The sequence below is a fragment of the Pinus tabuliformis genome, chromosome 4_2 (genome assembly GCF_031772625.1).
Source record: "Pinus tabuliformis cultivar Carrire ecotype Pingquan chromosome 4_2, CPIR1, whole genome shotgun sequence".
Taxonomy (NCBI): domain Eukaryota; kingdom Viridiplantae; phylum Streptophyta; class Pinopsida; order Pinales; family Pinaceae; genus Pinus; species Pinus tabuliformis.
In genome coordinates, this window is record NC_142304.1 from 156211077 (window position 1) to 156355255 (window position 144179).

The following is a 144179-nucleotide window of genomic DNA, read 5'->3' on the forward strand; positions in this document are numbered from 1 at the left end:
TCTTATCATCACCAAATACTTGCCAAAACCTTATGTTATCTAGGACAGATGGGTGATGCTTAACATGAATGGATTATTTATGACTAGAGTGAAAAGGAATTTTCACCATACTGGCTGTAGTGGAAAGTGAATCAGCTATGAGATTTTGAGTTCTAGGAATAAGAGATAATGTATATTTTGGAAAAGTTTTGAGAATATCAAGTACAACATTGCAATAAGCTCTCATTCTTGGGTGTTTGGCCTGGTATTCCCCTTTGACTTGCTTGATCACTAATTCGGATTTTCCATAAACAAAAAAATTTTTTCCTCCCAACTTTTTCAGAATTTTGAGGCCAACAATCAATGCCTCATATTTTGCATCATTATTTGAAAATTCAAATGCTAGATTGTAAGAACTCATTCTCACATTTGGAGGGATTTTGTTTGGATATGTAATGGCCCAAGTATCCAAACACCAATTCCTACTCCTTCTCTTCTTGATGCATCATCAAACTCCATCGTCCAAAGACCATTTTCTTCATCTGGAAAAATAATTTTTGAACACTGAATTTCTTGATTTTTAGGATCTTGAATGGCTAGCTCAGAACTTTCTATTTTCTGCACTATTCTTTGAATCTCCTCAATAGGATTTGCAGGCTATCTAGATTCCTCACCAACCTCTTTACTTTCTGTTGTGATAATTTCATATATGTTTCCCATTAGGATGGGAACTTTTGAAATTTCTAGTAACTGACTTTCATAATCAACAGAATCCATATCACTAAACAGAATGAAAGAGTCAAGATCAGTATGAACAGCATGTATAGGATGATTGACTAGATTTTCCTTACTGCTAATCATAAATTTCATCTTCTTTTCTCTATAAAGTTTCTGGAGCTATCCAAAAACAGGGATAGTGGCGTATGAAAAGTCAAGATGCAGAGTGCCCTTTAATTTTTCTCCCCAAGATCTCGAAAGTAACATGCCAAACCTAGGATGAATATCAACCACTACAACATTCATAAGTACATTTTTTGTTGGGATTTGGTCTAAGGACACTACCAAGTCTTTAATAATGCCAAGGCATTTCACTCTTCCAGAATCAGAAGAATAAAGATCATGATAATGTCGAGTGATGCTCAATCCTAGTTTATCCATGATGGCTTTAGGCATCAAATTATGAGAGGTGCCAGAATATAGCATAACATTATGAAGGATAAGGTCATGAAGTTTAAGACTCAGATAAAAAGGAGGAATTTCACTATCTTCAGGAGCTCCTTCTAAGGCTAGATCAAAAGGGATGGTTGGCTCATCATCAGCTACATTGACTGTATCAGACATCTGATCAACCCTAAGAATTTTTGCAATCTGGAATTTTATTTGTCATTCCTTGCCAATTCAGTGAGGGGAATGGCTATCCTTAATTTAGAAATTTCATTTTCCAAACTAAAAATATTAGATTGCTTTTCTACCTCTTTTGAAGCGATGTCCTTCCTTTTTGTTTGTCCTTTAGCTTGAGTTTCCTTCTTTTGGCTTTCAGTTTGCATTTCTTTGTCCTTCCTCACATTGCTAGTGGAGGCTTCATTAGTTCTATCCTGATTCTGTGTGACAATAACTTTGTCTTTATTCTGGCCAGTAGGAGGGGTTTCTTTGCTTGGTGCATCCTTCTGCAAATTTTGTATTTTTTGAATTATAGTAACATGCACATTTATGTTTCTTAAATCTTACTGCTTTTGGAGATGACTGAGGAATTCTGATATCCTCTTTGGTACTCTTCAGTCCTATCAGCCAACAAATCTTCGCTTGCAAGCACAAATTGCTAGTCATTTGGTAAAAAAGAGTCTTCAAAAAATTGATCTTCTTCTATTAGGAAAGTATGGAGTTCATATTCTTGGAAGAAGTGATTTTCTTCTACAATTTCTTCTTCATCTTCTTCCTAACCTTCAGTGTAGTTTTGCTGAAATGGAGCTTTTACTTGACCTTGAGGATCTTGATTTCGCTGCTCTCTCCATCGATTTTTGAAATACTATTGCTGCTGTCTGTGAAAGCTAGGATTCCTCACTGATGGTTCAGCTTGTCGATCAGTTATGGATATTTTATCCATCATCCTTTCCATAGTTTTTATCAAGATATCAAGCTTTGCATCAGAAGATGATGCAGGTTATTCTCTGAAAACAAATCTCTTTTACGCCCTCTCTGGCTTTGATTTTGACTTCTTAATGAGTAAATTGGCTTCAACACTGATTGCATTCCGCTGCATCTCTTCAAGAGTAGTTGGGTCTCTTTCTCTGAGATGATAGGCCATCTCTGGATCGAAAGCATCAGGATGATGAAGAAGATACAAACCAGGAGGAGGTTTCATATCATCAGGTATAGAATTGTACACTATATTAAATCTCGATGTGAATTATTGAACTGTTTCGTTAGGGTTCCTTTTCATTGAATTATATTCAACCAATATTTGTAATGGATTTTTCTTCTCTTTCCAATGAGATAGAAACAATTCAATCAATATTTGAGAACTGTTAATGGAATTTGCGACCAGAATTAAAAACCATTTCTTAACATCTCCTGAGAAACTCTGAGCGATAATCCTCATTTTAGCATTCTCCTCATCAATTTCTTCTAAATCAATGAAGTCTATTAACTTGTCAGCATGCTGCTGAGTTGTAATTTCTGCACTTCCATCAAACAAAGGAAGTCTTTGACCATAGTTTTGAGGCAAAGCAGTAAGTTTAGCAGGTAGTAAAAGAGGCGCAAATCTTTCCATGACTGCTGGAGAAAGTGAAGGTGTTACAATGGGTTGTGTAAGTACAGGTGGTGATGAGGATGATGGAACTACTAAAATGGGTTGTAGAGGCAAGGATGGAACGAATGGAGGAGGTAGGAAAGATGATGAAACTAAAGCTTTAGGAGATGTGGTAGATGAGCTTGGAGGTGAAAAAGAGGATGAATCTATGGCTAAGTATTCAAGTTGGTATTGAACAAAAGATTTTTCAGTTTTGATTTGGATTTGGTCAGCAAGGCTTTGAAGCTTATCAAAGTTTAACCACAGTTCATGATCAGTCTTAGCAGACAAAGATTCTGAAGAAAGAGAGTGAGTTTCAACCTTTAAAGGTTCTAGTGTTGTATCAGAGATGCAAGAGTCAGATTTAGACCTTGTAAGTGATAATTCTATCTACTCTTCGAATGGAATTTGCTCAAAGGAAAATAGGTTTTTAGGCATATAAGTTGTTCTTTTAATTTTTTGAACTGCACTTTTAGTGATAGGTAATCTAAGGTTTCTAGGTAGTCTTTCAAGGTCTTCAACAATGAAGGGTGGATTTGGGTCAGGATTTTAACTGGTATGCCTTTTGGAAGCCAGAATGTATACACCCTAAACTGATGAGATTTATGAATTCAGCCTATCTTTGGATACTAGAAACTGAGAGGTACAGAACCACTTCTTGAAAGCTCTTAAGATTTTTCCCAAGGATAATTTAACAATCGTTTCCCCAGCAACGGTGCCAAAAATGTTAGTCCTTACAATCTCCTAGTCTGAAAAGGAAATCGAGAAGGGTAACCTCAAACCACTTCAGCTCAGTAGCTAGCCCTACTGAGCATGAGAGGGATCTCTTTCAGTCTCTTACAAGTGATATGATTTTAAAGAAAATGAATTTTAGGCTAGATATGTGTATTTTTTTGATGAAAATTTGGTTTTTTTAAGGATTTGTTGAACTTAGGGTTTGGAGCCACAAGTAGGTCTAGGCTATGGGAATAGAGGAGCAAACATAAGAAGGAGCTAGATGTTAGAAGCCATGGTGTAATTTGAGTATTTTTCAGTGTAGCATAGAGGATATAGAGTGGAAGAAACTAATGAGCATAAATAAACATGATTTCATTAGTTTAGGAAGAAAAAACACATAACTATGAAAACTAGCTAACAGAGCTTGAAAAACAAGAATTTTGAGTATTTTATCACAAGGAATTCATAGATAGAAGAGATATAATGTAGATAAAGATGTTTAGACCATGAGAAAACAAAAAGAATGAAGTACAAGTACCATGAAGTCATTGGGCTAGAGTTCCTTGAAAATAGCTACAACCTGTGTCTGTATTAGTTGAAAGATGATTACAATGCAAGCCTCCTTCACAAAAAGTTCAAACCCTCTTCTCTTGAGATGAAATAGTACTTATAGACTCTCGTAGACCACTTTCCCAACTTCAAGAGTCAAATTCCTTGGTGGAGGAACTGACTCCAAGATTCTCTCAACCAACAGGTGAGAGTGAGAAGGTGCAACTCAAACACCTCATGAAGAGTTTGATTAGGAGTTTTCTTCTTTTATGAGGCCTAATAAACATCAAAAGAAACCTACGATATTCATTTATTCATGCCTACATCACCTAGCCTTGTAACTTGTCCCATTACATAGAGAATCTTGACTTTGACCAAGTCAGACTAGAAACCAGAAATTTTACAAAATGAGATTTTACATCTAAAAAAACAGAAAGTGCAGAAGTGTAGCGCCAAATTTGAGCTGATTTTTAGGTGCCTTCTAGGGGTCTAAATGAAAATATGAGAGAATGGTCAACTAGCCCTTCAAGTCTAGTTTCTAGAATAGATTGCATTTTTGAATTTGGAGCACGGGAAGACCTTCCAAAATCCATTCTCCCAAGGTCACTTCAGAAGTGCAACGCCTGTCAAAAAATGGTCCAGAATACTATTTTTTGCCACTTTTTTGCACTTTTCTCTCAAACTAAGCCACCTCTTCAAAATCTAGGCAAATGGGTTTTTAGAGGATTACGAGACCTTTCCGAAAATGTAAACCTTTCCTCAAATGGATGCCTCAAGAGAAAGGCCAAATTTCTGAATTTAGACCAAAATTTGCTAAAAAAACTCAAAATGCTCAGAATTGGCTCAAAATTGGAGGGAAGGTGTAAAAATGAGTTTTTTATATCTTCATTGATGCTTCAGCAAGCATCTCCAAGTTTCCCTAATATTTTTGATCTTTTTTGGTATCCTTGAGCTTGTTCTTGATTTGTTTCACTTTGATATTGGCGATCATGTTTTGAGCTTGATAATGATGTGCCATGTGTCTAAGAATTTGATTATCTCTATTTGCCTTCTCCAGGAGCTTCTCTAAGTGTTCATTTACCCTGTTGAGCCAATACTCTTTAATTATTTCTTCTAGGTCAAGGTCTTCATTGAGTAATATTTGTTTTTCTCCTCTTGCAAAGCTTCCTTGAGACCTCTGGTTCTTGATCTTTTTCCTTTCCCTTTCACCCGTGATGCTTCAAGCTCACTTGATGTTATTTTCTCTTTACCTTTACTAGCTTGTTGCATTAACTTAGCCTTCTCATTTTCTAGGATAAATATTTTGCTTTGAGTTGACTGTTTTCTTGTTCAAGGAATGATATAATGAACTTTTCTCTTTCCATATTTATTTCCAGCTCCTTGATTTGGTAGTCCTTGTCCCTGATAGTCTGCTTCATAATTGAAGTCTCATCTTCCTCTTCTAAATCAATAGTCTCTAATTCATGCTCAATTGTCTTCTTATCCTTTGCTGTCGATGCCTGCTTTTTCGATGAAGAAGGCTTGGCCCCTTTCTCTCTGTCAGAAGAAAACACAAGCCTCTGGTCTAGGTAGCTGAATCTTCTCTGCTAGTTTGCTAGATGACCTCATCTTCGTTTGTTGTTTTGGTGCACTTGGGGACTGAGATGCTGCATTTTCCTCATGCCATTTTAGAGATGTTTCTAAAAATCCATACCCCTCTCTGCCAACTAATGAAGAAAAATGGTTTTGATGAGATTGTGATGGAACAAGCTTGGAGAGTGCTCTTTGTCCTTAAATTGTATCTTTTTAGACATTTTTGAAATACTCCTGAATAGGTAATTGCACACTGTTGAGTGGCTTTTGAGATGTGAAATGCATCAAGAGGCAAATATGATAGGCATACAACCTTGAAAATCTACCTTCACAGGTAAAGAACCTCATGATGGTCTTCATTAAAGGGGCATACTTCTCAAGAAAACATTTGAAAGGCATAAGGTGAGTATGTGTATCTCTATATGGAGTCTTTAAGAAGGGCTTATAATTTTCAAGATCTAAACTCATTCCCTTGAACAAGTATTTTCCATTGTCTGGTAAATCAGTTGCTAGTGAGATGGAGGCCATTGAGAAGCTAAAATCAATACCAGTAATGACATTAGTCTCCCCTTCAAATGTGTAGCTACCCAATCTATCAACTGCTCATAAAACCATGCTTCACTTACTCTTTTACAAAACTCCAAACAGTGAACATCCTCAAAGAACTGCTTGATGAAAGGATAGGAGTTGATTTTGTTGCAATCTGATGGTTCATATCTAAGAATCCTCCCTCCTTTGTGTTGTCTCTTTCTTTTTGGTGAAGAATCAATCTCCATGACGACACAAAGTCCCAAGAGCAGGAAGTGAAAATAGATGTGACGTGAGTATGAAAACGAAGTGATATGTGAGAGATTTTGACAAAATGATGGGAGGGGTTTTGTGAAAGATGAGATTGCTTTGAAAAAATGATGGAAATGTGTGAGGAAAAAAGTGCACAAATGTGGCTGCTTGTAAGTGAGACCAAGAAGGTTTATGATGTGATTTTCCCAAAATAACTCTAGGAATGAGCTAGGGTTTTGTTTTTTTAGTGTTTAAACTTGGTTTGGAGGTGGATGGACTGGTCAAAATGACTCATCATACATGTGTGTAGGTGTAGAATGTCAATTTACATGTTTAGGAGATGAAAAATTGTGATGACCATTTCTACCCTAGCATTTCTCATGGAACTTTTGCTACAAACCCTAGCTTGAGAAATTATTGACATGGAATGCAAATGGGAAAGAAAAAAAAGAGGGAAATGGTGTACTTAATTGTTCCTCAGCCTTAGAAAGCAATTGGACTGAGTTTGAAAGAGAAATTTTTGAATTTTGGGAAAATTTGGGTGAATTTCGGGCACTCTCTCCTGCGCGCAGTGCAGTTCTCCTACGCACAACACCAAAGCGCAGCACAGTTTAGCTATACACAGGGCCTGCCTCCAAAACGCAGTGCAGTGTATCTACGCGCAACGCCTTCAATTTTTGGCCAATTTCTCCTAGGGAAAGAGATTTTTTGCTTTTTTAGGTGAGTGAGCTCGATGATGAGGAGTGAATGAGACATGAATGAAAATGTTTTGAGTCTTTTTGAGTTTATATAGGGGTAATTTCTTCACTTTTTGAAAAAGAGAAAAGAAACTAATCCTCCTTTGTGTGTTGATTTCACTTTTTGAAGGCAGATTTTAACTTTACCATTGCAAATATGTTTTTTGCATCTCCTAACTGCTAATGCTTTCTTCTTCTGAAACTTTGATGTCATGAAAATGTGAATAAATCATGTTTCATTTCTTCAACTGTTTGTTTTGTCATGTTTGACTTATTTTTGATTTTTTTATGGAAATGGTGGACCTTGGGGACCCTTGTGACCTAATGGATGACCTATGACCTAATGGAATGATGATGATGACTTGACCCATTTTCATGGTGTATGATAAGAAACCAGCATGAGTGAAATTTCAGACAATGACTCCATCTTGGACTGACCATACAATGACCAAATTTGCTATGTAAACCTAGTAAAAGAAAAATTTGATGATGAAAGCCTAAAAATATCATGGTAAAAGCATTTTTTTTTATCCAGGTGACAGGCTAACAAGACTAACACTAATACAAGGAAAAGGTCTGCTCGAAGTTGGATAAGATGCTTGAGGAAGGTATTATTGAATCTATGGAATTTGAGTGGGTGAACTCGTTGGTGGTTCAAAAAAATAAACAGAAGGGAGAAATAAGGATTTGCATAGATCTCAAGAAACTTAAGCCATGATCATTTTTTGACACCATTTACTAATGAGGTCTTGGATAACGTTGGAGGGTAGGAGGCCTACTCATTTACTGATGGATATTTGGGGTACCGTCAGATCAAGATTGCACTAGAGGATAGGAGAAAAACAAACTTCATGACTAAATGGGGTTGTTTTCAGTATACTGTCATTCCGTTTGGACTCAATAATGCACCCACAATATTCTCTCGTGTAGTTATATCAATGTTTAAAGAGTTCACCCATAAGTTCTTGGAAGTGTATTTTGATGACTAGACGGTGTTTGACTTAGTGAAGTTCCCTGTAGAAAGTTTGCGCTTGATGATGGATACATACTGTAGATATCGGATCATGCTGAACCTAAAGAAGTGTCTATTCTGTGTCCCTTTTGGGATCCTGTTGGGTCATGTGGTGTGAATGAAAGGGATGATGGTGGATGCTGCCAAGATTGTGGTGATAGTAAATTTGGAGACCCCAAGAAGTGTTAAGCAACTGCTCGTAATGATTGGGCATACAAGATATTACAAGAAATTCATCAAGGCTTATGCCCAGATTACTGCACCTATGGAGAAACTGCTGAAGAAGGATGCTACATTCTTCTGGGATGAAGAATGTCAACACAGTTTGGATGTATTGAAGGAAAATATGGTGACCGCAGGGATTTTGGTCTTCCCGGATTGGAAAAAGGAATTTCATGTTCATGTCGATGTCTCGTGCCTTGCGTTGGAAGTAGTGCTAACACAAGCCGGTGAAGGAGAGATGGACCACCCTATAGCCTTCGCGAGTAGGAAATTATCAAAGGCCAAGAATAACAATAGAGCACGAAGGATTGGATATGGTGTATGTGCTTCAAAATATCAGGCACTACTTGTTGGGTGGAAATTTTAAAATGTACATAGATCATTCTACCTTGAAATACCTAGCCAATAAGCCTGTGTTGGGGGGAACATCTGCCAATGGTTGTTTTTATTCTAGGAGTATGAATTCGAGGTGATTGTGAAGGCAGGTAGGTTGAATGAAGAACCTACCCATCCGTCGCGGGTTGAGATAGGGGAGGAGCCTACTAATTTGGAGGAGGGACTGCCTGATGTGCACCTCTTCACAGTGCGTGTAGTAGATAATCAATTTGCAGATATTATCCAATTTTTTAATACAGGAACGACACCATAAGAATGCACTAGCCAACAAAAGAAGGAGTTAGTAGTGCATGTGATGAATTTCTCTTTGATTGCAGGACATTTATATAAGATGGGCGTAGACGAGATATTGCGATGGTATGTGATAGATTTTTAATGAAATAGCATCCTCATTGAAGCTCATGGAGGAGATGTGGGAGGACATTATGTAGGAAAAGCGATAGTGTAGAAAATTTTGTGCATGGGTTTGTGGTGGCCTACACTGCATAAATATTATAGAACATATTGTAGGGCATGCAATGCATGTCAACGAATGGGAAGACCATCACGAAGGGACGAGTTGCCACTGAATCCTCAAGTATCATTGCAACCATTTGAAAAATGGGCAATTGATTTCGTTGGGCCCATTTAACCCCCAGGATAGAAGACAGGTGCATGCTACATCATCACTGCAATGAAGTATATAACCAAATGGGCTGAGGCACAACCAGTGAAGGATTGTACAGGGGCTACAGCTGCAAAGCTCTTTTTTGAATATGTATTAACCAGATTTTGCTGCCCAAAAGTGTTGATGAGTGATTGGGGTACGCACTTCCTCAATGAAACGTTTAGTGCGGTGACCAAAGAGTTCTAGATTTATCATCAAAATAGCACACCATATCATCCTCAAGCTAATGGAATGGTTGAAGCCTTCAATAAGATATTGGAGAATGCGCCAATGAAGATTTGTAATGCACAATGAAATGATTTGGATGTGCATGTACCTGCAGTGCTATGGGCATACAAGATTACTTGTAAAAATCTAACAAGTTAGATACCTTTTCGATTTGTCTATGATGTAGAGGCTATGATGCCAACAAAATATATTGTGCCTATTCTATGCATAGTAGCTTTCACAGGTATGGAAGATCGCAAAGCCTTGGAATAACGACTCGCGCAGCTAATGGAGCTTGAAGAAGATAGATTCTTGGCTGGATTCTGCCAGAAATATAGAAGGAGTGCGAAAAAGCATGGCACGATCGACACATAAAGTCTCACACGTTCAAGGTAAACGATTTAATATTGTTGTATGATAGAAACTTCACCAAGTTTCTAAGGAAATTTTAGATGCACTTGCTTGGGCCATATGTTATCAAAGCGATTACAAATGGAGGCGAAGTTGAATTCGTGAAGCTGAATGGAGAAGCTTTTCCAAGAAAGGTGAATTGAAGCTGATTGAAGCCATACACAAGGGATCTGACTCAGTGAATATATGATGGTAGGATAGTCTTAGTACCCCAGACAATTGTAATGGAGCACAGGACTATAAACTACACTACCCGGGTTGGAGGACGAGGACTACACGGCAGGGGGGCTGCGTGGAGTTTGTTGAAGTTACAGTCTAAGAAGGTGCACACAGGGAGCTGCGCTATGAAGGGAAGTGCCACGAAACACAGTAGGAAAGTGACCATTGGAGTCATTGTTCATGATTTAACTGCTAGTAGATGGTTAAGAGGAGTGGGATGGTAGCATTTAAGGATAAACAATTTGAAGATCTACAGTCAAAATAGCATTAATGATTGAATTTTGGGGGGAACGATTGGATTTGAATTAAAAAACCCCTATAAATTACGTGTTTCAGTCCAACAGAGAAGACTTTTCACACTTAGAATTTTTGAGCTAATTTGTCTGTTGGTTATGAGCTGGTCATTTTTTGAGGATTTGGTTGCGAGCCCTACGTTTTCCAATCTACCAGAGTTCAACCAGAAGTTTATTCCTGAAACCATGTTACGACAAAGCCCTGCTGAGACTACGAGGACTGGGGGAGAGGTTGCGTCAGAAGGATCCACTCCAGAGGTTGTGAATGTGGAAATTCTGGCACTTGTGCCTACTAGAGAAACCTACAAGTCAAAGAAAGATAAGTATAAGAATCTGGTGCTAGTGCGCGAGTCACCCAGAAAACATGCTTCTACTCAAAAGCAAAAGAAGGACAAGAAACTTGAGAGGGTTGTTGATTTGGAGCCTGAGGAGGGATAGGGCACCGAGGAAATTGAAACTCAGGGAGTGGAGCCCTTTATCAAGTTACCTTATTATATCCCTCCATGCAAAGGGAAGACAAAGGTCACCAAGGACCTATATTCTGACAAGTTCATCATCTCTATGATGCTGCTGCTACACCAAGTTCCCTTTGAAGGTCCACGCCTTGTGCAAATTCTCCTCTTGAGGATGGAGGATTGCGACCTAGAGGAGCATGAGAGGTTCCCACACCTAGCAATTGAAAATTATATGAAGCATTTTTACTACTATTATTTAGGTGTCATGGAGTTGAAGACAATGGAATGGATCCGCATAGTGGAAAAATTTAGGGTTATTGAACCTGTTATGGGTACCCGACTATCACGCACTATGATAAAAACCACATGTGTGTGGAAATTACTTACTCTCGTGCACGATGGGTGCTTATGGCTAGGAGCACTTATACCCATCATGGACATGCTCATCCACAGGATCACGCACTTGCTGCATGAGGGCTTGAATCTGGCCAAGGAGATTGGTGAAAAAGGAGTTTGAGCTGGCGAAAAAGTCGTGCGGCTATTCAATCACGTCTATCAATGATCCCACAGTGAAGATTTCCACTCAAATATTGGCTAGAAAGGTTATGAGGAAGTGCCACGCAGATGAGGTTATCTCGCTTGTGGTATCATTAGCTGCACAATGTGCGAAAGGCGTTCAGTTTAACTAGTCGTAGTACTTATGCAGTGAATTCCTTGTGAATTGTTGTGAAGTACAGGATGAGAGAAAACCCTTCCACTATGCGTGGCTGCTACTCTCCATTGTGTTGGTCACATGGGAGCTATCGGAGGACAGCCATATTCCTCTGATGAAGGAAGGATTGATGGAGGCCACGCAGTTTGCCTCTGTCTAGGCCACGAAGGATCCCGCGTGAGTCACAGAAACAAAAATATTTTGGGTCTTGATGGAAATGAGTTTCCGCATAGCCATAAATTAGCAACCAAGGTTGTCCCCAACCTTGTATGAGCAATTTTTTATAGTATGTCGCATTCAAAGATAACTTCCACCATGTCTACATTCAGGCATGTAAAGACCTGCAGAAGAAATGGTATGACTTTCCATGCTTGGTTACAGATCATGACATACATGAGGTGATCAAGTGCTGGCCAGAAAATTGGCACGCCCCATCAGATTTGGATGCAAGAACCAAGAAGGGCGTGATCAGCTCATCTAAGAAGAAGAGGAAGGATGTATCAAAGCAGGCTGTGAAAAAGTTGGCCACGCAGCGAAAAAAGGAAGTCACAGAAACGGCTCGGATGGAGAAGGAGAGCGCTCCAAAGGAGCAAGTCAAGAAAGAGTAGCCTGAATCACAAAGAAGCGGTAAGTCCCTTTCACCTGTGACAAAGGAGAAAGAACAATATGAACATGACAGTGGAGGATATGAGGGGCATAACACCCCATTTTGGCTGTGGAAGCACAGAGAGTAGCAATAGGAGGGTGCCCATAAGAAGCAGAAGTTAGATAAAAAGCAAGTGGATCCCATGACCTTAACGGAGGGTGATCTCGATGAGACTAGCAACAAAGTTCGGGATACTACAACTAATTTGTTGCAGCAATTCAAACAACAAGACATGGAGATGCTGGGAGCATCCAAAAGTATCTGCATGAACTGCAGATCCAAACTAGCAGGATACAGGTGGGCGCAGGTCAAGCGAGTGTAGCACAAATGAGCCTGGTACCAGGGACAAGTCAAGGTACAGAATTGGTAAGGAAAGTCGACCTTTGATCAATTTCACTACTAGAAGGGTCACTACGGGCAGAATTAGCCAATGACTGAGTTATTTTCAGCACCCTTAAGGACACTGCTTTGAAAATTTCAACACTCCCCAACAAATTTATTCATGCATTGCAGATAGGAGTAACATAGGAATTGAGAGCTCGGGAGCAGCGCGCTCTCAGTTTAATCGGCGAGTACCAAGTGAAAAATGAAAAAAATTTCACCAAAAAGATATAGAACCTGAAGGAGACAGTTACTATCCAGGCACAAAATTCCAAGATGATGGTTGTGGTAGCAGAAGCATGTAGAATAGTTCCAAAGTTACACATACCCGAGAATGCACAACCGGAGGTAAAAATATGCAAATTAGTTGCAGTCATCCGTGAGGAAAAGTGAGAGGTTGGGAGAGTTCACTTTGAACTCAACATGAAAATCACAGAGCTGCAGCTCAAAACATAGCCTTTGACTCTGCCCGAGATTAGGGAGCAGCGCGGAGCCACTAAAAAATAAGGAATGACCACTTTGGATGCCGCAGTCACTGACTTCTTTGCCTTATTTGAAGAGGCAATGAGATTAGTAACGACTCTACAGGAAGATCCAACCCTCTAGATGTTGAACACAGAAGTTTGTGAGCTGTAGAAGCAGTATGATGACATCTGGGTGATGACGTGCTCAATTACTCTAGCAAAATGCCTCTCCAAGTTGTAGGAGGGGAAGCAACGCTACGCATAGGCAGAAGAAACCCAACAAAAGGAGGTCGTGCTTAAGGCCTGATTGGGACCTTGGTTAGATGAAGCTTACCAAGTAACAACCAACATTCAGGAGAGGTTGATGGTCTTGCAGCAAACATAGCAAAAGATCAAGCTGGTCACGAAAGGACCAGCTACAGAGCACCTCGTCGAAGAAGTCAAGCAGGCAACTAGGTAGAGCGCTGCTGAGGTAGAAGTTGTGCACATGGAGCTAAGGGATCTTTTCAACAAGATGACCATGCTAGCTGAGTGACTCGAGGGCATGTCATGACCTTTGTGTTGGGGGCCCGTTGGGATGGGGTCCCCTAGGTCATTTTTGGGGTTAAAACCCCAAGTTTTGATGTAAATTTGATAAAAATATGTAAAGTCTCCTCAATTTGTGGATGTGGAGCGCCTAGCTGGTGAGGAGTCAAAAAGGGTTTTAACCCATCATCTATGTAAAATTGAGTCAGTTTTGAGATCCACCCATGGTACGCGAACCATGGGATTGTATAAATAGAGGTGTCTTAGAGAGTCTAAGGGAGAAGAATGAATGATGGTTGTAATGGGTCAATAGAAGATAATGCAGAGAAGTGAGTTGTAGAGGAAGAAAATGCCCTACAACTGAGTGTGCAGAGGCCTAGAGTAGAGTATATAGCTGAGTGCATGGACCCTTTCAACTGAGTGCATAGGGAAGTTTTGAGTCTATAACATTGTATTGAATATCAATTAAGAAGACTATTGGAGTAATTGATGTGTTTATCTGTTTACTTTTGTTATTTATGTTTGCAATATATGTTGTGATGGAATAAATGTCTTTATGAAATATTGATGTAGTGATGCATGACTTTGATGGATAAGTCTTACTAACTGTACGCAAGACCTATTAAATATTACGTGAAGATTATAATACATTATGCGGTGTTTATTGAATACTTAAGTATATATGTACCAATTCAAATCTAGGGTTGCTTTATGGTGTTCGTAAGTGAATGTCTCAGCTGTTAAGGGTCCACAAAACCCTATCATAGACCTTCGTGAAGGTCTAAGGGTCATTTAAGTGAATATGCAGTACCAAGCCTTAGGGGTTTATAGGTCTATGCAAAGGCAGATCTAGGGCGATAAAAGACATCACACTAATCTCTGGATGCGAAAACTTGGTTCCAGCATCCCCCCATACTACTTTAGGTGAGACTTCAGCCTCTGATACAAATGTTGATGCTGAAAGGGCTCGTAGTGTAGGATTTTGTTTGGCACAATTAACTCTGAACCTCAGTCAGGACCCACTAAGTCAACAATGTGGAGAAGGTAAATGGTTTAAAATACTCTAAAGAAATATGGGATATATTGGGGATCTATTTTAGTGGTTATAATAGCAACAACAATGTCGAGTTAGATAAGATAAACAAAAGGAAATAAAAGAAGAATGGATCGAAGAAAGAAGGGACTCAGATTAAAGGTACAATTCCTTAGTGAAAGTTTTAATAGATTAGAGTGACAAATCAGAAACTAAAGCCTCAACCGAATGAGGTGTGCTACAAGAGAGCATATATGAAATTAAAAATATGTATGATTTATGTATGAGGTAAGATTTTAATTGATTTGATGATTTTCATAGTGAAGAAGACTCTGATTACATGCTCCTTGAGGAAAAATATGAGTCAAAAATGGTGGTGAATGAGAAATTATATTTTGAAGTGAGTAGACTAATAGTTACATGTAGGGATCATTATAAGATTTTGTAGATGTTTGATGAAATGGAAAATGCGCTTAAAGAATATATCCTTAGGCTAAGTATTTAGTTGCAAGAATTTAGGAGAATAGAGGATACATTGACCAATCAACTAAAGGAGAAAGAAGGATGAATTGAATATTTGGAAGGTGAATTGGTCTTCGTGTGGAAACACCAACTGAACAAAGATAAGAGTACTAATATCTTGTTCAAGCCAAAAATACCTTATGATCATATGTAGTCCTAACTTTGGAGAGTCTAGCTCACAACTAGGTAGAAAATACAATGAAGATCTAAGGAAGCCTATTGAGGAGAATTACACCATCATAGGAAGCAACAATGGAGAGAGTCAACATATCCAACAAGAACTACCAAGAAGAGATGCAAGGGAAGTAATCATATCAAGAAGATATTTCACTCCTAGAGTTGATAATAGTTGATTTCAGAGGACGATCTAAAACTCCTTTGCACCCTTGATAAACGAGGTTGAGTGCTTCATTTGTCACAATTTTGGACATTCAGTAGATACCTATAAGAGAATAATGTACACATCTTTGTAGAAATTTTATCGGGAAAGAAGATGACCCACCTTTAGGTATGCATCTTCATTTTAATGGTTACTGTTAGTCTCGTATCATGTTTGGCCACAAGGCCATTGATTGTAGATCTTGTATGAGGAGATGGAGATCGAGCATGAGAAATAGAAGATCAAATCCCTTAGCCTCATCTCTTGGTCATAGAATGTTATGTGTGTCATTGTTTTATGTACATGGAAAAATATTGTAATATTCTTAGATCCTTTAGGCCATCTAGTTAAAAGGAGCAGACAAAGGAGAATTCTCAACAAAGGAATGAACCAAGAACCATGTGGAAGAAAAGAGAGGAGAAATTAGGAAGGTGTGGAATTTCTCTTTTATCGTGTGAGGATATTGATAAGTGGTACATTTATAGCAGATGTTCACACCATATGTCAAGAGATAAGATAATATTTCACTTTATGAAGAAAATAAATAGTGGCCATGTTGTTTTTGAAGGTAATGAACCAGTGAAAGTGTTGGGAAGTGATAAAGACAACCTTGGTGAAAAGAGGACCAATGCGGATGATGTGTGGTTTATTGATGATCTAAAGCACAATATGATATATACTTATACAATAATACAACAGACTATAGACACAAAAATAAGCATCGAGATGCAGCATAAATAAAACTTCATTTCATTAATATCAAAGAACTGAAATAGGCTTACATAAAGAATGGAAATAAACTAGCTCGAGTGATAGTAACGTATCTATGAGAAGAGATGTCGTCCATACATGCCTTTGAACTATGTTACAATGAAGCTTGAAGGGGTATTTATTTTTGAGAAACAATGGAAAACCCTAAACATCCAAAAACCTAACCCTAGGAGATGAAGTGCCAAAACTATGGGCCCTGTTGGGGTAAGTTGTTACATGCGCATCCTGGGGTCATAACTATGGCATATGATCTCTGTTTGACATGCCTGATATGTCGTTAGAAATATATATCTGATCACTACAAATTTCAACTAGAAACATAAGTTAAAGACAAATTGTTGTCTGTTTTCCATAAAAACATCGTTTAGGGCCTCACAACGGCGCCGGAATTCATGACCCAAGAAACTAGCAAAAATAATAAAGTGTGCTACAATTAACGAAACTGAAAAAAAAAAAAAAAAAAATAATGGTGGGGGTCCAAGTGAATAGTTGGGTGCTCAAAAATATCCACCTAGATCATGATATCTTGAGCATGAGCCAGATGTTTTATGGAGGCAGGGAAGTGGTCTTCAACTCCAATTCATTTGGAAAGAAGGGTCAAGGAGATACATTTCTAAAGGACTCAAGACACTAGGTAATATGTATGTGTTGAAAGGAAGAGTGAGAAGAAAGAATATTTCAAAGAACAAATCTTCATCATCAAATTATAACTAGGAGAGAGAAGCTCCTATTGTAGTCTTTCCTTACATGATAGATCTATCTAGACTGCAAAAATGCATGGGAGGCCTTCATGGCCTCAGGGGGAGCATATGGAAGAGTATGGAAACATGGATATGTGTATGATTTGTGTCAGCAATAACATGTTTGATCATGAGTCTACTTGTACATATAGGTCCACACAATTAACATGATCATTAGAGGTATAATGAGTTTAAGGGGAGTTATGCTTTCAATCATTTTTATTATAGAAAAATTATTCTTTTGTTAACATGAGATGGAAGTTGTGAATTAACCGTGTATGTAACTATTCATGATCATCATTTTCATTGGTTGTGTCTCCATAGATTTTGTCATGCATTGAAGTGAAATTTATAGTGAGTTGTAATGATCATGCATGGGATGTAGGGTATCATGATTCAACCATGTACTTGTTTTATCTGTATATTATATTTGTTGAGTCATGTCCTAACTGTTAGGTGTGTGTTATATTCTTTCCCTGACTACCCCACACACGGAGGGGTCATAGGGAGGGCATTATCCCCCCCTGCACACTGCGCCAGGTGTAGCAGGGGGATGGTAGTCCCCCTGCATAAGGTCTATGGCAGTGCCCCGATAAAAGTTTTTTAGACCCTATATTAGGTGAACAGACCTACCTATGGTTTTGTGCATGGATTTCACACATGGTTTTGGGCATGATGGTTTTCTGTCCATGGTGTTTTGTAGATCCGGTTAAGGGAACTATAGATATGTTCTAATCTAGTGTTAATGGATTGGAGTTTATGGATGCTTTGTCATGTATATATATGTATTGTAGGATTGAAATGAATATAATGAAAAATCAATCTAGTATTCGTAGTTTTGGGATCCAAGGGAAAATATTTGTGCATAGTTTTGTTATGTTTTATGCTCTTGCCATTGTTTTTTCTTTTTAGAATTTGTATGCAAGTAATTTTTGTATGGGGTTAAAACCTACATTTGGTATTAGAGTTATTTTGGCTTCAAGGGGACGCATTTTCTGCTGAGAGGTTTTTCTTAGGCTTGTGGTAGATCATGTTTAGTGGGTGATCTGCAGGATTGTTTCTTGTGGTGAAATAAGATGGTGAGCGGTGGAAAGATAGAGATTGATAAATTAATGGTAAATGTTTTGAGTTTTGGAAACTCAATATGGAGGATCTGCTGGTGGATAAAGATTAGTGGATTGTGGTAGATCCTGGTACTAAAGCAACAACATTGTTAGCTGAAGACTGGGCGAAGTTGGATCAGAAGGTAAATAGCATAATACAATTGTGTGTCTCAGATTTAGTATTGCTTAATGTATCAGGGGAAGCTTCAACGAAGGCTTTGTGGGACAAGTTAGGAATGTTTTACCAATTTAAGTCTTTGGTGAAAAAATTCTTCCTATGGAAAAAGTTGTATAACGATGAAATATGTAGACTCGGTTATAGAGCATTTGAACACCTTTAATACTATGGTAATCCAGTTATTATCTGTTGATACTAAGATTTTAGATGAATATAAGTGCATTATTTTATTGTGTTATCTACCAGATTCGTGGGATAGTCTGGTTGTTGCAATAGGTAGAAATGCAATTGCCTTGAAGTTTGATGAAATAGTCTCATCCTTGATGTCGAAGGATATGAGAGAGAAAAATATGGAGGGACAGAATGGTGATGCCTTGTCTTTGCAAGGATGGTCCTAGAACATAAACAAAAATAAGTCATCGATTGGGAGATCTAAATCTAAAGGGAGATCTAAATCTCTAGGAAAACTTGTAAAGGTGTGCTGGAAATGTGGAAAGGAAGGGCACTTCAAAAGGGACTTTAAATCTAAAGCTCTTAAGAAAGGAAAGGGATATGATGATTCTCCTTCTACAGAGGTGAAAGCAACCTTAGATGAGGTGGCGATGTGTACTTTCCTTATTCCTCAAATACACATGTAGAATAGGAGGCATGGTTGATTGAATTAGGTGCATCCTTTCACTTCAGTCCCAAAGGGAGTGGTTCTGCAATTATGAGAAATATGATGGTGATGATGTCTTCGTAGGGGATGAAAGGAAGGCTAGAATTGTCAGTCATGGAAAATTCAAGTTTAAATTTCAAGGTGGAAGGACTAGAACACTTCCCAGTGTTCTACATATTCCTGCATTGGCCCGAACTCATATTTTTGTAAGCAATATCGATGATGAAGGTGTAAAAATAGTATTCGAGAAAGATACATTCAAGATGGTTGGGGGAGACCTGGTATTTATGTGGGGAGTTTGGAACTCTATACAAGCTTTAGGGTAGCACTATTATTGATGGGTACAATAGTTTTGTGGTTCCTGTAAGTGGAGCAAAAAATCTAGTGATCTTTGGAGAAAAGACCATGCTATGGAATCAAAGGCTTGGACATATTGGAGAGTAGGGCCTTCAAATAATTCATGGTAATGATATGGTAGAAGGTATGTCTAATTTCTCTTTCAATTTTGATTTCTATGAAAATTATGTATATGGGACGCAGAATCGGGTGGGTTTCCCCTCTGGTGCTAAGAGGGAGAAACAAATATTAGAGCTTGTGCACAGTGATGTGTTTGGACCTGTGTCGGTTCCATCACTGAGTAAGTCTATGTACTATGCATCATTTATAGATGACTTCTCAAGGAATACATGGATATATTTCCTTAGGAAGAAATTTGAAGTCTTTGATAGGTTTAAAGAATTTAAGGCTCTAGTGGAAAACTAGACAGAGAAGAAGATAAAGGTGTTGAGGACTGATAACAGTGGAGAATTTTGCAAGATGGAATTTGAAGAGTTTTGTAATAATTGTGGTATAGCACGTCATAAGACTAATCCATACACACCTCAACAAAATGGATTTGTAAAAATAATGAACCAGGCATTGATGGAAAAGGCAAGAAGCATGATCAGTGGTGTTGAGTTAGGAGAAGAATTATGGGCAGAGGCGGTGGAGACTGCATGTTACCTGGTTAATAGATCATCTTCATCAGCATTGGAGGATAAGACTCCACAAGAAGTATGGATTGGTAAGAAACCTTTTCTTTCACAACTGAGGGTATTTGAATGTGATGCATATGTACATGTTCCAAAGGAGAAAATAACAAAGTTTGAAAGTAAATCTGAAAGGTACATCTTTATTGGGTATAAGGATGGTTTAAAAGGTTATAAGCTTTGGGACCAAAAAACAAGGAAGGTTGTGTAAAATTGAGATGTGGTGTTTAGAGAGGTTAAATATCTTATTAAACATTAATTCCTACCAAAGGAACCTGAGAACATAGAGTTTGAGCTAAATGAGGAAGAATCAGACTCTACAGCAGAAGAGGAATTAGAAGATGAAGAACTACAAAATCCAAATGTGAGAAGATCAGTTCGAGAAATAAGGAAGCTAGAAAGGTATCATCCATCTGCTTTCCATTCAAAATTTTCTTTATCGATTACTGATGATGATCCTAGAACTATGAGGGAAGTAGTAGATTCAAAGGATGGGAAACTCTAGAAAGAGGCCATGGTTGACGAAATGGCATCTTTGCACAAAAATGAGGCTTGGGATCTAGTGGATTTGTCAGCTGGAAGGAAACCGATGGGCAAAAAACAGGTGTTTAAGAAGAAGATAAATGAAGAAGGCAACGTGTAGAAATAAAAATCTCGGTTGGTAGCAAAAGGTTATTCCCAAGTGTCGGGAATTGATTTTGGTGATATTTTTCCTCCTGTTTCTAAGGTAGCTTCTATTAGATTACTTTTATTTATTGTTGCTACTTTTGATTTTTAGGTAGAATAGATGGATGTGAAGACAACATTTCTTCATGGGGATCTCGAAGAATATATCTACATGAAGCAACCTAAAGGCTTTGTGGTGAAGGGTAAGAAAGAATTGGTATGCAAGTTAAAAAAGTATATGTATGAGTTAAAACAGTCACCAAGGATGTGGTATAAGACATTTGATACCTTTATATAAGGACTTGGCTTCACCAGAAGCAAGGTAGATCATTGTGTGTATTTTAAATTAATTGGTGACCGTGTTATTTATCTAGTCTTATATGTGGATGATATGTTGCTGGTTGGAAATGACAAAGAAATTATCCAAGATTTGAATACCCAATTGTCCTCCAAATTCAACATGAAATATCTTGGTGCTACAAACTATATTTTTGGCATGGAAATTAAATGTGATCAGGAAAAGAGGAAGCTATGGTTAAACCAGAGGAAGTATGTCAAGACAATTATGCAGAGGTTTAATATCAAGGATAGTAAACTGGTGAAGGTTCCTATTCCTGTAGGTGTAAAGTTATCTGTTGAACAGTGTCCCAAGACTCAAGAAGAGGAAGAGGACATGTCCCATGTTCCATATACAAGTGTAGCCGGTAGCCTGATGTATGCAATGTTCTGTACTAGACTAGACATTGCACATGTAGTGGGAGTATTGAGAATGTTTATGTCAAAACCAGGGAAGGATCATTGGACAACACTGAAGCGGGTTTTTAGGTATTTGCATGGCACTAGTGATTATGTTTTATGCTACCAACGAAGACCAATATTGGATAGAATTTTGGACATTTGTGGCTTTGTTGATGCAAACTGGGCTATATATTTCGATCCGAGAAGATCTACAAGTGGTTATGTGTTTAACCTATTTGGAGGTGCAGTCAGTTGGGTGAGTAAGATACATTCTGTGGTGGCGCTTTCAACTACAGAGGCATAATACATGGAAGCCAATCATGCAAGCAAGGAAGAAGTTTGGTTGTAGAGATTGTGTTCAAGTATGGGGTTAGTATAGCTAGCTATAAGGATAGACTATGTCAGACAAAGTGCAATTTTCTTGGTAAATAAACCTACTTATCATTCAAAGATAAAGCCCATTGATTTTCAGTATCACTTTCTGAGGGATATGGTTGAGGATAAAAAAGTGTTGTTGGTAAAGGTGGACACTTTGAAGAATATTGCAGATGAATTGATAAATTCTGTGAGCACTAAGAATTTCTCTTGGTGTAGAGAAACAATGGGTGTTAAAGGGTTGGATCAATGAATAATCTCTCCTATGGCCTCCTATGGAAAGGAAACAAGAAGTGAGAGAATGTTGGGTGCGTGTTATATTCTTTTAATGGCTACCCCACACGCAGGGGGGCAGTATCCCCATTGTAAGTTGTCCCAGGTATAGAAGGCGGGCCACAAGGGGTGCAGTTTCCCCCTGTATTGAGATGTTTGAAAGGGGGCATAGCCCCCTTGCATGGGTTTTGGGGTAGTGCCCTCAGAAAAAAAAAATTGGATCATATATTAGGTGGCCGAACCTACCTATGGTTTTGTGCATGGATTTCACACATGGTTTTGGGCACGATGGTATTCTATCCATGGTAGTTTGTATATCTAGTCAAGGGAACTACGATTATGTTCTAATTCAGGGTTAATTGATTGGGGTTTATGGATGCTTCAACATCTATATATATGTATTTTAACTTTGAAAGGAATATACTGAAAAATCAATCTAGTAGTCTTGGTTTTGGGATCCAGGGGAAAATCCCTGGGTATATATGTTTTATGTTTTATGCTCTCACCATTGTTTATTTTATGTTTTTTAGAATTCGTATGCAGGTAAATTTTGTACAAGGTTAAAACCTACACTATTGAGTAGTGATGATGACAAGTATGCATAGGAGTGGATGCACATTTGATCCATGTATATATTATGGTATGTAATCATTGCATTGGATGAGTATGAGAGAGAGAGGTATTTTACATGCATTGTATTAGACAATTTATATCAACCATTTGTGCTCTCATGTGTGCAAGATAAACACTGTAACATTGTTGCATTCATCATTTGGTCCAGTTGTTCCATTGGTCTTTGTGTCATGCATGCAATGATGAGAGTACTAAGAGATGATCCAACCACGTATGGGCTCATTGATGTCATTTTTCAACCATGTATTATTAATTGTGTATCCATGTAATAGGCCTTTTCATTGCATATCACTGGGTCATCTTCCTTGTTCCATTAAGAGTAGCCTATTTTATGTGATAAGGAGGCATCAACAGTACTAGAGACCATGTTCAATAGAAGAGGATGCATGGATGGTGAAAGAGATGTGAGAAACATCATTAATTATTTCATATTATTGTCTTACTTATCCGAGGATCAGTTTGTATCAGCTTATCCCCTCGCATTGTTGGCATCGTTCTTCAGTGTTGATATTTCCACTTGACATTGATGTCAAAAGGGGAGATTAATTAGATTGTTTGGAGATTAGGTTGAGGTTGACATCAATGTCAAAGGGGGATAATGTTGGAATTGTAGTGTTGGAATTGATGTCAAAAGGGACTTATTACAATCTACCTTATTATTGATTTCAATCCGATGTTAGTATTCCTCATGATTTGTGATGAGTTATCATTGGTTTGATGTAGAGATCCTGATCTGATGCACAAATGTTGATCCATGTAGAGGTGTTTGTCCAGCTAGGGATTCATGACTCTAACTACATGCATATGTGTCTGATCATTATGTTGATGCATTCTTCCTTGTAGAGAACATGTTTAGAGGATTTGTTATGATAATTAGAGACTTGACATGGGTTTGTAGAGGTTCTATAGGTATAGGAAGTGTTTGAAGAGGTTGATGGATATGTTTTTGAAGTTTCGAACATAAGTTTGATGTGCCTTGCTATATGCCTAGAAATTATGAGTTTGTTACCTTATAATGAGTCATATTGAGTTATATACAAATTTTCATGATGTCAAACTATTGGGAGAGGGGTTTCATGATGTCCCTCACACCCTCTGTTATAGACATTTTTGGGCATTGCAACCCCAATAATATATTTCCATAAACCAAGGGCTCCAAAGTCCCTAAAAGTATTGTTTCATGCCCTAAAGGAACAAGGTCAGCTGATTACATCATCTCCCAGAAGTTCTCCATACGAAACTGCTCAGAACTGGTCAAAACTGGACCATACAGGTTGCTCAGTGCTAAGGGTGTGATGCATCTCACCTACCCAGTGTAAGAAGTGCGATGCATACTTGAAAGCCATTTTGTAGGGTGCGATGGGCGAGAATGGACAAATGGCAGAGACAGTTTGTGAGGTGGATGATCATGGAATCTTCTAGGAATTTCTCTTGTGACACTTGCCTCTCTGAATTCGCCTAGGGATGAGTAAGAGACCATCAATCTCCAAGTGGAATCAAGAACTATCAGAGAGAAGACACTAATCAAAATCCAAGAAGCTGACTCACCTCCCTACAATCATCTATATATGGATCCCTCATCCCAGAGATCCAGAGGCTGGAATTTTGAATCTTGTAAGGAAGTGTTGTTGGTTTCCTGGTGGAACATCATAGTGTTGGGTGATCTAAGCTTTTCATGAGGTGAAGAAGGGATTTCATGCTAGGAGGATGACGGTGGGTTAGATCAATGGGTTGTAATCCTCTATTCTAATCTTTATATTAATAAAGCTATTCTCTTTTTCCTCCACATTCTTTCATGTATGATAGTATATGCATTTGTGTGGTCAATATATATCTGGTCCTATATTTCTTATGATTGTAGATCTCTGCACTTTGAAGGTATTATGCTGATTTGACTTTACAAGTACTCTTTGGAGAGGAGTGGTCAAGGGAGAAGTGGCAAAGACCGATCGGTGAGGAGAAGGAACAAGAAAAGAATCGAGCGAAGGATTGAGGTTGGTATTCTTTGATCTTCTCCTATCTAATTCTCATAAAGGAAAGCAAAAGTAACTTTAATCTGTTTGCTTCTAAGATAGCTACCCGTCTTAGTGGGACTAGCAGCTCTACATAGACACTAGATTTCCCGATAACAAAATGGCGACCATACTGGGGAAAAAGTGACTCAAAATGTGACTAGGATGATGAAAGTGACTCAAAATGGTAACTCCACTGGGGAGCAAATAGCTTGTTTTCTTGTCTATACTTGTTTTCTTTATAAACTTACAGACGGAGCCTGAAGTTAATCCAGCTAGCCTTCGAACTGCATTTGCTATGCAAGTGCAAAGTAGATCAATGTTGCTTTAGTCTATCTCCAGGTTCTGTTTATAAATTGAATAATTGATTTGCAAACATTCTAATTGCCCTAGTGGTGGCTCTAGTAACCTCATTAGATCAGCCCCTATGATTTCTATTTATTGACTATCATTAACTTGGCCTAAATCCCTGAACTAAGCTACAAACTGTCACCAAGAACCAAGGTGAAGTCTCATCCCTGGACCATCGCAATTTCTCCTCTTGGGAATCTAGATGCATCGCACCTCCCATGTGCAGTAGGTGCGCTACATCGCACTTTCCCTGTGTTGCAGGTGCACTGATCAGATAAGACCTCTTCTGCTCTCAGATTTTAGTTTATGTGTTCACTCTCTTCAGCTTTATTCAAGAGTTTTGCTGTTTTTGATCAGTATACCACCATGGAAACCCCCTTCCTTTGCATGTTTCCACCTCCATATTACAAAGAATTGTGAATGTTTTTATGTGTTGTGTGCCATTTACAGTTCTCTTTTACAAAAAGTAACATAATCAAACTATCGTCTTTTGATTTGGAATTTTCGCAAGTGTTGTTTTCAGTCAAAGAAAATAATTCTATTTTTCTTGATGGTCAATTATACAGTTACTCTTGTATTTGATTTGAATTAGTAGTTTTTCAAGTGTCAAAAGCAGTTTTCAATTCAAAGCCGCAAAGTGTCGTCATTATCTTCCTTTCGTTTTTGGAGAGAAATTTGTTAGTACTGTCGCTTTGAAAAGATAATTCAAATTTGTACTTAGCATTCTTCTGGTCATTCACACATTAAGAAGGTTGAAAACAAATACATGCATGTGCATTTGCATTTATACTGCTTGTTGGTTTGATTTAGGACTAGATGCTCTATGTTGAAAGAATATAATCTCTCTTTTCTTAGTAGCTAGGATTTTCATTGCAAAAAGAAGATTAAATGATTGTTTATCATCTTAGATTGCATTTTAGGAATTGTATATCTACATCACGTGGTGAACCTGAAAGGAAAATTTCTTAAGAAAGATCAACTGTAAAATAAATTCAATGAACATAAAAACGCTTTGGAACCTAATGCACAACATCTAGAAGTCTAGGCTAGAGACGTATTTCGGCGTCGTAAAGCCTGGTAAATATCACTTTCATTGTTGGTTGGGTGATTCCTCCTCTTTGAGACGACAAGTGCCAGTACGGACTTGTGCTCCCACGTATCGTCAAGTATATATTGGGAGACCACAATAGGCTATATCCTTTATCCATAGGAAGCCATGTCTGCCACCTTATCGATCGCAATGCACTGAACACAGCATCTGGGAAGATTGACTGCCGTACCATAAAAAGTATTCTGCAGTTTTTCGATTGGTTTGGTAATCCCTCTGTCTAGATTTCCAAAGTAGTCTCTTTCGTTCCTTTTCAGATTGCTTAAAGGAAAAGGTCCATCTGAGCACTTGTCACTTCAAGCTCATTAAAAATCAAAGGCGACTAGAGTCATCTTTTGTTTTTTCTCGACTCTTAAAAATTGAAAAAACAAGTTGTGTCAAAGCGTCTAAAATTTATTTTAATTGGAACAATATCACTATTCCCACGTTGGTCTTAGGTTGAGGAAAATGGAGTCCACCAACCAAGGATTTCCCCTTAGAGGAAATCCTAGTCCTTTCTCCTCTTGGGGAGATGTTGGTGCACCTCATATGGCCACATTGTCACTTCCAAGCTTGACGATTGGCTTACCAATATGGCTCTTCTTGACCTCCGTCATTCAGAACACCGTGATTCCTGAACAATCAAGTCAGCAACTAGATGATACTAAAGTTACCCCCCAACCTTCTACTTCGTCTGATTCTCCCTCTCCTCCTTCCTCTTTGCTTGATGAAGCTGGTAAAGCCAAAAATTAAGTAACTAAGAAGGAGAAGAAGGGGAAGGATAAGAAAGAGAAGAATAATAAGGAGCCAAAGGCGAAAAGAGGTAACCGGGCATCGTCTAGTGAAAATCCACACATTACATCGTCCAAGCCTAAATCTCCATGTGTCATTTGCAAAGGAGACCACTATCATCGAGATTGTCCTTACATCCCTCAGACCTTAAGGGACTGGTCTCCTCGTTTGCACAATCTGGTGTCATCAACCTCTGAAGATCATGTTGAAAGTACACCATCAACTAGTGAAAGCGAAGCATTTGGACAGAAAAGGAAATGTAAGTTTCCTTGTAAAATGTGTGAAGGCAATCACATCTTCCACCGTTGTCCCTTCCTAGGTGAAGCTAAAAGAGTCTTGGATAGCCGTCCTGCTTAAATGCTACGGCTTCCTCCTGGATACAAGAAACTCTTGGCAAGTCCATCACTAGTTGAAAATTCGACTAACACGCCATTGTGGTCAGCCGAAACATCTATCATTGAAGATAAACCCATTGAATCCATACCAAATGAAAGTCAAAAGGTTGAGGTGGAAATCGACCCAGTCTTGTCTTCGGAAGGTCCATCTTCAGATGATACAATCACCGAAGAGAATGAGAACGACACTGTTCAAATTCTTTTCGTAAACATAGGCTCCGATGAACATGGGGGAAATCTACCCGTTCCTTTACCGCAGGAAGGAAGTTTGTCAGAATCATATCTGGTTGTCTATTCAGTCCCACCTCCAAGCAACCTAGTCATTTGCTTCGATTTGAATCTACTAGGCAGACCCTGTTTACTAGCTAGTGTACCATTCCGAATAATTGTACAAGCTTATAGAATGGTCATGGTCAGTACCATCATAGATGAAGGGGCTTCTTTGAGTATCCTTTCCTCGACTGCTTGGAAAGCGCTTGGTTCACCATCGCTTCTACCTTAAATGAGAAATCTTACAAGCTTCAACAAAGGAACTAGTCGACCATTAGGGATCCTTCCCAATGTACCTATAACGTTGAGAACAAAAACCGTTTATATGAACGTAATGGTAGTCCAAGGACCTCTAGATTATAATCTACTCCTTGGACGTGACTATATTTATTGCATGGGAGCCATAGTCTCCTCACTCTTTCGAGTAATGTGTTTTCCGCATGAAGGCAAAATGTTCCAGCTCGTAGACCAGCTTTTCTTTCCCGGCTCACACATAGCTAATAGTCAAGTGCCATCCCTAAATGGTCTTTTTACGCAAGGAATGTCTCATCAATCTCCAGTCCGACCACCTAAAGAACGTGAGTAATTTGGGAGTCATGACTGAAACCAGGGGGCACGCACCCTAGCCTGCCTCGGCAGGGAAACTCTAGGTATAGAGTAGGTTTCCAAGAAGGATATATGACTGGTCCGATCCCCATCCGTATAGGAAGAGGGGATTAGACCAGAATGAGATACCTCCATTAGAAGGTAGGCCTTTCTCTATAAAACAAATATTTTGTCTGCAAATTGAAGGGTAACCTAGAAACTCTACTTTGCTATACCTCAGGACATACAAACCTCTTGTGCGCAAGTGAGAAGTGACCAGCATAACACTAACTCTATGGTTCCACTAACTTCAACCACCTAAGTCAAGTGAGTGGTCAAATCGACCGTTCGTCTTCGTAGGGGGCCAAATGGCACCAACAAAGTAAAGGAAAAATTTTCCTACCTAACCTTGGTAGTGATCTTGGTAGTTAAGTAGAGGAGCATAGTTGGTCGCTCCTAGCTTGTGTATGAGAGGTAGCAGAGTAGAGATTCGAAAGGTGCAAGCTCCATAAAAATGGAATCTATCGATGAGACATCCTTATTATATGACTGGCACGAGCAGTTTTTATGTGAAGTTCAAGCTCATTAAAAATTAAACCTAAGCAATGAGAAAGTGTTTCCCCCAGAGTTTAAGCTCATTAAAAAATGAACCAATTTCCGGTAAATAACCATTGTGAATGCATTATCATCAGCTTTTGAGCCTTGGTCGTGTCCTCATCATCACCTCCACTCTGTTTTAGCTGATCATACGCCTCCATTTGATTGTTTACCCTTTTTGAGGAACAGCTGCGAAGAGTGATCCTATTAGCCATCCTTGTGACACTACCATGATTGGAAATTCCAAACCTTACCTGGAATCAGTTGCTACCCAAAATTATCACTCGTTCCTCAAAAAACGAGTCCCCTTTAAGCTATTTTCGTCTAACTCGTAAAATATGAAAAGATTGCCGAGCAGTTGGCCTCTCCAGCTCGTTAAAGCTACCGAGAGTGCTATCCCTCCTCTAGATTTTAATATTTTTGGACCTGAGGGATTATTACACAAAAAGATTAAGCACTTGTTTTGTTCAGCTCATTAAAATTATCGAAAATTCATCCCTATCATATTATTTTATACTTTTTCAGATCTAAGGGATTATAGAAAGAAAAAGGATTATTGGTGTTTCCTTTACGTCCCTTTCAGACTCTCTAAAATTGAAAAGGACCGAGTTATCTTTGTCGTTAAAATCGTTAAAACTAATAGCGACAAACTTGTCCATATAGACAAGAACAAGTTTCACTGTCGTTGGGCTTGTTAAAACATAGCGACGGGTTTGCCCGAAGGGAAAATTATAGAACAAGAATATGTTATCCTCCTCAAGCTTGAGAAAAATAAAGAGGTACTGGTTAGAAATGATTGGGGAAAAATTGGGAAGAAAACTTGAAGAAACTTTATTGGTATCGAAGTCGCTCTTGAACATGACACTTTCACTCCATGTCTGAGTCAGGTTGGGTTATTCCGTTCACTGGTCATATTACCATTTTTCCATCGTACCATCCATCTTTGGGATTAACGCTACCAATCCATTTCAAGTGTCACCGATATGTTTAAGAGAAGTCGATCAGAGAATTCACCAACCCATCTTATGTCTCATCCACTACAATACCTTTATGCTTCATTCTTTCATGACCGCCACCCTAAACCCTATATCATCAGATTGTTTTCACCTCCAAAAGTCATTTACTCCGTTCCGTGTCATAGATGTGGGATTTATTAAGGCCCTCCTACGACGGGTCACTTCTTTTCGACATCAGCTCATTATCCAAGAAGTCGATCTAGGAACAACCCTTTCAGTACTTTGAAGCTTGCATGCCTCAATGGCAAGTTTCTCACTTTCGGCGACAGGTTTACATCAATGGCCTTTGACCGAGAGATATTACATGGTGTTCGAGGCCAAGTCCCATTTTCACACCACACGAATTGTACTGCCGTACCTTGAGGGTCATCATCATTATAAGTGATTCCTCTCGCGCCTGTTAACAACTTACATCATTGGCTGGTAATCAGGCGATGTCTTTCCATGTTCGACTCCAAAACATTTTTCACATGGATCGACTTGTACTTCACACGAAGATTGGACGAGTTTGAAGACCACAGATCTAGTTTCATCCATCCAGGCTGCGATATATTCAAGAAAATAAAGACATCAAATGTACATCATTGCTGCACAGTTGATCATCCCAATCAATGGATGATGGCTCTATCAGAATCATTAGTCTGCCACACAGACTGTTATTTGTCCTATGTACATGAAAATGAATTTATAAAGCTGAGAATGGGAATGCCCGCCTCAGCTAGATCATGAAAATATTATGAAGATAATATATTGTATTGTATCTTCTTATAGGTCGCATTCCAGTTTGAAAAACCTTGGATCCTCATGATAAATCATTTCACCCGACATCAAAAGATTACCGACCTCATGCTTTAGGGGGCAACTGTTATAGACATTTTTGGGCACTGCAACCCCAATCATATATGTCCATAAACCAAGGGCTCCTAAGTCCCTAAAAGTGTTGTTTCATGCCCTAAGGGAACAAGGTCATATGATTACATCATCTCCCAGAAGTTCTCCATAGCAAACTGCTCAGAACTGGTCAAAACTGGACCATATAGGTTGCTCAGTGCTAAGGGTGTGATGCATCTCACCTGCCTAGTGTAAAAGGTGTGATGCATATTGGAAAGCCCTTCTGTAGGGTGCGATGGATGAGAATGGACAAATGGCAGAGATAGTTTGCGAAGTGGAGGATCACGGAATCTTCTAGAAACTTCTCCTGTGACACTTGCCTCTCTGAATTCGCCCAGGGATGAGTAAGAGATCATCAATCTCCAATTGGAATCAAGAAATATCATAGAGAAGACACTAATCAAAATCCCAAAAGTTAACTCACCTCCCTGTAATCATCTATATATGGATCCCTCATCCTAGAGATCCAGAGGCTGGAATTTTGAATCTTGTAAGGAAGTGCTCTTGGTTTCCTGGTGGAACATCATAGTGTTGGGTGATCTAAGATTTTCATGAGGTGAAGAAGGGCTTTCATGCTGGGAGGATGACACTGGGTCAGATCAATGGGTTGTAATCCTCTCTTCTAATCTTTATATCAATAAAACTATTCTCGTTTTCCTCCACATTCTTACATGTCTGATAGTATATGCATTTGTGTGGTCAATATATATTTGGTTCTATATTGCTTATGATTGTAGATCTCTGCACTTTGAAAGTATTATGTTGCTTTGAATTTACAGGTACTCTTTGGAGCGGAGTGGTCAAGGGAGAAGTGGCAAAGACTGGTCGGTGAGGAGAAGGAACAAGCAAAGAACCGAGCGAAGGATTGAGGTTGGTATTCTTTGATCTTCTCCTATCTACTTCTCATAAAGGAAAGTGAAAGTAACTTTAATCTGTTTGTTTCTAAGATAGCTACCCATCTTAGTGGGACTAGCAGCTATGTATAGGGATTATTATATTAGAGGCTAGAATTTTGAATCTTGTAAGGAAGTGTCGTTGGTTTCCTGGTGGAACATCATAGTGTTGGGTGATCTAAGCTTTTCATGAGGTGAAGAAGGGCTTTCATGCTGGGAGGGTTCGCCATTTTGAATCCTCATGACACTTTTGCATGTCTGATAGTATAGTTTTATGGGAGAGCAATAGGGCTAATGTGGGGAAATTCATTCCTTTCGTATTATTTTATACTTTTTCAGACTCAAGGGATTATATAACAAAAAAGGATCATTGGAGTTTCCTTTACGTCCCTTTCAGACTCTCTAAAATTGAAAAGGACTGAGTTATCCTTTTCGTTAAACTTGCTAAAACCAATAGCGACAAAATTGTCCATATAGACAAGAACAAATTTCACTGTCGCTAGGCTCGTTAAAACATGGCGATGGGTTTGCCCGAAGGGAAAATTATAGAATAAGCATATGTTATCCTCCTCAAGCTTGAGAAAAATAAAGAGGTATTGGGTTGCTTTGTCGAGTTATATAGACATTTTTGGGCACTACAACCCCAGTCATATATGTCCATAAACCAAGGGCTACTGAGTCCCTAAAAGTGTTGTTTCATGCCCTAAAGGAACAAGGTCAGCTGATTACATCATCTCCCAGAAGTTCTCCACAAGAAACTACTCAGAATTGGTCAAAACTAGACCATACAGGTTGCTCAGTGCTAAGGGTGCGATGCATCTCACCTGTCCAATGTAAAAAGTGTGATGAATACTGGAAGGCCCTTTTGTAGGGTGTGATGGGTGATAATGGACAAATGGGAGAGACAGTTTGCGAGGTGGAGGATCATGGAATCTTCCAGAAACTTCTCCTGTGACACTTGCCTCTCTGAATTCTCCCAGGGATGAGTAAGAGATCATCAATCTCTAAGTGGAATCAAGAACTATAAGAGAGAAGACACTAATCAAAATCCCAAAAGCTAACTCACCCCCCTGAAAACATCTATATATGGATCCCTCATCACAGAGATCCGAAGGTTGGAGGCTGGAATTTTGAATCTTGTAAGGAAGTATTGTTGGTTTGCTGGTGGAACATCATAGTTTTGGGTGATCTAAGCTTTTGATGAGGTGAAGAAGGGATTTCATGCTAGGAGGATGAAACTGGGTCAGATCAATGGGTTGTAATCCTCTCTTCTAATCTTTATATCAATAAAGCTATTCTCGTTTTCCTCCACATTCTTGCATGTCTGATAGTATATGCATTTGTGTGGTAAATATATATCTGGTCCTATATTTCTTATGATTGTAGATCTTTGCACTTTGAAGGTGTTATGCTACTTTGACTTTATAGATACTCTTTGAAGCGGAGTGGTCAAGGGAGAAGCGGCAAAGACAAGTCAGTGAGGAGAAGGAAGAAGCAAAGAACCGAGCGAAGGATTGAGGTTGGTATTCTTTGATCTTCTCCTATCTACTTCTCATAAAGGAAAGCGAAAGTAACTTTAATCTGTTTGTTTCTAAGATAGATACCTGTCTTAGTGGGACTAGCAGCTCTGCATTCACACACTATAGGAGCAATCCTGAGGGGATCACTCTGCAGTTTCCTAAGAGGAGAAAGGACTAGGATTTCCTCCAAGGGAGAATCCTTGGTTGGTGCACCCCATATGGCCACATTGTCACTTCCAGGATTGACGATTGGCTTGCCAATATGGCTCTTCTTGACCTCCGTCGTTCAGAATGCCATGATTCCTGAACAATCAAGTCAGTAACTAGATGATACTAGAGTTACCCCCCAACCTTCTACTTCATCTGTTTCTCCCTCTACTCCTTCTTCTTCACTTGATGAAGCTGGTAAAGCTAAAAATCAAGTAACAAAGAAGGAGAAGAAGCAGAAGGAGAAGAAAGAAAAGAAGAAGAAGGAGCCAAAGGTAAAAAGGGGTAACCGGGCATCGTCTAGCGAAAATCCACACATTGCATCCTCCAAGCCTAAATCTCCATGTGTCATTTGCAAAGGAGACCACTATCATCGAGATTGTCCTTGCATCCCTCGGATCTTAAGGGACTCGTCTCCTCGTTTGCACAATTCAATGTCATCAACCTCTGAGGATCATGTTGAAAGTACACCGTCAACTAGTGAAAGCGAAGTATTTGGACAGAAAAGGAAATGTAAATTTCCTTGTAAACTATGTGAAGGCGATCACATCGTCCACTGTTGTCCCTTCCTAGACGAGGCTAAAAGAGTCTTGGATAACCGTCCTACTTCACCACTACGGCTTCCTCCTGGATACAAGTAACTCTTGCCGAGTCCATCACTAGTTGAAAATCTAACTGACACGCCATTTTGGTCAGTCGAAGCATCTATCCTTAAAGATTAACCCTCTGAATCCATGCCAGATGAAACTCAAAAGGTCGAGGCAGAGGTCGACCCGGTCTTGCCTTTAGGAGGTACATCTTTAGATGATACAGTCACCGAAGAGAATGAGAATGACACCGTTCAAATTCTTTTCGTAAACACAGACTCCGATGAACATAGGGGCAATCTATCTGTTCCTTTACCGCAGGAAGGAAGTTCGTCAGAGTCATGTCCGGTCGTCTATTTGGTCCCACCTCCAAGCAACCTAGTCATTTCCTTCGATTGGAATCTACTAGGCAGACCCTGTTTACTAGCTATTTTACCATTCCGAATAATTGTACAAGCTTACAGAATGGTCATGGTTGGTACCATCATAGATGAAGGGGCTTCTGTGAGTATCCTTTCCTCAATTGCTTGGAAAGTGCTTGGTTCGCCATCGCTTCTGCTTGAAATGAGAAATCTTACAGGGTTCAACAAAGGAACCAGTCGACCATTAGGGATCCTTCCCAATGTACCTATAATGTTGAGAAGGAAAACCGTTTATATGAACGTAATGGTGGTCCATGGACCTCTAGATTATAATCTACTCCTTGGACGTGACTATATTTATTGCATGGGAGCCATTGTCTCCTCACTCTTTCGAGTAATGTGTTTTCCGCATGAAGGAAAAGTGGTCTAGCTCGTAGACCAGCTTTTGTTCCCCAGCTCACACATAGCTAATAGTCAAATGCCATCCCTTAATGGTCTTTTTATGGAAGGAATGTCTCATCAATCTCCAGTCCGACCACCTGAAGAATGCAAGTAATTCAGGAGTCATGACTGAAACCCAGGGGGCATGCACCCTAGCCTACTTTGGCAGGGAAACTCTAGGTATAGAGTAGGTTTTCGAGAAGGATATATGACTGGTCCGATCCCCATCCATATAGGAAGAGGAGATTAGACTGGAATAAGATACCTCTGTTAGAAGGTAGGCCTTTCCCAATGAAACAAATATTTTTTCTGCAAATTGAAGGGTAACCTGGAAACTCTACTTCGCTATACCTCGGGGCATGCAAACCTCTTGTGCGTAAGTGAGAAGCGACCAGCATAAAACTAACTCTATGGTTCCACTGAATTCAATCGCCTAAGTCGGGCGAGTGGTCAAATCGACCGTTCATCTTCATAGGGGCCAAATGGCACTGACAAAGTAAAGGAAACATTTTCCTACCTAACCTTGGTAGTGATCTTGGTAGTTAAGTAGAGGAGCGTAGTTGGTCGCTCCTAGCTTGCGTACGAGAGGCAGTGGAGTAGAGCTTCGAAAGGTGCAAGCTCCATAAAAATGTAATCTATCAATGAGATGTCCTTATTATATGACTAGCACGAGTAGTTTTTATGTGAAGTTTAAGCTCGTTAAAAATTAAACCTAAGCAATGAGCAAATGTTTCCCCTAGAGTTTAAGCTCATTAAAAAATGAACTAATCTCCGGTAAATAACCATTGTGAATGCATTATCATAAGCTTTTGAGCCTTGGTCGTGTTCTCATCATCACCTCCACTCTGTTTTAGCCGATCATTCACCTCCATTTGATTGTTTACCCCTTTTTGAGGAATAGCTGCGAAGAGTGATCTTGTTAGCCATCCTTGTGACACTGTCGTGATTGGAAAATTCCAAACCTTACCTAGAATCAACTGCTACCTGAAATTATCACTTGTTCCTAAAAAAACGAGTCTCCTTTAAGATCTTTTCATCTGACTTGTAAAATATGAAAATATTGCCAAGCAGTTGGCCTCTTCAGCTCGTTAAAGCTACCAGGAGTGCTATCCCTCCTCTAGATTTTAATATTTTTGGACCTGAGGGATTATTACACAAAAATATCGAGCGCTTGTTTTGTTCGGCTCGTTAAAATTATCGAAAATTCATCCCTTTCATATTATTTTATAATTTTTTTGAGTTAAGGGATTATATAACGAAAAAAGGATTATTGGAGTTTCCTTTACGCCCCTTTTAGACTCTCTAAAATTGAAAAGGACTGAGTTATCTTTGTCATTAAACTCGTTAAAACCAATAGCGACAAACTTGTCCATATAGACAAGAATGAGTTTCACTGTCACTAGGCTCGTTAAAACATAACGACGGGTTTTCCAGAAGGGAAAATTATAGAACAAGCATATGTTATCCTCCTCAAGCTTGAGAAAAATAAAGAGGTACTAGTCTGAAATGACTGGGGAAAAATTGGGAAGAAAACTTGAAGAAAATTTATTGGTAGCAAAGTCACTCTTGAACATGACACTTTCACTCCATGTCTGAGTCGGGTTTGGTTATTCCATTCATCGGTCATATTACCATTGGTCCATCGTACCATCCATCTTATGGGTTAACACTAGCAATCCATTCCAAGTGTCACCGATATGTTCAAGAGAAGTCAATCAAAGAATTCACCAACCCATCTTGTGTCTCATCCACTGCAATACCTTTACGCTTCATTCTTTCATGACCGCCACCCTGAACCCTGTATCATCAGATCGTTTTCACCTCCAAAAAATCATTTGCTCCATTCCGTGTCATAGATGTGGAATTCATTAAGGCCCTCCTACAATGGGTCACTTCTTTTCGACATCAGCTCATTATCCAAGAAGTCGACCTAGGAACAACCCTTTCAGTACTTTGAAGCTTGCATGCCTCAATGGCAAGTTTCTCACTTTCGGCGACAGGTTTACATCAATGGCCTTCGACCGAGAAATTTTGCGTGGTGTTCGACGCCAAGTCCCATTTTTACACCATGCGAATTGTATTTTCGTACCTTGAGGGTCATCATCATTATCGGTGATTCCTCTCACGCCTGTTAACAACTTACATCATTGGCTGGTAATCAAGCGATGTCTTTCCATGTTCGACTCCAGAACATTTTTCACGTGGATTGACTTGTACTTCAGGAGAAGATTGGACAAGTCTGAAGACCCCAGATCTAGCTTCATCCATCCAGGCTGCGATATATTCAGGAAAATAAAGACATCAAATGTACATCATTACTGCACAGATGATCATCTGAATCAAAGGATGATGGCTCTATCAGAATCATCATTCTGCCACATAGACGGTTGTCTGTCCTATGTACATGAAAATTAATTTATAAAGCTGAGCATGGGAATGCCCACCTCAGCGAGATCATGAAAATATTATGAAGATAATGTATTTTATTGTATCTTATTATAGGTCGCCTTCCAGTTCGAAAAACCTCAGATCCTCATGATAAAGCATTTCACCCGACATCAAAATATTACTGACCATGCTTTAGGGGGCAACTGTTATAGATATTTTTGGGCACTGAAACCCCAATCATATATGTCCATAAGCCAAGGGCTCCTGAGTCCCTAAAATTGTTGTTTCATGCCCTAAAGGAACACGGTCAATTGACTACATCATCTCCCAGAAGTTCTCCACAGGAAACTACTCAAAACTGGTCAAAACTGAGCCATACAGGTTGCTCAGTGCTAAGGGTGCGATGCATACTAGAAAGCCCTTTTGTAGGGTGTGATGGGCGAGAATGGACAAATGGCAGAGAAAGTTTGTGAGGTGGATGATCATGGAATCTTCCAGAAACTTCTCTTGTGACACTTGCCTCTCTGAATTTGCCCAGGCATGAGTAAGAGACCATCAATCTCCAAGTGGAATCAAGAACTATCAGAGAGAAGGCACTAATCAAAATCCCAGAAGCTGACTCACCTCCCTGCAATCATCTATATATGGATCCCTCATCCCAGAGATCCAGAGGTTGGAATTTTGAATCTTGTAAGGAAGTGATGTTGGTTTCCTGGTGGAACATCATAATTTTGGGTGATCTAATATTTTCATGAGGTGAAGAAGGGCTTTCATTCTGGGAGGATGACGTTGGGTCAAATCAATGGGTTGTAATCCTCTCTTCTAATCTTTATATCAATAAAGCTATTCTCGTTTTCCTCCACATTCTTGCATGTATGATAGTATATGCATTTGTGTGGTCAATATATATCTGGTCCTATATTGCTTATGATTGTAGATCTCTGCACTTTGAAGGTATTATGCCGCTTTGACTTTACAGGTACTCTTTGGAGCGGAGTGGTCAAGGGAGAAGCGGAAAAGACCGGTCGGCGAGGAGAAGGAACAAGCAAAGAACCGAGCGAAGGATTGAAGTTGGTATTCTTTGATCTTCTCTATCTACTTCTCATAAAGGAAAGCGAAAGTAACTTTAATCTGTTTGTTTCTAAGATAGCTACCTGTCTTAGTTGGACTAGTAGCTCTGCATAGACACTAGATTTCCCGATAACACCCTCCTAAATTTGTGTTCTAAGTGGTGGCAAAAAAAAATGAAAACATGAGTTTTGAGGGGCATATGCCACTTTGCTTGATAAGACTCATGTATCTAAAGGTTTCCTTCACACGACTCGTATACACTTCAAGTGTTTTACTGGTTTTTATATGATTTTTGTTCGATATTTTTTTATTAAAAGGTAAGAAAATTTTAACCATAATATAGAAGGTGATTAAGTCAAAGATGAGGAGGTTTAGTGATGGATATCGATTGCACCTTACATCAATCATATAATCATAGAGTGTGAAGAAGAAGAAGTTGGATTGAGAGAGAATGTTTTCTATAATTTTGTAGAGTTAGAGAGCATATTAAGCCTATGTTTTGGAGCAAATTTTAGAGGATAAATGAGATCTAATATATCTACATGTTCAACTTATATATTTTGCAGATTGTGGCTCCCATTTACTGCTAATGTGAAGAGGATATTTGTTGGTGTAGCTACTATAGTTTCATATAAGAGATCACATTGTTGATGCATTTATGTTGTAAGGGTTTCATTGGATATTTCTTTATTATATCTTTAGTATGGGATTTTGTATCGTTGCTTGAGTTTTTGTTATGGATGATTCTACAGATCAAATTTAGACTATGTGTTGATGTAGGGGTTAATCTTGTTGAGAATATTTTGAATGATTTTGTTGTTGTGGAGTTTATAGTTTATGAGAAAATTGTTTGTGAGAGATAAAGTATTTGATATGTTGTATTGCATAAATTTATTTTGTTGGAGAGGGTTGTTTTCTAGACGTTTATTTCAGTTGTTGATGTCTTGATTATTTGTAAGGGCCATAGTTTAAAAATAGATGAAATAAAGTCCATGAGATGTGTTGAAGGTTGGGGATTTCAGTGAGAAAGTGGTGGCTTGCATATTCAAGGTTTAGTGGCATTCTTTAGGTAGTGTCCTTAGAACTTGGGAGTGATTAATTCCATCTAGTGGTCTCTAGGTAGTCCAGTGGTGGTTGGGTGAGACTTATTGGGGGAGTAGTGGCTTCCAGTAGATGGTGGCCAACAAAGTGAAGTGAGTGGTGGCTTCCTGTAGGTGGTGGCCTATGAAATTCATGTAGTTTGTTTTATGGAGCAAGTAGCGGTTCACATGATTAACAAGTGGTGGCTTGAACACTAGTGGTGTCAGGTGAATTAGATGTAAAATAATCTTATGCAATAGAAGAGACGATGATGAAGGCTATCTATCGATAATGATTCTTACCCTTGTGGTTGTTGGGCCTAAGAATTATCCTTAAAATACATCCACTTTCACCTTAAAACACATCCACTTTCTCTCCATTCACACATTTTCTCACCTTTATTCCACCACCATGTCACCACATCAGCTTCACTTTTCATCATTAAATGGGTTACCATTGTGTTTTCCAAAACATTATTAATTCTTAGTATTTTTAAGTGAATTTGTGGTTAAACTTTAGAAAATAATATCCATATACTTATACCATGTTAGAGCCTAGATTTTCCTCGGGATGAAAAAGGCAAGGTTCTAGGTCCACATCAAACCACGTTGAGCCTCGTAGCTAGCCCTACGAGGACAGCAGAGGGCTCTCTCCGAGTCGATCTTGGCAAAAGACAAGTGATGGAGCTCGAGATGACTGAAATAAAAGCTAATCTTAGGCTAGGTATGAGTACAAGGGTTTGATTTGAGTTTTTTGTGGATTTTGTGTTGGAAACAAGGAAAGGAAAATTGGGCTCGGGGATGAGGCACAATTTCTGCAGAGTTCTGATTGGGGAAAGGAAGGCAATCGTTTTGATGCTTTAAATTGAGTGAATGGATATATTGGACTGGTGAGGAGCTAAGGAGAGCAAGAGAGTCTCAAGAATTCTCCTTAAACAAATGAAAACATGGAAATTTAAACGAATTCAAAGGCAGAGCATAACAGTTAATGGATTCCACCTTAATCACTCATTTGTTCAAATTCAGAAGAAGACATAGGAAAATGATACAGATAACACTAATGAACTTACAATTACTTAGAGGAGCACACCATCAAAACATAAAGCCACATGGATCCCAAACAGTGCTGCAAAACCCTGGTCTTTCCTTAGCCAAAAATGCAGAGATAAAATGTACAATGATATGCCAAAGCAATCCCTAGTGTCCAACCCTGAAAATGACCTAGGAATTACATGATATAGACTATCCCAACCCATTCCCTCGCCTCTAGGGATCGATCTCATCATTCTAGAAGCTATTTCAACCAATTCTAAACAAAGCACTAAAATCTAGGCAATCAAAACAACTTGCCTCTATAAGGTAGGAAACTGATTCATTCATTAAATTTTCACTTTTTAGTGAATGAATCCTATAGAACAAGTAAATAAGTGCCAAAATTACATCATGTTTATCCAATTACATCAAGATAGATCAAAAATTACATCAAAAAGAAAAACTAGTCAAACTGGTCGAATTTCTGAGCTAGAAGATGAAAAATTGAGCAAAAATCCTTTATGCGCCGCGCCAAATCCTCTATGCATCGCACCAATTTGAGGCTGAATTTGAGGCACTTCCTGAAGTCCAAATTGCGTCCAAGTGTGCTTTTTGGAAATCCCTGCCCGTCTACTTTCCAACCCAAGTAGAATTTCTAAATTTGGTGCCCATTTTCCCCTCCAACACTTCAATCTCCCATGATTGATTCCTGTGTGTCAAAATAGGGGCAATGAGGTTATTTTTTGAGTGTTTTTGAGCTCCTGAGGACTCAAAACTTGCCCAAATTTCTTGGCCATGCACCAGAAACCATGATTTTTCATGACAAATCCAAAAATATAAACTTTTTGCAATTTGGAGCTGCCTAGCAAAAGCGTGTGCCATGTGGCATGACGCATAGGGAGAAAAACCCTATTTTTTGTGCCAAAATTTGTCAAAATGCCAAAAATGCCCCAAATTTCTTGGAATTTGCGTTGGAACTTCTTCATTAAGTGTCATGCTAGGCTAAAGAGGCTTCTACCAATATCTGAAGACGATCAAGCTCCCTTTGCCTCTTTTGCTTCCTTATTGCCTTCCTCAATTTTGCTTTTAAATTCATGATTCGTGCCTTGCAGACCTTGTTCCCTGCCATGTAGTGGAAAGCCATGTGTCTCAGCAATGCATGGTCCTTATCGGCCTTGTTCAGTAGTCTCTCTAAGTGGATGTTGATTTTCTCGAGATTAGACTCCTGATCCTCATTAATCTCTTGCTCCAATGACGTGAACTCAATTCTTCTCCTTTGTGCAGCTTGGATTCTCATGGATGTTTTGTAACTCCATGATTTCTTGTTGATCTTCAAGCTGTTTGTTCCTCTACTCAAAATATTTCATGGTCCACTTAGCTCCCTCCAAGTCAAGGGATAAGGCTTGGATCTCTGTTTGCTACTCCTGAATGATCTCCCTAAGCTTGGCACTTTGTGGGCCCGTATCTGTATCATCATCATGAATGAGAATGAAGTCATTCTCTCTTTCCCCTGAAGGCTCACCTGAAGGCACCTCATCCTGCATTGGCCTCTTGCCTTTGTCCTGTACCTGTGGTGCTGATGTCGGAAGCGAGGCCCCTTCCACATCGGTGGAGATAACACTCGCTTTGCTGCTGCAAGCATAAGTCTGTTGCCTCTCTGATATGCCTACCTCCTCTATGAGGCCTCCGGGGTGCATGTTCCTCCATGGGGGAGTCACTTTGGGTTTCCATTTCATAATCCGATGAATGTTCAGATGCCATGACTACTTTTTTTCAAACTGCCTTGGAGATGAAGATGCTGGTGTATGAAAACTGTTTAGACTTCTCTTTTAGTGATGTGTGCAAACTCTGCCACCAAAGGGGAAAACCAATGAAATAGGGACTGTTAGGAAGGGGAAATAATATCAAGGGATTAGGAACTATTGGGAGAGATTTGTTTGGGAAATATGCAAGAGGGTTTGAGGGATTTATGTGTGGGATAGGGTTTAGGGTTTCACCTTTGAAGGTTTTGGAAAAGGGAATTTAGGATAGGGGTTTAGTAACTTTAGGGGATGGGGAACAACGGAATCAAGGAACAAAGGGAATTAAGGAAAAGAGAAATAATGGTAAAGAGTAACCTTGGTGGAAAACAAGTTTTGAAACCCTAGGCAGCAGTTTACAGTGAGGAATTCAAAATGATAGGGTTTGAATTTTTGTTTCAATCATTAGCCTCCATAAACCACCATCACTCAGCACAAAAATGGATGAAACATTGATATGTTGACCCTACCTGGAAAATCCACACAAATAAATGGAAATTTGGAGAAATTTCAAACATTTTTGGGCTTTCAGGTGTATGCGCCGCGCAGCTCACCCAACATGCCGCGCCATCCCAGTGCGCCGTGCCCGTTCAAAATTACACTGGACAGCTTCTCCCAGTGCGCCGTGCCTCCCCAGTGCACCGCGCCTTCTGCCCAATGCGCTGCACCAGCCAAATTTCCTCCAAATTCACCCAAATCGCTCACGAACTCAACCAATTTGATTTGAGTGGCTTTCTCCTTGGTCTTGGCATACAAATAACATTGATCTTCATGAAAATATCTTTATAAAGACATGGATTTAATTTTTGACTCTCCAAGGCCTATCTTTGTAATGTTTTGGCATTGGCACTTTTTCTATTTTAATACAACTCTGTTTTTGAATTTCCTTTTTGATTTTTTGACTAAAATGATGAAATTCTTGGCAATTTTTTGCAGGGATAGCTGACATGGAATTTGGAAAAGGAGACCAGGGCTGTGCCTGAAGAATTCAACAACTGAAAACTTTTGAAAATTATTACAGAGGACAAAATGTTGACTTTTCTTCAAAACAGAGTTTTGAAGAACAGTCGTAATCCATCAATATGACGATGAAATTCGCGAAATAGAAAACATGTGTAGAACCTCCCTCTAGCCTGCTGGCATTTGGACACTTTAACAACTCAATTTGTGAAACCCTAGACCTATAATTGACATGACTCTTTGCCCATTGAAAGATCAAACATTGACTGTCATGGAATTTAATAAACATTAAAGACCTAAGCCAGCAGGTACAAGACATGAGGGGAATGAATGACAAAGCCCTTCCGTCAGATTTATGGCATGCTCCTAGCAGAATGCAAGTGATCGAGCAGGATGGGACACCTAAAAATGAAATGCAAAAAGAGTTTTGATCTCTGACAGAGGACTGACCAGGCCGACTCTAACATTGGCTCCAATGGGGATGGTAGCTCCTTGGAGGTGCCAAGGACCGCAGATCTTTTGGTGAGCAGACAGTGCTTTCATCTATTGGGAAATGGAGTCAAAACCCAAGCTAAAATGCATGACTAAAAAACTGACACAAACTAACTTAATAACAAAACTGAAAATTGTCTCACAAATGACTCATGACTGACTTAACTAAAACAAGAACTTACAAAATGTATTGAAGGGCAACAGTCCATCAAGATTTCAAATCATGATGACAACCACTTGGATACTAATGGAATATGTACAATCATGTGTAATGAGCTTTCCAATGTAACCAATCAAGCATATGCCTTCTTGATTGATTCTCCTGATCAAATCTTCTGGTCAACAATAGATACTGGTAACTGGGTATCCAAAAAAATAATTGACCATGATCTCCTTCATCATTGAATATTGCAATAATCACCTTCACTGCTGACTACAACAAATCTGCCATTGGATCCTGAAAAACATGAAGATTTACCTCCTGCTGAAGAAACAAGGTATCTTTTTCTTTTGATTCTCATCTTCCTTCATAATGTACTTCAGTAAAAGTATGTTTTTGGTCCTCAAAAAATTTTGAACAAGTAGATGAGCAGATTTCCTCTTCAAAGAACATTTCAAAATATGAAACATAGGAAGAAGAATCTGAATGGCAATTCTGATTGCTCTGGTCTTCTACAGTCTGAATGTATTTTTCTTCATATGATATAACAACCAGATTATGATGTTCCTCATTACATTCATCAATCATGAGAAAAGAAACTTCAGATAGTTCTTGATACTCAAATATGACATTGCCATCATCTACCAATGATTCATCCAAGGAAAATTTTTCACTACTTGAGAGGAGATCTTGTCTTGTTTTTCATAGAGGGAATGAAATACCTCCTCATGAATATCTAGTTCCAGTGGGATGAGAGCATTTAGGTCTGTAACTCGGTTTTCTTCATTTGAGGTAGCCTCAACAATGCAACTCTCGTTTATGAGATCCGGAACAACATGTTTTTCCTCATCACATTCTTTCTCTCAATCTGATTTATCATTATCACTATCTGAGATTGGAACATCATTTTCCTGCGTACCATCCTTTATTTCAACCAGATCTGAAATAAAACTTCTTCTTTCATCATTTTCAGCCATATGGGAATCTTCAACTTGCTGATAAGTATCCTCTAAGATTTCTGTGTGCTGCTGAAACGGATTTTCATACAGGGCTTCCATGATCTCTTCATCCATGAAATTATCATCTTCATAATATTTCTCAAGGCTTTCAATAAAACTAAGAACATGGCTACAACAGTCCTGAACTAAAGCCAAGGATGGATATGATTCGTTATACCTTTCAAAGAATATTGCATTAAAATCTTTTAAACAATATATAGATGTCAGTGGCAAACTTTCATACCAAGATCGGGCTTCGTCTTCCAGAGTAGCCATAAACAGTTTCATCAAACAGTCTTCAGGAAAAGTGATCTTTAATTTATGCACATGAATGTGAAATTTCACTAGATGAAGAGCAGCGTCATTACCTTCCACATTTCTGAACATAGGCAAATTCTTTGACCAATCTACCTTGGGAATTTTATTTGGAAAACCTGGGATGTGATCTCGGCTCATGGGAGTGTATCGTTTTGCAACCTGTTCCATCTTGAAAAGCTACTAATCTTCCTGCAGTGGAGTCACCATGAAGCATTGATTTCTGGATTTTTCAGTGAATGAAGTCGCCAGGTGAATGATTTCAACCTTCTGATGTCTGATCGTTGTCCACCATCAACAATCGGCTCTGAACTTGATACATGTAATGGGGAATTAACAAGTTAGATGTCACGTTCACAAGCTAGACCGGAGATTGACTGAAGCAATGTTTATCTACTTCGCTGATGCATAGCAAAAGCGTTTCGAAGGCTACCTGGCATAACTTCAGGCTCCGCCTGTAGCTTATAAAACAAATGACATCAACAAGCAAACCATTTTCCCCAGTATGGTCGCCACTATGTTAGAGCCTAGATTTGCCTCAAGCTGAAAAGGCAAGGTTCTAGGTCCACATTAGACCATGCTCGGCCTCGTAGCTAGCCCTACGAGTACAGGAGAGGGCTCTCTCCGGGTCGATCTCGAAAAAAGGAAAGCAATGGGGCTTGAGATTACTGAAATAAAAGCTAATCTTAGGCTAGGTATGAAGTACAAGGGTTTGATTTGAGTTTTTTGTGGATTTTTTGTTGGAAATAGGGAAAGGCAAATTGGGCTCGGGGATGAGGCACAGTTTCTGCAGAGTTCTGATTGGGGAAAGGAAGGCAATTGTTTTGATGCTTTAAATTGATTGGATGGATAGATCGGACTGGTAAGGAGCTAAGGAGAGCAATAGAGTCTCAATAATTCTCCTTAAACAGATGAAAACATGGAAATTTAAACAAATTCAAAGGCAGAGCATAACAGTTAATGGATTCCACCTTAATCACTCATTTGTTCAAATTCAGAAGAAGAGACAGGAAAATGATACACATAACACTAATGAACTTACAATTACTTATAGAAGCACACCATCAAAACATAAAGCCACATGGATCCCAAACAGTGCTGCAAAACCCTGGTCTTTCCTTAGCCAAAAATGCAAAGATGAAATGTACAATGATATGCCAAAGCAATCCCTAGTGTCCAACCCTGAAAATGACTTAGGAATTACGTGATATATACTAGCCCAACCCATTACCTTGCCTCTAGGGGTCAAGCTCATCATTCTAGGAGCTATTTCAACCAATTCTAAACAAAGCACTAAAATCTAGGCAATCAAATCAACTTGCCTCTATAAGGTAGGAAACTGATTCATTCATTAAATTTTCACTTTTTAGTGAATGAATCCTCTAGAACAAGTAAATAAGTGCCAAAATTACATCATGTTTATCCAATTACATCAATATATATCAAAAATTACATAAAAAAGCAAAACTAGTCAAACTGGCCAAATTTCTGAGCTGGAAGATGAAAAATTGAGCAAAAATCCTCTATGCGCCGCGCCAAATCCTCTATGCGTTGCGCCACTTTGAGGCTGAATTTGAGGCACTTCCTGAAGTCCAAATTTAGCCCAAGTGTGCTTGTTGGAAATCCCTGCCTATCTACTTTCCAACCTAAGTAGAATTTTTGAATTTGGTGCCCATTTGCCCCTCCAAAACTTCAATCTCCCAAGACTGCTTCCTGTGTGTCAAAATAGGGGCAGTGAGGTCATTTTTTGAATGTTTTTGACCTCCTGAGGACTCAAAACTTGCCCAAATTTCTTTGCCGTGCACTAGCAACCATGGCTTTTCATGAAAAATCCAAAAATATAAACTTTTTGCAATTTGGAGCTCCCTAGCAAAAGCGCGCGCCACATGGCGCGGCGCATAGGGAGAAAAACCTTATTTTTGTGCCAAAATTTGTCAAAATGCCAAAACTGCCCCAAATTTCTGGAAATTTGGGCTGGAGCTTCTTCATTAAGTGTCATGCTGGGCTAAAGAGGCTTTGGCCAATATCTAAAGACGATCAAGCTCCCTTTTCCTCTTTTGCTTCCTTATTGCCTTCCTCAATTTTGCTTTTAAATTCCTGATTCATGCCTTGCAGACCTTGTTTCGCGCCATGTAGTGGAAAGCCATGTGTCTCAGCAATGCATGGTCCTTATCAACCTTGTCCAGCAGTCTCTCTAAGTGGATGTTTATTCTCTCGAGATTAGACTCCCGATCCTCATTAATCTCTTGCTCCAATGACGTGAACTCAATTCTTTTCCTTTGTGCAGCTTGGATTCTCATGAATGTTTTGTAACTCCATGATTTCTTGCTGATCTTCTAGCTATTTGTTCCTTTGCTCCAAATATTTCATGGTCCACTTAGCTCTCTCCAGGTCAAGGGATAAGGCTTGGACTTGGCACTTTGTGGGCCCGTATCCTTATCATCATCATGAATGAGAATGAAGTCGGTCTCTCTTTCACCTGAAGGCCCCTCATCCTGCATTGGCCTCTTGCCTTTGTCTTGTACCTGTGGTGCTGATGTCGAAAGCGAGGCCCCTTCCACACTGAGTGGAGACAACACTCACTTTGCTGCTGCAAACAAAAGTTTGGTGCCTCTCTGATATGCCTACCTCCTCTATGAGGCCTCCGGGGTGCATGTTCATCCATGGGGGAGTCACTTTGGGTTTCAATTTCATAATCTGATGAATGTTCAGATGCCATGACTTTTGTTTTTCAAACTACCTTGGAGATGAAGATGCTAGTGTATGAAAACTATTTAGACTGCTCTTTTAGTGATGTGTGCAAACTCTGCCACCAAAGGGGAAAACCAATGAAACAGGGACTGTTAGGAAGGGGAAATAATATCAAGGGATTAGGAATTATTGGGAGAGATTTGTTTGGGAAATATGGGAGAGGGTTTGAGGGATTTATGTGTGGGATAGGGTTTAGGGTTTCACCTTTGAAAGTTTTGGGAAAGGGAATTTAGGATAGGGGTTTAGTAACTTTAGGGGATGGGGAACAATGGAGTCAAGGAACAAAGGGAATTAAGGACAAGAGAAATAATGGAAAAGAGTAACCTTGGTGGCAAACAAGTTTTGAAACCCTAGGCAGCAGTTTACATGTGAGGAATTCAAAATGATAGGGTTTGAATTTTTGTTTCAATCATTAGCATCCATAAACCACCATCACTCAGCACAAAAATGGATGAAACATTGAGATGTCGACCCTACCTGGTGAATCCATGCAAATAAATGGCAATTTGGAGAAATTTCAAACGTTTTCGGGCTTTCAGGTGTATGCGCCGCGCATCTCATCCAATGCGCCGCGCCATCCTAGTGCACCGTGCCTGTTCAAAATTACATTGGAAAACTTCTCCCAGTGCGCTGCGCCTCCCCGGTGCACTGCACCTTCTGCCCAATGCGCCGCGCTAGCCAAATTTCCTCCAACTTCACCCAAATCGCTCACGAACTCAACCAATTTGCTTTGAGTGGCTTTCTCCTTGGTCTTGGCATGCAAATAACATTGATCTTCATGAAAATATCTTTATAAAGACATGGATTTAATTTTTGACTCTCCAAGACCCATCTTTGTAATGTTTTGGCATTGGTGCTTTTTCTATTTTAATACAACTCTGTTTTTGAATTTCCTTTTTGATTTTTTGACTAAAATGATGAAATTCTTGGTAATTTTTTGCAGGGATAGCTAACATGGAATTTAGCAAAGGAGACCAGGGCTACACCTGAAGAATTCAACAACTGAAAACTTTTGAAAATTATTACAAAGGACAAAATGTTGACTTTTCTTCAAACAGAGTTTTGAAGAACAGTCATAATCCATCAATATGACGATGAAATTCGCGAAATAGAAAACATGTGTAGAACCTCCCTCTGGCCTGCTGGCATTTGGACACTTTAACAACTCAATTTGTGAAACCATAGACCTATAATTGACATGACTCTTTGCCCATTGAAAGATCAAACATTGACTGTCATGGACTTTAATAAACATTAAAGACCTAAGCCAGCAGGTACAAGACATGAGGGGAATGAATGACAAAGCCCTTCCGTCAGATTTATGGCATGCTCCTAGTGGAATGCAAGTGATCGAGCAGGATGGGACACCTAAAAATGAAATGCAAAAAGAGTTTTGATCTCTGACGGAGGACTGACCAGACCGACTCTAACATACCTATCAATTGGAATGAGAAATTTGACATGTGTAGGTACAAAGGAAGCTTCCAAGGCATCTGTATGTGGCACTCTATGTTCAAATTCGAATTTGAGGAGATCATGGACCTCATGGAGAAGATCATGGACCTCATGGAGGAGATCATGGAGGATAGGATTATGTGTCACCATTGGTTGAGAAATATGTGGATCAAAGGAGGGAATAGTGGGTCTACATTTATGAGTTTGTTATCATAGATTTTGTATAAATAGGAGTGTTATCTCCTTCATTTGTAATCTTCATTTTTTTTGTAATATTAATTTGTAATCTTAATTTTTAGAATCTTAGAACCTAGTAGAATTTAGAATAGTTTTGGTTTGGATCATATGAGCTTATAGCCATTGTACTTTGAAAATTATGATGAATAAAATGGAGCTTCTTTGATCCTCTACATTTGACTTCTCTTTTGGTGTGCTTGTGAATCCTTGGAAGGATCCCCATTGCCTAGCAAATACACTTTTGTTTTGATAAGCTTTCATTTTATGTTTGTGAATTTCATTATATTAAATTATTAGGTTCATATGTTTGAAATATTAATGAATGACATTTCGTAAGAAAGTACTAATGTTTCCTTCAATGAATCTGATTTGTTATTTAATGTTTGATTTCATTAGTTTAAGTTTCTGATTGATATGCTTGAGATATAAACGAATAGTCTCTTGTAAGAGAGCTTTAATATTTCACGCAATCAATCAAGATTATGTTTAAGAGCTTTAATTTCATTAGTTTAAATATTTGATTAGAAATATTAATGAATAGTCTCCTTTAAGGGATCTTTAATATTTCTTCACCTAGCATAGTTTAGTTTGTGTCTAAGTCCATATATTTTGGATGATCATTGAAGTCTACTTACCCAGATTGATAGTAAATGAAACTCTAATTTGAATCCGCATTTTTGACCCAATATTTTGGCGTCGTTTCCAGGGAAGGATGATTTGGAGATAGACTTAGGAAGTTATTTTTATTGCAATTTCTTTTTATGGACTAACTTGTGAAACCTGGTGACAGTAGGATCTTCCTAAAGGAGTTCAAGCTTGGAGAATTTTTTATTCTCATACTTAGTCAGTTTTAAATTCAGTCTTTTTAAAACCCCCCATTTCTTACTAATCCATCTACGGATGAGAAAATTGAAAATGTTGAATAGGTAATTCTTGGAGATCCAGAAAAATATTGAAGATTGTTTTCAAAAGAACCTTGCGTCAACTCCAAGAATAAGATAGGTTACTCACATGTTTGCAAATCATAAGGTAAAAATTTTAAATCTTGATGTGAGCATTTTCGAATTTTTAGTCCATAGGTGGCTTCACCAGAAGCATTCTTTTACCTAGGAAATAAAAAAAATATTTCAAGTTAAAGGTAGAATAGATTAAAAATAAATAAAATGAGATCTCATAAAGTTTTCCTTTAGTTTTGTTTCCAAAAGATAATAACAATAATAATAATAATAAAATCATCCACATTTCTCATGAATAAATTTAGGTAAGAGTCACTTCATCCATGCTAGCCTACAAAAATAAAATAAAATAAAAAAACAAATCAATAGGTTAGTATGCTCTCTTCCTGCACTTCGAGTGATCAGGAAGATCAGAAAATATCTTGATTTATTTTCAAAATCAAATAAAAATATCTTACTAGGAATTTTCACAAATCAGCATTATAAGAAATTGAAATCATTTTTTTTAAAGAAATTCTTTATTTTTGATTTCAAATTTAAAAATTAAATTTGTAAACCAAGATTGGTGTTAGGGAGATCAATTAAAATCAAGACAAATGGATCTCTCACAATCGGATTATGATGAGAAGCTTGTGGGGTATTTTCTTGATTGGATCTGCTACCAAACTCAAACAGGCTCAAGACATATAACAGGAAGGAAGCTATTAGACAGACAGCACAAGCACTAAGAATTAAATAGAGAAGAGAAAAAAGGAAATACCCATCCAAAATTATGAGTTGTTGCGTGTTGATAAATGTTTCAGTCACTGGCATGTTTCTGCTAGTAATGAGGAACACTGATAACAGAAATATTCATTGTAACAACTTTGCTTTGCTTTGCTTGGCCAGGCCAGCCTTGTCTTGGATTGAGAGAAGTCAAGAGAAGAATTTAATTTTGATTGAAAAATATTAGATGTGCATGGCATCGAATCATATGGAGCGTTGAATGGATCCGGATCCGGTTGACGAAAAACTCATTTTAATTTTAACGAGGATTTCAAGCCCCATTCGATGAACTCATAACCTTCAAGCTTGTAACTATCCCAAAATATTCCAGCTCGACTCTTTCACTTCATTCTTTCCTCAATGCACGCTCTCCATCACGCCATCCCAGCTAGCACAATCACTCTTACATGAATCAATCTAACCTATAGCACTCTATTTGAGCGATTTGAGCAATTTGAGCAATTTGAGCATGCAGATTTTGGGGCACGATTTGAGCAATTTGCATCGAACCAGCAGGACAAGTTAGATTTGCATTGAACCAGTAGGACTAGACTTTATCTTCTTGAAACCTAAAAGGCCACGTGTTTCACCAGTACCTATCTGTAAGGGAAGGTGTTAGAGCATAACTCATTGTGATATATTATATGCCAAAAAGAAGAAAGAAAAAAATCAATTTCATAATTTAGAGAATGACCATCATGAGGCACCATGTTCTATAAGCATGCTACGTGTTTACGTTCAAGGACTGAGAGTTAAATGGAAAAGTGGTGAACTCTAAATAACATGCCATCAAATGTCCCATACAAGGTAATCCCTGTATTCATTCAATAGTCCCGCTAAAAGATTGATTTTTGTAATGGATTGCCCTAAATATGCAACGCTAAACATTAGGTTTATGTGTTTAACCAATGATAATGCAATGCCCTTTAGGTTTCTTTGGTTATTTTTTTTCCATTTGGTTTTGTTACTTTCTACTTCTGTCCATTTGGTTATGGTGCATTTTACTGGCTATGAGAATTTTTAGTTGGCTTCTGCGGCAATGACCATTTGGTTTCTATATGTTATGGTTTGCTGATATGCCCATTTTGTTATTTTGTCTATGTTATTGAAATAAGTTCTTGTTTGCACCCGCGGCAATGGCTATTTGGTTTCTCTTTGTTTTAGTTTACTGGTATGCCCATTCGGTTAATCTTTCACATGTAACTGAGAAGTTTTGGTTTACATCGTGCAACAACTCGTATCTGGTTTCAATGTGTTTATGTTAGTTGATATGCTCATTTGGTTATTTTTCCCCATATATTTGTGAGAAGTTTTACTTTGCATTTGTATCAATGGCTATTTGGTTTCGATGTCTTTTAGTTTACCCATTGGGTTTTGATGTCTTTTCAGGTCCAAAGTGTCTCGTTTCCTTTAAAAAAATGATTTCCAAGACCCGGTACTTCTTCCCTGACTGATTTTATGGTTATTCCTACCCTCCCAAAACTTCTACCAAGTGAAGAAGTAGACAAGGATTTGGCTAGAAATCCTGTGCCTCTCGTGGCTGTAAGGAGGCCTGATTCTGGAGGAAAAGAAGGGGCTATCATCCAGTTTCTTAATAATAATTTCCTTATTCAATTCGATCCTCCATTGCAGATCTTCCACTATGATGTGGATATTTCTCCACAACCATCAAAAGAGGTGGCTAGGCGTCTGAAATGCAAATTAGTTGAAGAGAATTATGTTCTTCTATCTAATGCTCTCCCTGATTTTGATGGTCGAAAGAGCTTATACATTGCTGTTGAATTTTGGAAGAAGAAAATGGAATTTATTATTTCTTTGCCTATAAAATCTGCCAAAATAATTTTGGCCCTTAAAGCTAGAGCACAGCAATTACCTGGTTCTGATTGTCAAGGAGGAGCTAGTAGCAAAGATGAGAATTTGTTCAAGGTAAGCCTTAAGAGTGCTTCAAATCTTGATGGGAAGGACTTAGAAGAGTTTTTGAAGAACAAAAAGGATCATATAGCTCTTCCTCGGGACTTTATACAAGCATTAGATGCCGTTCTTAGAGAAAACCTAATAGAGAAGTTCTTTCCTGTAAGCAGATCCTTATATTCTAGCTCAATGGGAAGTGAAGTTATAGGAGGAGGAGAAGTTGGATTAAGGGGATTTTTTTCAAAGCCTTAGGGCTACATAGAAAGGGTTGGCCTTGAATGTAGACTTCTCTGTTACTTCATTTCATGAAAGCATTGGTATAATTCCATACCTCCAGAAGAGATGTGAATTTCTGCATGATCTTCAATTTAGGAAGTCAAGGGTGTTGTCTACAGAAGAGAAGGAAGTAGAAAAAAATCTGAAGAACATGAAGGTCTTTGTTTTCCATAGAGCCATTGATCAAAGGTATAGAGTCTAAAGCTTGACCGATGAAGTTACAGATGCTCTTACGTTCAAGGACAGGGATGGAAAGGATATCAAATTCATTGACTACTTTAAGGAGCATTATAGTCATAACATTGAATCATAAACTTGCCCTGCTTACAACTAGGCAGAATCAAACCTTGCTACCTACCAATGGAGCTTTGCATAGTTTGTGAAGGTCAAAAATTCCTTGGAAAGCTCTCAGATGATCAAACTGCTAAGATTTTAAGAATGGGTTGACAAAAGCCTCGTGAAAGGAGAGCTATGATCAAGGGAGTTTTGGGAGCATTAGTTGGACCTAGAAGGTAAATCCCAAGTTTCCTGAGCATATGAAACTTCCATTTATCTATTGCTTGCTAAGTCTATTATATTTTTTCTTTCAATTAAGTCAGCATTTCAGTTTGACTGTGTAAACAAAAAGTGGTATTATCAGGTTTCTTCTAACATTTTTCTCTTCAAATGACACCATCGTCGCCTCTCCCTGTTCCATTAATGAACCGCTAATAGGATTTACATAGACAATAGAGTGCTTGGCAGAATCCACTACTCTATCCATGGATTTGTCAAATCTAATGACATAGATCGATGAAGAGGTGTCGTTGTCTTCCTAGATAGTTTTTATTTCTAGATTTTGGTGATTTTTGGAATTACATAGATAAGAAACGAAGTAAAAAGATTATTTTAACTTGCATTATCCATAATATTTCGAAAAAAAAAAAAAAACAAACAAACAAATAGCAATAAAAATGAGACGAAAAATAAAGGTACAAGTACTGCAAGTTGTTGAAACATTGCAGCAAGAAGAACACAACTTTTATATGCTCAATCTTGTCAACTCCTCATTCAACTGTCTCTTGTTTCAACCAGCTGGTTCATATTGGACAACACTCATTGTGGGAAAACTAGAACCAAAGACTCACAATCATAGGCATTGATATGTCAGTTTTTCTCTTAAGTGATGGATTTCATAATCATATAATTGCACCACCAATGCAAGACTCAGAGAAAGAGAAGACCAACAATGAGCAGTGAGTTTATATCTAAATTGAAATCAAGCGTAAGGATTGAAACATTTTCTATTGTTCCTTGTTCTTTTAGAACTGCTATTGGCTTCAAGGATAGAGTATTATTCCACATTTACACTAAGAATTAATTACTTAGCTGCAATATATAACATACTAATCTGCAGGACACAAAAAAATCTATAATTCCAAGCTTTTACATGCACATAAGTCATCGGACATAAACAGGGAGTTGATTTACATTTCATGGTTATTTTTATTAGAAATATATTGTTATTAACATCATGAACTAGACTAAAATTATGCTTTTGATATTCCTTAATCTGTTTCATTTTGGAATAAAATTTTTGTGTAAGAATCAGGAAGGGAATGGCCATCTCTTCTTGAACAAACTTATGTTCTTTATGCCAAGTTTTTTTTTAGCAGGTTTCAGATGATCAACTGATCATTAAGGAGATTAAATTGTGATGACAATTGGTCTTCAAAAGACTATTTTCATGAGAAATTCTAAAGAACAAGACCATGATCATAAGAACGACATTTCCAAAAAATTACAAGTTCTTGTAACTTCCTGTAAGGGTTTAATGGTTTGATATGTTGCATGACAGATTAGCAAATTCGAAGACTTGGGGGTTGTTCCTAAATGTAAAAGGATGGTGAAATACCTATCCACACTTGAATTTGACGTCTACGGGTGGTTCTTCAATGCTGGTCAAACTCAATTGTTTTAGCATAAAGTCTAGAATTAAGGAGCAAATTTGCTATTTTTGAGATTTTGCATTCCATAATTCACTTTTTCCTAGCAAGAGTCATTATCCATTTCTCATTATCCACATACACTTCATTACATTTTCTTCAATCCTAACCCACCAATAAAAGAAACGAAGCTCATTTATAAACTTTTTGTTCCACTTTAAATATTCATTGTCACTTTACCCTACTCATGCAAATAAAACTTTGTTTCCATACACCATTGAGTCTATAGTTCTTGAGTCTGAATATTTTTCTAAAAACACCTTGAAGCTTGCATGCCTTAAGGGAAAGCTATCATGTCGATAAATAAAGGGAATACATCAATGTCCCTTGTTCATCGAATCTTATAAGTATTCGATAACAACAAATACATTCATACTTAGAAATATGTGTTAGGGTCATCTTGACTCTCATCCACACCAAAGATGGGAGCTCTCATGTTGACTAGTGGCATCCATTAATGGCCAATAAGTTAAAAATTTCTTGTTATGTTCAACATTGAAACATTTATTCATATGACAAGAATTGTGCCAACGAGGGTTGAAGACTTGAAGATCCATCAGTTTGTAGTAGAGGAAGCGTATTTACTTTCATTACTTTTTAGTTTTTGATGTAAATGACATGAGGCTGGGGGGGGGAGTGTAAATTCTAAATTTTTTATACCTTCCAAGCCTTATACATTTTCAGCCACATTCAACAACATATTCCAAACATTCAATAGAGGATCCAGTTGTAGATTTAGCAGCAGATGCAGCAACAATAAAATATTCACTTTTTTCGATTTCATCCACCATTTTCACAGCCAAAAGAAGACGACTATGATTAGAATTTTGCAGCAACAAATGCATAGCTCTCATCCATTTTTGATAGGGTAAGTTGAGGTATGATATTTTCTAACTTTCAACCATTTAAATTCCTTGAAATCTAGAATGATAATTTTTGGAAAAACTTCCTTTCCTCATTTCATAAAATTTCCAAAACCATCAGCTTGGGGAGGTGGGGATACATTTACATTCATACTTTGTCACATTCATATTTTTCCATATTCATATATCGTATTCTAAAACCCACATACTTTCCAAATATATTTACTATTATATCATCATGAGCATATAAATGGCTTTGTAAAAAGTAGTTAAAAGTTAATTGGATGCCAACACAATCATGGTTGTCACACAAGAGCCAACCATGACACATTCCAACAAAAATACTTTGCAATAAAAATAAAATTATCATTATGCAAAGTTCATACATTAAAATTGAATGCAATAAACAAAATATGGTTGAAACACAAGAACCAACCAAGTTGTAATTCATCAAAAACACTTTGCAAAAGTTAAGTAAATGATATCATGCAAAGTTTAAGCCAAAGCTCAAGTATCAAAAAGTAATGTAATATATTGCACGAGGACATGTGTTACACAGTAATTTGTCACCATCCCTGTTACTCCTCTTGTCGTACCTTGGAGGACTCATCCCGGGAGTTATAGAAGTGACAAAGTCTAAAAACACTTACATTATGTTCCCCTGAGTATGTACTCCATGTTCCCTGAAGACACCTTCTGCAGATTATCCCTGAAAAGTGCTATTTTTCCATTGGCGCAAGTCCACAGTATCTTACCCGCGCCAATCATGGAGATCCTCAAAAGAGGGCGCGACCATTGGCGCCCTGTCTTAGAGCAACAGTCGCGCCAACCAAGTTTAGTCATGCTTTTTGCCTTAACGCACGTCCGACTGTTGTTTCCTTCATTACATGGAGCTTTTCTGAGGATAAAAAATCAGCTTTATGTCGAGCTCTATCCTATCTCCATCTTTAAGGGCTTCTGGGGATAATGTTAATCCACAAAAGGTGTCCCGGTTCATCGTATCCTCCTCCCTTCTTCATCTATATAAGCTTGTCATTATGCATTGGACAAGCTAGTGATAGTAGTGATAATCGTTAGTCATGGAGTGTTAGATGTTGAGTTCTTGAGTTCTTGGAGGAATGCTAGTGAGTGCTAGAGAGGTTATGCTGCCGGAGAGGAGATGCACTGCAAGACACATATAGTTACTCGCCCAGCCAGGAGAAGGGTCAACGTCAGAACAATGGTTGTAACTTTTCCTATTTATTATTAATTGATGAGCGACTACTATTATAGTTCCAATCTCATTATCTATCATGGTGATGTGTTGATTTATTTCCTTTCTGACTGAAATATAGTTGTGCCTTGGTAGTTTTTATGTTGGTATCTGTCTCTTCCTTTGCATGTGCAGGTGTTCGTTTATGGTCTGTTGGAGCAAGGGAGTGGGAATATCAACTCTGCTTCAATCATAGCGTTGGACTCCAGGTTGGTCTTCTTGATTCACCTTTGATGCATAACTAGGAGCTTGCATAGCAGTGTGGTTTGATTGTGGCTAGTTCTGTTATAGGCTAGTGGGATCGCCTCTGTCCGCAGAGGGGATTTACCTGACCAACAATTTGGCGACTCTGCTGGGGAGAAGCTAGTTGATTTTTGTCTTGCATGTTAATTTTCTTCTGCTTGCCTGAGTGAATGAGCTTCCTGAGTCAGTTTTGAGTTTATTCTTTACAGTTTGACCCATCTGAGCACTGTCAACTCGACCTGAGGTCGTGTCATTTATTTTTCTAGTTGGCAAGCTTAATTGGCGTGGTTATTACTCTGACAGTCGCGCCAGTTGGCGCATGTTGCTCAAAAGAAACTCGCGCCAATCCTGTGGTAGCGCAAGTTGCAGGCTGACAGTCGCGCCAGCTCTGTAAATTTTGCCTGTGTGTGGGTGGAAAGCTCTTTCAGTCTCTTTTTATATCTCTTTCAGCCTCTGGAACTGTGTTGAACCTCTGCTTGACTGGTCTTAGCCTTTATCCCTCAGTTGTTTGCTCATTTCTATTGATTTTCGACTCAGCCCTAGGACATCTAGTGACTTTGCATGTCTAGCCTTCTGTGGGAAGTTTCGGTCTCTTGATTATCCAGTCAGCTTGTTGGTTGTGTTCTGCACCTATCCAGTGATTTGTTAAAGCTTGATCTTCTATACTCTGAGTGCTTCACTTCTAGCCTCTTTGGATTTCACTCGATTTCATTCGAACTTAGATTACATGGTTCAGTGAAAGTCTTTTGTGTTGTTCCTTGCTTGCATGGTTCATTTTGGTGTTTCAGAATTGGTTCTATTTCATTGAGTGAACTTGGATTGTGCATATCTCTTAAAATTTGTTTACATGCATCATGCCATCTTAAAGGAAAGAAAAACAAAAAATCTTTTGCATCATAGTAGTTAGCATTTATTGTTATTTGTTGCTATTAAAAAGAAAAAGAAAAAATTTCATTTCTTGTTATTAGCTGCATTAGGATCTTTGTTGTTTGTTGAGTGATCATTTCATTTGTGAAAAGATCTCAACCCTCCTGTAGATAGAATTCCTCAAATCAAATGATTTAATTTTGGCATGTAGTTTGCATTTAAGAAGTTTTTGAGATATCACATACGGTAGGACCAAAAACTGAAACATAATCGAAGATAAACTTTAAAATAAACTCAATGAACATAACAACGCATTGGAACATAACGCAAATACTCTAGAGGTCTAGGTTAGAGACGTGTTCCGGCGTCTTTAAACCTGGTAGTTTATTGTCGAGTGGTTGGGTGATTCCTCCATGGTGAAACGATAGGTGCCAATACGGACTGTGCTCCCATGTACCATCGCGTATATATTGGGAGACCCCTATAGGAATAAAGCCTTTATCCATAGGAAGCCATGTCAGCCGCCCTACGATTCGCAATGCAGTGAACACAGCATTCACGAAGATTGACCACCCGTACCCTAAAAAGTATTCTGTGGTTTTGTGAAAAGTTTGGCACACCTTCTACCTAGAATTCCAGAGCAGTCACTTTTGATCCTTTTCGGACTCCCTAAACGAAAAGGTGCCTGTGAGCGTCTTGTCACTTCGTGCTCATTAAATATTCGAAGGAGACTAGAGTCATCTTTTATCCTTTTCTCGACTCTTAAAAAATGAAAAGGTTAAGTTCAGTGTCTTAAAATTTATTGGCCACGATAACATCTACCCAATTAGATTTTGTTTGCGTTAGCTTGAGTAGGATTATCTCTCGTTCAATGGCAGCCTTCCCGGCGCCCACCGGCCAAGGTGTTCCTCCTGATGGGAACCCTCGTCCATTTCCTTCTGTTGGAAATGTCGGTGTTCAGTATATCGCAACATTGTCTTTGCCTGGGTTAACCATTGGTTTACCCGTGTGGTTGTTTTCAAACTCGATGGTCTCAAGTGTGGTGACTCCTGTTCCGCCACCACCTCCTCCACCCGAACAACACCATGTTGATTCTAAGGTGGACCCTTTTCCTTCTTCGCCAATTGCTGCGTCCTCATCTTCCATTTCGCCTGGTGAAACCGTGGATTTCACTAACCAGGTGGCTAAGAAAAAGAAGAAGAAGACCAACAAGAAGAAGTCTCCTAAGGGAAAGGTCGCATCTACCACGAAAATATCTGAAGTGGAATCCCCTTCTGCTCCTTCGCGGAAGGCTAAGTCTCCTTGTCGATTATTCAAGGGGGACCACTTTCTTTCTGATTGTCTTGGTATTCCCAAGATCCTCGATATATGGTCCTGTGACCCGACTCACTCCTTGTCATCGCCAATCGACGATACCTTGTCAGTTGGTAAGAGAAAAGGGAAGGTTCATTTCTCTTGTCGACTTTGTGAAGGTAATCATCTCCTTCGCCTTTGTCCACTTATGGATGAAGCCTCCCGTCTTTTGGCAAGTCTGTCAGCTCCCTTACCCAAACTACCCGTTGGATATCAGCGTCTTTTTGCAGCTGCAGATCATCTCTCCACTAACCAAGTGATAAAACGTGATTCCTCTTTGGTCCAGACCTCTCTTCCTGAACCTACCTGCGCTCCGCCTGTTCCAGACTAGTCCCTGGTTGAAACAAGTATTGATTTACATCCATCATCTACACACCACTCTACCATCAAAGATGAACCATCTGAGTCCAAACCAAATGAAAGTCCACAGTTCCAGATTACAGTTGACCCGGTCTTTCAACAGGTCCAGATTACAAGTGACCCGGTTTTGCCTACAGAGGTTCCATCTTTAGATGATCTTACACCTGAATCCAAACCAGACCGAAGTCAAGAGGTCCAGATTACAAGTGACCCGGTTTTTCTTTCAGAAATTCCAGCCTTAGATGATCTTACACCTGAATCCAAACTAGACAAAAGTCAAACGGTCCAGATTACAAGTGACCCGGTTTTGCCTTCAGAAGTTACCTCCTCAGATGATGTTATCACTACAAAGAATGAAGATCCCACTGCCCAAATTCTATTTATTAACGTAGATGATCAAGTGAGCATCCCTCTCATTCCTTCGCACCAGGAAGAAAGTCCATCAGAGTCATATCCGGCTGTCTATCCAGTCCCACCTCCAAGCAACCTAGTTGTTTCCTTCAATTGGGATCAACTAGTCAATCCTCGGTTACCAGCCTCCATACCATTTCGAATTATAGTTCAAGTCTACCGCATGGTTATGGCTGGTACGATTATTGATGAGGGATCTCTCGTGAGTATCCTTTCTTCAACAGCTTGGGAAGAACTTGGTTCCCCACTGCTTCTGCCTGAGATGAGAAACCTTACAGGTTTCCATCGAGAAACCACTCGACCTTTAGGAATTCTTCCCAATGTACCTATTACATTAGAAGGGAAGACTATTCAAATGGGTGTCATGGTAGTCCAAGGTCCGTTAGATTACAATTTACTCCTTGGACGAGACTATATTTATCGCATACGTGCTATTGTGTCCTCACTCTTCAGAGTGATGTGTTTTCCACATGAAGGAAGAACGATCAAAGTCGTAGACCAACTTTCCTTCCCCGGTTCACACTTCACATATAGTCATCTACCATTCCTAAATGGTCTTATTTCCACAGGAAATACTCCAGCACCCACCCCGTCATTCTGATGACGGCAGCTCACCCGGGTGCGTAACTGAAGCCTGGGGGGCATGCATCCTCCTTCAAAATCGAGTCTTTCCAAGTAAACCTTCATACCATCCACTCTGTGAATGCCATGAAGCTTGGGGGGCATGTACCTCGATTTGTATGATCATGCTGGGGGCATGCAACAAAAAAAAAATTTACAAGAAAAGTTCTCCATGGTTCAAGCTTGTGTAAAAATGAACCCATTTACATCCCGTGATTGCCTTTTATCCGCTAAATTCTGCTAGATGAGCCTTGGTTGTTTCATTCCATCGCCACCATCTTTTTAGCCAATCATATGCTTTCACTTGGTTGTTTTTCCTTTCCTGAGGAACCGCAGCGATGAGTGGTTTTATTAGCCAGCCTCTTAACCTTTACATGTTTCGAGTAAGTTCCACCATTACCAAAACCAGTTGCTATCCCTTATACCACTCGTTCCTTCAGGACGAGTCGCCTTTACGCTCTTTTCTGACTCGTAAAATATGAAAAGATTGCCGAGTATTTTTCCTTTTTGACTCGTTAAAGAAAATAAAAATGAAGGTCCGCTTTCAGCTCTTTTCTGACCATTTAAAGAGGAAAAGATTACCGAGTCACTCCTCTCGACTCGTTAAATGGTAATAAGGGGCGGTCGTTTTAAGTTCTTTTTGTCGACCGTTAAAACATAAAAAAGATTACTGGGTTTTTGTCATTTCAAACTCGTTAATGGTTACGAAACAACGTGGTTTTGACCACTTTTTTACTTTTTCGGGTCGAAATCACTAATTATGAAAAGTACTCCTCGATCGTAATGATCGGGCGGTTCTTTCGGGTATTATTTTATACTTTTTCGGGCCCGAGAGACACAACTTTACGAAAAAGGTCATCCCTGGAGTTTCCTTTTCTGGTGTCTTTTCAAACTCTCTAAACATGAAAAGACGCTGAGTTCTTCCTTTGTCAGACTCGTTAAAACTTAATGACATCGGATTTTGTCACAACGCAAGCATATGCTATCCCCATCAAGCTTGTTAAAAATAACTGGGGTACTCGCCAGAAATGGCGGGGGGAAAAGAAAATTTTTGAACCACAATTATTACCATAACGGCAGTATGTCGCTCTTGAACATGGCACTTTTTGTTTTCGTGTCCGGGGTGGGGATATTTCATCTCATATCTTTCACTTCCTTCCATGGACTTGGGTACCCTATTTGACCTCTCATCCACTCATTGCCTTGTCATCATGACCTTTGATACATTGATGTCAAATACTACCAATTCCGTTAATGTGCCGCCGGTATGTTCAAGAGAAGTTGACCTCTGCAAAGAAACAACCTCCCTTTGATAGTTCGCACAATCTTGATTCACAACATTATCTCTCTGTCTCGTGTCGATGATGTGGGAAACATTATGGCCCACCTTCGATCAAGGTCACTTCCTGTCGACTTCAACTCATTATCCAGGAAGTTGATCTAGAGACTCCTTTTCGGTGCCTTGGAGCCTGCATGCCTCAATGGCAGGTTCTTCGTGTTCGACGTGAGGTTTTCATCATTGGCCTCCAATCGAATGATTCTACGGGTGTTCGACTTCAGATCATTGATTCACACGCCGTAGACTATACCTATAGTACCTTGAGGGCCGTTGTCATTATTGGTGGTACCTCTCGCGTCTGTTAACAGTTTCCACTATTGACTGGTAATCAGACGATGTTCATGCATGTTCGACTTCAGCTCATATATTCACATGCTTGAACTTGTACTCTTGTTCGGGTCGAGATGGAGCGCAAGACCCTGGATTGTGTCTGTTGTAATCCAAGAGTGATTCTTGATACTTGACTCATTCACTGGATGGTTGCGACCATACCTGAGTCAATTCATTGATCCTAACCAGATGGCTGCGTCCATACTATGGATCTAGATTATTTATGTACTCTCTTATGGATGGCTGCGACCATACCATGTACATCATGTATTTGAACTATCAGTCATGTCTCTTAATACAGATCCTCGGCGGTAGTAACTATATGTGCTCTTATGTGTTCTTGTGTGTTCTTGTAAAGCATTTCACCCCTCTCCACCTCTCGGACTTCATGCTTTAGGGGGGCATCTGTTACACAGTAATTTGTCACCATCCCTGTTACTCCTCTTGTTGTACCTTGGAGGACTCATCCCGGGAGTTATAAGAAGTGACAAAGTCTAAAAACACTTACATGATGTTCCCCTGAGTATGTACTCCATGTTCCCTGAAGACACCTTCTGCAGATTATCCCTGAAAAGTGCTCTTTTTACATTGGCGCAAGTCCACAGTATCTTACCCGCGCCAATCATGGAGATCCTCAAAAGAGGGCGCGACCATTAGCGCCCTGTCTTAGAGCAACAGTCGCGCCAACCAAGTTTAGTCATGCTTTTTACCTTAACGCACGTCCGACTGTTGTTTCCTTCATTACATGGAGCTTTTCTGAGGATAAAAAATCAGCTTTATGTCGAGCTCTATCCTATCTCCATCTTTAAGGGCTTTTGGGGATAATGTTAATCCACAAAAGGTGTCTTGGTTCATCGTATCCTCCTCCCTTCTTCATCTATATAAGCTTGTCATTATGCATTGGACAAGCTAGTGATAGTAGTGATAATCGTTAGTCATGGAGTGTTAGATGTTGAGTTCTTGAGTTCTTGGAGGAATGCTAGTGAGTGCTAGAGAGGTTATGCTGCCGGAGAGGAGATGCACTGCAAGACACATATAGTTACTCGCCCAGCCAGGAGAAGGGTCAACGTCAGAACAATGGTTGTAACTTCTCCTATTTATTATTAATTGATGAGCGACTGCTATTATAGTTCCAATCTCATTATCTATCATGGTGATGTGTTGATTTATTTCCTTTCTGACTGAAATATAGTTGTGCCTTGGTAGTTTTTATGTTGGTATCTATCTCTTCCTTTGCATGTGCAGGTGTTCGTTTATGGTCTGTTGGAGCAAGGGAGCGGGAATATCAACTCTGCTTCAATCATAGCGTTGGACTCCAGGTTGGTCTTCTTGATTCACCTTTGATGCATAACTAGGAACTTGCGTAGCAGCGTGGTTTGATTGTGGCTAGTTTTGTTATAGGCTAGTGGGATCGCCTCTGTCCGCAGAGGGGATTTACCTGACCAACAACATGCAATACCTTCAGTTTGGGGGTATGTTGGGCCTAAGAATTATCCTTAAAATACATCCACTTTCACCTTAAAATACATCCACTTTCACACCATTCACACAATTTCTCACCTCTATTCCACCACCATGTCACCACATCAGCTTCACTTTCATCATTAAATGGGTTACCATTGTGTTTTCCAAAACATTATTAATTATTAGTATTTTTAAGTGAATTTGTGCTTAAACTTTATAAAATAATATCCATATACTTATACCTAACAATTGGAATGAGAAATTTGACATGCGCAGGTACAAAGGAAGCTTCCAAGGCATCTGTATGTGGCACTCTATGTTCAAATTCGAATTTGAGGAGATCATGGACCTCATGGAGGATAGGGTTATGTGTCACCATTGGTTGAGAAATATGTGGATCAACGGAGGGAATAGTGGGTCTACATTTATGAGTTTATTATCATAGCTTTTGTATAAATAGGAGTGTTATCTCCTTCATTTGTAATCTTCATTTTTTTTGTAATCTTAATTTTTGGAATCTTAGAACCTAGTAGAATTTAGAATAGTTACTTTTTTGTATCATATGAGCTTATAGCCATTGTACCTTGAAAATTATGATGAATAAAATGGAGCTTCTTTGATCCTCTACATTTGGCTTCTCTTTTGGTGTGCTTGTGAATCCTTGGAAGGATTCCCATTTCCTAGCAAGTACACTTTTGTTTTGATAAGCTTTTATTTTATGTTTGTGAATTTCATTAGATTAAATTATTAGGTTCATATGTTTGAAATATTAATGAATGACCTTTCGTAAGAAAGTATTAATGTTTCCTTCAATGAATCTGATTTGTTATTTAATGTTTGATTTCATTAGTTTAAGTTTCTGATTTATATGCTTGAGATATAAACGAATAGTCTCTTGTAAGAGAGCTTTAATATTTCATGCAATCAATCAGAATTATGTTTAAGAGCTTTAATTTCATTAATTTAAATAGTTGATTAAAAATATTAATGAATAGTCTCTTGTAAGGGAGCTTTAGTATTTCTTCACCTATCTTAGTTTAGTTTGTCTCGAAGTCCATATATATTGGATGATCCACAAAGTTACTTAATCAGATTGATAGTAAATGAAACTCTAATTTGCATCCACATTTTAGACCCAACAATGGTTTTCATCTTACATCTGGTTTCCTTGTGTGACGTTCTTATTAATGTGTTGATGTTATGTGTTGTGTTCATTTAAATTTTACGCATTGTTGATATCATGGTTATATGCTCAGTAGTATTGTTGGATATACACATGCTAATTGATGCTAATACATTGTGATGTGTTGCTAATTTAGTGCATGATTTAGTGGTTAAAACAAAAGAGGTTAAAATTGGTAAAAATTGTGTTAACCCAATTTTACACTCCACTATAATGAGAGAAACCCAATATCAAGTTACGTCAGTTGCTACCTAGAATGAATCCCTTTCACCTTTTCTTTTAATTACGTGAGATTTATCCCATGTTAAAAGGGTGAAATTACATAATTAATCAATTTCTCACAATTGTTTTTCCAAAATATTATAATTATGAGATAATGATTATTTCATAATTGACAACAATCGAAAAATAGCTCATAATTGAGAAAAATGTTTATAGATGATTATTTTCCCTAGGAGATCAACTTGACCCATTTGTGTATGAGTTGGCTAGGGGTCCATTATTTTGGAAGTTCCCTAACATATCAAAACCCTAGGTGTCTAGATACATTCTCCCACAGGATAGAATAAACCTATATAATATCACCAAGAGGAAATTGAGCTAGAGAGCCTGGGAGAGATGATTGTTATGTTGAATCTTTGATTCTAGTCCATAGATCCTTGAGTTCATACTACTCATAGTGAGGAGACTTTTCCAGGTATTAGAGAGGAGATCCAAATCTGAAGGTATAACTTGTATTGTTGATTTATGGTTAATAGAGATACATGTTCCCTTCTCTTCAAATATGTATTTGCAGTTAAATATTCAAGTTATTTCTTATTTATTCGAGATGATGATCTTCTATGGAAGATCATTTGTCATCCTTATTTGATTATGCATGTGTGTAGGCCTAGATAGATAGTGGAAGAGAAGAATCTTTTAGTCGAAGCGAGAGGATTTTGCATCAAGCTAAATAGCCTTCACCAACTTATGAGGAGGCCAACCGTCGGTTCAAATACTTTAGATTTAGGGAATGGATGATTGAATATCGTTTTTGTCATATACTTGGGAACACTTTGTTTCCTTGATTTCTCCATTTGTTTTATTGTCTGGTAATCCTAATCAGGCCATATGATCTAGGTGGATATTGGTGGCCACCTACCAATTCCACTTGGACCCCCACCATTGCTTCTTTCATTTTTTTAGTTTCCATAACTGTAGCACAGTTTACTATTTTTAGCAGTTTTTCGGGTCCTAAACTTCTGGGGCTATTTTGAGGCCCTAAACGACATTTTTTTGGAAATCTACCGTTAACAATCTTTTGCCTAAAATTGTTTTTTTTTGTCGTAGTATTGGTGTTACATCTCCTCAGATTAGGGTTTGGGATGTTTAGGGTTTGATTTGATTTTTAAATAATAAAAAGACCCTTGAGCCTCATTGTAAGGCAGTTCAGAGGCATGTATCCACCACATCTCTTCTCAGAAATAATCTACCATCGCCCAAGCTAGTTTATTTTCATTTATGTTTTTAAGCATATTTCAGTATTCTCCATTAATGAAATGAAGTATTATTTATGTTGTATCTTTGTATTTGTGTTTATTTTTGTACTTTATTGCATCCCTATTTAAATCTAGATTAGTGGTATCAGAGCGGTCTACTCTTTCTCTATTTTTCTTTGCATGTCCACAAAGAGGTCGAGATATAAGGAGTTAGGGCTTGAACTGGTCGAACCTTTGCAAGACTAGCCTTGCAAATCCTAAAAACCTCCCATGGCGGATGAAAAGAAAGATGAGGGGCCAGGAGATTCTATCAATATCTTGCTCGAAGAGGCCCTCGAGTGACAAAGGAACGCGATAATGGACAGCTTTGCCCAAATCCTTCAATGGCTATGCAGGGGTGACACATCTACTTCCAGTATCTACTCTGGAAGTGACACACCCTTTCAGGTACAAGTTAACTTTGACATTCCCATATTTTAGGGTTAGATAGATGCAAACGTTGTAGATAAATGGTTAAATCTAATAGAAGGGTATTTTTCTGTTCATGATTTTTCCGGTTGGGAAAATATTACTTTCGCTCTTCTCAAAGCCGCCCCCCACATCAAGGAATGGTGGGAAACCTACTACGAGCAGAAGGATGAAAGTATGGTCTCACTGTTTTTAGCCACACCCACTTGGAATTCATTCCGGGCTGCCATCAAGGAGAAGTACTACCCTGTTAGAAGCTATGAGTATCAATACATAAAGTGGACCATGCTACAGCAGGGAAGGGACCAAGACGTTCTGGAGTTTACTAATATTTTTCATACCCTTTGCACAAATTTTGGTATCAAAGATTCAGAGCAGCATTTCATACTCAAATACTGTGGTTGCCTACACAGGTACATCCAGGAAGAAATAGAATTCCTGAACATCTCCTCGCTCAACACGACATACTGATATGCTATCAATATCAAGAAAAGATTTAAACAGAAGAAGCGAGACTTTAGATCTGCGAATCTAAAACCGGGGAAAGGTGCCCCCAAACCACAGAACAAAGGACAAAGCCAAGGTGGGGTGGCCCAAGACAACCTGCCAAAGCGCAAGCAAAGAACAACGCCACGAAGCTGAAAAAGGACACGGGAAAGTGGTGTAAGTTCCATAAGAGCTCCACTCATAACAAAAGTGAGTGTTAGGCCAAGTAGTCACTGGTGGCCGAGCTAAAGGCTTCAGAATCATATGCATGTTTTGACTCTGAGTTAGAACCCGACAAGGGGAATGACACAGGGAAGTAGATTATCGATGCGGAGCCTAACACCACCGTTTCCACCACGAAGATCCAAAAAGAGGAACTTGAAGATCCAAAGGAGGAGGAGCGCCTCTTCCACTCCCATATGTGGGTGAAGGGCTCCCCACTACAGTTCATTGTCAATAGGGGAGTTAAGGAACCTCATCTCGACAGAGGTCGTGAATCGGCTGGGCTTACCGACCATATCATATCCACAACCGTACACCATCGGGTGGCTTCACCAAGGACGGGATCTTCACGTGAGCCAGTGCAATGTAGGCAAGTTCCCTCTATGGACAGAGGCAACCCCTCTAGCCCTAGAGTGGGTCTAGTCACAGCAAAGACAATACCAAAGCAAATTTACTTAGAAAGTTGATGCCATGAAGGCTTACCTTCAAACCATCGCTTGATGAAGTCCCTTGTGTTGCTCTAGCTCTTGTTCTTCTAATCACTTGTACCTGAAAACAACATACAGAGTGCAACCACGAACATAATAGAGTACAAAAAAAACTATCTACTTAAAGAGTCAAGCAACTTCAAGCTATCATTATGCAATTTGACACACGATATAGCAAATATGCTGTTGATTTGTATTAATGTAAATTAAAGTAGAACATACAACCAAACCTTGACATTGTAAGCCTCCTTGAAGGGTCCTGTCAGCATGTCTCTACAAGCATTCACTCATAGATTATCTCCCAAAAGACGAATAACTCTCTCTCCTACCCAAAAAGCTAATGCTAGAACATTCTTACAATCAAGCAAACTCCACTCAAAACCATCCCAAGCTAAGTTATATGAGAGGCTACTTCCACACTCTAGCAAAACTCTCTACTTTTACTATTGAATTCTTGAACTCTAAAGCTAGCTGATCTCAGTCATGGAGGAAGTATTTATAGGAGGAGGAGCTTCCATAAAATATGGGAGAAAGAGCTTATCTCTTTGAGAGGTTGCACAAAAGGTGGAGCTCATTTGATCCAATAGCCAACTCTAGGACCACCCATGAAGCTGTTACACTTTGAAGCTTCAACGAGTTGTTTAAAAAACTTGCCAAAAGTAGCTCGTCATGAGTGCAACATAGAGATAGAGCAAAGACTTCACTAGGGCTAATGGAATCTTGGCCATCTTCATGGGTGGAACAACTGTTGTCCTGTGACGACCCAAAAACATAGGTAAAAAGGGTCTGCTCCACGAGTAGTGAATTGAGGTATTCTTCTTGAGATGAAAAGGAAGAAATTGACACATAATTTGAAACATGACACAAGGCATATGTCAATAACACGGAGAGATAGTGTCTGGAATCAGGGAATGTGGGGTCGGTGACAAATTATTGTGTAACAGATGCCTCCTAAAGCATGAAGGCTGAGAGAGTAAGAGGGGTGAAATGCTTTACAAATACATAACCGAAACAGAACACCATCGTGGAGAACCTACAAACACAAGTACAACTAATATCTATGATACATGACTACATGGTGAAATGAAATACATGTGCATAAGGCATGGGTGTAGCCATCCATAAGATAAACATAAATTATCTATGGTGTGGATGCAGCCATCCAATCAAAAGGACCATATGAAAGACTAGGGTATGGTCGCAGTCATCCAATCAAAAGAGTCATGTATACAATCATGAACCAATCCACGCAACCTGGACTTGTGTAATTTGAGCCCAGGGTCGTGAATCCCAACCTGATCATGGTACAAATTCTAATATGCGAATAGATGTGCTGAATTCGAGCATACTCTAAAGTCGCTTGATTACCAATCAATGATGTAAACCATTAACAAGTGCGAGAGAGATCACCAGTAATATCAATGGTTCTCAAGGTACTGCTAGTACAATCCACAAAGTATGAAGAAAGATCTGAAGTCAAACCCCCATGAAATCACCCGATCGAAGGCCAATGATGAAATCTTGTCATTGAATGCGAAGAACTTGCCATTAAGGCTTGCAAGCTCCAAGGTACCAGAAAGGAGTCTCTAGATCAACTTCTTAGATAATGAGTTGAAGTCGATAGGAAGCGATCAGTTGAAGGAGGCCCATAATGTTTCCCACATCATCAACATGAAATAAAGGAATAAGATGAATGTGGATGAGACAGAGAATCTGAGGAAGGTGTAAGGATACAAACTGCAAAAGGATTAAGCTCTTGAACATATCGGCGACACGACTCTGGAATTTGGCAGGATTTTGGTACCAAGGGATCAAAGGTCATGATGATGCAGAAAGGATCAGATGGAATGAGGCAAAATGGATAACCTGAAACCCAAAAGGCCAATGATAAATTGAGGATATCCCAACCTAACACGAAGCAGAAAGAATGTCGATGTTCAAGAGCAACAATCTGCTATAATAATTAATACAATCAATAGAATACTTCCAAATTTTCCCCCACCATTTCTAGAAAGTACCCCAATTATTTTTGAAACACAAGCTTCAATGGGATAGCATATGCTTGTAATTTAAGTTTCTCCTTCAAACAAATCCGACCTAGTAAGTTTTAACGAGCCTTAGGAAGGAGAAGCTCGGTCTCGTCATGATGACAAGTCCAATGTCATCAAGGTTTAACAAGTCAGACATAGGTAAAACTTGGATTCTTTTTCATATTTAGAGAGTTTGGAAAAGAAACAGAAAAGAAAACTCCAAAGGTCCCCTTTCGTAAATTTGTCCCTCGAATCCGAAAAGGTAGAAAACAATACCCAAGGGAACCTATTGACCATGATAGATCAACGTATATCTTTTTCGTAAGTAATATATCCTAGTCCGTAAAAGGGGTAAACTTATACTAGGTAAATGACGCTTCGTAGCCTTTAACAAGTTCAAAGCAACAAGAGCTTGACAATCTTTTTGTTTTTAAAGGGTTGGAAAAGAGCTAAAAGCGGACCCCCCATTTTTATTCTATTTTACAAGTCAAAAATGGAAAAAATACTTAGCAATCTTTTCATCTTTTACAAGTCAGAAAAGACCTGAAAGGTGACTCGTCCTGGAGGAATTAGTGGTATAAAGGGTAGCAACTAGTTCCGGTAATGGAGGAACTTCTCAAAACACATAATGGTCAAGAGTCTGGCTAATAAATCCCTTCATCACTGCGATCCCTCAGGAAAGGAAAAGCAACCAAGTGAAAGCATATGATTGGTCAAAGAGATGGTGGCGATGGAACGAAACAACCAAGGCTCATCACAAGCTGATAAAAAGAGAAATCAGTAGGTGTAAATTGGGTGTGGGTTCACTTTTACATAAGCTTGAACCATGGAGAACTCTGCTTGGATTCAGTTTCATGTTTACACAAGCTTGAAATGAAAAATTGTGCTTGCTATAAGTTCATATTCCCTAGCATAATGACTCAAATCGAGGTACATGCCCCCAAAGCTTCATTTCATTCAACTAGGTGGATCGAATGAAGGTTCACTTGCGAGATCTTGGAATGACTCAACTGGGATTTTATGAGATCTTAATCAAAGACTCGATTTGAAAAGGGAGTTGCTTCATTTCTTAAGGAGGTTGACATAGTAAAATAACTATCCTCAAGACCCTTGTTTAATTTTTTAACGAGCTTGACATAAGACAAAGAACTATGCTATGAACCCTTGTTTCATTTTTTATCGAGCTTGACACAAGACAAGAACTATGCTCTGAACCCTTTGTTTCATTTTTTAATGAGGTTGACACAAGACAAGTAACTCTCCTCATCTCTTGTTTCATTTTTTAATGAGGTTGACACAAGACCAAGAACTATCCTCATCTCTTGTTTCATTTTTTAATGAGGTTGACACAGGACCAAGAAGTATCCTCATGAGTTAAGATGGGCATCTGGAGCGGTTGAGAAGGAACATGGGAAGAAAAATTATCTAGAAAGGTAGTCATTGCCTCAAATCCAGGAAGAAACGGGGAACGATGATGATTATCGACCCAAGGAGGATATTCAAAAGACAACGTTTCAAGAATAGCCTCATCAGAAGGAAATGTTTATTGCAAAGGATCAGGAGAAGCAATATCTCCAAGCCAAGGGGATTGCACATATGTGTTAAGAGATCTACTCGAAGGAGTAGAGTCAGGAGAAGAAACCGAAGCCAAGGGGATTGCACATATGTGTTAAGAGATCTACTTGAAGGAGTAGAGTCAGAAGAAGAAACTGAAGCCAAGACGATTTCAACATAGCTAAGCTCAGCAGGACTCAATTGCATAACATCACCCTAAGAATATACCTGATCGAGGGGAGGGATCACCCAAGGATCAGGGTTAACAAAGATCATAAGGAATACCGGTATGCTTCACATACAGAACATTTCCTTCCGAGGAAGAGGAAGCAAAAAAGGACAACTAATCGATTGTAACAATTTTCCCCTGAGGAGGAAAATGGAGTATGTGGAACAATGAAGAAGCAACGGCATACATAGCATACGTCCAAATTCGACCCTGTAGAAGGTTGTGAATCAGATTGGCATCGACAACCTCTACTTCAATGTTGACCATCTTTTCCTCCAAGGTGATAGGCAAATGCCAGAGAATACCAAACGAATGAGAATCTCTTCCATAAAAGGCCTCCAGGGTATTCGGAGATTGACTCAAAGAGGGAGAACCAATGGCTTTCCAACAAGCAACATACATAATACAAGTCAAGGCTCCTTCATTGATAACAATACGATGAATAGAATTTGAGTTAATAACAACCTAAATGAGAAAAGTGATCTAGTGAGGCAAACGCGGCACATGATTTTCAAGATCAAAAGTAATCAACTCGGAATCATCTGGATCAATTCCACCAATGGAAGATAGTAACGACTTCCGTTGGGGAGGACAACTCTGGAGAACCTCCAATGCAAACATAGCCGAAGGAGCTTGCGTTACATCCTCAACAATACTATAGTGTTGTGCAGCATGAGCATTGGGATTATACAAAGATTTCCAGAGAATTCCTTTAGCAGGTGGTCCAATGACGGACTCATTACTAGGCCTTTCAATATGAAGAGGGCCAGAATTGGATGGGGGAACACTAGAAGGGACTTCAGGTTCTTTCCCAGCCGACGGAGCATAGTCTTTTAATCGAGTAGATATGTGAATAGGAGTAGTCCCAACCATAAACACTTGGGAACCAGATGAGGAAGGGGATTGAAATTGGTTCACCATTTGAGTTTGCTGGGAAGGAAAAGGTTCTTTAAGCACAACAGGAATGCCTGAAGTCCCCTTAAGAAAATGACTTATCTCAGACTGTCGAGGACAGTCTTTAGTGAATTGATTGATCCAGGTGGATGTTGGTGGCCACCCACCTATCCCATTTCGACCCCCACAACTGTCTCTTTCAGTTTTTCTGTTTCCTTAATTATAGCACAGTTTACTATTTTTAGCAGTTTTTCGGGTCCTAAACTTCCGGAGCCATTTTGAGGCCCTAAACAAAGTTTTTTGGGAAATATACCGCTAACGATTTTTCTGATAAAAATCGTCTTTTCCGTCGTAGTCCTCGAAGAGATCTTTCCAACGGGCTATCATGCACGTCAAACGGAGATAGTACGACCAATTCACGACCCCGGGAAGTTGATGTACCAACTTACCCAAAAACAGGGCCCACAATTTGGCGTTTCATCTTCTAGGGTTAGGTTTTTGAATGTGAAGGGTTTCCCATTGTTTCTCAACAATAAATAGGCCCTCGAGCCTCATTGTAACACAGTTTGAAACAGTTCAGAGGCATGTAGCTGACACATCTCTTCTCAGAGATAAGCTACCATCGCCATAGCTTGGTTATTTCTATTTGTAAGCATATTTCAGTATTCTCCATTAATGAAATGAAGTATTATTTCCGCTACATCTCTGTTTTTATGGTTATCGCATCTCTGTATTTATGGTTATCTTTGTAATCTATTGCGTTCTTGCTTAAATCCGGATCAGTGGTATCAGAGCGGTCTGCTTTTTCTCTGTTTTTCTTTGCATGTCCCCAACGAGGTCGGGATATAAGGAGTTAGGGCTTGAATTGGTCGAACCATTGCAGGACCAACCTCGCAAATCTCGACGACCTCCCATGGCGGATGAGAAGAAGGACGAGGGGGTAGGATATCCTATCAGAATCTTGCTCGAAGAAGCCCTTGAGCGGCAAAGGAACGCGATGATGGATAGCTTTGCGCAGATCCTGCAGCGGCTACCCAGAGGCGACGCATCGACTTCCAACAGCTACTCTGGAAACGCCACACCGTTCAAGGTACAAGTTAATTTTGAAATCCCCATCTTCGAGGGTCAAATAGACGCAGATGCCGTAGATAAATGGCTAAATCTGCTAGATGGGTATTTTTCTGTTCATGAATTTTCAAGTCGGGAAAAGATTGTTTTTGCTCTTCTCAAAGCAACCCCCCACGTCAAGGACTGGTGGGAAACATACTGCGAGCAGAAGGATGAAAGTACAGGCTCACTGTTTTCAGCCACCCCCACTTGGAATGACTTCCGGGATGCCATCAAGGAGCAGTACTACCCTGTCAAAAGCTATGAGGACAAATACATCAAATGGACCACACTGCGGCAGGGACGAGACCAAGATGTACCGGAGTTCACAAACATTTTTCATACCCTTCGCACACAATTGGGTATCAAAGATTCTGAGCTGCATCTGGTACTCAAATACTGCGGCTACCTACACAGATACATCCAGGAAGAGATGGAGTTCTTGAACATCTCCTCACTCAGCACAGCATACCGATACGCTGTCAAAATCGAGCAAAAGTTCAAATAGAAGAAGCGAGACTTTGGATCTGCAAATCCAAAGCCCAAAGGACAAAGCCAAGGTGGGGTGACACAAGACAACCCGTCGAAGCCGCAAGAAAAGAACAACACCACGAAGCCGAAGAAGGACACAGGAAAGTGGTGTGAGTTCCACAAGAGTCCCACTCATAACACAAGTGAGTGTCGAACCAAGCAGTCGCTGGTGGCCGAGTTGAAGGCTTCCGAATCAGATGCATGTTCCGACTCTGAGTCAGAACCCGACAAGGGGAATGACAAAGGGAAGCAGATCATTGATGTGGATCCCAGTGCCACTGTTGCTACTGCCAAGATCCAGAAAAATGAGCCCGAAGATCCAGATGAGGGGGAACGTCTTTTCCACTCACAGATGTGGGTGAAGGGTTCGCCGCTGCAATTCATTGTCGACAGTGGCAGCCAAAAGAACCTCATTTCAGCAGAGGTCGTGAAGCGGTTGGGCCTACCAACTACACCACACCCACAGCCGTACAGTATCGGTTGGCTTCACGAAGGATGAGATCTCAAAGTTCGCCAGTAGTGCCACCTTCCCTACAGCATCAAGCCCTTCACAGATGAGGTATTGTGTGATGTTACACCTCTGGATGTTTGTGATGTACTATTAGGCCAGCCATACTTGTGGAGGCGACATGATGTGTATGAGTCAAGGCCTCGCGCTGTCATCATTTCTTTGGATAATTCATTATACAGGATACCAGAGGTAGCCCCACCTACCGCCACCTCTTTGATCGCTGCTAAGAAAGGCAGAAAGCTCATCTCACAGACTAGGAAATTTATTTTCTGTCTGGTTCGCTCCCAAAGTAAGGGGAAGATCGTTGCTACATCCATGAACCCCACGAAGGGTTCCTCCACACAGCAGCAGCAACAGAGGGATACAGTCGTGACAGAACACAGGAACAACTTCTCCTTACCCAGAGGGGTACCACACAAGTTTCAGGTGGGCGACAAAGTTTGGTTACATTTGCAGAGGGAGCACCCTACCAGAACCCATCAGAAACTCAGACCACTTCGACATGGTCCTTACACCAGTAACAAGGCTACGGGAAACAATGCTTTGAAGCACAACATTCCTCCATTCCTTCGCTTGCACCGAGTGTTCAATGTGGACCGTCGCCGACCATGCTCCCCACCATTTCTGGACACATCAGAGATGGCAGAACAACTCACCAGAGACCCAGCTCAGCAGAAGCTTCCTCATCTCAGGGAGGAACTCAACGCAATGGGGACCATTGCTTCCTAAGGGGGGAGGAATGATCCAGGTGGATGTTGGTGGCCACCCACCTATCCCATTTGGACCCCCACAACTGTCTCTTTCAGTTTTTCTGTTTTCTTAATTATAGCATAGTTTACTATTTTTAGCAGTTTTTCGGGTCCTAAACTTCCGGAGCCATTTTGAGGCCCTAAACGACGTTTTTTGGGAAATCTACTGCCGGCGATTTTTCTGATAAAAATTGTCTTTTTCGTCGTAGTCCTCGGAGAGATCTTTCCAACGGGCTATCATGCACGTCAAACGGAGATAGTACGACCAATTCGCGACCCCGGGAAGTTGATGTACCAACTTACCCAAAAACAGGGCCCACAATTTGGCATTTCATCTTCTAGGGTTAGGTTTTGGAATGTGAAGGGTTTTCCATTGTTTCTCAACAATAAATAGGCCCTCGAGCCTCATTGTAAAACAGTTCGAAATAGTTCAGAGGCATGTAGCCGACACATCTCTTCTCAGAGATAAGCTACCATCGCCATAGCTGGGTTATTTCTATTTGTAAGCATATTTCAGTATTCTCCATTAATGAAATGAAGTATTATTTCCGCTACATCTCTGTTTTTATGGTTATCGCATCTCTGTATTTATGGTTATCTTTGTAATCTATTCTGTTCCTGCTTAAATCCGGATCATTGATCTTCATCACAGATAAGACAAGGATACTTAGGTTTGCATTTAGAACCATCATCGGTAGGAGTCTTAGGAGTTTCTTGCTTGGCGTGTCAAACTTGTTTTTACCTTTCCCTTTCTTCTTACCCTTAGAAGTTTTCTCCGTTGTGGTAGACTGGATTGTGTAAACTTTTGAGGTTTTATTAGGATTGGATGTAGAATGAGAAGTAGTTTTAGTAGGAGCAATGGATTTCTACCTCGCAGGAGTCGTGGAAGACTATCAAGAAGATTGAGATATGGAACCAATAACACCATTGACAGAAGGTGTCAGCATAGCTTTAGAAGTTCTAGGTCGCAGAGCATCGGGCAAGACATCATAAGGCGTTCCAGATTGGGAATATACCAAATCAAGATATTGAGCATGCACGATGGTTTACTCTTCAGAAATGCATGCCCCCATAGCAATGTCTCTGCCTATTGGACTGACAAAATAGGTAGTGAACCAATCAGTCAATAGCTGATCAAGAATCCAAAACTTGATCAAACGGTGACGCCTTCTCCATTCATGAATATGATCAGAGATGTGAGTAGTCATGTCCTATTTTAGAGAGGTAAGAAGATGCGTTCCCGTTTCATAGTGAATCGGTAACTGAAAATGTGTAAGGAATTCCATTGCAAGGGAGTTAAAATATTGGAAAGTCCCACGAGCGAGTTCAATGTACCACTTTGCAGTGGAACCAGTAAGATTCCTTTGGAAAAGATAGAGACGAATAGAATCGTCAAGCCAGGAATTGGATGAATACCAAAGGTGATAATTCATGACATGTGCCTGGGGATCTTCTCTGGACTTGCCTTCAAACTTAGGACACTCACCAGGGATCTTGGTTGGAACAGGAAGCTAATATGGATTATGATGTATAAGATAATTTGTCAACTTCGACACATCAGGCAATTCCAAAGTCGCAAGAATAGGTAACTAAGGATTGAAAGACATCATAGGTCTTTGATAGGACTAGCATTAGGGTTCCAACTAGGGCCTTGTCCCCCCATGGATATTGTCTGGAAGGATTTTCTCCATTAGGGTTATAAATTGGAGGATTGAAACCATACCCTATTTTTTGACCTGGATTTTGACCTCCAGCAAACCATTGATTACTAGCTTGACCAACAAGGGTAGCATATGGCTGCTGACAATTCTGATACAGATTAACCTGAGGTTGATGATAGTGTTGATATGGATTACCTTGAGGTTTCCCTTGGGGTTGCTGAGGTATTTGAGGACTGTACTGAAACTAAGGCCCAAACTGTGCTTGGAGGCCAAGTTGTGTCTGATAAATAGGTTGAGTTTGGAATCCCAATTGAGCCTGGGGACTAAGTTGAGTTTGGGGACCATGTTGAGCTTGAGATCTAGGTTGCATTTGAACACTAGGTTGACTAATAGCTGGATTGACTTGACCAAAAGGTTGTCCTTGCTAAGAAATAGGTTGGCCTTGTTGGAACTGGGGCTTACCTAACTGACCAGAAGGTTGTCCTTGCTGAGCAGTAGGTTGACCTTCTTGGAATTGAGGCTGACCTAATTGCCCAAATGGTTGTCCTTGTTGGGCAGTAGGTTGGACTAGCTAGAACTAAGGCTAACCTAACTAACTAGAAGGATGTACTTGCTGGGCAACAGGTTGGCCTTGCTGGAACTAAGGTTAACCTAACTGACCAAAAGGAGGTCCTTGAGATAAAGGAGGTTGTCTTGAATAAGCAAAGGATGAACCCGCTTGGGCTAAAGGTTGTCCCTAAAAGGGTTGCACTAGCAAGCCCAAAGGCTGCCCCTACTGACTATAAGACTGACCTACCGAGGTATAAGGTTGTCCCTGAATGGGTTGTCCTTGCAAGTCATGGTAAGTAGTGTGATTCTAGGAAACCAAAGGTGGAATTTGACTGTCAACTGGAGCCGTTTGAGGAAGAGGTCCAGTATAATACATATGGGCTCCATGGTCATCGTAATAGTGCAGAGGGTTATGTGAAACGGACATCTGTTGAGAACCTAGAGGGTTATAAGTCAGATTTTGAAGAGAAAACATATATTAATCATATGACAACCCCCTCGGAATGGAACTTGAGGAGATAGGTATGTTACCCATAGGTTGACTGACTCCAGATGTTAGAGGTGAAGGACCACCATCAGCGGGTCTAGAAGATATCCCAGTAACAGCAGTGACCACTGAGGATGCGGTAACTACATTAACAGGAGGAGCCAAAGATGCCACACAAACAATGGGCATCAATGGAACAGATGTAATCGATGTAACCTACATCTGAGGAATGGAGGTTGAATTCGACTGAGTAGACACAAACAACCCTGAAGTCAGAACTATTGTACGAGACCATACAGAGCTCTGGTGCAAAGATGTAGAACCAAGTATGTCAGCCAGAGTGCGATAGTGAAGCAACAATGAAACATCCGGAGAGGTGTGGAAAGGGAAACCTTCTAGAGGAAACTGATATTCACCAATCGACGCAAGGCTCTCTTGAATACTAACAGGACTCGACTCATCCATGTCAGAAGAGGCCATAGGAACTGAAGCACCAGGGGGAGTAGATAGAAGGTCTTCATATAAAAATTCCCAAACATTGGGAGGAGTCCAATTGATATCAAAAGGTTCCCTACTTGGAGCTCGAGAGGCAATAAGTTGAACACTTGGAACAATAGCAAGAGAGCCACTAACAGGTGATACCTCAGATGGGGTAAGGGAAGAAGGCTCTCTATCACTTGGTAACGATGATGAAACAGATGAGTCCGCCAGGATGGCCTAAAATCAAAAGACTAGGAGAGAAGATGTAATTAAGAGGGCTTTAAATTCTTTTCAAGGGTATTACTCATGATGTTGCCAAAATTAACAGGTAGGATGTTGGCGTGGGCAAATAAATTGTATGACACTGGAAGAAAACTTTGCCTTTTCATGTTTATAGAGTCAAGAAAAAGGACAAAAGATGACTCTAGTCTCCTTCAAAGTTTAATGAGACTGAAAGGACAAGTGCTCAGATGATCCTTTTACTTTTAAAGAGTCGAAAAAGAATGGAAGTGACTACTCTAGAATTCTAGGCAAAAAGGTTTACCAGGCAAGCATGAACTATATAATACCTCTCGACAAACCAAGAAGTATGAGTAAGCTATCTCCCTGAATGTTGTGTTCGGTGTATCACGTCTACAAGGTGGCCGACTCGGTTTCCTATGGAGAACAAGATTGCAACCTAGTGGGGTCTCTGTTACACGGTAATTTTTCACTAACTTCATCTCAATCCCTTCGCTATGTCATGCATCAGATAAACATGTCTATATCTTCCCACTCATACAAGAAGATTAAACAATTGCTCTCTAATGCTGAAGATTGACCATTTTTTCCTAAGTTTTTGCATCGTCATGAGTAAACCCTTAAAATGTATGACGATAACCTGTCATGAATAGTATCATTGCTACACCGTCATAGGTGTACACGTGTTTCCTGTGATGGTCTAATTTTAGGGCTCGGCGCAAGTCCTCCAGATATTTATTGCGACGATTGGTCCGAATGCATTGGTTCATTTCGATGTCATCGCTAAGCCCTATTTTATGACCCACAACGATCTAGATTTGGAAAATTATTTCAAACAGTTAGCCTTCTAGGTGATTCTAGAACTAGTTGTTGGGCCAGATTGGTTTGCCTTTCCTCCTCTAGGATGGTAGTTCCACCTTTCATGAAACCTCCCTTGAGGATAAGCTCCCTCTCCCTCATTTCATGGAGGCTCCTCCTCCTATAAAAACATTCACCATTGCTATGATCAACTAGTTACTAATTCTTAGTTCCTAGTTACTGGTTGCTAGTTGGTTTGAAGTAGATTAGATAACTTTGGTGTGAGTTTGACAAGTTTGGAATTGCTGATAGTTTCGTAAGTGGTTGTGGAGTGCCTTAGCCTTGCATTATAGTTCATGAGTGAGAGAGAGATCTTATTCATTTTGGAGACCCATTCTTGAGAGTGAATGCTTGAAGGAACATACTGGCTGGATCCTTCGAGAAGGCTTGCAACATCAAGGCTTGGTTGTAAGCTTTGCTCTTGATTTATTTTAATACAATCAATAACGATTTCCTATATCTTGTGTACAATTTATTTGATATCTTATGATTCCTTGAATTTATAAGTAAATAGATCATTTTTGTTCTCGGTTACGTGCTCTGTTGTTTTCTTGTGGTGTTTCAGGTCGATTGCTCATTAAGGAGAAGGAAATGGAAGCTGGAGTGGTGCAACGAAAGCTTCATCAAACACCAGTTTTGAGGTAGGCCTCCAACAATGACTATTTAAGGAAATTGATTGTTGTTTTGTTTTTGCTATGACTAGTCCCACTCTAGGGCTAGAGGGGTTGCCTCTGTCCATAGAGGGAACACTTTCCTACTTCACAAGTTGGTGACTCCACTGGGGAGTCCTTTGTATGTTTTCTCTTGTTTTCTCTTGGTTTTGTTCTTGATATAATGTCTCTTGATTTTGGGGCTAATCCATTAGTATTCTGGGTTACCTAGGTCAATCTGGGAGTCCCTCTTACTGTCTGAAAGATTAGTCTGGTGTCCTTCAAGTGTTTTTGCTTTGTTTTTTCTCTTAATTGAGATCGATGATATTTATAGCTTAACAGCTGTGATGAGTCATGGCTGTCCTCTTTAGTTAAGATGTACGTCATGGATATCCCATCATACAGTTGCGACAATTCCTGAAATAGGATCGTCTCTGAAGATAGGTGTACACTTGTGACGACGTCGCTGAGTTTCTAGCTTTGTGCTTGCAATGATTTGGATTTCGTGTCAAGTTGATAGTTTAGCACCTACGAAGATTTGTGAAATCGGACCGTCTCTGAAAACAGGCGTATTCTTGCGATGATGTCTCTGAAAATAGGTGTACTCTTGCGACTATCTCAAGTTGTCAGTGTTGCACCTGTGACGATTCCTGTAAGGTTGTTTTTCACAACCTTACCTCCTGAATCAACCAGTGTAGCTTGTCCTCTACTGTCTCTTGCATCTTATCAAGCTTGTTTTGATTGTGTTTGCTAAGGTATATCATCCTTGATTCCATTTGTCTGAGTTTTGGGTTTTTTTTGGGCTTTGTGACCTAAGTCTTTCAAGGTTTCATCCAGAAGTCACTTGTTTTGGGTTGCTTGTCCTTCCAAGATTCTGAACTATGCCCACAACCATCTTGTTGGCTTGTTTGAAGCTATTTCCTTGCTGCTTTTCTATCCTTTCTGATTGGTCTATAGTGATTGGTCATCGAATTAGTTTGATGTGTTGATTTGATTTCCATTCACTATTCAAACATAGATTACATTTGTTTTGATCAGTCAGGCTTGCATTTTCTTATTTGTCATTAATTCCAAAAATCAAAAATATTGCATTCATACAGCATACGAAAGTGAAAGCACATTTGCATTACTGAATTTTCATGATTGAGAAATTGGAAAGAAAAGTTTAAATCTTTCATTAGTAGTTGTGAGATAGGTGTATTGATGCATTGTGTTTCTTAGTGCTTGCACTTGCTTGTCTTGGTTTGCGTTCACTTGGAAATGAACTCTTTACCCTCCTTTAAGTAGTTTTTCATCGAAATGACTGATGCTTTACTCATTGTAACTGCATCCTAGGAATTGTTGAAATACATTCGGTAGGGCCTGAAAAATGAGAGTTAACTCAAGATTAACTCTTAAAATAAATTGAATAAACCTAACAACGCATTGGAACTTAATACACATTATTTAGAGGTTTAAGCTAGAGATGTGCTCTGACGTCGTTAAACATTGTCACTATTGTTTTCACTTAAGGTTTGGTGATTCCTCCTTCTGTTATCCAATAGATGCTAGTACAGACTTGTGCTCCCCGTACCGTTGAGTATATATCGGGAGACCCCACTAGGTTATCATCCTACATCCATAGGAAGTTGTGTCTGTTGCCTTATGAACCATAATGCACCGAACAAAACATTCAGGAAGACTAGCTGCCATATCGAAAGTCCTTGGTCATTTTTCTTTCATTTGATCACCAAGGTGTATATGCAATTTTGCAATTTGTCTAGTAACCTCTTGTCTAGTTCCCCAGAGTAGTCACTTTTGCTCCTTTTTTACTCCTTAAAAGAAAAGGATCATCTCAGCACTTGTCCTTTCAAGCTCATTAAATATTAAAAGGTGACTAGAGTCATCTTTTGTCCTTTTTCTCGCCACTTTAAACATGAAAAGGTCAAGTTTTGTTCCTGTGTCATAAAATTTATTGCCCACGAAATATTCCTGGTAGCAGTTAGAGTTCTTTATTACAGTTCAGGTGTTTTTTAGGCTCATTCCCAATGGCAACAGTCCCTGAGTCTATTGGCCAAGGTCTTCCCCCAGATGGAACTCTTGGTCTGTTTCCTCCTTTTGGAAATGTCGATGCTCCGTATATGGCAACATTGTCCTTGCCTGGATTAACCATCGGTTTGCCCATTTGGTTGTTTTCAACCTCGGTGGTCCCGAGTGGCATGACTCCTGTTCCACCATCTCCTTCATTTGAATCACGACACGATAATTCCAAGGTTGAGCCTACTCCTTCTTCCCTTGTTTCTTCCTCCTTCTCTCCTCCTTCGCCTAGTGAAAGTTATACATCCAGTAACCAGGAGGCTAAGAATAAGAAGAGGACAACGAAGAAGAAGAAGAAGTTGGATAAGCGAGAGGCCACCGATGCAGCTACTGCTTCGAATTCATCTCAAGTCAAGACACTTTCTAATCCTCCACGGAAGGTTTAGTTTCCTTGTAAATTATGCAAGGGTGACCATCTTCTTCGTTATTGTCTTGGTATTCCTAGGATCTTAGAGTATGCTCTCATGATCTGGCTCATCCCTCATCGTCCTCTGAAGCTCATGTCGATGTTCAATCCTCAATTGGTAGTGGTAAGAAAAAATGGAAGATTTGATTCCCCTATAGGCTATGTGAAGGCAACCATCCCCTTCACCTTTGTTCGCTCATGGACAAAGCTTCCACTACTTTGGAAAGTCTTACAACCTCTTCGCCTCCACTTCTAGTTGGTTATCAGAGGCTCTCTTCAGACCTTCTCTTAGTTGACAAAGAGATTAACTTAGATTCTTCTCTTGTCCATCCTTCTCTTCCCGAACCTAGCTATCCTCAACCTATTCCTGACCAACCATTGGTTGGAAAGAGTGTTAACTTGGTTTCATCAACCGTTGTTCACTCTATTCTAGAAGAGCATTATGATCATACTGCTCATGTTCTTCTCATCTCGTCAAATTATCCTGAGTCTGAGAATGACCCTCATGTCCTAGCTGATCTAGAGAGTCCTTCTTCAGTTCCTATAGAGCATGGGGGCAATCATATGATACCCCCACCAAGTAGTTCAGTCGTTTCCTTCGATTGGAGCCACTTTACTGCATTCTACCTTTCGTCCTATCTGCCTTTCCAGATTACTGCACATGCCTATAATAAGGCAATACCTAGCACTCTCTTGGACAAATGGGAATTTGTTAATCTCATGCCTTTAACTACTTGGAAAACTTTGGGCTCCCCATAGCTTGTGCCAGTCACTCAGAATTTGTTGGCATTTGACGGAGGAACTAGTCAACCTTTAGGGATCCTTCGGAAGTTCCCTATTACTTTGGGAGGCAAAACCATCTATATAGACGGGATGGTTGTCCAAGGTGCTTTAAATTTCAGTCTTCTCCCTCGTCGTGATTATATTTATGCCATGGGAGCTCTTGTTTCATCACTTTTCCATGTGGTTTGTATTCTGCACGATGGAAGAATAGTGACTATCGATCAATTGTCGTTCTTTAGTCACTCGGTGCCTCCTGTACCACCATCATCCCCCATCGGTTCTTATCCACAAGTAGTGCCTTCTTTGCCATAGGTCAATTATGTGGCTACGCATTCCATCTCCACATATGTTGATGATTATGCAGATGGTCTAGTACATCATGTATTAGGGGAATTGGAACCCGATCTTTCGTTGGTGTCAAATGACATGTGTTCCTCCCAGAGCATGATTCTTCCATCCCGTGAAGATCTCTTAGGAGTTATGTTTTCGTATGACCCATGAAAAACAGCTCGAGGATAGTTTGTTCCCATCTCAACCTCGTTAAAAAATGAAACAAGGATCATGGAGCATAGTTACTTGTCTTGTGTCAAGCTCATTAAAAAATGAAACAAGGAGTCCTGAGGAAAGTTCTGATCTTGTGTCGACCTCGTTAAAAAATGAAGCAAGGCCGAGGATAGTTTTGTTCTCATCTCAACCTTGCTAACAAATGAAACTAGGCATAAGTGAGCACAGTTCCTGATCTTGGGTCAAGCTCATTAAACAATGAATCAAGGTGTTTTGAGGATAATTCCTTCATTGTGTTAACCTCGCTTTAAAAAATGAAACATTTCCCTCTTGCCAAATCGAGTCTTTGATTAAGATCTCATAAAATCCAAGTCAAGTCTTTCAAAGATCTCGAAAGTGAACCTTCATTCCATCCACCTCATTGAATGTAATGAAGCTTGGGGGGCATGTACCTCGATTTGTGTCATTATGCTGGGGGCATGCGAACTTATAACAAGCATATTTTTTCGTTTCAAGCCTGTGTAAACATGAAACTGAATCTAAGCAAAGTTCTCCATGGTTCAAGCTTTTGTAAAAATGAACCGATACCCAATTTACATCTCGTGATTTCCTTTTTTATTCATTAAATTTTGCTAGATGAGCCTTGGTTGTTTCATTCCATCGCCACCATCTCTTTGGCCGATCATATGCTTTCACTTGATTGTTTTTCCTTTCCTGAGGGACCATAGCGATGAGTGGTTTTATTAGCCAACCTCTTGACCATTGCATGTTTTGAGGAGTTCCACCATTTCCGGAACTAGTCGCTACCCTTTATACCACTCATTCCTCTAGGACGAGTCTCCTTGTGATGTAGGAAAGTGTTCCCTCTGTGAACAGACGCAACCCCTCTAGCCCTAGAGTGGGTCTAGTCACAGCAAAGACAAAATAGCAATTGATTCCCTTAAATAGTCATCCTTCGAGGCCTACCTCAAACCGGTGGTTGGGGAAGTTCCGTTGCGCTGCTCCAGCTTCCGTTTCCTTCTCCTTAATGTGCAATCAGCCTGAAACACCACAAGAAAACAACAGAGCATGTAACAGAGAACAACAATGATATATTTACTCATAAAGTCAAGAAATCATGAGCTATCATGTAAATTACATACAATAAATAGGAAATCATCATTGATTGTATTAATAATAAATCAAAAGCAAATCTTACAACCAAGTCTTGACATTGCAAGCCTTATCAGAGGGTCCAGCCAGTATGTTTCTTCAAGCATTCACTCGCAAGGATGGGTCTCCCAGATAAACAATATCTCTCTCTTACTCACAATCTTTAATACAAAGCTAAGGGCACTCCACAACCTCTTATCAAACTATTAGCAATCCCACACTTGTCACACTCACACCAAAGCTATCTACAAAGCTCAAAAGCACTAGCAGCACTGTCCAACCAAAAGAACTAGTAGATTATAGCAATCATGAGTGATTTTATAGGAGGAGTCTCCATGAAATGAGGGAGAGGGAGCTTATCCTCAAGGAAGGTAGCACAAATGATGGAACTACCATCCTAGGGGGGAAGGGCGACCCAAAATAACCCAACAACCAGGTCTAGAGACATCCAAAAGGCCGACTGTTGGAAAAAATTCACCCAATCTAGATTGTTGCTAGCCGTAAACTAAGTCTCCGCGACAACATCGCTAGGAGGTAATGCATGCAGATCAATCGTCACGATAGATAGCTAACAGCCTTGCGCCGGGCCTTGAAATCCAACCGTCACAGGAAATAGATGTACACCTACGACGAGGTCACGATGAGACCGCTTATGACAGGGGACCGTCGCATATATTAAGGGTTTACTCGCGATGAGGTAGAAACTTAGGGAATGAGGGTCAACTTGCAGCATCAAAGAACCTTTGCTTAATCTTCTTACATTAGTGGGAAGATATGAACATGTTTATTTGACACATGACACATTAGAGGGACTGAGATGAGGACAGTGACAAATTACTGTGTAACACTCCTTTAAGCTCTTTTCTCACTCGTAAAAGATGAAAATATTGCCAGGTTTTTGTTTTTTGACTCGTTAAATGGAATAAAAAAGCGGTCCACTTTCAGCTCTTTTCTGACCATATAAACGTGAAAAGATAGCCAGACTTTTGTCATTTCAAGTTCATTCTTGGTTATGAAACGTCGTGTCTCCGATCGCTTTTTTACTTTTTCGGATCAAGAACACTAACTATGAAAATTACTCCTTGTTCGTAATGGTCAAGCAGTTCTCTCGAGTATTGTTTTCTACTTTTTCGGACTCGAGGGACACAAATTTGCGAAAAAGGACCCCCCTAGAGTTTTCTTTTCCATGTATTTTTCAAACTCTCTAAACTTGAAAAAGACTCTAAGTTTTACCTATGTCGAACTCGTTAAACTTTGATTACATTGGACTTGTCACCATGATGATACTCAAGCTTCTCCTCCCTAGGGCTCGTTAAACTATCACTAGGTTGGATTCGTCTGAAGCTTGAACTTATATCACAAGCATATGCTATCCCCTTCAAGCTTGTTTTTCAAAAATAATTGGGGTACTCACCAGAAATGGTGGGGGAAAATTTGGAAGTCGTCATCAGCTACCTACGACAGCTAGTCACTCTTGAACATCAACACTTTTACTTCTCATCGAGTGGGGATATCCTTACATCATCATTGGCCTTCCGAGGTTTTGGGTTTCCATTTTGCCTCATTCCATCTGATTCGTGTTGCCTCCATCAAACTTCAGATCCCTTGGTACCAAAATGTTGCCGCATTCTAGAGTCGTGTCACCGATATGTTCAAGAGTATAATCCTTCTACAGTTCACACCCTTACCTCCTCCTCTGATGATCTATTTCACCATCTACCACTCATTCCTTGTCTCATGTCATTGATGGGGGAAAAATTATGACCCTCCTACGATGGATCGCCTCCTGTCGACATTAGCTCATTATCTAAGAAGTCGATCTAGAGATTCCTTTTGGTACCTTGGAGCTTGCATGCCTCAATGGTGAGTTCTTCACACCTAATGACGGAATTTCATCATTGGTCTTTGATTGGGTGATTCCATGAGTGTTAAACTTCATATCACTTTTCACACTTAGTGGATTGTACTAGCAGTACCTTGAGAACCATTGGCATTATTGGTGGTCTCTCTCGTACTTGTTAACAGTTTCCATCATTGACCGGTAATCAAGAGATGTTCTATCATGCTCGACTTCAACACATCTATTCCCATGTTAGAAATTGTGCCATGATCGGTTAAGGTTTCAAGACCCCAGACTAAGATTACATCTATTCGGGTTGCGTGGATTGGTTTGTTATTATATACATGACTCTTTGATTGGATGGCTGTGACCATACCTGAGTCTTTATGGGTGGCTGCGACCATACCTTTATCATTACATATGGTCTTATCGACTGGATGGTTGCGTCCATACCATAGACCAAGTTTCATATGTCTTTTGGATGGTTGTGCCCATGCTTAAACTACATGTATTTCACTATCAGAGATATCAATTGTACTTGCGCCTACAGGTTCTTCAAGGTGGTGTTCCAATTCGGTTATGATTTCGTAAAGCATTTCACCCTCCCACTCTCTTAAGCTTTGTGCTTTAGGGGGCATCTATTACACAGTAATTTGTCACTAACCTCATCTCAATCCCTCTATTGTGTCATGCATCATATAAACATGTCTATATCTTCCCACTCATACAAGAAGATTAAGAAATTTCTCTCTAATGCTGAAGATTAACCCTTTTTGCCTAAGTTTTTGCATCGTCGTGATAAACCCTTAAAATGTGTGATGATTCCCTATCATGAATAGTATCATTGCAACACCATTGCATGTGTACACGTGTTTCCCATGACAGTCAAATTTTAGGGCTCGACACAAGTCCTCCAGATATTTAGTGCAACGATTGGTCCGAACGCATTGCTTCCTTGTGATGTTATCGCTAAGCCCTAGTTTATGACCCGCGACGATCCAGATTTGGCAAATTAGTTCAAATAGTTGGCCTTCTGGGTGATTCTAGAACTAGTTGTTGGGCCAGATTGGTTTGCCTTTCCTCCTTTGGGATGGTAGTTCCACCTTTCATGAAACCTCCCTTGAGGATAAGCTCCCTCTCCCTCACTTCATGGAGGCTCCTCCTCCTATAAAAACATTCACCATCGTTATGATCAGCTAGTTACTATTTCTTAGTTCCTAGTTACTGGTTGCTAGTCGGTTTGAAGCAGATTAGATAGAGTTGGTGTGAGTTTGACAAGTGTGGAATTGTTGATATTTTGGTAAGAGTTTGAGGAGTGCCTTAGCCTTGCATTAGATTTTATGAGTGAGAGAGATCTTATTCATTTGGGAGACCCATTCTTGAGAGTGAATGCTTGAAGGAACATACTGGCTAGACCCTCCGAGAAGCCTTGCGATGTCAAGGCTTGGTTGTAAGCTTTTCTCTTGATTTATTTTAATACAATAAATAACGATTTCCTATATTTGACCGGAGAATCCACAGTTTTAACATTTTTGCACCAACGTTTCAAATCCCAAATGGGATCCATCATCATTTTCATATCCTGATGATGGATCCCATTTGGGATTTGAAACGTTGGTGCAAAAATGTTAAAACTGTGGATTCTCCGGTCAATGATTCAAAAGATTTCCTATATATTGTGTACAATTTACTTGATAGCTTATGATTTGTTGACTTTATAAGTAAATAAATAATTGTTGTTCTCGGTTACATGCTCTGATGTTTTCTTGTGGTGTTTCAGGTTGATTGCTCATTAAGGAGAAGGAAACGAAAGATGGAGCGGTGCACGAAAGCTTCACCGAACATTGGTTTTGAGGTAGGCCTCCAAATATGACTATTTAAGGAAATCAATTGTTGTTTTGTTTTTTCTATGACTAGACCCACTCTAGGGCTAGAGGGGTTGCCTCTTTCCGTAGAGGTAACACTTTCCTACTTCACAGTCTCCCATCATATACACGACGGTACAGGGAGCACAAGTCTGTACTAGTACTTATCGGATCACAAAAGGAGGAATCACCCAACCTTAGTGAAAACAACAGCCACTAGGTTTAACGACATTAGAACACGTCTCTAGCCTAGACCTCTAGATATAAGCGTTAAGTTCCAATGCGTTTTTATATTAATTCAATGAATTTTAGTTGTTATTCTTGAATGAAATTTCAGTTTCAAGGCCCTACCAAATGTATCTTCAAAATATCCTAGAATGCAACTAAATGAGTGAGGAAACCATTTCTTTTCAATGAACGACTAACTAAAGAAAAGTGAGAGGTTCATTTCAAAGCAACCAAAGTGACAAGCAAGCAAATGCAAGCAAACCAATCAAGGGGGAAAGAGAAATGCAAGAAATCTAATTAAGAAAATGAACAACACATCTTTCACTTTTCAATTTCTAAACATCAAGAATTTACTAGTGAAAAAGATTGTTCTTATTTCCTAACACAAAATGAATGCAATATTTTGATTTTTCAAATAAATGACAAGCAACCAAATGAAAAACTCAAAACAATACTAGTTTTAAGCCCTTCTCGAATGAAATCACTCAATGAATGAAGAGAAACATTCTACTCTAGAACAAATTAAAGACTCAAAACCAAGAAGATGTTTCTTTTTGCAAAACTAGAAAGCTTTCTGACTTGTTGGGAAGCAATGTTATCTATGCCAAGTGAAGGAAGGAAACCAAATGAACAAGATTTAAAATTTTTGGTAACCAAACATCACATACCAATCAGTAAGATGAAAAAGCAATTAATAAAGAGAAGCCTCAAACAAAGCAAGGGATCGTTCCAAACATAGCCCAAAGACCCAAATGAACAAGTAACCCAAGAAAAGCTAATATTTCAAGAAACCCTAAGGTAAATAGGTCACACAGTTCAAAGAAGAAGTTTCAAGGGAACGAAACCGAGAATTAGATATCCAATCAATCAACAATTTGACCACATTAAATAGGCAGAAGATAAGACTAAGATGGATAGGACACACTGGCCAATCAGCAAGCAAAAACTCAAAACTGAAACCTACAGGAATCTTCACAAGTGTAAAACTGACAACATGTGTTGACAATGAAACGTCGCACCTCCCTAACTAGAAACTTTGCGACGTGGTTGCTGAAGTACAACGAATAACAATGCCAAGCCAATTTTAGGGCTCTTCGTGAGTGTGAGGTGATTTAATCGCTCCAAACAGCAAAAGGCGCAACTAATAAGATAGATCAAGCACAACTATCTTTACTACTGTCATAAAATAAACTACGATGACCCTAAAACGAAGGAAAAAATTCAAAATCCAACTAAGGGAAGGCCAAACCTATCACTTATGACAGAGGGAAGACTACCAGGGGTAGTCAAAGAACCCATAACATGAAGAATTCATCCCAAATGTAAAGGAGACAATAAATAAGTAAAAAAAATCAAATCAAGAGACAAAAAATAAAGGTCCCCAGAATGGTTGCCAACTTGCGATACAGGCAAGTTCCCTCTATGGACAGAGGCAACCCCTCTAGCCCTAGAGAGGGCCTAGTCACAGCAAAGAAAATACCAAAGCAAGTTTCCTTATAGAGTTGATGCCATGAAGGCTTACCTTCAAACTGTCGTTCGATGAAGTCCCTATTGTGTTGCTCCAGATCTCGTTCTTCTAATAACTTGTCCCTGAAAAAACATACAGAGCGCAACCATGAACATAATAGTTTATGACAAAAACTATCTACTTAAAGAGTCAAGGAGCTTCAAACTATCATTATGCAATTTGACACATGATATAGGAAATAAGCTGTTGATTTGTATTAATGTAAATTGTACAATGAAGCCTTGACGTTGTATGCCTCCTTGAAGGGTCTTGTCAGCATATCTCCACAAGCATTCATTCATAGACTGTCTCCCAAAAGACGAATAACTCCCTCTCCTACCTAAAAGGCTAATGCTATAACATTCTTACAATCAAGAAAAGTCCACTCAAAACAATCCCAAGCTAAGTTATATGAGAGGCCACTTCCACACTCTAGTAAAACTGTCTACTTTTACTATTGAATTCTTGAACTCTGAAGCTAGCTGATCTCAGTCATGGAGGAAGTATTTATAGGAGGAGGAGCTTCCATAAAAGATGGGAGAAAGAACTTATCTCTTTGAGAGGTTGTACAAAAGGTGGAACAACCATTCCAAAACAGAGAGGTGAGATCATCTAACCTAACAACCAACCCTAGGACTGCCCATGAAGTTGTTACACTTCGAAGCTTTGACAAGTTGTTTAAAAAACTTGCCAAAAGTAGCTCTTCATGAGTGCAACACAAAGATAGAGTGAAGACTTCACTAGGGCTAGTGAAATCTTGGCCATCTTTACGGGTGGAACAACTACCGTCCCGTGATGACCCAAAAACATAAGTAAAAAGGGTCTGCTACAAGAGTACTGAATTGAGGTATTCTTCTTGAGATGACAAGGAAGACATTGACACATAATTTGCAACATGACACAAGGCAGATGTCAATAATATAGACCGGCAATGTTTGGAATCAGGGAATGCGGGGTCGGTGACAAAGTACTGTGTAACAGCCAGCAGTGTCACCTTCCATGAAACATCAAGCCCTTCACAGATGAGGTATTGTGTAACGTTCCTCCCCTTGATGTTTGTGATGTATTATTAGACAACCAAAATTGTGGAAGCAACATGTTGTGTATGAATCAAGGCCTCATGTTGTTACTGTTACTTTGGGAAATAAGTTGTACGAGATACCAGAGGTAGCACTGCCTACTGTTAGAGTCGGTCCGGTCAGTCCTCCGTCAGATATCAAAACTCTTTATGCATTTCATTTTTAGGTGTCCCGCTCCATTCACTCAGCTGCATTCCACTAGGGGCATGCCATAACCTGACGGAGAAGGTCATGCTAGTTATTTCACTCTTGTCTGGTTCCTGCTGGCTTAAGTCTTTGTGTCAAATAATCAAAAAAGTCCATAACAGTCAAGGTTTGGTCCTTCAACGGAAAAAAGTCATTTTTGGTCATCAGTTTTGTCTTGAAATATGCCCAGTAAAGCCATGTAGGCCAGAGTGATGCTCTTGCAAAGTAATGATCCGCAGCTCTCCATCATATTATTGACAAAAATCGACGGTTCTTCAAAACTCTGTTTTGAAGAAAAGTCCAATAGTGCTATTGGTGACAAAATTTTCAAAAAAGGGTTGATAATTGACTTCTTCAGGTGCAGTCATGGTTTATGTGGCCAAAGTGCTCTGTCATGCAATCCCTATGAAAAGTGTCGAAAATTTCATCATTTGAGCCCAAAATTCAGAGAAAAGGTGAAACTCAGGGTTATATTAAAGTTAGTGAAAGGTGTTGAACAAGACATTAGAAAAGTGGGTTTTTTTTAAATTTAATTTAAAAATATGACCTCCAAGCCAATATACACAAATATCATCATAAAAAAAATTCATTGTGCAAGCAAGGCGTTGGAGGAAGGTTGCAAGGTCGTGAGTTGAAGGTTGGAGCGATTTGGAGTAGCTTGGGGTGATTTCTGGGCGAGTGGTGCACAGAGACAGGAGCGCGGTGCACTCATTGGGCACGGTGCACACAGAGCTTGCCCACCGTTCAAAATCACCACAGGCGCAGCACACTCAGAGCGTGCGATGCACTGGGTTTTGCGCACGGCGCACAGGGCAAAACGCCCAGAACTTTGCCAAATTGCCTCAAATCTTTTGTGGAGATATTCTATTTGCAAGGTAGGCCACATAAATTCAATTGTGCACCAATTTTTATGGGTGATATGATGATTTTATGCCTGTAATAAATTGCAACAAAAAATTCATAAAGCAAGCACAAAGAAGACACCAAAGAAAACCATTGTGCTAGGGTTTGTGCTATAGTGATATTGCTGCCAAGGTGTTTTTCCTACCCTACCCCTATTACTCATTCCCCTGTGCCATTGTCCCCATAATCACTACCCTAACACTACCAAAATCATACTCCCTTTCCCCTCTTCCTATTGCTAAATAAATCCCAAACCCTACCTTAAAAACCCAAACCCTACCTTGCCCAAAACACAAAGCCTACCCTATCAAAATTCTCCTATAAACCCCTATTCCCCATTATATTATCCCCCTCCTAATACTCCCTTTTTAATTTTCCCCTTGGTGGCAGATTGTTAAAGAAAACTCTAGCTTCACTATAATCAAAGGGCAGCCTAAATTCAGTTTACAAACAACAGTCATGGCATCCGAGATTTCACCAGAATATGAGGAGGAGACCCACAATGATACATCTTCAGGAGAACAGGCCCCCAGGAGACATCACCGGAGTGGAAAATATGTTAGAGATGAGCCAAACACCCTCACCGAGTTGCGGGAATGCCCTCTTGCTATGTCATTTTTCCAGCACTTAGCATGTTTTGAATTTTTTCAGAGGGTGGCAAATGTCAGAGTTCATCATGAGTTGGCCCTCTTTTTTGCACTTCACCTACATGGAGGACAGTCTATCTTGGCTGGGGTCACTTTCACATTGACACCCGAAACCATATCAATGGCAACAGGCATAACAAACATTGGAGAACAGTGGCATACGAAGAAGAAGGTGGATAGGCATCATTATGAGCCTTACATTAAGGCCAGCTGTTTGAGCCAGCTCACGAGAGTTTTTCCATTCAGATTTTTGAGAGATAAGTATGCTCCGCTCATGAAATATATCATGAAATACTTCAGTTGTAAGGGGAGGTTTTCTCGCCTTTATGCCTATCACATCAGGTTGCTCATGCACTTTACCAGGGTGCGGATGATGAACCTCGCATTTTTCATTTGCAGGAACATAAAGAGGATGAAAAATTTCATGCAGCACAAGACCCCTTGACAGCAGCTCAATAGTGTTTATCACTTTGCTCTTATCCGGATTTTGGTGGACCATCAGTTGGGATTGTAGGGTATTGCTTGGGAGGACTTCATCTCCCGTGACTTCTTCAGCACTCCGCGGGTATTATTAGAGGTAGAGCATGAGATAGGTGGCCCATCTCATCAGTATGAGCGACATGAGACTGCTACTATGCCAGTATACATCACCTATTAGAAAGGCAGTAGACCCTTATTTGCAGCAGCAAAGCGAGTGTTATCTCCACCCGGGGTGGAAGGGGCCTCGCTTCCACATCAGCATCACATTAGAAGGGCAGGGGTAAGGAGCCAGTGCAGGAGGAAGGGCCATTCGGTGAATGAGAGACCGAATTCGTTCTCCTCCATGATGATGAGACAGATGCAGAACCAACAAATGCAGAGCTTACAGAGAACATCTAGGAGCAGCAATCAGTGATTGAGTCCTTATCCCTTGACTTAGAGAGGGCCAAGTGGAACATGAAGTACCTGGAGCAGAGAAACAAGTAGCTTGAGGATCAGCAGGCGATTATGGAGCTGCAAAACATTAGTGAGCATCGCCAAGCTGCTCAAAGAAGAAGGGTTGAACTCACATCTTTGGAGCAAGAAATCAATGAGGATCGGGAGGCCAACCTTGAGAGGATCAACATTCACTTGGAGAGGCTGCTGGACAAGGCCGATCAGGACCTTGCTCTACTGAGACACATGGCTTTCCATTATAGGGTGTGAAACATGAGTGCACAAGGCCGAATAAGGAGTTTGAAAGCGAAATTGAGGAAAGCAACAAGAAAGGCAAAAGAGGTAAAAGAGCAAGATCAGATTTGAATCTTGGCTGAGGCTTCCTTGGCCCACCATAACACCCCATAGGGAACCTCCAGCCCAAATTTCAAGAAATTTGGGGAATTTTTGGTCACTTCACAAATTTTTTGGCAAGAAACAGGGTTTTTCTCCCTGTGGCGCGACGCTAAAATTATAGAGCTCCAAATGAGAAATGGTTTGCATTTTTGGATTCATCATGGAAAATCACGACTACTAGTGTTCGGACAACAAATTTTGGCAAGGTATTAGTCTCCAAAAGGTCAAAAAACACCCAAAAATGGCCTCAATGCCACTTTTTTGACACACAGGAAGCAGTCTTGGGGGAATGAAGATTTGGAGGGGCAAGTGAGCACCAAATTCAAAAATTCCAGTGGGGTTAGAAAGTAGACAGGATAGGCTTTCCAGCAAGTCCACTTGGAAAAATTTTGGACACCTGTAAGTGCCCCAAAACAGGCCCCAAAGTATCGCAGCGCACAGAGAAAATGGCGCGGTGCACAGAGGAAAAATTGCCCAATTTGCTTCCGTTTCGTGAAATTTCGGTTCGCGACTTCTCCAAGTGGGCCCGCTCATCTACACTTCGGTTTTTTGGCACCAAAGGCGGAATTTAAAGTGTTTTTTCTCCAGATTGGCTTCTATCCAAGTGGCAAAGGAAGGCAAACAATCACCCAAGCCAAATGTCATGTTTGTAGCGCTGCACCTGTAGCTGATGGTTGGCTCTCCATCTTCATTTTGCAATGATTCAAGTAACTCCCCAACCCTTGGGCATTCTATCTCTTCCTTACACATTCTATATATTGTATGCAAGTTGTTTGCAAAGGGTTGGTTGGCTTGTAACTTTTGGGAGACTTTGGGAAAGAAACTTTGTTTCTTCACTGTGTATTTTTTACAGAGAATTAATGAAAGGCAACGACTCTGTTTCATGAGATTCTTGGGGTTGTGAGTGTAGCAAATGTGTCTCTTATGTTTTCATATGTATTTCGTTATGTTTTATAATTCAATTCATGTTCATTTCCAGTGAAATTTTCTGAGTGAGATTAGGTAGAATTCAATTTTATTGCTCTTCCTGTGGGAAAATTTCATGTTTAGTGTTATTCTTCTGTTGAAAAGGATTCATGTCACTATGCCCTTTTCACTTTCTTCAGCAATATATTCATGTCGTGGTACCTCAAACTAAATTGTTACATTTTCTTCCTACCTTTCCCCACGGAATAATCTGTGCCTTTGTATTAAATTCTCTGTTCTTTGCTGAGCGTTTGGTCCCATACCATCCCAGAAGCTCGGTCATTCATAAAAATTGTTTCTTGTATCCATTTTCACTTACTAGCCTAAGATCAATATTCCACAGTAAGTCATCTCAGACCATTTTTTTCTTATCTATTTACTAAGCGTGACTCGGAGAGAGCCCTCTCCTGTTCTGGTAGGGCTAGCTACCAGACTGACCGTGGTTTGTTGTTACCCTCATTTTTCCTTCCTTCAGCCTAAGGCAGATTTAGGTGCTAACATAGTGGTGACTCCACTGGGGAGAAACTGAAATAAAATCCCCTTGTTTCATAATAATTCTAAGCTTCCGGATGATGAGCTTAGGATTGGAAAGGCTGAGTAAGTTGGTTGTGTCCTGTGATTTTTCTCAATAGCACGTTGGCTTTAAGACGATATACCAGAGCCAATCCAGACTCGGATCCTCCTCATATTTACGAAAACCCCAATTTGATTCCAAGACTCCTTCGTCAAGAAAGAACCATAACTCCCGTGTTCAAATCCCATTCCCGACATTTTTGAGTATCTTGAAGAGCTTGAGTTTGACGAACGGTTTGAGATATCATTGTTTGAGTCTAAATCCGAAAGGGTTGTTGATTATACTGTCCCCAATCCGCAATTTATTGTAGACCTCGAAACAAAAAGATCTAATAGGTTAATTGATAATTATATTGCAACACAGCCCCAAACTCCAATTGCACGCACCTTATAAAATGTTCACACTCCACCGACACCTCCAAGGCCAAATCCACCGAGAATGATGGCTGCCCATTTTGCACCCCTTGTTTTGCCCCAAGTTCTAGATGATATGCCAATGGATTATCAAAGTAAAATCTCGTTTTTTGATGGCACTCCTAACAACATGACTACTCAGCAACATGTAGACAAAATGGCAGACTTCTATGAACTCCATGAGATCGATGTGGAGAACGTGGCAATGAGGCTCTTTGTACAGACATTTGCAGGTGATGTGAGGAAATGGTTCAGAGGTTTGCTGGTAGCAAGTATCACTACCTTGGCTGAACTACAAAGACAATTTTTAAACCGGTGGGAAGTGAAAAAGAATCCCCTTCAAATTCTGGCCAAATATGAACAAATCAAACGAAACACTGGTGAGTCGGTCCAAGATTATTGTGTTAGATTTAATGTAGTCTATAACGAAATTCCAGATCATCTAAAGCCACCTGTGGGACTAGCTATGATGAAGTTTCCAGATGGTTTTGATGCTGACATGGCATACCAATTAAGAGAGAGAGAGAACCAGCCACAATGGAAGACATGCAGAAAATTGCGGTTAGCGTTGAAGCAAATCTGTTGTCCAAAATAGCTAGAGCGAAAGCAGAAAAGAAAATCACTGTGAAAGAAGAGTCTTCTTCAATGGATCAACTACTCAAAAAGGTAGAGCAAATGCTTGAAAGGGTGAAGCTCGACAAGCCTAAGCCACAAGTTAGGAATCCTAACTTCCGTGGCCAACAGCAGCCACAATATAGAATAAGACAGAGAGATCAGCGACCCTAAGAGCAGACAGCACAACATCCGGTACAAACACCTTTGTAGCAAAATTTTGTGCATGGACCGGAGTCATATGAGGATGGGAATGTAATAGGCGAAGAAAACCACCTCTTTACTCTAGATGAGCTGCCTACTTACATTACCGAAGAAGAGTGTGCGGTGAGTTCAGCTGCACACCAAGACATGGATTTCATTCTAGCTAGCGACACTGTTTTAGAAGAGGAACCAGAGGAGTATCAAAGGGGGTATATGAATGCTCTGTCCGCATAGCAGCAGCGATATTCACTTAGAAACAAAGATGTGCCGGCCAAACCAATTCAGAAAAAGAAGGAGGTTGAAACAGCAAAGAATGATTCATCAGCTACACAAAGAAAAGGAAAAGAGGTGGTTGGTCCGGAGAGCATCAAATCAAAATCAGCAGAACAATCACAGCAGCGAGCTACATCAAAAGAAAAAGAAAAGAAAGAGATCCCAGTCAAAGAGGTAGAAAAGACTCCCGCTTTTAGCTTAGAGAATGAGATTTCTAAGTTAAAGGTATCCATCCCCTTGACTGAAATAATGAAGAACAATAGTTATAGAGGACAAATATCTAAGATGTTGAATTTGGACCCAATGTTCGACATGGTAAATGTAGAAGATGAATAGCCTAAAATGATTTTTGGACCAACATTGAATTGTGAGTCTCCTGATAGCGATGTGCCACCCTTCTATATCAGTTTAAGATTGCATGCTTTTGTGTTACACAATGCCATGTTCGATTCTAGAGCTTCTCACAATCTCATGCCCAAGGCTATCATGGATAAGCTTGGTCTGGACATCACCTGGAAATATCATGATCTCTATTCACTTGATTCTAGAAGAGTAAGATGTATAGGACTCATCAAAGACTTGGTTGTGAGTTTGGATCAGCTTCCCATGAAAAATGTTTTGATGGATGTGGTGGTAGCAGATATTCCTCCAAGGTTTGGCATGCTTCTTTCCAGGTCTTGGGTAGCGAAATTGAAAGGGACACTACAGCCGGATTTATCTTATGCAACGATCCCAGTGTTTGGAAAAATGAGGAAATTATATCGGGAACAAAAAATGAAATATATGATCACAAGCAAGGAGAAACCTATAAATCATCCAATTAACTATGTACATACAGATTTAGAGTCTTTTGTTTTGTTTTCAGATAGTTTAAATGATATAGATAGTTAGATAGTAGAAGCAGATGATATTCTGGAAATAACAGAAAATTTCAGAGAAATTTTGAAGAAATAAGGACAAGAAAAGCAGAAAAATGTTGGACAATCAGTTGAGAGTAATGGACAGCAAGCAGCCAAGGCACAGCAAACAGATTTCCAACACTTACAAGAGGAGGAAGAAGGCTTGTGGACCATGGATTTTGATGGAGCAGTAGGAAATGATGGCGCTGGAATTGGAATTTGGGTACGCAGTCCTTTCTCCGCCCCAAACAAAGTGCCTAGCAGCGTGAGGGTTTGCTCTTACAAGCTGGCCTTTGAGTGTTCAAACAATGAAGCTGAGTATGAAGCTCTGATTGTTGGCCTGAAGATTCTTAGAAAGCTGAATGCAAAAAGGATTTCGGTATATGGCAACTCCGAATTGGTAATAAAGCATGTTAGAGGTGAGTATCAAGCAAAACATCCTAGGATGCGGGCCTATCGTAATGCACTTTTAGACATCTTAATGTTATTTTCAAAATACACCTTGACATGTGTGCCTCGTATACAAAATAATATTTCTGATTCTCTTGCCAAGGAAGCAAGCAGTTTGAAGATCCCCATGAACTCCAGCAATAAATTTGAAATCCGTGTCAAGCATCGTCCAACCATTCCAGACAATCAGCGATATTGGCAAGTGTTTCAAGATGATGTGGAGATTAAGGATTTTCTGCTAAACAAAGGCAAGTTCAAAGAAACCTCAATTGATGTAGAAAACAATGATGGCAAAGGGAATGGTACAGATGAAGTGCAGATCAATGGAATGGACATGTTGCAGCTGAAGAATAACATTATTCCTAAAGGCTTGATACCTCTAGAAGAACTTTTTGATCAGGATGATGTAGCCCGCAAGCCAACATTACAGCCAACAGAGAAGGGTGTAGAAGAGGTCAACATCGAAGCAGCTACCAATCCTAAGTTGGTAAAATTGTCTAAAGCATTTCCGCCAAAGATCAAGGACAAATATATCAGTTTTATGGCCTCATTTGCAGATGTGTTTGCTTGGGACTATTCTGATTTAAAGACCTATGATACCAATATTATTCAGCACACAATACCCATCAAGCCCAATCAAAAACCATTTAGACAGAAGCTGAGTAGGATAAATCCAAAATTGCTGCCATCTACTGAAAAGGAGGTAAACAAGTTGTACAAGTCAGGTATCATTGTGCCCATCAGGTTTTCAGATTGTATCTCTAACTTAGTGATCATATGAAAGAAGACCGGTGAGATCCGCCTATGCATTGATTTCAGAAATCTAAATAAAGTCTCATTGAAGGACAACTATCCACTGCCCAAGATGGACCATATACTTCAGCTAGTAGTGGGAGCATCTCGTATGTCACTGCTTGATGGTTATTCTGGATATAACCAAATTTCTGTCCATGAGGATGACCGAGACAAGACAGCATTCACCAGTCCATGGGGAACTTTTCATTATGCCAAAATGCCTTTTGGTTTAAAAAATGCAGATGCCACATTTCATCGTGCAATGGACTTGGCTTTTGTGAATGAGAAGGATGTGTTTTTGGTGGTGTACCTGGATGATTTGACGGTATTTTCCAAATCTGATGAAGAGCACATGCATCATCTAAAAATTGTCTTTCAAAAGTGCAGAAAATATGGTTTATCGCTGAATCCCAAGAAGAGATTGTTCACCATGGAGGAAGGAAAATTACTTGGGCACATCATTTCAAAGGATGGCATTCGTATTGACCCAACATGTGTGCAAGCAATTGAGCAAATTGATCTGCCCCGGAATAAAAAGGAGATACAATCGTTCAATGGTAAGATGAATTTTCTACGTCGCTTTGTGCTTAATCTTGCTGAACACTTAAGAGAGATGAACAACATGCTCAAGAAGGACAGCCAAGTGAAATGGACAGAGGAGGCTGTAAAATCTTTCAACTTGGTCAAATTGGCCCTTTCCTCAGCTCCAGTTCTAGTCAGCCTAGACTACACTCAGGATTTCATATTTTTTTCATTTGCTTCTAAGCACACTATGGCAGCGGTATTATTGCAGAAAAGAGATGATCATGAAAGACCCATTGCATTCTTCATCAGAGCTATAAGAGATGCAGCGTTAAAGTACAACATCATTGAGAAGCAAGCCCTGGCACTGGTGAAGGCATTGAAGGATTTCCGGGTATATATTCTACATTCTCACATTTTGGCCTATGTTCCTAACGCTACTGTAAAGGATGTTTTAGTGCAGACCGATCCGGAAGGAAGAAGAGGAAAATGGATTGCAGCCTTGCTGGAATATGATGTGGAAATAAAGCCCACAAATCTGGTCAAAGGACAGGGATTGGCGAAGTTAATGGCCGAATCAAACTTGCATGCTTTAGACATAAATCTGATCACTGCCATGTCCGATGAGAATGAGGAAGGGACATCAATTCAGGTATCTGAAATGTTTTCTCTGTCCCCATGGTATTCAGATATAATATATGTGCTTAAAAATTTGTCAACATCGCCTGGCATGACTAGAAACAAAGCGAGAACACTCAAGTTGAAGGCTTCCAAGTTTTGCATTATAAATTCTGTGCTATATTGGAAAGATCCTGGTGGCATTTGTTAAATTTTTTGGTGGAAGAAGAGGCAAAGAAAGTCATGGAAGATTTCCACGGAGGAGAGTTTGGTGGTCACCTTTTTTGGAAGTCAACAGCGAACAAAATTTTGAGAGCAGGATATTATTGGCCTACACTGTTTGCTGATGTGTACAAGATGTTCAAGCGCTGTCATAAATGTCAGATTTTCAAAGGAAAACAAAAATTACAACCTTTGCCACTTAAACCTATTGAGTTGAGCTCTCCTTTCCAGCAGTGGGGGTTGGATTTCATTGGGGAAATTCATCCCACTTCTTCCGGACAGCATAGATGGATCCTTACAGCGATAGACTATTTCACAAAATGGATTGAGGCAGCTCCCACCAGACAAGCTACAGATACGGTAATCATTTCATTTCTTGAAAATAACATCTTGTCTCACTTTGGTTGTCCAAATAAGTTAATCACCGATAATGCAATAGCTTTCAAATAAAAAAGGATGGTAGAATTTTGTCATAAATATCACATCATTTTGGGTCACTCAACTGCCTATCATCCACAAGGCAATGGATTGGCGGAATCTTCGAATAAATCATTGGTCAAAATCATCAAGAAGCTGCTGGAAATAAATAAAAAGAGCTAGAATAAGAGGTTGGTCCATGCGCTTTGGGCAGATCGGATCAATTAGAAAAAAATCCAATGGTATGTCACCGTTTGAGCTTGTTTATGGAGTTGACACAGTATTTCCCACCTCTCTCGCTACCCCGGTAGTCAGACTTCTTCAGGAGGCCGGCAGTGAAGAAGATCCCATGCAGAGAAGGTTGAATCAAATGGTCCACTTGCAACAGACGAGAAAAATTTTTCAAGAACACATCCAAATTGCAGGAGAAGATAAAGAAAATTTATGACAGAAAAGCAAAGGCAGATAAATTTCAGTTGGATGATGTGGCACTGAAGTGGGATGCAAGGAATGAAGAGAAAGGTAAGCACGGCATGTTTGAGAATCTTTGGAAAGGTCCTTTCAAGATTGCATCATATAGGGGTCTAAATGCCTTTCTTCTTAAAGAAATGAACGGGGAAGATTGTCCTGGAGGGCCGATCAATGGTCGGCTACTCAAGCGGTACCACTGCTGATATATTAACGCTGCTTCCACTGTCATTGTAAATACTATTTTTATTTCAGTTTGGTTTCAGTCTGTCAAGTTAGTTTTTGAGTTATTTCAATGTCAAGATTGAGTCAATTTCTTGGTCATTTCAGTTTCATAAATAAGTCAAAGTCCTGTGTTGTAGTTGAAATGATGACTCCACAACCCAATGGACGAAAGGCACTATCTAGCTCCTCCAGAGATTTGTTTTTCTTGGCACCTCCAAGGAGCTACCATCCCCCATTGGAGCCAATGTGAGAGTCAGTCTGGTCAGTCCTCCGTCAGAGATCAAAACTCTTTATGCATTTCATTTTTAGGTGTCCCACTCCATTCACTCAGCTGCATTACACTAGGGGCATGCCATAATCTGACGGAGAAGGTCATGCTAGTTATTTCCCTCTTGTCTGGTTCCTGCTAGCTTAAGTCTTTGTGTTAAATAATCAAAAAAGTCCATAACAGTCAAGGTCTGGTCCTTCAACGGACAAAAGTCATTTTTGGTCATTAAGTCTAGGAATTGATCAGTTTGGTCTTGAGATATGCCTAGTAAATCCATGCAGGCTAGAGTGATGCTCTTGTAAAGTAATGATCTGCAGCTCTCCATCATCTTATTGACAAAAATCGACGGCTCTTCAAAACTCTGTTTTGAAGAAAAGTCCAACAATGCTATTGGTGACAAAATTTTCAAAAAAGGGGTCGACAATTGATTTCTTCAGTTGCAGTCATGGTTTCTATGGCTGAAGTGCTCTGTCATGAAATCCCTATGAAAAGTGTTGAAAATTTCATCATTTGAGCCCAAAATCAGAGAAAAGGTGAAAATCAGGGTTATATTAAAGTCAGTGAAAGGTGTTGAACAAGATATTAGAAAAGTTGATTTTTTTTAAAGTTAATTTAAAAATATGACCTCCAAGCATATATACACAAATATCATCATAAAAAAAATTCATTGTGCAAGCAAGGTGTTGGAGGAAGGTTGCAAGGTCGTGAGTTGAAGGTTGGAGCGATTTGGAGCAGCTTGGGGCGATTTCTGGGCGCGCGGTGCACACAGACAGAAGCGCGTCGTACTCACCGGGCACGACGCACACAGAGCCTTCACACCATTTAAAATCACCATAGGCGCAATGCACTCAGAGCGCACAGCGCACTGGGTTTTGCGTGCGGCGCACAGGGCAAACCACCCAGAACTTTGCCAAATTGCCTCAAATTTTTTGTGGAGTTCTTCTATTTGCAAGGTAGGCCACCTAAATTCAATTGTGCACCAATTTTTATGGGTTATATGATGATTTTATGCCTATAATAAATTGCAAAAAAATTTCATAAAGCAAGCACAAAGAAGACACCAAAGAAAACCATTGTGCTAGGGTTTTTGCTACAGTGATATTGCTGCCAAAGTGTTTTTCCTACCCTACCCCTATTACTCATTCCCCTATGCCATTGTCCCCATAATCACTACCCTAACACTACCAAAATCATACTCCCTTTCCCCTCTTCCTATTGCTAAATAAATCGCAAACCCTACCTTGCCCAAAACACAAAACCCACCCTATCAAAATTCTCCTATAAACCCCTATTCCCCATTATATTATCCCCCTTATAATACTCCCTTTTTAATTGTCCCCTTGGTGGAAGATCGTCAAAGCAAACTCCAGCTTCACTATAATTAAAGGGCAGCCTAAATTCAGTTTACAAACAGCAGTCATGGCATCCGAGGTTTCATCAGAATATGAGGAGGAGAGCCACAGTGATACAGCTTCAGGAGAACAGGCCCCCAGGAGACATCACCAAAGTGGCAAACATGTTAGAGATGAGCCAAACACCCTCACCGAGTTGCAGGCTTTCCCTCTTGCTATGTCATGTTTCCAGCACTTAGCATGTTTTGAATTTTTTCAGAGGGTGGCAAATGTCAGAGTTCATCATGAGTTGGCCCGCCTTTTTGCACTTCACCTACATGGAGGACAGTCTATCTTGGCTGGGGTCACTTTCACATTGACACCCGAAACCATATCAGTGGCAACAGGCATACTAAACATTAGAGAACAGTGGCATAAGAAGAAGAAGGTGGAGAGGCATCATTATGAGCCTTACATTAAGGCCAGCTATTTGAGCCAGCTCATGAGAGTTTTTCCATTCAGATTTTTGAGAGATGAGTATGCTCCACTCATGAAATTGATCATGAAATACTTCAGTTGTGAGGGGAGGTTTTCTCGCCTTTATGCCTATCACATCAAGTTTCTCATGCACTTTACCAGGGTGCGATGATGAACCTCCCATTTTTCATTTTTGGGAACATAGAGAGGATGAAAAATTTCATGCAGCACAAGACCCCTCGACAGCAGCTCAACAACGTTTATCGCTTTGATCTTATCCAGATTTTGGTGGACCATCAGTTGGGATTGCAGGGTATTGCTTGGGAGGAATTCATCTCCCGTGACTTCTTCAGTGCTCCGCAGGTAGTATCAGAGGCTGAGCATGAGATAGGTGGCCCATCTCATCAGTATGAGCGACATGAGACTGCTACTATGCCAGTATACATCACCTATCAGAGAGGGAGTAGACCCTTATTTGTAGCGGCAAAGCGAGTGTTATCTCCACCCGGGGTGGAAGGGGCCTCACTTCCACATCGACATCACATGAGCAGGCATGGGTAAGGAGCCAGTGCAGGAGGAAGGGCCATCAGGTGAATGAGAGACCGAATTTGTTCTCCTCCATGATGATGAGACAGATGCAGAACCAACAAATGCAGAGCTTACAGAGATCATCCAGGAGCAGCAATCAGTGATTGAGTCCTTATCCCTTTACTTGGAGAGGGCCAAGTGGAACATGAAGTACCTAGAGTAGAGAAACAAGCAGCTTGAGGATCAGCAGGTGATTATGGAGCTGCAAAACATTTGTGAGCATCGCCAAGCAGCTCAAAGAAGAAAGGTTGAACTCACATCTTTGGAGCAAGAAATCAATGAGGATCAGGAGGCCAACCTTGAGAGGGTCAACATGCACTTGGAGAGGCTTCTGGACAAGGCCAATCAGGACCTTGCTCTACTAAGATAGATGGCTTTCCATTACAGGGTGCGAAACATGAGTGCACAGGCCCGAATAAGGAGTTTGAAAGCGAAATTGAGGAAAGCAACAAGAAAAGCAAAAGAGGCAAAAGAGCAAGATCGGCTTCGAATCTTGGCTGAGGCTTCCTTGACCCATCATAACACCCCATAGGGAACCTCCAGCCAAAATTTCAAGAAATTTGAAGAATTTTTGGTCACTTCACAAATTTTTGGGCAAAAAATAGGGTTTTTCTCCCTTAAAATTCTAGAGCTCCAAATGAGGAATGGTTTACAATTTTTGATTTAGCATGGAAAATCATGACTACTGGTGTCTAGACAAGAAATTTTGGCAAGGTATGAGTCTCCAAAAGGTCAAAAAACACCCAAAAATGGCCTCAATGCCACTTTTTTGACACACAGGAAGCAGTCTTGGGAGAATGAAGATTTGGAGGGGAAAATGAGCACCAAATTCAAAAATTCCAATGCGTTTAGAAAGTAGACAGGACAAGATTTCCAACAAGCCCACTTGGGCACATTTTGGACACCTGCAAGTGCCCCAAAACAGGACCCAAAGTAGCTCGGTGCATAGAGAAAATGGTGCGGCGCACAGAGGAAAAATTGCCCAATTTTCTTCCATTTCGTGAAATTTCAGTTCGCGACTTCTCCAAGTGGGCCAGCTCATCTACACTTCATTTTTTTGGTAGAAAAGGTGGCATTTAAAGTGTTTTTTCTCCAAATTGGCTTCTATCCAAGTGGCGAAGGAAGGCAAACGGTCACCCAAGCCAAATGTCATGTTTGTAGCACTGCACCTGTAGCTGATGGTTGGCTCTCCATCTCCATTTTGCAATGATTCGAGTAACTCCCCAACCCTTGGGCATTCTATCTCTTCCTTACACATTCTATATATTGTATGCAAGTTATTTGCAAAGGGTTGGTTAGCTTTTAACTTCTGGGAAACTCTGGGAAAGAAACTTTGTTTCTTCACTGTGTATTTTTTACAGAGAATTAATGAAAGGCAGCGACTCTATTTCATGAGATTCTTGTGGTTGTGAGTGTAGCAAATGTGTCTCTTATGTTTTCATATGTATTCCGTTATGTTTCATAATTCAATTCATGTTCATTTCCAGTGAAATTTTCTGAGTGAGATTAGGGAGAATTCAATTTTATTGCTCTGCCTGTGGGAAAATTTCATGTTCAGTGTTATTCTTCTGTTGAAAAGGATTCATGTCACTATGCCCTTTTCACTTTCTTCAGCAATCTATTCATGCCGTGATACCTCAAACTAAATTGTTTCATTTTCCACCTACCTTGCCTCACGGAATAATCTGTGCCTTTGTATTAAATTCTCTTTTCTTTGTTGAGCATTTGGTCCCATACCATCCCAGAAGCTCGGTCATTCATAAAAATTGTTTCTTGTATCCATTTTCACTTACTAGCCTAAGATCAATATTCCACTGTAAGTCATCTCAGACCATTTTTTGCTTATCTATTTATTGAGCATGACTCAGAGAGAGCCCTCACTTGTTCTGGTAGGGCTAGCTACCAGACTGAGCATGGTTTGTGGTTACCCTGATTTTGCCTTCCTTCAGCCTAAGGCAGATTTAGGTGCTAACATAGTGGCGACTCCACTGGGGATAAACTGAAATCAAATCCCCTTGTTTCATAATAATTCTAAGCTTCTGGATGATGAGCTTAGGGTTGGAAAGGCTGAGTAAGTTGGTTTTGTCCTGTGATTTTTCTCGATAGCACGCTGGCTTCGAGACGATATACAAGAGCCAATCCAAACCTGGATCCTCCTCATATTTATGAAAACCCAAATTTGTTAAATTGGACACTAGGGAAAAACTCCATGTGGGTCTGCTTATTTATTGCAGCTGATAATTTTATTGGATCCCTCTCATCGAGAGGTGTAGGATTGATCCAAAGATCATCCGATTCCGATAAGTATTTATGGAGATATGAATTTGTTTTGTTTATGTAATTATTATCAAGCCGACCAGCTCTTATGTAGGCTCTAGAAACCAAAACGTCATGTCTATTCAACCTTATGCTTTTAGTATAAATATGAGAGGATGTGAAGTCTTTTAGACACACTCTTCATGTGATCTCCTCCTCTCCACGTCTTTGGGTTTTTGGTGAAGGAGAGAGACACTAAGAGTACGCTGGGATAAATAGTGATGCCCTAGCCGCAGTAGTGATGCCCTAGCCACAGGTAATGCCCTAGCTGCAGTGATGTCCTAGCCACAGTGATTCCCTAGCCGCAGTAAGCCGTAGGCTTATGAGGAAATCTAAACACATCCAAAAGGAGACCTGTTCACGCAGTAAAAGGAGACCAGTTCACGCAGTCATAGGAGACATGTTCACGCAGTTAAAGGAGACATGTTCACGCAGTCAGAGAAGATAAGAACTTGGTATTCTCCTCTGAAATTTCGATGGGTATAGGTGCAGGAAGGCATGGTACAGGTCTCGAATGTCTGGCAGAGCGAATACTTCCAATGGGTGAAACAACCTCGGACATTCCTCTGCTCGTGGATTGACATGATCTCGAACCAATATTTCACCTCAAGTAGACAAGGCTTCAGATACACAATAAGCCACTGCCATAATAACAGTGAAGCCATCTCGATGAAGGGTAACGATCTCAGCATCTCAAATCTGGGTGGATCTATCTTAGATCAGCCATTGTATATGGATCTCAGTGCTACTTCATTCTCGAATTACCTGTGAGCATAAGGTATCCGCAGATGAAGTGAACTGAACTCGGGTAGAGGGACCCGCATTCAGGGTGATAGATATCATTAAGGAGTAATAGATCCGCATTGAATTAAGGAATCATATAAGGTGCAGTCAAGCTGGATCCCAGATTGATGGAGTAGCAAGGTCACCAAATAGACAGTCTCGGCATAGAGATATCTCTTAGGGACAGCCATAACCAGATCTAGGATGTGTGATGAGGACACACTCTTGACATACCTATGATTAGAAGTAGAGAAAAGCTTGGACGAGGGTACCATATTGTCTTGGTATATAAATCTCGGTGGCATACCTATAGCAGCCCAAAAACAATGAACAGCAGTGATAGAACTGTAACTCTCGGCATACTATCTCTGCAGAACAGTGTTGATGGAATGAGTTTCCATGATGCATAGATCTATGATCTTAATTTGAATATCAAACTCATACACTGTTAGGCAGAGGCTGATATATAACACTGTCATGGCAGCAACATTCACTCTGGTCAATACGCAGCAAATATATATATATGCTGGCAAATATATACACTGTAAACATCTAGAATGTATAAGGACACAACTGTGAGCTATGTATGTATTGGGTCAATACTCTCATAGTCCAGGTCATGGATGATATATATGGGCAGTAAGAGCAGCATGATGTAGATGGGCAGTGTGAGCAGCATGATGCATGATGTATGAGATCATGAGCATCATGATGAATGAGATCATGGACATATAGGACAGCATAATGATGATGCATAGGCAGCATTATAAGATCATAAACATGAAGGGCAGCAACATGATAAGATCATGTGCATGGGCAGTACAATAATACATTAGCAGGGGCAGTAGCATGATGATGATGCACATTAGTTTGAGCAGCATTATGATGGATAAAATCATGGACATGGGCAGCCGCATGGTGCAGTATGCAGTGGTGCAACTAGAGAACCAGATGCAGCATGATGACAGGTATCAGTTGAAGCAGAATGTCTTCAACTGATCTCATCGTTATAGGAGATGATCTATGCTTGGATCTAGATAAGTCAAAGTGTTGACTTCTGTTGTAAATGTACTCTCTCTCTCTCTGCTGAACTTTGAAGATAAAAGAAGATTTGATCAAAGGGTTTCCCCACACATTGTGGGGTTTGTCCTTGGCTCGCACCATATCTTGTGTCCTCTTGTCTTGGCTTGTCTTCTGCATATTATATTTATGTTCTATCTGCAGTTTATCGTAATGCTGATGTGATTGCTAACTGTGAAAATTTAAATAAATTGCTCTAGCATAGAACATACCTAATCTTAACATGGTATCAGAGCTGAGGTGAAGACAATGCCCAAGCAAGAGTGAAAGAGCAATCACCGAAGACAGTTGGGACAAGACAGAAGGATCAATGAGTTCCTCATAATTCACCTAGGGTGAAGTCAAAGCAGAGAATGTTATCAGAATGGCGCAGCGAAAGATTCTGATGGTCCATCTTAAGATCACTTCATTAGTAAGTTCGGATCTAAGGGTGGAAGGAAAGGCAGATGCCTTGTTGAAATAAGTTCGGCTGTTATGCGAAGGAGTGTCCGAATGGCAAAGACACATCTCTTGATGAAGATAACAATCATTCCCAGGACATCTTCAATGATCAAAAGAATGACTGGTAATGCAGGTCATCAAGGAAATGGTCGACTCTTCCATGAAAGCAACGAACCCCAAAATCTTTTTTGTGTACCTGATCGAACCTGATGTCCATCTCGGAATGGAAGTCAAAGGTTACAGGGTGGCACTTATCGATGGAAAGGTACATGTTTGAAAATAGATCTTTTAAAGATGTTTTTGAGTTCAGGGTTGTATCAAGTTGCAGGAAGTCCACTAGGGACCATGTCCACTGACTCAGCACCGGAGGTCTGTGAGTCAGATGGTGACTAGGATGCCTGAATTCAAAAAGAAGCATGAAGGTACATGTACCGAAGGAAAATATTATAAGGGGACCATTCCCCTCATGCAGCAGGTTCACAGGTTTGGAACTACCTGAGGAGTTTGAGAATCATGATCAAGGAATCTCATGTATACAGGTGGAAGAAAGCCCTCTATGGCTTGAAGAAAAACACCTCGAGCATAGTATGGGAGGATTGATAGCTGTCTAATGCAGCTGAGATTCACTAGGAGTGAAACCGATCCAAACCATTACTCGAAGGTTGTGGATGATAAACCTCTCGTACCAGCACTTATGTCTGACAGGTGCAAACCCTCTCATTTATAGGAGACAGAGGGAGTTGGATTCAGAAAGTGGGAAGATAAGCTGCAAGCTTGTGACTGCCTCGAGGATCTTAACTTTCAGAAGTTATATGGTAATGATGTCGGACCGGATTTGGGAAATGTCTTTGAGTTTCATAAACTCATTCGCATTGATGTTCTTGGAGAACCTCCGTTCGAACATATGTGTTGCAGTTAGCATGGTGAGCTCATATTTGATTGAGCCTCACTGGATTGGTACCAAGAATCTTCTGAGATATCTTCAGGGGCACAATCTCTCATGGATTGAGATACACTGCTGAAAATATGAAACCACATGATTATTCGAATGATGAGTGGGCAGGTAGTGTGGAGGATCACTAGAGCACTTTTCAGTGTTGGTTCTCTTTGGATTCTGCTTCGATGCAGGAAGCAGAAGTCGGTCACTATAAGCACTGCCAAGACCGAATATATGGCTACGAGTATGATCTTGTATGAAGCTGCATGGTTGCAGAATTTCTTAGCTGTTTTCGATTATTGAGGAATCCTATATTCGACAATTGTTCCAGCGGACAGACATCAGATACTGCCTTATCTGGGATATGGAAAGTCGATGAGCAAGGAGGCTCCATCGCACTGAGATGATATACAAGTCGCTAAAGCCCCGGGGGAAAGATCAAATTTGTGATTTTCCCGAATGATTTGGAGTCATCAAGAGACCTCTGTAAAGGGTCCTGCATGTTGCATACATTGAGCTTTGGGAGCTCTGTGGAGCTTACAGAATCTACTGGAGCAACATACGACCACAGGGTGACTCACCCTCCCCTGGTGGTGCACACTAGAACAAGATGATTCGCTCTCTTGTGGGACAAGATGATTCGCTCTCTTGTGGAACAGGGTGATTTGCTCTCCTGTGTAGCAGGATTGATGTGTTATCTTGTGAGGCCTGGATTGATGTGTTCTCCATGGCGGCCTAGATTGATGTTTTCTCCATGGCGATTGTAGCAGGATTGATGTGTTCTCCTGTGAGGACAGGATTGATTAAGTTCTCCTGTCGATGCATCCTACCCATGTAGTCTGGGACTCATGGGAAGTACCTCTCATCTGATCAATGAGCAGGGAAATGAAGTTAGGGACCATAGTAGTACCGATGGACGCATCGTTGTATCTACCGTACTCCCTATGCTAGGATGTCCTCCATTGATATGGGATCAATAGTACTGGTCTGGGACCAGTGGTAGGAGTTGTACATACTATGACGCTGACTTCGGGTCGGCTGAGACTGGTCTGGGAGCAGTGGTACATACTCCGAGACTGACTTCGTGTCAGTGCAGGACTCGTCTGGAACCAGTGAGAGTGGTACATACTATGACGCTGACTTCGGGTCGGTTGAGACTGGTCTGGGACCAGTGGTACACACTCTGAGTCTGACTTCGGGTCAATGGAGAATGGTATGAGACATTCTCGATCAATTCTTCTTCTTCATAGTTTAGCAGAGCAGAGCATAGCAGAGCTAGCAGAGCCAGTAGAGCAGAGAAGAGCAAAGCAGAGTAGAGCTAGCAGAGCCAACAAAGCAGAGCCAGCAGAGCTGAGCAGAGCTAAGCAAAGCCAGCAGAGCTTAGTAGAGTAGAGTAGAGCCAGTAGAGCTGAGCAAAGATGGGCAGAGCAGTGCAGGGCACTGATGGCAGAGATAGTATGGATCAGCAGATGGAGTTCCCCCTAGTTGAGAGGGAGTGTTAAATTGGCAACTAGGGAAAAACTCCATGTGGGTCAGCTTATTTATGGCAGCTGATAATTTTATTGGATCCCTCTCGTCGAGAGGTGTAGGATTGATCCAAAGATCATCCGATTCCGATAAGTATTTATGGAGATATGAATTTATTTTGTTTATGTAATTATTATCAAGCCGACCAGCTCTTATGTAGGCTCTAGAAGCCAAAACGTCATGTCTATTCAACCTTACACTTTTAGTATAAATATGAGAGGATGTGAAGTATTTTAGACACACTCTTCATGTGATCTCCTCCTCTCCACGTCTTTGGGTTTTTGGTGAAGGAGAGAGACACTAAGAGTACGTTGGGATAACTAGTGATGCCCTAGCCGCAGTAGTGATGCCCTAGCCACAGGTAATGCCCTAGCTGCAGTGATGTCCTAGCCACAGTGATGCCCTAGCCGCAGTAAGCCATAGGCTTATGAGGAAATCTAAACGCAACCAAAAGGAGACCTGTTCACCCAGTAAAAGGAGACCAGTTCACGCAGTCATAGGAGACATGTTCACGCAGTTAAAGGAGACATGTTCACGCAGTCAGAGAAGATAAGAACTTGGTATTCTCCTCTGAAATTTCGATGGGTATAGGTGCAGGAAGGCATGGTATAGGTCTCAGATGTCTGGCAGAGCGAATACTTCCAATGGGTGAAACAACCTCGGACATTCCTCTGCTCGTGGATTGACATGATCTCGAACCAATATTTCACCTCAAGTAGACAAGGCTTCAGATACACAATAAGCCACTGCCATAATAACAGTGAAGCCATCTCAATGAAGGGTAACGATCTCAGCATCTCAAATCTGGGTGGATCTATCTTAGATCAGCCATTGTATATGGATCTCGGTGCTACTTCATTCTCGAATTACCTGTGAGCATAAGTTATCCGCAGATGAAGTGAACTGAACTCGGGTAGAGGGACCCGCATTCAGGGTGATAGATATCATTAAGGAGTAATATATCCGCATTGAATTAAGGAATCGTATAAGGTGCAGTCAAGCTGGATCCCAGATTGATGGAGCAGCAAGGTCACCAAATAGACAGTCTCGGCATAGAGATATCTCTTAGGGCCAGTCATAACTAGATCTAGGATGTGTGATGAGGACACACTCTCGACATACCTATGATTAGAAGTAGAGAAAAGCTCGGACGAGGGTACCATATTGTCTTGGTATATAAATCTCGGTGGCATACCTATAGCAGCCCAAACATAATGAACAGCAGTGATAGAACTGTAACTCTCAGCATACTATCTCTGCAGAACCGTGTTGATGGAATGAGTTTCCATGATGCATAGATCTATGATCTTAATTTGAATATCAAACTCATACACTGTTAGGCAGAGGCTGATATATAACACTGTCATGGCAACAACATTCACTCTGGTCAATACGCAGCAAATATATATATATGCTGGCAAATATATACACTGTAAACATCTAGAATGTATAAGGACACAACTGTGAGCTATGTATGTATTGGGTCAATACTCTCATAGTCCAGGTCATGGATGATATATATGGGCAGTAAGAGCAGCATGATGTAGATGGGAAGTGTGAGCATCATGATGCATGATGTATGAGATCATGAGCATCATGATAAATGAGATCATGGACATATAGGACAGCATAATGATGATGCATAGGCAGCATTATAAGATCATAAACATGAAGGGCAACAACATGATAAGATCATGTGCATGGGTAGTACAATAATACATTAGCAGGGGCAGCAGCATGATGATGGTTCACATTAGTTTGAGCAACATTATGATGGATAAAATCATGGACATGGACAGCCGCATGGTGCAGTATGCAGTGGTGCAACTAGAGAACCAGATGCAGCATGATGACAGGTATCAGTTGAAGCAGAATGTCTTCAACTGATCTCATCGTTATAGGAGATGATCTATGCTTAGATCTAGATAAGTCAAAGTGTTGACTTCTGTTGTAAATGTACTCTCTCTCTCTCTGCTGAACTTTGAAGATAAAAGAAGATTTGATCAAAGGGTTTCCCCACACATTGTGGGGTTTTTCCCTAGCTCGCGCCATATCTTGTGTCCTCTTGTCTTGGCTTGTCTTCTGCATATTATATTTATGTTCTATCTGCAGTTTATCGTAATGCTGATGTGATTGCTAACTATGAAAATATAAAGAAATTGCTCTAGCATAGAACATTCCTAATCTTAACAAAATTTGATTCCAAGACTCCTTCATCAAGAAAGCACCATAACTCCCGTGTTCAAATCCCATTCATGTCCCGACATTTTTGAGTATCTTGAAGAGCTTGAGTTTGACGAACAGTTTGAGATATCATTGTTTGAGTCTAAATCTGAAAGGGTTGTTGATTATACTGTCCCCAATCCGTAATTTCTTGTAGACCTCGAAACAGAAAGAGCTAATAGGTTAATTGATAATTATATTGCAACACATCCCCAAACTCCAATTGCAAGCCCCTTACAAACTGTTCACACTCCTCCAACACCTCCAAGGCCAAATCCACCGAGAATGATGGCTGCCCGTTTCGTACCCCTTGTTCTGCCCCAAGTTCTAGATGATATGCCAACGGATTATCAAAGTAAAATCTTGTTTTTTGATGGCACTCCTAACAGCATGACTGCTTAGCAAGATGTAGACAAAAAGGTAGACTTCTATGAACTCCATGAGATCGATGCGGGGAATGTGGAAATGAGGCTCTTTGTATAGACATTTTCACGTGATGTGAGGAAATGGTTCAGATATTTGCCGGCAGCAAGTATCACTACCTTGCCGAAACTACAAAGACAATTTTTAAACCAGTGGGAAGTGAAAAAGAATCCCCTTCAAATTCTGGCTGAATATGAACAAATCAAACGAAATGCAAGTTTGTCGGTCCAAGATTATTGTGTTAGATTTAATGCAGTCTATAACAAAATTCCAGATCATTTAAAGCCACCTGTGGGACTAGCTATGATTAAGTTTCCAGATGGTTTTGATGCTGACATGGCCTACCAATTAAGAGAGAGAGAACCGGCCACAATGGAAGACATGCAGAAAATTGCGGTCAGCGTTGAAGCAAATCTACTATCCAAAAGAGCTAGAGTGAAAGCAGAAAAGAAAATCATTGTGAAAGAAGAGTCTTCTTCAATGGATCAACTACTCAAAAAGGTAGAGCAGATGCTTGAAAGGGTGAAGCTCGACAAGCCTGAGCCACAAGTTAGGAATCCTAACTTCTATGGCCAGCAGCAGCCACAATATAAAATAAGACAGAGAGATCAGCGACCCCATGAGCAGACAGCACAACAGTCGGTACAAACACCTTTGCAGCAAAATTTTTTGCATGGACCGGAGTCAGATGAGGATGGGAATGTAATAGGCGAAGAAAACCACCTCTTTACTCCAGATGAGCTGCCTACTTACATTACCGAAGAAGAAGAGTGTGCGGTGAGTTCAGCTACACACCAAGACATGGATTTCATTCTAGCTAGCGACACTGTTTTAGAAGAGGAATCAGAGGAGTATCAAAGGGGGTATATGAATGCTCTGTCCGCATAGCAGCAGCGATATTCACTTAGAAACAAAGATGTGCCGGCCAAACCAATTCAGAAAAAGAAGGAGGTTGAAACGGCAAAGAATGATTCATCAGCTACACAAAGAAAAGGAAAAGAGGTGGTTGGTCCGGAGAGCAGCAAATCAAAATCAGCAGAACAATCACAGCAGCAAGCTACATCAAAAGAAAAAGAAAAGAAAGAGATCCCAGTCAAAGAGGTAGAAAAGACTCCCGCTTTTAGCTTAGAGAATGAGATTTCTAAGTTAAAGGTATCCATCCCCTTGACTGAAATAATGAAGAACAATAGTTATAGAGGACAAATATCTAAGTTGTTGAATTTGGACCCAATGTTCGACATGGTAAATGTAGAAGATGAATAGCCTAAAATGATTTTTGGACCAACATTGAATTGTGAGTCTCCTGATAGCGATGTGCCACCCTTCTATATCAGTTTAAGATTGCATGCTTTTGTGTTACACAATGCCATGTTCGATTCTATAGCTTCTCACAATCTCATGCCCAAGGCTATCATAGATAAGCTTGGTGTGGACATCACCTGGCAATATCATGATCTCTATTCATTTGATTCCAGAAGAGTAAGATGTATAGGACTCATCAAAGACTTGGTTGTGAGTTTGGATCAGCTTCCCATGAAAAATGTTTTGATGGATGTGGTGGTAGCAGATATTCCTCCAAGGTTTGGCATGCTTCTTTCCAGGTCTTGGGTAGCGAAATTGAAAGGGACACTACAGATGGATTTCTCCTATGCAACGATCCCAGTGTTTGGAAAAATGAGGAAATTATATCGGGAAAAAAAAATGAAATATATGATCACAAGCGAGGAGAAACCTATAAATCATCCAATTAACTATGTACATACAAATTTAGAGTCTTTTGTTTTGTTTTCAGATAGTTTAAATAATAAAGATAGTTAGATAGTAGAAGCAGATGATATTTCGGAAATAATAGAAAATTTCAGAGAAATTTTGAAGAAAGAAGGACAAGAAAAGCAGAAAAATGTTGGGAAATCAACTGAAAGTAATGGACAGCAAGCAAACAAGGCACAGCAAATAGATTTCCAGCACTTACAAGAGGAGGAAGAAGGCTTGTGGACCATGGATTTTGATGGAGCAGTAGGAAATGATGGCGCTGGAATTGGAATTTGGGTACACAGTCCTTTCTCCACCCCAAACAAAGTGCCTAGCAGCGTGAGGGTTTTCTCTTACAAGCTGGCCTTTGAGTGTTCAAACAATGAAGCTGAGTATGAAGCTCTGATTGATGGCCTGAAGATTCTTAGAAAGCTGAATACAAAAAGGATTTCGGTATATGGCGACTCCAAATTGGTAATAAAGCATGTCAAAGGTGAGTATCAAGCAAAACATCCTAGGATGCGGGCCTATCATAATGCAGTTTTAGACATCTTAAAGTTATTTACATAATAAACCTTGACATGTGTGCCTCATATACAAAATAGTATTGCTGATGCTCTTTCCAAGGCAGCAAGAAGTTTGAAGATCCCCATGAACTCCAGCAATAAATTTGAAATCCATGTCAAGCATTGTCCAACCATTCCAGACAATCAACGATATTGGCAAGTGTTTCAAGATGATGAGGAGATTAAGGATTTTCTGCTAAACAAAGGCAAGTTCAAAGAAACCTCACTTGATGTAGAAAACGATGATGGCAAAGGGAATGTTACACATGAAGTGCAGATCAATGAAATGGACGTGTTGCAGCTGAAGAATAACATTATTCCTAAAGGCTTGATACCTCTAAAAGAAATTTTTGATCAGGATGATGTAGCCCGCAAGCCAACATTACAGCCAACAGAGAAGGGTGTACAAGAGGTCAACATCAGAATAGCTGCTAATCCTAAGTTGGTAAAATTATCTAAAGAATTGCCGCCAAATATCAAGGACAAATATATCAGTTTGATGGCCTCATTTGCAGATGTGTTTGCTTGGGACTATTCTGATTTAAATACCTATGATACCAATATTATTCAGCACATAATACCCATCAAGCCCAATCAAAAACCATTTAGATAGAAGCTGAGAAGGATAAATCCAAAATTGCTGCCATCTATTGAAAAGGAGGTAAACAGGTTGTACAAGTCAAGTATCATTGTGCCCATCAGGTTTTCAGATTGGATCTCTAACTTAGTGCCCGTACGAAGGAAGACCGGTGAGATCTGCCTATGCATTGATTTCAGAAATCTAAATAAAGTCTCATTGAAGGACAACTATCCACTGCCCAAGATGGACCATATACTTCAACGAGTAGTGGGGGCATCTCGTATGTCACTGCTTGATGGTTATTCCCAATATAACCAAATTTCTGTCCATGAGGATGGCCGAGACAAGACAGCATTCACCACTCCATGGGGAACCTTTCATTATGCCAAAATGCCTTTCGGTTTAAAAAATGCAGGTGCCACATTTCAACGTGCAATGGACTTGGCTTTTGTGAATGAGAAGGATGTGTTTTTGGTGGTGTACCTGGATGATTTGACGGTATTTTCCAAATCTGATGAAGAGCACATGCATCATCTAAAAATTGTCTTTCAAAAGTGTAGAAAATATGGTTTATTGCTGAATCCCAAGAAGAGCTTGTTCGCCATGGAGGAAGGAAAATTACTTGGGCACATCATTTCAAAGGATGGCATTCGTATTGACCCAGCATGTGTGCAAGCAGTTCAGCAAATCAATCTACCCCGGAATAAAAAGGAGATACAATCATTCAATGGTAAGATGAATTTTCTACGTCGCTTTGTGCCTAATCTTGCTGAACACTTAAGAGAGATGACCAACATGCTCAAGAAGGACAGCCAAATGAAATGGACAGAGGAGGCTGTAAAATCTTTCAACTTGGTCAAATTTTCCCTTTCCTCAGCTCCAGTTCTAGTCAGCCCGGACTACACTCAGGATTTCATATTGTTTTCATTTGCTTCTGAGCACACTATGGCAGTGGTATTATTGCAGAAAAGAGATGATCATGAAAGATCCATTGCATTCTTCAGCAGAGCTATAAGAGATGCAGCGTTAAAGTACAACATCATTGAGAAGAAAGCCCTGGCACTGGTGAAGGCATTGAAGGAATTCCGGGTATATATTCTACATTCTCACATTTTGGCCTATGTTCCTAACACTGTTGTAAAGGATGTTTTAGTGCAAACCGATCCGAAAGGAAGAAAAGGCAAATGGATTGCAGCCTTGTTGGAATATGATGTGGAAATAAAGCCCACAAAGCTGGTCAAAGGACAGGGATTGGTGAAGTTAATGGCCAAATCAAACTTGCATGCTTTAGACATAAATCTAATCGCTGCCATGTCCGATGAGAATGAGGAAGGAATGTCAATTCATGTACCTAAAATGTTTGCTCTGTCCCCATGGTATTCAGATATAATATATGTGCTTAAAAAATTGTCAACACCGCCCGACATGACTAGAAACAAAGCGAGAACACTCAAGTTGAAGGCTTCCAAGTTTTGCATTCTAAATTCTACATTGTATTGGAAAGATCCCGGTGGCATTTTGTTAAATTGTTTGGTGGAAGAAGAGGCAAAGAAAGTCATGGAAGATTTCCACGGAGGAGAGTGTGGTGGTCACCTTTTTTGAAAGTCAATAGCGAACAAAATTTTGAGAGCAGGATATTATTGGCCTACATTATTTGCTGATGTGTACAAGATGGTCTAGCGCTGTCATAAATGTTAGATTTTTGAAGGAAAACAGAAATTACAACCTTTTCCACTTAAACCTATTGAGGTGAGTGCTCCTTTCCAGTAGTGGGGGTTGGATTTCATTGGGGAAATTCATCCCACTTCTTCCGGACAGCATAGATAGATCCTTACAGCGATAGACTATTTCACAAAATGGATTGAGGCAGCTCCCACCAGACAAGCTACAGATACGGTAATCATTTCATTTCTTGAAAATAACATCTTGTCTCGCTTTGGTTGTCCAAATAAGTTAATCACCGATAATGCAGCAGCTTTCAAATCAAAAAGGATGGTAGAATTTTGTCATAAATATCACATCATTTTGGGTCACTCAACTGCCTATCATCCACAAGGCAATGTATTGGTGGAATCTTCAAATAAATCATTGGTCAACATCATCAAGAAGCTGCTGGAAATAAATAAAAAGAGCTGGAATAAGAGGTTGGTCCATGCACTTTGGGCAGATCGGATCAGTCAAAAAAAATCCATTGGTATGTCACCGTTTGAGCTTGTTTATGGAGTTGACATAGTATTTCCCACCTCTCTCGCTGCCTCGGTAGTCAGACTTCTTCAGGAGGCTGGCAGTGAAGAAGATCCCATGTAGAGAAGGTTGAATCAAATGGTCCACTTGCAGCAGACAAGAGAAGAAGTTTTCAAGAACACATCCAAATTACAGGAGAAGATAAAGAAAATTTATGACAGAAAAGCAAAGGCAGATAAATTTCAGTTGGATGATGTGGTGCTGACGTGGGATGCAAGGAATGAAGAGAAAGGTAAGCACGACAAGTTCGAGAATCTTTGGAAAGGTCCTTTCAAGATTGCAGCATATAGGGGTCTGAATGCCTTTCTTCTGAAAGAAATGAATGGGGAAGATTTTCGTGGAGGGCCGATCAATGGTCAGATGCTCAAGCGGTACCACTGCTGATTTATTAATGTTGCTTCCATTGTCATTGTAAATACCATTTTTATTTCAGTTTGGTTTCAGTCTGTCAAGTTAGTTTTTGAGTCATTTCAATGTCAAGATTGAGTCAATTTCTTGGTCATTTCAGTTTCATAAATAAGTCAGAGTCCCATGTTGTAGTCAAAATGATGACTCCACAGCCCAATGGATGGAAGGCATTGTCTAGATCCTCCAGAGATCTGTTGTTCTTGGCACCTCCAAGGAGCTACCATCCCCCATTGGAGCCAATGTTAGAGTCAGTCTGGTCAGTCCTCCGTCAGAGATCAAAACTCTTTATGCATTTCATTTTTAGGTGTCCCGCTCCATTCACTCAGCTGCATTCCACTAGGGGCATGCCATAATCTGACGGAGAAGGTCGTGCTAGTTATTTCCCTCTTGTCTGGTTCCTACTGGCTTAAGTCTTTATGTCAAATAATCAAAAAAGACCATAACAGTCAAGGTCTGGTCCTTCAACAAAAGTCATTTTTGGTCATTAGGTATTGGAATTGATCAGTTTGGTCTTGAAATATTTTCAGTAAAGCCATGCAGGCAAGAGTAATGCTCTTGCAAAGTAATGATCCGCAGCTCTCCATCATCTTATTGACAAAAATCGACGGTTCTTCAAAACTCTGTTTTGAAGAAAAGTCCAACAGTGCTATTGGTGAAAAAAATTTCAAAAAAGGGGTCAACAATTGATTTCTTCAGGTGCAGTCATGGTTTCTATGGCCAAAGTGCTCTGTCATGCAATCCCTGCGAAAAGTGTCGAAAATTTCATCATTTGAGCCCAAAATTCAAAGAAAAGGTGAAAATTAGGGTTATATTAAAGTAAGTGAAAGGTGTTGAACAAGAAATTAGAAAAGTGGGTTTTTCTAAAGTTAATTTAAAAATGTGACCTCCAAGCCTATATACACAAATATCATCATAAAACAAATCCATTGTGCAAGCAAGGCATTGGAGGAAGGTTGCAAGGTCGTGAGTTGAAGGTTGGAGCGATTTGGAGCAGCTTGGGGCGATTTCTGGGTGCGCGGTGCACACAGACAGGAGCGCGGTGCACTCACCGGGCATGGCGCACACAGAGCCTGCCAACCATTTAAAATCACCACAGGCGCGGCGCACTGGGTTTTGCACGCGGCGCACAGGGAAAAACGCCCAGAACTTTTCCAAATCGCCTCAATTTTTTTGTGGAGCTCTTCTATTTGCAAGGTAGGCCACCTAAATTCAATTGTGCACCAATTTCTATGGGTGATATGATGATTTTATGCCTGTAATAAATTGCAAAAAAATTTCATAAAGCATGCACAAAGAAGACACCAAAGAAAACCATTGTGATAGGGTTTGTGCTAAAGTGATATTGCTGCCAAGGTGTTTTTCCTACCCTACCCCTATTACTCATTCCCCTATGCCATTGTCCCCATAATCACTGCCCTAACACTACCAAAATCATACTCCCTTTCCCCTCTTCCTATTGCTAAATAAATCTCAAACCCTACCTTGCCCAAAACACAAAACCTACCCTATCAAAATTCTCCTATAAACCCCTATTCCCCATTATATTATCCCCCTCCTAATACTCCCTTTTTAATTGTCCCCTTGGTGGCAGATTGTCAAAGCAAACTCCAGCTTCACTATAATCAAAGGGTAGCCTAAATTCAGTTTACAAACAACAGTCATGGCATCTGAGGTTTCATCAGAATATGAGGAGGAGACCCACAGTGATACAGCTTCAGGAGAACAGGCCCCCAAGAGACATCACCGGAGTGGCAGACATGTTAGAGATGAGCCAAACACCCTCACTGAGTTGCAGGCATGCCCTCTTGCTATGTCATGTTTCCAGCACTTAGCATGTTTTGAATTTTGTCAGAGGGTGGCAAATGTCAAAGTTCATCATGAGTTGGCCCGCCTTTTTTCACTTCACCTACATGGAGGACAGTCTATCTTGGCTGGGGTCACTTTTACATTGACACCCGAAACCATATCAGTGGCAACAGGCATACCGAACATTGGAGAACAGTGGCATAAGAAGAAGAAGGTGGAGAGGCATCATTATGAGCCTTACATTAAGGCCAACTGTTTGAGCTAGCTCACGAAATTTTTTCCATTCAGATTTTTGAGAGATGAGTATGCTCCGCTCATGAAATTGATCATGAAATACTTCAGTTGTGAGGGGAGGTTTTCTCGCCTTTATGCCTATCACATTAGGTTGCTCATGCACTTTACCAGGGTGCGAATGATGAAACTCCCATTTTTCATTTGTGGGAACATAGAGAGGATGAAAAATTTCATGCAGCACAAGACCCCTCGACAACAGCTCAACAGTGTTTATCACTTTGCTCTTATCCAGATTTTGGTGGACCATCAGTTGGGATTGCAGGGTATTGCTTGGGAGGACTTCATCTCCTGTGACTTCTTCAGCACTCCGCAGGTAGTATCAGAGGCAGAGCATGAGATAGGTGGCCCATCTCATCAATATGAGCGACATGAGACTGCTACTATGCCAGTATACATCACCTATCAGAGAGGCAGTAGACCCTTATTTGCAGCGGCAAAGCAAGTGTTATCTCCACCCGGGGTGGAAGGTGCCTCGCTTTTGACATCGGCATCACATGGCCAGGGTAGGGGTAAGGAGCTAGTGCAGGAGGAAGGGCCATCAGGTGAACGAGAGACTGAATTCGTTCTCCTCCATGATGATGAGACAGATGCAGAACCAACAAATGCAGAGCTTACAGAGATCATCCAGGAGAAACAATCGGTGATTGAGTCCTTATCCCTTGACTTAGAGAGGGCCAAGTGGAACATGAAGTACCTGGAGCAGAGAAATAAGTAGCTTGAGGATCAGCAGGCGATTATGGAGCTGCAAAACATTCGTGAGCATCGCCAAGCTGCTCAAAGAAGAAGGGTTGAACTCACATTTTTGGAGCAAGAAATCAATGAGGATCGGGAGGCCAACCTTGAGAGGGTCAACATGCACTTGGAGAGGCTATTGGACAAGGCCGATAAGGACCTTGCTCTACTGAGACACATGGCTTTTCGTTACAGGGTGCGAAACATGAGTGCACAGGCCCGAATAAGGAGTTTGAAAGCGAAATTGAGGAAAGCAACAAGAAAGGAAAAAGTGGAAAAAGAGCAAGATCGGCTTCAAATCTTGGCTGAGGCTTCCTTGGCCCATAATAACACCCCATAGGGAACCTCCAGCCCAAATTTCAAGAAATTTGGGGAATTTTTGGTCACTTCACAAATTTTTGGGCAAAAAACAAGGTTTTTCTCCCTGTGGCGCGGCGCTAAAATTCAAAGCTCCAAATGAGGAATGGTTTGCATTTTTAGATTCATAATGGAAAATCACGACTACTGGTGTCCGGACAAGAAATTTTGGCAAGGTATGAGTCTCCAAAAGGTCAAAAAACACCCAAAAATGGCCTCTCTGCCACTTTTTTGACACAGGAAGTAGGCTTGGGAGAATGAAGATTTGGAGGGGAAAATGAGCACCAAATTCAAAAATTCTAGTGGGGTTAGAAAGTAGATAGGATAGGCTTTGCAACAAGCCCACTTGGGCACATTTTGGACACCTCAAAATGCCCCAAAACGGGCCCCAAAGTAGCGCGGCGCACAGAGGAAAAGTTGCCCAATTTGCTTCCGTTTCGCAAAATTTCGGTTCGCAACTTCTCCAAGTGGGCCCGCTCATCTACACTTCAGTTTTTTGGCACCAAAGGCAGAATTTAAACTTTTTTTTCTCTAGATTGGCTTCTATCCAAGTGGCAAAGGAAGGCAAACGGTCACCCAAGCCAAATGACATGTTTGTAGCGTTTGTAACTTCTGGGAGACTGTGGGAAAGAAACTCTATTTCTTCACTGTGTATTTTTGACAGAGAATTAATGAAAGGCAACGGCTCTGTTTCATGATATTCTTGTGGTTGTGAGTGTAGCAAATGTGTCTCTTATGTTTTCATATGTATTTTGTTATGTTTCATAATTCAATTCATGTTCATTTCCAGTGAAATTTTCTGAGTGAGATTAGGTAGAATTCAATTTTATTGCTCTGCCTATGGGAAAATTTCATGTTCAGTGTTCTTCTTCTGTTGAAAAGGGTTCATGTTCCTATGCACTTTTCACACTCCTCAGCAATCTCTCTGTTCCACGTTATTCCAAACTAAATTGCTACACTTTCCGCCTACCTTGCCTCACGAAGTAATCTGTGCCTTTGTATTAAATTCTCTGTTCTTTGCTGACCGTTGGTCCCATACCATCCCAGAAGTTTGGTCATTCATAAAAATTGTTTCTTGTATCCATATTCACTTACTAGCTTAAGATCAATATTTCATTGTAAGTCATCTCAAACCGTTTTTGCTTATCTATTCACTGAGCGTGACTCGGAGAGAGCCCTCTCCTATTCTGGTAGTGCTAGCTACCAGACTGAGCATGGTTTGTGGTTACCCTGAATTTTTTCCTGAGCGTGGTTTGTGGTTACCCTGAATTTTTGCCTGAGCCGCTGAATTAATGAAAGGAAGCGGCTCTGTTTCATGAGATTCTTGTGGTTGTGAGTGTAGCAAATGTGTCTCTTATGTTTTCATATGTATTTTGTTATGTTTCATAATTCAATTCATGTTCATTTCCAGTGAAATTTTCTGAGTGAGATTAGGTAGAATTCAATTTTATTGCTCTGCCTGTGGGAAAATTTCATGTTCAGTGTTATTCTTCTGTTGAAAAGGATTCATGTCACTATGCCCTTTTCAGTTTCTTCAGCAATCTATTTATGCCGCGGTACCTCAAACTAAATTGTTACATTTTCCACCTACCTTGCCTCACGGAATAATCTGTGCCTTTGTATTAAATTCTCTATTCTTTGCTGAGTGTTTGGTCGCATACCATCCCAAAAGCTCGGTCTTTCATAAAAATTGTATCTTGTATCGATTTTCACTTACTAGCCTAAGATCAATATTCCACTGTAAGTCATCTCAGACTATTTTTTGCTTATCTATTTACTGAGCGTGACTCGGAGAGAGCCCTCTCCTATTCTGGTAGGGCTAGCTACCAGATTGAGCGTGGTTTGTGGTTACCCTGATTTTGCCTTCCTTCAGCCTAGGGCAGATTTAGGTGCTAACACTTACCACCATCTCTTTGGTTACTACAATACAATGTAGTAAGCTCATTTCCAAAATATGGAAATTTGTTTTCCTGATGATACGTCCTCAAGGAAAGAAGAAGATGGTGGGCACGACCTCCAGACAGGGCACCTCTTCACGACAACTACAGATGGACAAGGTCGTGGAGGAGTATGAGGAAATCTTCACCTCCCCCGTAGGGGTTCCTCTACACTGTCAGGTCAAGCATTCCATCGACCTGAACCCAGGTGCGCCAGTATGCAATGGACTAATCTATCGACGTTCTATTCTAGAGAACAATGAAATCTAGAGGAAAATTTAGGAGCTGTTGTAGAAAGGTCACATCCGACCGACTTCATCACCCTGTGGGAGCCCGATCATGTTGGTACAGAAGAAGGACAGGACTTGGAGACTCTGTATTGACTATCGGGCGCTGAACAAGATCACTATCTAAAATAGGTACCCGATCCCATGGATTGATGACGTTTTGGACCAACTAAAGGGGGAAAACTATTTCAGCAAGATCAATTTGAAGTTAGGATATCACCAAGTAGAAATTGAACCCTCTGATGTGTGGAAGATTGCCTTCAAAACCAAGGAGGTCCTTTTCAAATGGTTGGTTATGCCTTTCGAGTTAACGAATTCTCCTGTAACCTTCATGAGGCTAATGGATGACATCTTGCAGCCATTCACCAACTCATTTGTAGTGGTATACTTGTATGACATCTTGATCTTCATCCAGAGTTGGGAAGAGCACCTCCACCACATCCGATAGGTTCTCCAAACACTAAGGTAACACAAATTATGTGCCACTTTGGAGAAATCCACTTTTGGCATGAGCCAGGTTCAGTATTTGGGATACATTATTGATGAATGGGGGGTGCATGTGGATCTAGCCAAGATCCAAGTCATTCGGGATTGGCCATCTCCAACCACTTTGATAGAGCTCCGCAACTTTCGGGGTCTCACCAACTTCTACCGCAGGTTTGTGTTGGGATTATCTCCTATCACTTGGCCCTTGAGTCAAGTCACCAAGGGAGGAGTGAAAGAAAACTTATTTTGGTCTGAACCTCAACAGAACTTGTGGACTACTAAAGAAGGTATGTTTTTGGTAATTATTTCAGCATCTTTTCATTAGAACTTACAAACCTTTTTCATCATGAACTAGGAAAATGATAAGAAATTGTAATAAAACATGTGAGATTAATATGCAAGACAAAAACACTAACAATTGTCATTTCCTTATGCAGGAAGGAGGAAGAACGAGAAGTTTCCGTTCCAATGAAAGGGACAAGGATGGGTTAACCACTATCCCTTTGACGGGAGACCATATGCAAACAAGGCAAAGAAAATCAAAGCGAATCAGCCCTGGAAAGGAAGTGGAGATATCGGCTCGGCGCAGGAAAGGAAAGAGATGACTGAGGACTAACGGTTTGGCGAATCCCTCAGGATCCTTGATCCTGAGGGATCATTGTTTTATCTATTTCTACACTTAGATATCTCCACCTTCACCCTTATAAAAGGGGTAGCATTGTTAGCTCGAGGGAGATGGTTATGTTTTATGTAATTTCCTTTAAGATCAAAACTTTGATCATCGAGTCTCGTTAAGAACCGATCTATTGTAATTTCGCTTTATGCATTAATACAAACTTGGTTACTATTTCATCTCTGAGTCTGGAATAACTTCAAGCGGTGTACCCCTGGAGGCTAAGGGCCCGGCCCTGGAGGACACTTGCTCCTGTATTATTACGTTTGGTTTATGCATGGTTTGCTTATCAGCGTGATTCGGTAATCTGATGTGTTTTGTTAGTTTACATCACATGCTCTATTATGTTTACTTTACTGAGATAGAACTATTGCATTGACTCTGCAATGTATCACTGTTCTTCTAAGTGTTGATATAATACTGTCAGTCTTTACAGAATATTGTTGTTGTTCAATTACAGAGCCTCTGTGTCGTGCACTTATTCATTGGTATTACGGAATTCATCTTAGCGATTATGTTCTTTGCGATTTTGGATCTATAGACATTGTTGTTCCATTCTGAAATGTAGTCGTAATCTTTTATAACTAAGAGTGATAACTGGTTTACCGAGATCAGGTTACTATTAAGGTGTGCCGTGTGCATATATTGTTTTGAAGTACTGTTCTATAATTTATCATTAATCAGTGCTGTTCCATTTTGGTGTGTTGTTCAATTCGTCCTTAAGAGTGAAGGATTGCCATTCAATTCCTGTAGATCACGATTCGTGCATTTGATCTTGTAGACTAAGGTGTTACTGCTTGCTAGACTTAGTTGTTGTTACAGTTTCCTGTTTGTTGTTCTATTTCATATTTTCCGTTCCATTTCTTATTTCGTTGTTCCATTTCTTACTTGTCGTTCTATTTCTTGTTCTTTGTTATTTTGGTGCGAAGAATGATCCAAGGCTGTAGTGAGCACTGACATTTACTGCCTGGCTCACAGATCCACGATTTTTTCTCTGATTTACCTTAGTTCCATCAGTTTACAAAGGGGTGAGTTACTGCTACTAAACCCTTGAATTATAACTTGCTTAGTTTTCTGAATGAGTAGTTTAATCTTTTGAAGTAGTTTATTGTAAACAAGCATCCGTTTACTCTTGTATTTATGAACACTGTACTACTAGCATTTCTCTGACAAATTACAGCCTCAGATTGAGACACTCTTTGAAATAACAAAACGTTCCTGGATTGACAACTAATGTGAGGTAATTAGAGGTGAAAGACCCCTTTTATAGCTCCACATTTTGGCGCCGTTTGTGGGAAAGAGTGTAGCCATTTTTTCTTTTTTCAGAGTAGTGTACGAACCTATTAGGGAAGAATTGGGTTTTGAAAACGGAAGGTAAGAACCTACGTGTGGAGCATGTAATAGCCCTTCTCCCCTGCCCGCTTTCCTACAAATTTGTTGCTGTTTTGTTTGGGTGGAATCCAGTAGTTGATTGGTGTGCATGACTAAGCAGAAAAAGCCAGAAAAGAATTCCAAACCTCTACCCAAGCCAGAAAAAGCTAAGGGGCCGGTGACCCTTGGCCGATTAACCTTCATAGACAAAATCATCAAGAAAGCATAATCTCAGCCTTCAGTAGGGCCCAGAAAAGTTATTTCTAGACAGCCTACTAATTCCCTTCAGGCCATAGGATCACCATCTATAGCCTTTGCTGAGGTGCATAGTCAAACTAAAGAACAGGACTTTCAAGAAATTGAAAATTCTACTCCAGAACTATTGCAAGAAAGGAATTTCGGCAATCATTGTGAAGGAGAAGGAGAAACAGGGGAAACTGAGGAACCAAGGTCTCCTATTGGAACAACTCAACCATTAAACAGCCCAGACAAGGGAAGTGCTGCAAAAATCATTGTTGAAGAAACTCTGTCTCCTCAGACATTAGGCACTCTCATTATCCCAGATAGAGGAAGTGTTATTAAAACCAATCCTGTTAAAGCCATTCCTTCACAACCTAGGAATACCCTGCTAGATATCCCAGAAGGCTATTGGCATATATTCGACCAAATGGCTCAAAACCAGCCAAACACCCAAACCTCTACATTGCAATACCCCATAGTGGATACTGCAGCATGAAAGAAATCCCTCTTCAACATATCCCTACATTCCACGTTCTTACATCAGAAGATCCGGATGCATTTCTATTTGAGTTCGATGTGCTGTGTAGGGGATATGATTACACCACCGACCCCCAGAAACTAAATTATTTCCCTCTACATTAAAAGGGGTTGCCTTAAGATGGTTTATGGGATTAGGTGGCAGGGTTATAAAAAATTGGGATCAAATAAAAGAATCTTTTCTAAAGAAATATCAGGACTATTGCAGGTCTAGAGAACTGAAGGATGAAATATTCCAGATGGTAGCTAGACCAAATGAAACATTAGAGGAGCATGTGGAATGTTTTCAGTATAATCTTCAAAGATCTCCTTATGCATCACTACCTTTACCTGATAATGTGTTAAAAACAACATTAATTAGGGGCATGAAGGAACAATGGATCAAAACATTAAATATTATGGGAAAAGAAGATATTTATCAGAAAAATTTTGCTGACATTATTGACTTATGTATCAGGAGTTTGAGAGGCAGCACAAGATTGAAATCGGCAGAACATGATCGGTTTGTAAGAGATAATAAAATTTCGACAGAAGGAGTAACGTGTGTAGAAATTGGAAATCTATTGGAAAATTTTAAAACTGATATACTAGGGACGCTGACTACACAACTTGATGTTATGCAGGCCAAGCAGAAGAAAATGGAGGCAGAACAGAATTTGGCAATCTTCTGTCCCCGATGTAGGAAGAAACATAGCCATAAGGAGTGTCCACTAGATGCAGTTTGAACATGCGCCATCTGCACAAAAGATCACCTTACGGAAAGTTGTCCCTCACTTCCCGGATTAATAGCAGTATATAAGGAAGCAGAAGAAGAGCCAGAATCGGTATATTTTCTTAACCAACGCCGTCAGTGGCAGCCACAACAATCTGGTATGTTTTCGGACCTGACCTCTTCTTTTCAGTCTCTACAGTATAATGCTCAACAATATAATATGTGGCAAAGTCAATCCCACCCCCCGCCCCTAAATTGGTCACCTCAGTCATTTCCTTCATCAACCTCGTGGCTGAATCAAGAAAGCCCATCTGGTTGGCCGAATTTTCCCTATACTCCACCATATTGGCAAAGTAACACATACCCACCACAATGGACTCCGCCTACTTCACAAAGTTCAGCCTGGCAGACAAACTGGCAAAGACCGATGCATCAGCCAGTAGGAACCATGCCGCTCCCTCAACCTACACTGCCAGCCCTACAACAAAATCCCCAGTCTAATCTGAGACCGCAACTCCCAACCCAACCCAACCCCAATCCAAATAACAAACTGGTCCAATCTGTCCAAATAATAGAAACATCAGAAATAGGAGCTGATCTGAGGGAGTGTAATGATCTTCAGTTAAGATCTGGGTGTATTATTGAAACTGAGGGAGAAAGGACAGCCCATGTTGAAAATCAGTTACCCAGAGAACATCTATCACAAGAAGAGGATGTGAACAAACAAAAAACTCATAACCAAACAACCACATCCTCTCCCCCATTCCCAGAATAATTAATCATACCTCGACCTACACAATATCCTTATTTTGACATTCTGGGAGAATTACAAAATTTGTACATAAAAATTCCATTCCTCCAAGCCATTCAAGACATTCTGATATATTCAAAGACTATCAAAGAATTGTGTGTAAAGAAACCAAGGAGGAATGCAGCAAACAATCCAAGAGTCCAAGTAGTTGGCACTCTATTTGACTTATTATCAGGAAACGAAACACCCATTTAATACGAAGACCCAGGAAATCCAATAGTCACCATACAAATTTATGGTCAAATCTTCCCTAATGCCTTAGTTGATCTAGGAGCTGAAATCAACATCTTAAAAACTACTACTTGCCAAAATCTAGGCATTACATCTGTAGAACCCACCTCTACCTTGTTAGAGCTGGCTGACCGATCTGTGGTTAGGCCAGAAGGCACGCTACATGATGTCATGGTATCTGTTGACTCCTGGGAATATCCGACTGATTTTCTGGTAATAAATCCCAAAAGCCGACTTGATGGACACCCATTGATTTTAGGTAGACCTTGGCTTGCAACTGTCGATGCCTATATTGGCTGCCGACAAGGAAATATGACCATAACAAGGGGAGTGAATATCAAGAACTTAGCCTTATATCCTCCAGCACAGCCAAGTGTCACAATGATAAAAACTAATAAGCACCTTGTATCATACCTTACTGACAACATTAGATCTCCATTAACTATACAAGAGGCACTTGATTTTAAGTATCAGACAGAGGATGATGCCATTAATAAATTTATTAGTCAAACTGAATCTAGATCCCGCACACAGTGTCACATGATAGAGGCAGCATTCGACAACGAATTAGAAGAAGATCCTCTTAAAGATACACATGATCAAACGATACCTGTTACCTCTGTTGCAAATAGTAAAATTGTGGAAATTGAACCAGGAAAAACCTTAAACATTAATGCCAACCTCACCTCTGAACAAGAAATGAAGCTCATCCATCTGTTGAGGAAATATAAAGAAGCATTTGCATAGGACTATCCTGGTATGAAAGGAATCGACCCTCAATTATGTACCCACCACATTTACATAGAAAAAGATGTGAGACCTGTTTACCAGCCTTAGAGGAGACTTAATCCTCATATAAAAGATGTGGTAAAAGCTAAACTTCAAAAACTTTTAGATGTCAACTTCATCTATCCTTTCTCTGATAGTAAATGGATCTCTCCGCTTGTGGTGGTACCAAAAAAGAATGGGAAACGGAGAATTTGTGTGGACTATAGAGAACTAAATAAAGAAACACAAAAAGACCACTTCCCTCTCCCATTCATCGACCAAGTATTAGACACTTTGGCAGGAAAGAAATTCTTTTCTTTCATGGATGGCTTCAGTGGATACAATCAGATCCAGATTGCCCCTGAAGACCAAGACAAAACCACTTTTACTTGTCCTTGGGGAACATTTGCCTATAGAGTTCTACCTTTTGACTTATGCAATGCTCCTGCCACATTCCAAAGGTCTATCCTCAGCATTTTTGTAGATTTAATAATGAACGACTTGAAGTATACATGGATGAATTTACACCGTATGGAGACAATTTCGATCCAGCATTAGATACACTAGAAAAAGTCCTACAATGCTGCATTGCTACCAGGCTTTGTTTAAGCCATGAAAAATGATATATGATGATGACTGAAGGACTCATTATCGGACACTATATTTCAGCAGCTGGCATTCAGGTAGACCCAGCCAAAATCCAAATAATTTTGCTTATTCCCACCCCTACCACTCAAACAAAGGTACGCAGTTTTCTTGGATTTTCTGGTTATTATAGGAGGTTTGTAGAACATTTTTCGCATATTGCTACACCTCTGTATGCACTAACTGGTAACATTGATTTTCTTTGGACAGAGAAATGTGAACGTGCTTTCTAGGATCTAAAGAAGCTTGTGTCGACAGCGCCAGTCCTTCGAGGACCAAATTGGGATTTGCCATTTCAGATATCATCTGATGCCTCAGATACAGCCATTGGAGCAGTCCTTGGGCAGGAAGAGGATAAAAAACCATATGCAATTTATTATATTAGAAAAAATTTATCCCTGCTGAATTAAATTACACTGTTACTGAGAAAGAATTTTTAGCTATAATACATGCTGTCAATAAATTTAGACATTACATTACTGAATACCCTGTTATCTTGTATATAGATCATTCTGCCATCAAATATTTAGCAAACAAGCCTATCACAAATGGCAGAATAACTAGATGGCTGATTTTATTGTAGGAATTTGATATTACAATCAAGGATCGACCTGGAAAAGAAAATCCTGTAGCCGATTTTCTCTCAAGAATGCCCAAGCCAATCGATGCAGCAATAGTTGAAGATCAATTTCCGGACGAGCATCTGTTTGCTATTGCTGTTCAAACACCCTAGTATGCTGATGTTTCCAATTACCTAGCAGTAGGTAAACTACCGAAACATCTAACCCCTAATGAGCGGAAACAGATTGTTCAGAAGAGTGCTCGATTCTCATGGGTTGGAGGCTACCTGTTCCAGACAGGGGCAGACATACATATCAAAAGATGCGTTCGAGAGGATGAAATCTTTGACATTTTAAAAGCTTGCCATGATGGACCATGTGGCAGACATTTCGCCATCGCAGAACTAGACATAAGGTCTTGCAAACATGGTATTATTGGCCTACAATTTTCAAAGATGCAAAGAAATTCGTCCAAGCTTGTGACAGTTGCCAGAGAGCAGGACGCCCTGGTCAGTCCAATGAGATGCCCTTGAACCCATAGTTAGTCATTGAACCATTCAAACGATGGGCCCTTGATTTCATCGGACCAATTAACCCACCCTTAAATTAGAAAACATATATCTTGGTGGCAATAGAATATGTCACCAAATGGGTTGAGGCAGAGGCGTTGCCGAGAGCTACAGAAGATTATGTCATACAGTTCTTGTTCCATATATTTGTGCATTATGGCCTTCCAAGAGATATAATTACAGACGGTGGACCACAACTTGCTGGGAACAAAATAGCTGCAACACTAAAAAACTATCATGTCCAGCACAAAATCACTACTCCATACCACCCACAGGCAAATGGTCAGGTAGAAAGTAGTAATAAAATAATAGAAGCAATCCTAACAAAAACAATCGCGTCACATAGATGTGATTGGGCTGCCAGACTACCAGAGGCACTGTGGGCTTATAGAACAACATGGAGAAGTACCACTGGTTACTCACCTTATCAATTAGTGTTTGGCAAGCAACCCATTTTTCCCATAGAATTCGAAATCCAAACACTGCGAACAGCACAGGAAGTTGGCTTAGATTTAACGGAGGCACAAATTAATCGATTGCATCAGATCAATGAGCTCGATGAAATCAGGCTTTCTACACTCCAAAATACTGCACTTATCCAACAACAGCGAGCTAAATGACATGATGCTCTCATTAAAAATAAAGTCTTCCACGAAGGAGACTGGGCACTTTTGTACGATTCCAAGTTTCAGGACTTTCCCGAGAAACTCCAGACTCGTTGGTTGGGACCATACAAAATCCCGAAGGTACATGACAATGGTACTCTTACTCTAATCACTATTGACGGTTCTGGATATGCCTTCAAGGCAAATGGCCACCGAGTTCACCTTTATCGCAAACCACTCACTCGGGAGTCCTTCTGCCAGCAGCTACGCCAAGACTCTGATATGGAAATTTTGGGGGAGGGAGAGAACTCTTCCTCACCTAAGATTCATTAAGTAATTTATCTCTTTTGACAATTTTGTACATAATTTCTTTTGTTTTTGTACATAGTTTTGAATCAAATGCTTTGCTGTTATTTTTCGAATCAGCAGCAATGTTATTATTTTTGTTGTTCCTTTTCTCAAAGGGACAGCATTTTTCGTTCTATTGTTCCTTTTTCAAAAGAACAGCACCTGTTGGATCGACCATCATTTTGCTTTAAACTTGTTCTTTTTATTTATTTTTTATTTCTGCTGTTCCTTTTCCAAAGGAACAACATTTTCGATTTTTGTTGTTCCTTTTCCAAAGGAACAACACTTTTGCTTTTTGTTGTTCCTTTTCCAAAGGAACGGCACTGGCGTGTCTTGTTGTTCCTTTTCCAAAGGAACGACATTTGTGTGTTTTGCTGTTCCTTTTCCAAAGGAACAACGGTTTTGATTTTTGCTGTTCCTTTTCCAAAGGAACGACACTTGCATGTCTTGCTGTTCCTTTTCCAAAGGAACAACATTTTCGATTTTTGTTGTTCCTTTTCCGAAGGAACGGCATTTGTGTGTTTTGTTGTTCCTTTTCCAAAGGAACAACGTTTCTGATCTTTGTTGTTCCTTTTTCTAAAAGGAACACCACTTGTATTCTTTTGCTCTTCCTCTTTGAAGCAGCAACATCCTCGTATTCCTTTTACTTATGCTTGTTCCCCTTGCTGTTTTAAATTAAGGATGCTTATTGTTCTTGTTCTTTCAAGTCTTTTGGAATAGAGCTATGCACTCATGCAATGGATACAAAATCACAACATACTGAAATTAGGTGAATTATAAAATCGTTATTTTTATAAGAAATTGCTCTGAATTTGTAAAAGGACAGAGGGAAGGACACACTTACCTATTATCTTTTGTTGTCATTGCTTCACTAACTCTGCTCTGATTGGTTATCTTTATCATGTTGGTTCCTTTTAAATCGTCTTTGATTATTATTCAGGAATAAGAGAAAAGGGTTTATATCTTCCTATTGAGATGCTAAGACTTATTCCACCATTCCCACTCTTAAGGAGTGTTGAACCACCCTTTGTGTATAAATGGGATAGTACTTTATGAAAAAGAAAAAAGAAGAGAAAAAATAGCAAACTAACTTTTTTATATAAAGTTATCAAATGCAGGATAGGGGGTCTCACCAAGAGCCAGCCTACCATGATCATGAGGAAGAAAGCGAAGTGGCATTCCCACTATGGCCACCACACCAGGGATATGGTCCAAAAGGTATATCAAATAAAGAACCCTTTGAACAGGAGGTCTCATCACGATCTGGCCCGCCCACCTTTCGCTCCTTCCTCGTGAATGGCATTATGGCTAACTGGTCACCAAGCCAGCATAATTGCCTACATTTTGACATCACACAATACTTCCTAAGCATACACAAAGGATAATGGTTCCATGGGTGAAATAAACAACTCTGCCAAGGTTATGGACACCTATCGGTAGCAGAGCACTGTTAATGGTATTGAAGTCACATTATTTACACCAATAGGTAGTTATTACCACCCTTCTGTTTCTTATGCCTTAGTAATCAATCACATAAGACGAATGCATATTATTTTCCGAACCATACAACGCATGTAAATCTATTATCACCAATCATGGCAGAGCAGTTGACAATGACCGCATGAGACTCGGAATGTACGGCAGATGTCCTATCCTCCCAGCCTCGCATCATATCACAGCAGTCTCTTACGTATTAAGCGATCCAACTTGACGCCTCGATTTCGGTAATCTGCTACCTGTGTAAACATGGCATATTGCCATACGCTGTTCCTTTATGACTCTGCTTCAGAACAGACTGGCACGTCGCTCCTTTATTTGACGGCCGGGACAGCCTATCACATTGCGGGGGGGGGGGGGAGGTTAACCTCATCATTCCTTGGATGACGTGTCAGACCGCTATTCGGGAAACTACGTACTTGGGAATAGCACGACTCAACGGTATACTATTTTTTATTTTTTGCATGACTTGCTGTTCCTAAGCCATTTCCATTGTATATCCTGCAGCATTAGATTTTGAGCGATTCTCACGTCCGTCAGCCTCTCTGTGTTTCTAATAGCATGAACAGTTGTCGTTCCATTGTCAAAATTCTGAGATTTCACAGCAAAACCATAAACATGGGAGGGAGATCGATTCAGAGAGAACCGCTGGTGTTAACAGTCTCTGATGCTGCACAGGAAATCCTGGCAAGAGCCGGGTGGCTAACTTATTTCAACCGCTTGCAGGAGTCTAACGAGACTGTGGCAATTGAATTCTTGCAGAACTTGCAAGAGGATCACTCCACAGTGAGGGGGAGACACATAGTAGTCACCAATGACATAATCGCAGAGGTCTCAGGACTGCCAGCCACTGGGCCTGTATGGATGCTAAAGAAGGAGAGATTGCAGAAGATTATAGAAACCTTCCAGGACGAAGGCCAGAACCTGACAATTAGAGGAAAGGGGGTTCTGCCAGCAGCATTAGGAGAACCATGGGCAGAATTGGCAAAGACCATTGAAAGCTACATCACCTGTGAAGGTAGAAAAGATGTGGTAAGACCGCGACATCTTAAACTCTTAGCTGTACTAAAGCAAAAATGCTCTATAAATTTACATGCATTTTTGAATTCATTACTTCATGACATTGCACGGAGCATAAAAAAGCACAGCATGTAGAATCAGTTGTTAGTCATCATGGGTTGATACGGTTAATAGTCAGCCATAGCCGTACCCAGCAGTAGAGCATATGGGAAGAGCTAATTGCCATAATAGAAGGAAGATTGACCGCACCATCCCCAAAATGTAAGCATGCCACCAGTACACCCGAGCGTCTAGGAAAACACAGGAAATCGGTCCGGATAGCACAGCTACAAGGGAGGCTGGAGAAGCCCCAAGGAAACACCAGCCAGCCGGTAGAAATAGAAGATGAGCAACCCCCACAATTAGAAGGGGAAGACGATGAGAAAGGAGTGTAGGAAGAAGAAGAAGGAGAAAAAGAAGAAGAATTCAAGCAATCTGAAGAAGAAGGAGAAAAAGAAGAAGAAGTCGAGCAATCTGAAGAAGAAGGAGAAAAATTAGAAGAAGCCGAGCAATTTGAGCAGGAGGAGGAAACGAAATAGCAGGAAAGTAGCCCATTGCAGAACCCATTGAGAGAAGATGAATTGGCCAAATTTTTGGCCAATATGGGCGAATATGGCCAATCTTCCAGCCCAACAGACCTTCATTCTGAAGAGGAACCAAAAGAACACTCTGCTCAGGAGGAAAATGCACCTAAAGAATCACATGCAAAGGAGGCAGAAGAAGAGAATCTGCCCGTTAATGATGAAAACATGACAGGAGATGCAGAACAGGAACAACTCGTTCCTAGCCAGAAGACACCAGAAGAAATTCTGGAGGAAATGGGGGCAGAAAAGGAGGTCACCCAAGAAATAACAGAACCAGTTAGGGTTCTTGCCTCGGAGCAGCCAGAACATAACAACAAAGAAGCACCCCAGAGAGAAAATCAGGAAGTTAGTCAAAGTCCAGGCCGCAGTGAACAGCCTGCTGTTACTTTTAAGGAAATTCTGGAAATTTAAGAATTGCGAAAGGAACAGCAAAGATTACTGAATATAATAGTCCAGCTCCACCAGCGGATTAGGATTCTAAAAGCAAGGCAAAGGGTAAAAAGGACTTCGGGAAGGAAAAATGCAACCACTCCAGCAAAACCCCTCAAGACAAAGGGGCGGAGGACCAGAGTCCATCCTGCTGTTCAAAACCCTGTCGAAAACCAGACTGCTATTCCAATTGAAAAGGAACAGCAATGGACTGATATCCACGTTAAGATAGAAATGGATGAGATGTTGACCCGGGATAAGGAAATTCAGACGGAGAAACCACCTTCGAAAGTGATCAGAGTCATGAACTCAAAACAACGCAATAGGAAAATTCGGGTAAAACTCCCTGCCTCCACTACGGCATGGAAAAGAGATCCAAAAATGGTAACCCTACGAAAGGGTTTGAAGCAAGCTCAGCAAGCAGCAGAAAAGCTTAGAGAGCAAACAGTCTCTCGAGAAAAGTATGAAGAGCTACAGCAGCAGCTTAGGAACGTCAATCTATCTGAAAGCCATGCCTTTGAAGGGTGGCGAAGGGAAGAAGAAAAAGTCGCCAAGGTAACTCGTAGATTAGATATAGTTATCAAGCAGATGGATACCTTATGTTCCTTATACAATGACGTCCTAACATGTAGAGCCCCTGCTAAGAATTATGCCTTATTTTTAATGGAACGATATTTTCAATTGAAAATAAATGTTGTTAAAGCAGGTGCTCCCATAAAAATTGATACCCTCGATGATTTTATAAATTGTTGTAGACACTACGGGGTAAAAGTTCAGAGACTATTGTGTGAGTTTTATTTGCATAACTTTGTATTAGACCAGGATACTGAGCTGAACCCTGGCCCTTTTGTTGGGGATATCCAATTACAGGCATTTATTTCATTTGGGGTTAATCAAATTAAATGGCTTAAAGCCTATAACGCTTTCCAAAGGCAAGAAAATGGATTAGATTTGTGGATAAGAGCTGAGCCTAGGGATCCAGTACAGTTGTGGAGAAAACATAGAAACCTCATGAAGACTCCAGGTGTAATTGAATCATTAGGACCCATGCATGAGGCAATCATTCGACAGGGATTAGAATACTTTTTCTCTATCAAAGACCCTGCCATTGTTGTGGCTAAATTTTGGTATCAAATCTCTAATCCGAATATCCAGCTCAAGGAACCATTTAAGTATGAAAATTTTAAATTAGCCGCCAACCGCTTGCACCTCTATGGCGAAGTCATTTTGAGGGCAGGGCCATCCTGGTTAGGATATAGCTTCCGGAGTCCAATTATTTGACACCCTGCACCTGGGTACCAAGCCCTGTATGAGATGCTTGAGGGTCAGACAGGCCATTTCTTTAAACACCTAGTTATGCATCATGGTTGTAGACCTCCACATGAGATTCCATCTCCAGCCATCTCTCTCACTGCCTTACATGTCAACTATAATGTTTTCATGAGGGCATGAAAAAGGGTAAGCAGGGGGTGTGTGGAGTACTAAAGAAGCTATGTTCTTGGTAATTATTTAAGCATCTTTTCATTAGAACTTACAAACCTTTTGCATCATGAACTAGGAAAATGATAAGAAATTGTAATAAAACATGTGAGATTAATATGCAAGACGAAAACACTAACAATTGTCATTTCCTTATGCAGGAAGGAGGAAAAACGAGAAGTTGCCGTTCCAAAGAAAAGGAAAAGGATGGGTTAACCGTTGTCCCTTTGACAGGAGACCGTATGCAAACAAGGCAAAGCAAATCAAAGTGAATCAGCCCTGGAAAGGAAGTGGAGATATCGGCTCGACGCAGGAAAGGAAAGAGATGACTGAGGACTAATGGTTCGGCGAATCCCTCAGGATCCTTGATCCTGAGGGATCGTTGTTTTATCTATTTATTCACTTAGATATCTCCGCCTTCACCCTTATAAAATGGTCATCACTGTTAGCTCGAGGGAGTTGGTTATGTTTTATGTAATTTCCTTTAAGATCAAAACTTTGATCATCGAGTCTCGTTAAGAACCGATATATTGTAATTTCGCTTTATGCATTAATACAAACTTGGTTACTATTTCATCTCGGAGTCTAGAATAACTTCAAGTGGTGTACCCCTGGAGGCTAAGGGCTCGGCCCTTGAGGACACTTGCTCCTGTATTATTACATTTGGTTTATGCGTGGTTTGCTTATCAGCGTGATTCGATAATTTGATGTGTTTTGTTAGTTTACATCACATGCTCTATTATGTTTACTTTACTGAGACAGAACTATTGCATTGACTCTGCAATGTATCACTGTTCTTCTAAGTGTTGATATAATATTGTCAGTCTTTACAAAATATTGTTGCTGTTCAATTACAGAGACTCTACGCCGTGCACTTATTCATTGGTATTACGGAATTCATCTTAGCGATTATGTTCTTTGCAATTGTGGATCTATAGACATTGTTGTTCCATTCTGAAATGCAGTCGTAATCTTTTATAACTAACAATGATAACTAGTTTACCGAGATCAGGTTACTATTAAGGTGTGCCGTGTGCATATATTGTTTTGAAGTACTGTTCTATAATTTATCATTAATCAGTGCTGTTCCATTTTGGTGTGTTGTTCAATTCGTCCTTAAGAGTGAAGGATTGCAATTCAATTCCTGTAGATAACGATTCATGCATTTGATCTTGTAGACTAAGTTGTTACTGCTTGCTAGACTTAGTTGCTGTTACAATTTCCTGTTTACTGTTCTATTTCAGATTTGTCGTTCCATTTCTTATTTCGTTGTTCCATTTCTTACTTGTCATTCTATTTCCTGTTCTTTGTTATTTTGGTGCGAAGAATGATCCAAGGCTGTAGTGAGCACTGACATTTATTGCCTGGCTCCCAAATCCACGATCCGTTCTCTGATTTACCTTAGTTCCATCAGTTTACAAAGGGGTGAGTTATTGCTACTGAACCCTTGACTGATAACTTGCTTAGTTTTCTGAATGAGTAGTTTAATTTTTTGAAGTAGTTTACTGTAAACAAACATCCGTTTACTCTTGTATTTTTGAACACTGTACTACTAGCATTACTCTGACAAATGACAGCCTCAGACTGAGACAATCTTTTAAATAACAAAACGTTCCTGGATTGACAACTAATGTGAGGTAATTAGAGGTGAAAGAGACCCTTTTTATAGCTCCACAGAAGGCATTCATAGAGTTACAACATCACCTCTTCTCGGCACCAATGATCACATTACCAGACTTGCAATAGCCATTTGAGATCTATTCAAATGCCTCTGACTATGCTATTGGGGTAGTCCTTACTAAACACGGGCATCCAATGGAATATCATAGTGAGACACTTTCAGACACAGTCTGGAAGTATCCAACTTATGACAAAGAGATGTATTCCATTATGTAGGCCTACCAACAATGGAAGAATTACATTTTGGGGATGGAAATGGTTATCCACACAAACCATCGACCCCTACAGTTCATACAAGCCCAGAATGATTGCCATTAGAAGTGGTCAACATACCTACAACAGTTCATTTGAATATCAAGTATAAGAAGGGCAGCACCAATAATGTTTCAGATTTCCTCAATCGACCACCGATCATGGCGTTAACCACCGTGCTCAACTCTTGTGGGCACAAGACTTCTGGTTCACCACTTCTCCATGAAAGTGACCCAGAATTCGGCCACACATACAAAACACTCTTGGAGGGTTAGCATGTTCTAGATTTTCACCTCCAGGATACCCTGTTATTCCACCTAGGTCACCTTTGTGTTCCTTCAAGCGAGCGTGCCAAGATGATTTGAGAAGCACACTATAGTCGGGCTGTTGGGAATTTCAGGGTCGAGAAAGTGGTGGCAGTACTACAGAAGTATTTCTACTGGCCGAATCTCCGACAGGATGTCGGGAAGTACAACGGATCCTGCACTGCCTATGCCATTGCTAAATAGGCAATCAAGAAGCAAGGCCTATATGCCCTGCTTCCTACCTCTAATCAACCTTGGGAATCCATCTCCATGGATTACATGTTAGGGCTTCCTTCTACTAAGCATGGAAACGAATGTGTTTTTGTGGTCATTGACAAGTTCTCGAAGATGGCCATTATGGTGGCCTACAAGAAGAATATCATAGCAGAAGCCACTGCTAAACTCTTCTTTGAATGAGTGTGGGTAGACTTTGGGATCCCACAGTCTATCACCTTAGATCGAGACAACGAGTTCCTTAGTATATTTTGGTCCAGTCTCTGGTCGATGCTAGACACCAAACTCACTAAGTCCACAGCCTTCCATCCCAAACTGATGGCCAGACAGAGGTTTTCAACAGGATGATCGTACATATTCTGCGCATGTACAACTCAAAGCATCCACACACATGGGATGAGAGCCTCCCCTATATTCAGCATGGCTATAACCGAACTCTCCATGGCTTGACTGACCACAAACCTTTTCAGGTGAGCGTGGGATTTCAACTACTATGTCCCATTGATGTGGCAATGCCATTTTCAGCTACTCAAGCAAATTCAACTCATGTCCAGTCTGAAATAGATAAGGCAAACAACTTCATTGATAACATCAAACATATCCACCAATAGTTCCACGACATTCTGGGGAAATCAAATTCCAAGTACAAGCAGTGACATGATCAACATCAGGTGCCACACAAGTTTCAGGTGGGCGACAAAGTCTGGTTGCATTTGCAAAAGGAACACCTTACTGGAGCCTATCAGCAACTCAGACCACTTCGATATGGTCCTTACACCATTACCAAGGCTATGGGGGACAATGCATTTGAGCTCAACATTCCCCCATTCCTTGGCCTACACCCAGTGTTCAATGTGGATCGCCTTCAGCCATATTTTCCATGATTACTAGACACATCCGACATTACAGAACAACTCACACCAATAGAGTTAAGTCCATATTGCATGGAACAAGCTGCAATTGATTGGATCATGAACATGTAGGTCAAGCACACTCACCAGCAAAAGATCCAACTGTATCGAGTTGTTAAAGAAGGCCAACTCCTTCACTAGGGCAAGTGGCTCACTAGGGACCAAGTTCAACAGAAGTTTCCTCATCTCATGGAGGAACTCAATGCAATGGGGACCATTAATTCCCAAGGGGAGAGGAATGATCCAGGTGGATATTGGCGGCCCCTCA

General features: G+C 40.2%; 1 pseudogene; it reads left to right on the top strand.

Moving 5' to 3' along the window:
- Positions 1-2747: 2747 nt before the first annotated feature.
- LOC149168665 (protein argonaute 7 pseudogene) lies at positions 2748-53996 on the top strand (annotated as a pseudogene).
- Positions 53997-144179: the final 90183 nt, after the last annotated feature.